Source organism: Thunnus albacares, chromosome 10 (genome assembly GCF_914725855.1).
Source record: "Thunnus albacares chromosome 10, fThuAlb1.1, whole genome shotgun sequence".
NCBI lineage: Eukaryota > Metazoa > Chordata > Actinopteri > Scombriformes > Scombridae > Thunnus > Thunnus albacares.
In genome coordinates, this window is record NC_058115.1 from 10,489,268 (window position 1) to 10,619,045 (window position 129,778).

Below are 129,778 nucleotides of genomic sequence, written 5' to 3' on the forward strand. Positions count from 1 at the left end.
AGAAGACACTTGACTAATAGAAACGCATCTTGAATCAGGAAATGAATGTTTTGGAATGACAAGAAGTATGAATGAAATAGAGAAATAAATAATCATGAGTGCAGATTTAAATAGAGCCAAGGATGAGTTAGAATCATAGAAGAGCGCTGATGCTCCAGCAATAGTCGTTTGCAATATATCAAAGGCTGCAGCTATTTGGCTAGAGAAAGGGAGAGAATGAGCAAAAAAAAAAAAAGAGTGAAATAAAGAGAGTGGAGATAAGAGCAAGGTTTTGGCTTGGTTTCAGACACCCTACAGTTTGTGTGTGTGAATGTGTGTGTGTGTGTGTGCACCCATCCCTAGGGCCTAGCTTTAAGGAGCCATTAAAAGCCAGATACGAGCCAGGCTGACCTCCTTGCACCCCTAACGATTTTTGATGCCAGTGGAAAAAAGCAAAACATATCATCCTCCCTCACAGCCATATTGCTATCATAGCGCTTTAATGAAAAAGAATGCAGGGTACTGTCCCAGAGGTCCCAGACAGATAGAAAGGTTAGAGTCTAGAGTTTAGGGGGAATTAGAGGGAGGGAGAGGCTCACAGGACATGGATGATGACATAGGACAACATCAGCTTCCTTAGGGAAGTCCTAGACAATATTTGACCTCCTAAGGCCAATGTTTAACACTGTCCAAACCAATGTCAAATGCCATTTAACACACATGCACGTACTGGGTACTTTCACACACAATCAATCTTGAGTACAGCCATGCAGGGAGCAGCAGATCAATCATGAATCAAGAGCAAGCACAAGCTATTTGCAAAACTCTCCCCTGCATAGAAGGTAGGCAAACAACAAAAAGTATGTCTCCTTTGTAATGTGCATGGAGATGTGCAAAAGTGCACACACACACACATACACACATAGACACACACGCAGTCTCTGAACCCACTCTCCCGTCCAATCAAAGCAAAGCTAATTACTGTGTTTCAGTGGTGTTATTCCAGCGTGGAAGTAGCTTGCCTGTTGATGCCGTCTAGGCTTAAATTACTGCTTTAATTACTGATGCTAATGTTTTCCCTGCTATTAAACATTTATGCAAAGTGGCACCCGGAGATGTTCAATCCTTATCTCCAAGGATCCCCAGGGGCTGAGAGGCTGGAGGGGAGTGGTGAGCGGGCCAGGGACTGCAAGGAAAGTGCCATCGCTGCAGTTCCGCCCCTGCCTGCACAGTGGCTCATTGTAAAACACCATCTCTGGCCTTTGGCTCAGGGCCCAGGGAGAGAAACATGACTTTATAGCTGCTGAAGAAGTCTGCACCCTCACAAGCATATATATGCTCTCAGTAGTACCAAGGGAATCAGACACTCAAGACGAGAGAGCAGGGAGGTTCTGAGGGGTGTTGGCTGAAGATTGAAGGTACCGAGACAAAGGGCAAAGAGTAAAACGTGAGGAGGGAGGCAGGAGGGTAGACAGGAAGAGGGAGTTGGATTGTACTTACTGTAAGTAGTGTAAGTATCATGTTGGTGGGAAGGAGTCATGTGAGACAAACTGAAGGAGAAGGGAAGATGAGAGAGGGAGAAAAAGGCATAGAGAGATAGTGAGAGAAACAAAAACATGATTACAGTAAGCCTGCTATTAGCACAGTAAATGCTAATCAGAGTTTTACGGACAACTTATCTTGGCCGGAGGTCTCCCGTAGTGATACTTTGGCTAAATCAATAACTCTGGGATTCAATTACTGTCCCCTACTGCTCACTATACTCATCCCCTTCTCCTTCTCTCTGTCTCTGCATAAGAAATGCAGACAATTAATTCATCAGAGTGACATTGTAGCACCAAGGAAACTACCCACGTGGCAAGTGTGACATTGACTTGATAAATGCATGCAGACACTTCAACTCTAGATGTCCTGAAACGTAGTTTGCCACATAGTCATTTCTTATTTCCTGTGAAAACACAAAAACAAAAACAGCCAATGTTGTCTTGTTGTGAATAATATGTGAGAACTCCCTTGGACAAACTACTTGCAGGAATATCTGTACAAAGCAGTTTACATAAACCACTAAAAAAACAAATGTGCTGAATTCACCAATGTCCTCAAAATAACCTCTCTATTGTTTCATTGTATTTGGTTCAATTTTAGAAAGAATCCATTTATTTTTCAAAAGTTAATCTCCATGGTGTCCAGTTCATGGTGTATCTGTGTGTTTATATGTTTTTCCCCCATTCTGTATTCCTATTCCAAAAAAAACCCAAAACAATATCTTACTTAACATAAAAACAATAGACTCTTCCAGATAATGTAACTACTCTATAAGTTCATGTAATGGCCTCCTGTTTTATTTATTTCAAGTTGGTTCCTGAGAAATCATGTCTTGTCATGGCAGATGTGTCAAAAATACTTATGCACCTCGGCTGCTTTGTTGTTGTATTTGACAACAAAACATGTCGCCATAGTTGCTGAATTCATCCATAATTGACACCAAATTTAAAAGTGAATTGAAGCTGCAGACTGTATTTTCCATAATGCTTAGCTTCTGACTGCCGTTAATGGCACACACAACAGAATTTTAAGTTTTGTTATTGGATTTTTCTTGACAAAATGTACCTTTTGGAGTTATAGATCACTTCTACATCAAAGTTTTTAGGCCACTACCTTCAACTATTTATCAAACAACCAGACATCGACACAGTTGTTAATCCTTTGTACCGATGATTTAACCAGGAGTGTTTCTGTGCTCCAACTGTCAGTCAAGAAACATTGTCGATGGAAAATTAATGGGACATATTTTTTCTGGAAATACCTCCTCCCACTTCACGCTTTCATTAACAGTGGTGGAAATTAACGAGCACATTTACTCAAGTACTGTGCTTAAATACAATTTTGAGGTACTTATACTTTACTTGAGTATTTACTTGAGACTGATGCTACTTTATACTTCCACTCCACTACATTTCAGAGGGAAATATTGTACTTTCTCCTCCACTACATTTATTTGACAGCTTTAGTTACTTTGCAGATGAAGATTTGACACAATGGATAATATAACAAGCTTTTAAAATACAACATATTTTTGAAGATGATGTTTCCAACCTTTTTGGCTCTTGACATCTTACAAAAAGCAGCGTGTAGTCGAGGTCACCCAAAATCAAAGATAAGAGAAAAATTCCAAAAACTGAAAACAGATTTGTGTATTAGAACTTTGTTTTTTCTTCTTTCCTCTCCCATTAATCATCTCATGACCCCTCAAATTTATCTGGTGACCCTTTGGAGGGGCCTGACCCCTAGGTTGAGAACCACTGGACTAAACAAGCTAACTGTATATAAAGTAGTTCAAACTAGATTCATCTCCAGTGGCTACAACAGTATGTTATGCTGCTGCAGTACAATATGCTGCTTACACACTGATGCTTCATTATAAACAATCTAATGATATCATATATAATAATATATCAGTCAGAGGTACCAAACCACTACTTTTACTGCAAACTTTACATTTTGCTGCTAATACTTATGTACTTTTACAGGATTTTTTACGCAGGACATTTATTTATAATGGAATATTTTCATATTACTGTATTGGTATTTTTACTAAAGTAAAGGATCTGAACATTTCTTCCACCACTGCTTATTAACCTGTGATTTACATCCACCATTACTGTACTTTTTCCCTTGAGTAAAGTTTTATCGGTGTGATAGCGCCACTTACTGGTAAAAATTTGATAATAATAATTAGTCACCCCTCTGAACACATCAGGCACCAGTGCTTTACTATAACTCAAAACATATTAACATATTGAACAGTATAGCATTTCATAGCATTTCTCAGTGTGAAGTTAAATTTTGACATTAACATTCAGGATTTATTACCTTAATGAGGCAGCTCACCATATAATTACCAAATCATCTAAATATATCATTTTAAATAGCGGTTTATTCTGCTCACCACAGGGAAGGCTCAGACAGGTACCCACTGAGAAATCCCTTAAATTCCTCAATCATCCTCTCCATCACCTCACTGAGCCCTTCTGTGCCCAAAAAGCAGCATTCCCTAAATTGTACTGCTTGAGGACGCGGCTTCATTTTCTGGAAACACATTGCACTTACATTGACATGAACACAAATGTACAATATATGGTAACCTTGATAGATACTAGAATTCAATTTCCCACTCTGTGTGCGTATCCACTGAAGGATCCATTTCAGACTCAACAAAAACAGGAGAATTTTGCTGACAGAAAAGAAATCTCTTTTGTGTTGGACTGGAGCAAAGTTTTTTCTACGAGCCTTAGGAACTGCTGAGTACAGAAGACTAAGAGGAAGCCTCTCTACACAGCCTAAAGCATGCATAGCCAGCGTCCTACCTGCCTGTATCCATTTCCAACACATGTGGAGTCACAGCGACACGACAAGCGGAATCCAGTCCAGTCTAGTCCAGTCCTGTCTCACATGGCAGGGCGAGGGTCCGCAGTTAGATCAGCTCTGCACAGCTTGGCAAGTGAACAGCATGTCCTGCTCTCTCACTCTGTCTCACTAGTGCTGGGTCAGAATACAATATGTTTGCATCACATGAAAAGAGTTAGAAATGTGTTTATGAATAAGAATGTCTGTGTTTTCTATAGTAGCTCTCTATTTGTCTGAACTGTATGCAGTTGTAGCTACATGTAGCCGCTGACATTTGTGTCTGTGCGTGGGCAGAAAGAACAGTAAAGAAAATGTTTTAGACAAGGCTATCAAGAATGGTTGTTTATCTTATATTATATCACAGCCTGCGAAATCTGTCACTTGTATTTTCTTTATTGGATTTTACTTGTGTCACTGTTTCCCTGCCCATCCCATCAATTACCCCCCAGGTATGATTAAATTGAATTGTGCTGTGATATTACACTATGTCCCAGTGGTGTTTCATGTTGTGTCATTAAACGACTGGTGATCCTCTGCAGTCCTCAGTTAACCACTCGCGAGTCTGCTCGGACACTCTAGTCCGGTCAGTTGAGACGTGGTTCACTGGGAAAGGGGAGAGAGAAAGAAATAGCTTACGCCAATGGTACATGATCGGAATATTTCTATCCTTCCGACTGATCCTGAGTGATCGAATGAGGCTGACTTTTAATGAATCCATTTGCATCTGTGAGCTGTAAAGGTTCCTTTTGTCCACGCGCTTCCTTATTACTATGCACCATAGCAAACTTGACTGAATCCCAAGTCAGTGGATGCTGTAAGTAGATGTATTGTGAGAAGTGAAGCTTGTGTATATAGGATGAAAAGGGGAAAGGGGAATATTAAGTGATATTCCTATTTGTATAGCAAGTTAATATGAGAAATAGAAGAGTTGGTGGAAGATAATTATTCAGCAAGGCCTCTGCGCATCAGCCTCCTCTAAATCCCTCCACTGGTACCTCTCACTCTTACAGCTCAGCTGTATACATATAGATACACACAGCACGTACACAGAGCTGTTGTGTTTGTATTTACCATATATTTCTGAGCACAGTGCTTTGATTTCCCCCTGTTATTCTTTAGAGTTATGCTTTCAGAGGGAGTGGAGTCAGCCTCTCAGGAGAGCTCAAAAGTTCACAAAAACATCTCCAAATAAAGGAGCTCAAGACTGAGAAAACTGTTTAAGAACAAACAGGATAACGGAGGCACCATGGGTGCAAGTAATGAGAATCTAGGGCCTTAATAGAGGTAATACAGCAAGAAAAACTTTTCAAATTTCATTATGAGCATGGTTCTGTCTGTTAAAGGATATAAAAGCTGCATTTCTAGAGATATTTCCCTCACACAGTGTTCCTCAAAATGTGCCAGATCTATTTCAGAGGACATTTTTGCTCCCACCCACATGGCTATATATCCTGCAGCTATACAGCCCAGTGGATTGGTATAGATAGAGTCGAGTCTGTTATCCCCCTCCCCATTCAGAAGTTATGAAACTGACCTTAACTAATGATTTCTGGTAACCCCAGGTAAATGTCACCAAGGGAATGAACTTCTTTTAGTGGCAGCTGAATCCATATCTGTGTCAAATGTCAGGAAAGGTACACACATGCACACGTGGATCTGTAAGTTTGTGTGTGTGTGTGTTTGTGTGTGTGTGTGTGCATGCGTGTGCGTGTATATGTGTATGTGCTTTGTCAGACAGTGACCTCCTGCAGCCCTGAGCTGAAAGTGCATCCTCAGCAGAACCACAAGAACGGCGTGAGAAGCCGAGTCTGCAGAATGCTCATAGTTTACACACACATATGGGCTCAAGATTTAGAGCATTAAATAACACATAGACACACTTGCACACACACATGCACACATATGCCTACCTACACACACACACACACACAATACACACACATAGGTCTGTGTTTTACACTTTCTCAGCAACATTTATCTCTGTTTTATTTCAGGTGATAAAGCCCCCTGATATAACTCAAAGGGAAGGGGCAGACAGTAGGACAGCATGTAAATGCAGCCATGAAAATGAAAACTGGGCTTCTGCGGAATTTCAACTGCCCCCAAAAGAATTGAGGTGCTCTAACACAAGGAGATATATAACTACTTCTCCTCTGAGTCAGCCTCTGCCAGCTTGGTTATGCAAAATGCATGCAAATGGGAGCAGTTATTGTAAGCTCTTAAAATTGAGTGCTAATTGAGTATTAACACTGGACAACTGTTGTTGACTCATCGTTTTGACTTGATGTAATGACACATTGGTAGTTAGTGCAGAATCATCAAGTATGCGTCATTAAAACTGGCCCGATGGTTCAAGAGAACCATTGCGATTTATATTTCTTTTCGAAATCTGAGTTTTAATGTCTCAAGGGGACAATAACCTCGCAGCTTTTTGGTATGTGTATCACTGTCACGGACCAACGTGACTGACTCCAGCCTATCGCCATCTATATGCAGCTCATCAGCTTTTTGGATGCGGGTGTCTCAAGGACTTGAGTGTTTGTTTCTTGCAGCATATGTCACTTTGCCAACTGAAAAATGTAAAATCATGCAGCCGATGAGCTCATAAAATCCTGCTCCCACAGGTGTTCTATAAAGTTGTTGTTGCAGAGGCTGCGAGTTTTATATCGGGAGGTAACCTTCCATCAAGACACTAACAGTCCCACTGCAATTCACAAGGACGAGGAGGTCACGAGAGGAGCCAGTAAATGCTGTCTTATCTTCAGGTGAATGCTCAAATAAAATCTGCTTGGCTGCATAGATTTTGTGATTTCATGAGGTCATGACCCGTGTGTTTACACCTTTAAAAATAGGTTGACATCCCTGATTGGCTATCAGGTCTTATTTTAAACTACCCAATTATCTGGGCAGATTATGATGGGCTTTGAAACATATCCGCCTTTCACTGTAACCTCTGGGTATAGGATTTATTAAATCAACTATTCAGTCACATGATGACACAGCCCAATAAAGCTTATCAAGTCCATTTATTGCACAGACTGCCAGGAAGTCTAACTAGCAGAATCTATCTTTTTCCTCTAACACCTTCTAACCTTGTGGCTGACCTACGGTCTACATAATGAGACAAGGATGAGGTAAGAAGACAATTAAACAACTGGAACCTGCCCTGCCATGTTTATGGTGCCCACATGACATCACCAGTTTTATTTAGATTAATTCAACACCATCACTCACAGTTAGAGAGGCAGGAATTAAATGTGACACTCACCTTAGAGCCTGATTATGATTGAAGGTTGGTGAGTGGATTGGATGTTCAAGAGAGCGGGGAGGCTACAGTCGAGATGAACATTTAAACAGAAAATTTAATGATGGCAACGGCTTCATTTCTGGAAAATATTTTTAAAAAAATATGTATCTGAAGTTGTAGGTTTATAATATATATGCAACAAATGTAGTGACATATCAACAAAAACAATGAAATGACCAAAACCAACAATACATAAAGCATATACTTTCAATATTGCCCAACTTTCCTAGCCTGTCTGTGGCAACTGTTCCCTCTGAAGCTTAAATACATAGTTTGATTCTTTAACCCTCATCGTACCCACATATTTAACATACAAGGACTACCGACTGAGAATAAACTACTGTAAGAAACAACCGTCATAGTAAAATGTTAACTTATTTCTTCTCAAAACACTATTAGTTATGTAATTAATTTAATCTGAAAAAAAAACAGATTATTATTATTTTAGGAGAGTCACAGTTCATTTGCATATTGTGTAAAAGGAAAATATATACTTTTCTTTAATACAAACTGCAGCTTTTATCCCAAGTACAATCTTTCTACAAAGCCTTCAAGCCCCCTGACAGTGTGTGATACTTTAAATTAGGACTCATGGCAAACATGAACTGAATAAATAGTCCCATCTATTAAAACTGCACAGGCAGAGTCGGGTGCTTTTGACTGGGGTCCCCCAGGACATCAATACATTGGTATTTGGTAAAATTAAAACAGAAACAGAAAACAATGATATGAAGTCATTAAGAACAAACTGATTGACAAAGTCATGAAAAATGCAGGTAACCCAGTCGATAGGATTAGGATTAAAAAGGCATTTGTAGTAATGTAGTGTTAATGTAACCCTAACCCTATTTCACAACGAAAAATCAATACATCTATTGTGGAAGGTGTCATAGTGACAAAACCACAGAGAATTAATAGCATCTTTCAGCTGTTGGTTTTGGTTTTGCGGCTTTTGCGTCTCACTGCTCTCATCAACTCTGCTTGTTTTTAGCAAAAACAAACTTTGACAAATCTATTGTATGCTACCTGTCCAGCACCAAATGGCAGCCAGACAACTAGCATCGTAGAGCCTTTAGCCAGATGACCAAAACAAAGCTAAAAGGAAAGTGAATATTGGACTTACATTCACTGGGTGCCAGACAGAACAAGACTCAAAATAAATGCTGATGTTTTCCGTGTCGGCTGGATGTAGGCTATAAATAGGCACCTTTTGGCTTTATCAACTTTATAAGGAGATGATATGTCAATATTGTCTTTACAGCTTGTTTTGCTGCCTCCAAGTGGCCATAAGTTTTTGAATGCTGGTTTGAAAAGTGCATTTGTTTGGAATGATTTTCAGCTGTAGATTAATACACATTCTGTGCTCTAGGGAGTATTTACAGTAGACAGTGTACAGTAAGGTTGACTCAAAATTAAACTACAATGTCCATGTTTGTGGTTATGAAGAAATATCATCCAGTGTAAACAGTGTAGCTCACAGATGTTTGAATGGTTTTTTGGACAACAATAGAGGACTATAACACAGAGAAATAAACTAGCACAGGTTTTGTTTAGACAAAGCAACAATCATTAGCAGAATAAATGTATCCTTGGTTTCAATCTTTTCTTGGGATTTATTGACAATAAGAAAAATATTTCCAGCCTTATCCTTTAAAGTGACTTTTGTCCAGTGTTATTTTGTCCAGTGTAGTGTCATTCAGAGTTCAAATTCAAAAACAAAGATGCCCTTGGTTCACTTTGAGAGCACTGTCATTAAACCATCCAATTACCAAACGCTAAAGTTTTAATGTTTCTATGATATGAAAATTACCCCCCCACACACATACACACACACACACACACACACACACACACACACACACACACACATACACACCACTACCCAATAAATGGATATATGCTCAAGTAGGAGGGATCCATCCCCTGCAGAAAATGGCCTCGTATTCTTTAATTCATGTGTCAGACTAATTGTCTACCAAGACAGCCAGGAGCACAATGCATCAAACAATGTTGTCCCGGCACAAAATTAGTTTGGCAAGTCCAACAGAGAAGGCAAGAATAAAAGTCACAAATTGCATTGATAGGGACATCACTTGTGTCCTTCCCAAATTTTAAAGCTCATTTGCCAGAGATTACACTCGCTGCACATGTTGTTTTGTCACTGGATTGTAAAATGAAAAGCAAAAAGTGACTTGACGATCATCGCTTTTAGAGGGAAGGTTCATTTAATAAGGTCTAAAGACAAATGTGTCTGACTGTGATACAAACCAGTCATTAAACCTGCACACAATATGAAAACTGCTTTTATTTTAAAAGTGGACATTATGTCATGAAAACTTGCATCAATTTTGTCTCCAAAGAAAAAAACAACAGTGCCAAAATGGGATGTTTTGTTTCTCTCAGTTGATGAGTCCTCCATAGAAGTGCTACTTTAGCATCTTCATTGTTTCACATTACACCCCACACAGACACATACGCACACCCATGCATGCACACAAACACTCACACATACAAACTGCATCCAGAAAATTACATCACTTCCCTGCCGTTGTATGAAAATTACATCTGTCCCCCACCATTTCACCAATCACTCCCCAGGTCTCCTTTTTTTCCCCCTCTTCCCCTCTCTTTTTCGCTTTTCCTTGCTATTTTAGGCTTTTCCTTCCACTTTAACTCGGCCCTAAATTGCCAGGCCTGAATTGCCCTATGAACAGCGTGGGGTGGACAGGCCGGCAGGAGGTGTGTGTGAATGCGTGAGTCTCTGTGTTATCACCATCTCTTTTCATTTTCCTCTCCAAGTGGTGCTGTCAGGAGCCAAACAAGATATCACTCTCCGCCCGCCCCCGACAGGGAAGTCACAACACAACATCGAGGAAATGGAATAAAAGAATAAAGACAAAGGTAAACAAAATGGTTGCCTTCCAGACTCCAGCACCTCTACCATACCCGACTAATCCCATGATTCTCTTTGTTCCTTAATCCCATCAGCCAGTGGGGCCCGGCGTGGCTCTGGGGGTGCAGATAATGGCATCATGGTGTGTGTCTTGATGAAGTTCAGGACCTTATTAAAGAGAATTTGCACGCATGTGTAAATGCAGGCACAAAAGAAAAACTGCCTTATGATCCCAGGATGATAGTATAGAGGTTTCTAACCTCTCTCCACATGATTCTGTAAGCGTACATTTCCAATTTTGCCAGTATAGACAACAAAAACTTTTCTCTCTTCTCTGCTTGGTTTCACTCTGTGTCCCTGGATAACTGGCTCAGCTCAAGATCTGCCCGATCTTTGTTTTCAAGGTAACTTTCTGAACATGACAAACTGACTTTTAACGACTGTGGTGCATTTTTATTGCTTAAATAAACTACAGCCAGTGGTCAAGGAGAGATGTGACCATCACGGCACCAACACTGTGTGTTTAGTCCTCCGTGTCATGTTATAATAGCAGCCTTGTGCGACGCAAACAGCCATATGCGTAAAAGGCACCACTGACTTGTGTTTTAACTACTCCATCGACTGTAAATCCAAAGCCAACCACAGGAACAACACGCTACACTGTGCTGAGAATCAGTTCAGGTGCAGCGTCTCTCCAACTATAAAGCACGTTGTCTTATTCAGTCTAGTGTGTCAGGGTGGGAAGCTAGGTCATAAAAGTGTGTGATTTAAGCAGCAGCTATCAAGGTTGTGAGAATCTGGGCTTGTAACAGCTTCAGCATCACGGAGGCTAAATGAGGGTACAATGATGCACAAGCTGATTCACAGAGCAAGTCTTGTCTCACTTGGGAGCCAACATGGAAAGAGAGAGAGATTTTGAGAGAATGCACATTGTCCAATATAAATACCTCACAAAGAATGTGCCTGCATTCATTGTTTTGATAAAGAATTGCATACATCTGCGAGCTGGCGCATTGACTGAACATACAACCACAGACAGATGCTGCTGTAAAGTATTCTCTGCTGCCCTGTTCCGTGAAGTTATAAAAGCCATCGCAAGTAAAGCATGATAGGTTTTGTCACAAAGGCGGCAATGTTGGCATATGTATTTTGGGAACAATGGTTTTGGAGACCTCCAAGTGCCACCAGGAGGTTACAAAATCAGAAGCTTTCTAGTGCCACAAACAGCTTGAGTGGTGTAATTTCACGTTCAGAGTAAATAAAAGCATGTCTGAAATCAGCAACACCATCCACTAATGCTTCTGACTTGGCATCTCGCTTGCCATTTGCAGATGAGCAAACAGTCTCCACACAACATCCCCAGAATAGTAAAAGCAATCGAACAGGCTCTTCTGCTCTACTCTGTGTTTATAGGCACACAAATAGTCTAGTGCCGGAGTGATCACATAAAAGACTGGGACATTTGCGATGACCCCGAGAGGATTCTGCTCATGCATTCAAACATAACGTCCATTCGTCCTCCTAGTTCTCTCTTGCAAACTAACAAAAAAGACTCAGTGCAGTTGCACGCGCATGTACGTACACACCCACATGGGTAAGCATGTGCTCTCCTACAGCTGTCCGAGGCAGCATCCATCTCTGTAACACAGCATGCAGAGGTTGCTTTAGGGGCAACTCGCTCATTACTCCAAGTGTTGTTAGCCAAAGTACACACGCACCAATTCATCAGCCCACACCAATATGTCAGAGCCGCTCACTTTCGCTTGTTAGCAGAGTACTTCACGTCTGAGAGTTTGTTAACTGTAGTGTGCATGCCAGTGTGCTCTACATGTGTAAGCATGTGAATGTACTATATGCGCAAACATACTGTGCCTGCCTGAATATCTATATTTTATTATATGTGTGTGATCTGTGTGTCTGTGTGGGTGCACACTTTACATCTGCAGCCTGCTGCTTGTACCCTCTGTAATTCTGCCTGTCCCTGTCTGGCCATTTCCAGCAGCCCACCATCTCCCCGCAGCAGACGATGTGTGTGTGTACGTGCAGACTGCTTAATCTGTTGCTGCAGAGCTATGGCTGGGGGACTGCAGAGAATATCCTTTATCAGGCTGATTAAAGAGGAGGGGAGAAGCGATGGACGGTAGGAGGGAGAAAAGAAGGATAGGAAGGGGGATAGAGCCGTCTCAGGTAAACACACCCCAGGCACTGTTCGGTTCCAACATTTAAACGTACGCATGCTCAAAGCCACAATCCAATTATTCGCCAAGAAATGCTGCGTTCAACAAGCTCTAACCCCATTTAAGAGGTCTCCACACCCAAAGGATTATTTTTAATAAACACCAACAAACAAGTGTTGACCAAAAGGCAGTAAACCATTGCTCTGTGCTTTCTCTTTCCACTACTTAATTAATCAAGTACTTTGGCTATAATGACCGGAAGTTCATTCTTCAAAGTAACTGTTTAGAAGTGAAAGTGTAAAAGAAAGGAGCAGCTTGGGAAGCATAAAGAGAGGCCTAGAGATATTGTAGCAAATAAACACTGCAGCTTGGTAGTAATTTGTATAATGATGATATGGAGTATGAGGAAATGTGCCCAAGCTACCCAGATGCTCACCTATTTAAACATGGTAACATTTGAGCCTCAGAAAATCACAATTCCTGTTAGCATCTGACATTATGTAAAAACAATCTCCTCTTAAACTCCCTCTTTTTCATGGGAATAAATAGCATCCACTGAGACCAGGCCAGAGGGAGAGTTGCTAGCCAGCTCTCATTTACATAAACACTTACTGTTCAATACACAGAGAGCAGGCAGGCTATAGTAGATTGACTCTTGTGTACCCATCTTATTAAAGACGGTTAAAGAAAAGATGGGGTCTCGTTGTAGGAAAACACAGTTAAAAAGCCATACAGAGAAACTGGAACAGACATTAAAAAAAAATCAAGATTGCAAGTCTATTTTCGAAAAGTGGAGGGAATTGAATTCCACCGACCTCTGCTTGAATCACACTTGCTGATATGTTGACAAGTAGTAAATAGCCGCAATGCTTAGACCTCTCCATTTTTTTTCCTTTCATGCTTGCCAACAGCTCTCCTGTAAACTATGGCGTTGTGAAGCCGGGGCCAGAGGCCAGTCATCATCTTGTCATTATCTGATGGGAGCACTGATAACTTCCTTACTGCTCCCTTGTTGAAGTGGGTAGGGTCAAGAAGTCGGCCCGTGTCAGAAATGTAGAGGAAACTGTAGAGTTCGAGCTGTGGTATATTGATGGCATTGACATATGTAGCAGACTGTGATTTGAATTCACGAATCCTCATTATAGCCTGAGCCTGTCTGAAGACAGCATTATTAACATAGTGAGAGGCACACATGCCCCCATGAATACTAAAGTCCTGTTTGCCTTCAGTGGAGGATTTGCACCCAAATCGATTAGGAAAATATGTACTCTGCATCAGTATGAGTTTGAGAACTTGGCATTATTGAAGTTAAGTCGGTGTTTTACACCTACTCAGCACATTAGCAAAAATGTCCAAGTCAAGGTTAACATATTCATATTGGCCAGCCTTTTTGTTAGTCAATAATTTATCAACTTAATTTTTTTCTTAGATCCATCTATTTTGATCTCTGCGCTGTCAAAGATCATGATATTTTACAGCGAATGATGATCTGGAAGTGACTTCCAGAATTTGAGTCAGCAAAGTTTTACTCATCACTGTCTAATTTTACAGAGATGCCATTATGCATGCACATGCACTCGTTCACACACACACACACACGCGTACACACACACACACACACAAGCCCTTGTGATCTCCTGCTTTGGCTTGCCCTTGCTCTTCTCACTGTTTGCAAACAGAGCTGCCCTGGAAGCCTCTGGCTGCCCTCTCTGCTGCTAATCAGAGCCCCCACACACTGGCCTTTGTAATGCACAAGCACAAGCATCCAACCCAATATTAAAACAGACAATAGCCTTTCTGAGAAGGTTTTTTAAATATGTGGGTTATATGTTATGTGCTATCATTTTATATTGTATAGATAAGTCTTCTATCCAGGGCTCAAATGTGTGCTTCACTATATGGCTAGGTACAGTGATATTTTTTAAGGATAAAATCCCCTACTGTTAAAGGTATCATGTGACATTTTGGGAGATAGGCATATTTTGCTCTCTAACCAAGAGTTAGAAGAGATAGCCTACGTTCAGTACCACTCTCATATCTGTTTGATAAGCTGTAGTCAGGGGACTGTTAGCTTAGTTTGCTGCAGCATAAAGAATAAAAAACAGCTGGGGAAACAGCTAGCTTGACTGTGGGCAAAAGATACAAAATTCACCTACCAGTCACTGCTCTGGGCCAAGAAATAGTCCAGCATTTGGACAGAGCCAAGCTAGCTCAGCTGCTCTATGCTAAGCTAAGCTAACTGGCTGCTGGCTGAAGTCTTATGGTGTGTTCACACCAAATGCGAAGCGAATTTTTCATGTGGTGAGATTAAATACAAAGTCAATGTGTGACAGGTACTGCCTGGCAGCACCAATATAACAGTGATAAACCTGAAATTCAGGAAAGAAGAAATGAGACAGGGAGACATCCTCTGCAATAATTTATTAAACCTATTTTTCAACCAAGTGTATCTGTTTTCAATGTGCATCATTGTATATTCGATGTCTTTTTAACAGGAATATACATTTCTTGCATATGTGCTTGTCCAAATGAACATAAACATATCAAATAAACTTCAACTTAATGTATTCCATCTTAGTAGTTTCTTCTCATATCTGCAAATATTAGCCTACACATTAAGCTGTAACAGATAAACTAATCTTTTAGGAGACTTTTCTTAATTAACCCTGTTGGTTAACCTTTACAAGCACTGGAGATGTAGCTAGTACAGTAGACTAAACAGCATCAAATATACACAATACACACAATTATACACTTTTTCAAAAACACTCTGACCCAAAATTATTTGCATTTTCCTTGGATATGCACTTAAACAATATAAGTTGCAACATAAACTGAACCAATGCTGGAGCCAATTAAACCAAAATACCCAAACAAAGTAAAATATACAAAGAGTCACCAGAGCTAATAATAGCTGCTTGCAAATTAGCAGTGCTGCCATTAATGCAACGAACAAAAAACGTGCTACTCTTCTCATTTTACACAACAGCTTCAACCAACATCAAATCATATCAGTGTTTCCCCTATAATAGTACAGGCCTGGCGGGCTGTCAGGCCAACGAGAACACCTGCCAGGCCAAAAAAATATTTTTTTAATGCCAAAAATAATGCCAAATATCCATTCATTCAGAAATCAATAGCATTTGAGAGCTAACCTCTGTGTCGTTGCCTTGGAAACTCTTGGTAGCATAGCTCATTTTAAGGATTAGGGCAGTGCGTAATAAGAGTGTGCATAGTGGGTGAGTGAGTGGTTGAGTGAGACAGTGAGCGGCAGAAAAGTGACAGTGAATGCAAGCGGAGCAGAGGAAAAGGTTAGCAGTAAGTTGTCAGTCTAGCAGTAAAAAGTACAGCAGAGGCATTAAAAAATGCTTCAGCTTGTCAAGACCAAGAAACGTCACGTCTGTTGTCTCCCCAACTGCTGGAAAAGTGAAGCGAGTTAGCCCCAAAGTTAGCAACAATGGGTTAGCCTAACCTGAAGACGCTAAACAGAGAAATACACAACAGAGAAATGTGTGGCTGCTGAGTCTCCCGACTTTTGCTCAGCGCACCCCCTCCAACCCCCGCCAGGCCAAAGCTGTCAACCTAGCGGATCATGCATATGCACATTGCATATGCATGAAATCACATAAATTACAGTTAGCATACTGAACACTGACATTCCTGTTGTCTAACTGACCTGAAATTCAGGAAAGAAGAAATGAGACAGGGAGACGTGGCTGGTTTCATCCAAGTCCTCCGCGATAATGAGAGGAAAACAGAGCTTACATGCATACAGCTACAGTCTCTGGTTAAGCCACAGTCCCATGCTGCCACCTACTGTTAGGGAGTATACATGGCAAGTTTACCTCCTTTTCTTACAGAAACAGTGTTCACCATAACTAATTAAATTACAAGCAGATGCACATTATATGAAGTATTACTATACAAGAAAAATAACAAAATATTAAACAAATGTGACCACACATTAGTTGGCATTGCAAATGCAAAGACACAAATAGACGAAAATTTGCGTCACTCACATCGCCTGGGGTGAATAGACACGAATTATGCAACATGAATACACAAAATTAACGTCATTCGCATATTCATGCAAGTTGAAAATAATTAACTTGAGCGAAAAATTTGCGCATATCTCTTTGCAGAGTGTTGTGTGTGGAGGACCAGAGGGATAGAGGACTGCTCTCCAACAGAAAGGTGCTTAGCGCTGGAGAGCTCTGGAGGAGAGAGAGGGGAAAAAGAAGAGAGATTGGAGGGAAATAACAGAAAGAACTTGAGTTCCTGGTGAGTTTCAGTCAGAGGCTGAACAGAACACAAACACAAACACACACACCCACCCCCAGACATAGTCTGTGCCTGCCATTGCTCGCTAGCTTACAGCTAATGTACAGTAACATATTCTGGATGTTTGGAGTGAATAGACACAAATGACCCCGTAGTCAGACTTGCGAGTAACGTAGTTTGGTGTGAACACGCCAATTACCTAACAGGTATAATTGAGCATCCTGGGTTCGCCTAACTGTGTGAACTTAATGAAAAAACAATAAACGGGACGAGAGATGTTGTAGCATGTCCAGCAGCAACCATCTCCTCTTTATTGTGACACTCACAACACATGCTCAACAGCAGAGGTCCACTAACTACATATCTTGCCCTATAGCAACTCAGAGAGACACAGTACCTCACATACAGAGGCACATAGTAAACATAGAACAGTTACACACATCCTTCTCTCAATTAGAAACGTCCCTGTTTCACCATATACAGAACCAAAAAAAAACAACAATATAACACACAGGGAGGACACTCCTGTGACACCATTTTTCCTGTTTTTCTCTTTTTAGACCCCAAAAGGATAATTATCTGACTTCAACATCCCAGCAGAGACTGGTGTACCCCCATGTGCAGTATTTAGACCCATATATTATATGCCATAAAAAATTTCTGAAACATTAAAACTTATAAAACAAGCGTAAGGGGAAACTAAAAACATAAAAACTGAGCAACCACTGATTACACTGAATGTCATGAACTGTAAATCCCTTAAACAGCTAATAATTGAGTTATAAATTCACTGCAACAGTGTATTCCAGCATACCACAACAACACTCCAGCGAAGCCTCCAAGGTAGGATGGGACTAGGGATGTGCATAGGGCCCAGTATTTGTATTTGTATCTGTATTTGTTGAGGGAGCAAAATTATTTGTATTTGTATTTGTATTCAAATAAAAGTGGAAAGAGACTCAAAAATCCTGTTTTGTGTTTATTACGCTTTTAATTAAGGTCCCCACACCCACTCTAGAACTGGACTCTCCCAGATCACAGATGACTGCACTGACTACTGAGCTAAATTTTTATTCATTGCCTCACTGCAAACCGACCTCTACCTATTTATACACCCATAACAGCACACCATATAACGTGTAGGGAAAAACTTCAAAGGCAATTATTGCTTTGCACTATTCATTTATTGCCTATTTTTTACAACCTAACTGTGGAAAGGAGAAAGGGAACAACAGGTTATGGGGAGTCCCTTGGGAACGCCTCATGTGTGTCAGTAGCTCAGCTTTATCTCTGGGGAACACCCCCAACTCCGGGAGTGATGTCCAAATTAGAAAATGTGCATCATGTAACAGGTGGATGTGACTCTCCTCATTGAGACCTGCTGATAGACGTAACAGTGGAATGGAGCAGAGGAGAGTGGAGCAGAGAGGAGAGACTGAAATAGTAATGTAACCAACCTGCACGCTGGTATTTGACATAGTTTTTTTTTCTTCCTGAAAACAAATAATTTTTAAAATATTTGTATGAAACAAATATTCGTAAAAAACCCACTATTTGTGCTTTGTCAAATTTTTTCTGAAAATAGTGTTAGCTCATCCCGGGAAACGTGTCACACTGAGCTTGTGATGGAAAAATAAGTTGAAATTGTGAAAATGCCTTTTTCGTGTTTTTATTTGTATGCTGTCTTTTTATTTCACTTCACGTTTGGGTTGTCACCTTTACTTGGATTTCTGTGTTAACGATTGCCTTTTTATTCTTAATCATTTGGTGTGTTTTTAATGTATTTATTTGTGTGTTTTAAGTATTGAACTTTGCATGAAAACTGAACTGGACAGTAATGATTCTGGGAGAGACACATCTCCAGTCATGCTACTAATTACAGAGCGACAGGTGTAGCAGCGCTGCATACAATTGGTCAGGACGCTTCTTATACAGAGAAAGCTGAAGAACACGATGCAAATCACATGAACACTGCCCAGTTTGGGGAAGAGCCCAGAAACAGAGTACGGAGCAGTCCGACAGACCAGCAAGTGACCCAGGAGTTGCCATGGTAGTACGTGCAGAAGCCAGTGTCCCCCAATGCAGCTTCACTTGGGCCTGGGTCGGCAGTTGATTAGCTGTTGCCCAGTGAGTATCCTCTGGCATTTGAGTGGCGAGCACAGATGCAGACAAGGTAGTGTCGTAGCTGGAGACAGGATTGTTAATCTTGCAGTGGGGAATACTCTCCTTGCCCTGGTGTCTCCGCTCTTCCGCAGATCCGACGGGGTTGGAGTGGCCTGGCAGCCGACATGGAAGGAGCTGGAAACGGAATCGGAGCATCAAAGGCAGAAACATGGACACAGGAGAGTAGTCGCTGGACTGAACATGGACTTCATGGACCTTGCTGCTATGCAGTATTTTTTAGATTCATTTTATTGCATGTTTGTGTTTATTCTTTTTTAGTGGTTTACTCGTACTGTTATTTGTTCACTTAGTGGCCTACTGTTTTTATCTTGGAAGGTACCATTCTATGTATTAACTTTAGAATTGAATTAAAATCTGATTCACATCGAGTTTTAGACTCCTGCCTGATTTTTTTTTTACTCTGCTCCTCTGATTTTTAAGTAACCTGTGAGCCTTATAGAGTCCTAGGACTCTAAATTAATCCTTAGGTGGTGTTGTCTGCTCTTTACTTGTATCATCCTTAAATTTTACCAGGTGTTTTAAGGGGTAGCCCTACTGTTCAAAGCTGGGTTCAGCCACAAAATCACCAACATATTGCTGGCGCCAACACGTCAAGACAAACTCAGTCAGCAGCAAACTAAACTTAATGTTAGCAACCATTGGCTCCAGTCAGGGGAAATGCACACATAGTTTTTATTTAACCAAGCTGACAACACAGACAACTTTGCAATTTTGCTGGATGATTTACCTGAGGGTTGACTCTTGGTATACTTCCAAGTTTGAGATTGCCTTGCCTTTCTGAAAATATCCCATGTTGTTTACATTTTTTTTGTTTATTATATACAGATTAGCAGCTACACACACACACATGCTCCGTTCAGTATCACGTCAGCACAAGCAGGGGAGCAAAAATACCAACCACGCTCACATGAGGAAACCAGTTATTTGACATATTTTTGGGTTGTTTTTTTTTTCAGAAAACACATTTTTTTTAAATATTTGTTCAGAATAAATATTCGTTAAAAACCCACTACTTGCGCTTTGCTGAAAACCGTATTTGGAGTCAGCTCCACCCCTAATGTTTAGAGGCGTTATATATGCAAAAGCAACCTGTTTCACATATGTTACCATTTGCCCCCATGAGAAAGTAACATCTTGGCCAGCTGATTAATCTGAGTCCTGTTGTGACGCTTCACCACACCATCAGACTTGGGGTTGTAGGCAGTGTTGCATGTCTTTTTTATCCCCAACCATTGGCAGAGGCTCTGAATTACCTCTGCTTCAAACTGGTGGCCCTGATCATTGCAGAATTTCCATGATCCCATGCGCTAACACATAATCCTCAAACAGGCAATGAGCCACCGTGGGAGCTATCTGGTTTTCAGGACATACAGGATAACAAACTTTGTGAAGCAGTCCTCCACTGTTTCCACAACCAAGATGTATCTATTCCCTCGTGAAGTCAACAGCAGCTCCAGGATGTCTGTGGCCACCCTTTGCATTAAGTGGCTAACCTGGGACTCCCTAATGGGTGCCCTCTGCCTGGGGACCGGACACCTGTGGGTCTGACAGGCCCTGCATTGTTCACACCACTGTCTAATGTCTCCCAACATGAAAGGCCAGTAGTAGGATTGCCCAGCTGTTTCCCACACACGTTCAGCCAAAAAATGTGCAGCTGCTAAAGAAGCTCCGGCACCATGGATAAGGGGACCACAACTTAAATTTGCCTTTCCCCCTTGGGTGAAGACTGTCCAACACAGCAATCCCTTATTGACCGATAGACAGTTAAGCTCAGTTCATAGCTTCCTCAGGCTGGCTGAAGACCCCCTGTCACTGTCACTGTTACAGAGAAAATAGAGAGAACAGGCAGGAACCTGGTCCATTCTTGCCCTGTCTGGGGACAGAGAGCAGTCTGGTGTCCCCACAGAGGCAACAGTGTGCATACGAGCCAAAGAGACATCCAGATCAATTGGGTCAGGAGAAACAGGCCGGCGGGACAGTGGGTTGGCATTTTTATAGCGGGAGTCATCCTTGTGAACCATGACCCAATCAAACAGGTCCAGCTCCAATACCCACCTACTTCTCTGTGCAGTGGGGTAATTATCAATAGCCATGTGCCTGAGGCCCAGCAGAGGGCAATGGTCTGTTATGATAGAGAATGCAGGTAGTCCAACATAGTGTTTGAATTCGCTCACAGCCCACACTATGGCCCATAGCTCCCTGTCAGAAGTGGACCATCACTTCTGTGTATGCATGAGGGCCTGGCTAGGGTAGGCTACAACTTTCTCAAATCCCTCATCATCCTGTGCCAGCACCGCTCCAACCGAGTCCTTAGAAGTGTCAGTGTATACCTTGAAAGGAAGTGCAAAGTCAGGCACTTGCTTGACGTAGGTGAAAGCCACCTCACACTCAGCCATCCACATAAAGGGTACATTTACGGAGACCACATGGCCTCAAAAGATGACATGGTCCCTGGCAAACTGGCATTTCCTGGGATTGAGCTTCAGGCCCGCAAGCTGCATCTTGGACAGGACTTCCTGGACAGGTGTAGGAGGTGATCCTCAAACAACTGTAGATCAGTATATCATCAAAGTATACGATGTAGATGTGCCAAGGCAGTCCCCTTAGGATGAGCTCCATTGTGCGCTGAAATGTGGCAGGAGAATTGGTCAGACCCATAGGCATGGCCCACCACCGGTACAAGCCCCTGCCTGTTATAAAGGCTGCTTTCACTCGGTCCTCCTTGGCCACTTCTACTTGCCAGTAGCCATTTGAAATGTCCAGGATGAACCAGCCATGGCATCAAGGCTGTCATCCATTTGGGAGGGGGTGTGAATCTTTGATAATCACAGAGTTGAAATGATAGTCAATGCAGAATCTTCACTGTTCCCCTTCCTAACTAGCACCACAGGGGATGCCCAGGGGCTGCAACTCTCCTTCACAGCCCCAGCAGACCAGCCACTTCACGTTCAGTCTCAGCTCATTTCTCATTGCCTGTATTTCTGTCCGACAGGTTGAAAACACCAGTAAACCTCTGCAACAGTTCTGACAGCTCTGCCCTCTGTTGTGCTGTGATAGGTGACTCGTCCAGGGAGACAGGGCCTGCAAAAGCTGGCGGTGTGGCTACATGTGTGTCCAACTGGGTAAAATTCACCCAGGTGCAACCTCTGTTTGAGCCCAACCACCTCCCCTGTGGGATTGCGGAGGCAGGCTAATGTCACACTATTCACTGTGTGAGCAACCACCAGTCCTGTTGACTCCCTAATGTTAGGTTTCAGATACCCCTCAAAGTCTGTGGCAGGCAAACCAGCATCACCACAGGAAAAAACTTCACTGGCACCAGGGCCTCACTTGGCGGGAATGGTCATGACATCAGTGGCAGACATGTTACAGCATTCAGAAACCAACTCACCACCATAAAGAAGGGGCACAGTTACATCCTATAACTCTAACACGCCCCACCCCAAGTCGAGCAGCACATGATTCTTGGTTAGAAAGTCCAGGCCAAGCAGAACACTCTGGGTGGATTCCCTCAGCATATGGAAAGTGTGCTGCCAGCAGGTGGGGCACAGGTGGAAGGTAACCTCGATGGTGACCAGCGTATCCAACATTTGTCCATTTACTGCACGGGAGTCAATATACTTCATTATACTTCATTCTAAGGGACCGGTTCTGCAGGGCGGGGACTTACATATTGAAGTCTACACTAATTAATGACACAGACCTGAGTCTGCTAATATGGACACTTCAGGGTATTCCACCACTAATGTAAGATGTTGGGCGGTCACCATGGTTCATACAAGCAGTGTCCTTGGAAATGTTATGCTATAAGGGGCCCTCAGTCGAAGAGGTTGGTTTGGGCCTCAACACCAGCTACCAACTGTTTCCCCGATGGCTGCTGTCAGCGTCCTGCTGCTGCGACAGAAAACGCACATCATGCCTCCTCGGCTCCTCCTCACGTTTGGCACACCACCCCAGACTACAGCTCCTGCCCCTTGGCAGCTTAGATGTGGGGGACATCCCTGGACACCCCACGTAACAGGTAGCCCCCCCTGAGATGGAAACTGCTCATGGTCGGGATAGTGACTCTGGTGTCCATCGCGGGAGCCCCTCAACTGACATTCTCTCTCACTACAGTTACAATTACAGCGTCCTCCAGAGGGTTAGTGGAATTTTTGCTCCCTCCTGTCAGTGTTCAAGGATACAGATGGACTCTCGCCCAGGTAGGCGCCTGCATAGGCACTTACAGTCTCTGCAAGGCCACCCTAGCATTCTCAAATTGCCACAGTCAAAGCATCCTCCAGGTCAGCGGGATGGCTCCAGGCTGGCAAGAAAGTCTCAAAACTTCTCCCTCTGTGTGATGTCCCCGTAGTCTGGGAATGCCTCCACAACCAGCCGGCTCACATAAACAGCATTCACCTCCCTCAACAGGAGCGTGGACACAAGCTGAAAGGCTAGTCCTGAAGTGGTCCATTAACCCTATCTGTCCAAACACCACTCTGAGTCTCTCTTTAACAGCACAATAATCTGATTTGACTGCAGCAGGAAGGCTGTCCGATAGCAGAAAAGCCAACTTGCTGAGGCGATTAGGGAGAATCTTCACCAGCTCACCACTGCAGTTGCTGCCACTTCCCATAGTTGCGTTGACGGTCACCTCCAACTGCTTCACCCAGCTGAGAAAACTCTGGTTCCTGTCACCAGCGAAGGGAGTGGAAAGGTCAACCTTGACATCCCTGCCAGTGGAGTGTCTGTCGAACATCTCCGTGCCGGGTTTAAAAGGGTCCTCTCCACACCATGTTTGTAATGTAGTTGTGCACTGTCTTTGAAGCTCTGTTTGGGGTTAGCCAGCTAGCTATACTGGGGCAACTAAGCTAATAAAACAGTGCTAATAATAGCTTGACACATTGTAGAAGACCACCACTGCCACCATGTAACCGGGCGTCCTGGGTTCGCCTAGCTGTGTGAACTTAATAAAAAACAATAAACAGGGCGTGAGATGTTACAGCATGTCCAGCAGCAACTGCTTCCTCTTTATTGTGACACTCACAACACATGCTCAACAGCGGAAGTCCACCAACTATATATCCTGTCCTACAGCAGCACAGTACCTTGCATACAGAAGCACATAGTAAACATAGAACAGTCTGTTACAGAGACAATCAATATCCTCATTTATATATCCCTACAAAGTTGATAAACATGTTTCCAAAAATGTCAAACTATCCTTTACAGAGTTGCTGTTATTGTAGCCTTCATTTCTGGATCAATTTTGTTTTGTGGTGATTTATTTCTTTAAGCTACAGCAGCTACGACAGAATTTAACATGAAAAAAGAATAAAAATATCGAGTTTTAGTAGCAGCTCCACAGAAATGGTAAGAAACCTTTCTCTCTAGACTCACTATTTTGCCCAATGAAAATCATACAACAAGAAATGCAGGCTGAAGCCCACATTGATTTCTGCATTGATTCCTGTCTATAATGCAACTGTGACTCATGGGTTCTCTATAGTTTTTTTCTCTATAGATTCTCTTGCTGTCTTGCGGTTGCACATAAAACAACTGGATGCAACACGTCCAGGCAAGATTGTCAAAACTCATTATTTGGAAATATTGGAAATTTCTAACCAGAGTCAACCAGGTTAAGTTATACTTCATCAACTAACTCTTGGAACGCATTTATCATCACAGATTGATATGTGTACAGTGTCAGACAAACCAAGGATACAATTTTCCTTTGTGTCTGTGTGTGTGTGTGTGCGTGTGTGTGTGTTTCTGGGTGTGTGTGAGTCAGTGTTTGCAAGTGCGCTAGCATGTAGGTCTCTGTATGATCTCTTGCCCTCCGGGCTGTAATTAATTAGAGTTGCAACAAGGCCTGATTAGGATTCCTCTGTGATTCACAACCTCAGCGACCTTTCCATCCAGCCTGCAGAACTGATCCCGACCTAATGCCATTGCTCCTATTGCAATGTGTGCACTGCTCATTTAGCTGCTTGTCAAACATGTACTTTACACCTACAGGACCAGTCATGGAGACTGCACAATTACTATTTAGAAAAGTAGGATGTTCTAAGAAAAATAATTAAATAAAAATGACGAAATAAGAATGACTCATCCCTCACATGAATGTGGTTATGGTTTAATAGATACATGGTTTATTAATGTGATTCAGCAAAAACAGCAAATCCCTCTTTGCATTCTGCTGTGCAGCTGCCACAGGGGGATATCTTGAACACCACAGCCTCTTGTCCTTGGCCACTAAGGATTACTTCCACTAGCCAGCTATTGAAATTGTTTTCTTTGATCTCACATTTCCAAATTAGGATTCTAATTCACACTATGAAAAATTAATTACCATTTTCTAGGGTTTCAAAGAGAACGAGTATGATTAGATCCACACATTACGTATTACGTATGTTAAACAGAAGCTTTCTTTTCTTTCTTGGGGACATTTTTGTTGCTTGGTCAGGGTGCGGAGTGTTGAATTAGTGATGACCTTCATGGCGTGACTCACTTAAAGAGACTGTCTAAAAGTCAGAGTCTAGTTTAAGAGGGCGCTGCACTGCTAATACAAATGGTGCTTCAGCAATTATTCAACAGTCCGGCTGAAGAACTAGATTTAAAAGAGATTTGTAGAATCTCCAGTCCTGCTGTTACACTTGAAGAGGGATTTATATATATATATATATATATATATATATATATATATATATATGTGTGTGTGTGTGTGTGTGTGTGTGTGTGTATGTGTATGTATATGCATAACATGTTGTCAGAGAAGAGGAAAAACACAGTCATACTATCTGTTATAATATTTTTTTCTCCGTAGAGAGGGAAGGTTAAACTCAGCATGCCATGTTACCTCCAGAATCTTAACATCTTCATATCATCCCATTCTGACAGGGAAGGGAAAAAACACATTTATAAACCAGAAAGAGACTTTGGTACACATCCAGTGAAATGACGGATATATTATTTGTGCAGCCTTTTCAAGTCAACATGATTTTAACAACTTAATTGACAGGCAGATGAACAACCACTGTCTACATACAGTACTAGTCAAAAGTTTGGACACACATTCCCATTTAGTTAAATTAAGTGTGTCCAAACATTCAACTGTTATTGTATCTCTGTGGCCATGTCGTCCTGACAACTGCATGACTGCAATAATGGGAATAATGTGAATGGGAATAATTGTACTGTTTATCCATTTTTGATGGAGTTGTTCATTTGAGTGTTTTCGTTTTATCTGAGAGAGCAAAGTTTCATTCAACTCAAGAGCTTTGATCACTCGCACATGCCTTTACCCTTCACTGTACCCTTCAAACAACTACTCTTATTGTTCTTGCTAATTAATGATGTTTCTTTCAGTATTTAATTTATATATGACAATTAAGTGCCTTTCTATCTCCAACAGATTTCCAAGTGTTTAACTTCTTTGTCTATTTCAATAAGCGATATTTAGGTATGTAATTAATTTCTTTTGCTGGAAACACAATTGATTCATTAAAAGGAGAGGATTCTCCTTATCATTTTCCCAGAAGGTTTGCACCCACAATTTCCTGTTCTATTTCAAGCATATAAACTGTTCATTTGAGGACAGTCCCAATCAGGACACATTTAATGATAATGGTGGACTCTCACTAAGCTATTCAAAGTTAGTTGACCTTACGAAATTGAAATGAAAGGAAATTAATTTTCATTGAAATTAACAATATGCTTAACAACCAATGGCAATTTAGTAAAGCTTGAAAGGTTTTCCATTGCCTCATGTATGAGTATTCTGAAACCACAAGACTATTTCACACAGTGTACATCTATTGATTATCATAGACAGTGAAGAAGCCCTGATTTGATTGTAGAACTGTTTAGTGAATAATAATGATTTATTTCATTATTTTTTAGATATTCAGCAAAATGATTTTTTTTCCTAAGATGATCCACTCTGTGGTGATTCAGAGTGTAATAGTTTGGGGTTGGTGGGGGTTGAAATAAGGAGAAAGAAAGACTCCTTCTCTGAAGCCATTACAGGACAATAGATATTGATTCCTGTTGCACCACACATTGGAATACTCTATGGTGATCCATTTATCTGTTAATTTGTCTGCGACCAAAGGTGGAGAGCCAAAGCGGACGAGAGACAATACACCAAAGTCTACACAACATTTTATAAACTAATTAATCAATGTTAGGCCTTAGCAGAGGCCAAAAACAGGCCTGCCTGAGAACTGCAGAAGAGCAACACTGCCACCTACTGCCGCTCTGCTCCAGTTCATTAAAAAGTAAGAAGGGGCTTTGGCACCAACACTGGCATTAAGATGAGAAAACAGGCCTTGCCAAACGCTGTCATATTGTGTTTTCTGGTTAAAAGAGACGACTACTGATTCAGCTGTTGTGAAGCTGAGGGAGATGAGCATATGGCCACAGTAACTAATACAGAATTCGCCAAGCAATGATAATTATAATTCACAGATTTAATAGAGATAGAAAGTTTGGCTTGAGAAGCGTTCAAGGTTAGTGTATGATTTAAGCAGCATACATGGATTAAATCCTGTTGTTGGTAATGCTGAAATCAATTGCCAGCAACCTTTAAAGCAATCTGTTGGAATTACTCTTTTTCCCATGAAAAAAATATATAAAATCATCTGAACAGACTCAACATATTGTATATTGAGCTGCCCTGGTTTCTAGGTGCACTAGGGAAAATAGTTTTATTGCATGTTATATCTATTCTACTCTATTCTATATTATGAGTGTTAACACTAATGCTCTCCTGGACTGCTCATGTTCTACACGGTCTAAAGAATTCTGGTACCATGCACACTGACTAATACTGATACTAAAATGCTACATTTGAATAAAGTGTTATTATCTTGAAGTGTTAAAGCTCATTTTCTACCTTTGTAGCTTAGGCTTTATACTCAAATTAAGTATAAATTTAACACAGTTAAATCTCCCACAGACCCCACTACTCTATGTATAAAAAATAATAATGGTTGCAAAATCAACCAATTTTTTTACTGTTTAAATATTTTTTTCTTTTCCTCTGACATTATTAAAACTCAATATGTCGAAAAGTATTAGAGTGGTATCCCCTCCCTTGCCATAAACTGGGCTTGCACATGTGATGAAGGTGACAAAATACAGACACTAGCATGAAGTATTATTATTTTACCAAATAAGGAGATATTTCCTGTTTTGTAAGTCACATGGGCTATGCTTGAACAAGTATATATTTGTTTTGTTTGCTTAAAAGTCATTAACAGATGGGTAAATCTACACTATATTATCCTACATAGTGACATTACTTATGTTTGGGGTCAGTTATACCCCAGAGAAGTCTATTGTAACTCCCCGTTAGACATTTCATGAAACTGTTATAAAATTCCAATAAGAGAAATTCAAATTTTTGGAGGCAGAATTTGGGAGGGGTTGTGCTGCGTATAAAGCACTGTCAACAACAGTCACACACATAAAGCATATAAAAATCCATTATATTGTGTAATTTTCTGTAGTGGACATCTGAAATATGTCATCCTTTCAAAATCATGTTTATAAGCAATGTTCACAAAAATAGGGAAAGTCATGAAGTATCAAGCTGAGAAACATTGCTACGAATATTTTTGGAGCTTTTAAGCTTTTAAAACAGAACATTGGGGTTAATGAAACAAAAGCTCACCTTTGCCAGTATGGTAACTACTCAGTATTCTCCTACATATTTCCAGGAATTATACATCAGGAAATCCCACTGAAGGAATAATTCAAAGAGGTCCATTTTCAAAGGTAAATATGTCAGACATTAAAAGGTTCTTTTGAAGTGAAATGAAACTGAATTTTAATGCAGTGCCATCCTCCACCTATTTCTGCAGGTTATTGCAGGTTAAATTGATTAAGGATCAGTGGAAACTTATTTGTACTTCATGTGCCTCTCGAGGCTGATGGGAACTTCAGCAAATGTCATGCATCTTTATCAACAATAATGATATGATTACTTCCAAATCCTCAAAGCATTTGTTGATGTTTAAAGCGGTGTGTCATCATAATACTAACAAGCCACAAAAATATATTTAGCTTATCCTCAGTCTTGGCACGAGTTCATGTATCACTATCGTAACACACAGGCCATTGGAAGTAGTTTATGTCCTGCAGCATCTGTAGCAGTGATTAAATGGCAAGTGACTCTCAGTTAATTAATCAGGGACACTTGCCTTACCAGCTTATATACTTCTATATGGCTTATAATCTATACTGATCTGTATTTGTTTTTTATATATTTGATGCTATAATCAATATTTTAATATTAACAATGTATCAGATGACTACATGTACTTGAAAGGGAGTGTTATCACTCTCACCTCACTGTTTTATTTTCATGGCCCCCACTCTCATCAACCTTGTTTTCCATCCTCAGCATAAAGCTGTTTTCAGTGAAAAGCTCTGACTAAGTCACTGTATGCTTCTTGCCCAGCACCAAAAGCCTGACACAGCTAATAATTAGCAGGTGAACACAGTAAAGCATTTAGCATCTAAAGAGCCAGATTTTGAAAGAACTCATTGTTGTGTACTGAAAATTGCCCGTAAGGTGTGCCCATATAAAAGCTCAGCTGCTACCCCTCTCCTTAATCTACAATGTAACGACTACAGCCTAACCTAAGATGGTTATTATTTCAAAGTCTACATTGCATTATTATTATCATAGCTTGGTGGCCACCTTGATGATGTAGCATCACATGATATGGAGCCAAGTATGGTGTTGCCACTGTCCTGAAGCTGTCCTGGAGGGAATAAAACCTATTTTCTCTTACCATGAGGGACGTGGTCCAACATAAACACACAATTTTCTGCCAATGTTAGAAGAATTTTGGTTATTTTGACATGAGAGACATCCTGTAATTATGTTTTTGTCTGTTCTCTTCTTACTGGTTTGAAGTATGTTGGGTTAATTTGGGAAAAGGCGATGTCACATACTTCAGTGCACCAATCACAGATTAGCAACATTTGAATCAGGATGTGATGACAGTTGGTGCTTTGTTTGCTTAGGTTTTCAAGCTGCTGTCAATCAAATCTGATCAAACTACTTTGTGAGAGCAAAACACCTAATAAATGATTGCTAAGGATGTTTTTTCCAAACTTTAACATCGATTGTTGTTGTTTTTAATAATTTAAGTTTTCTGGGGCTTTAAACACAAACATCTCTCCTTGTATACATACATATATATATACCAAAGCCATACCTACACTCATCAAGATGATGAAGAGTTGACTTTATTTATAAGCTTGTGATGGTACAGGGACTATCTGTTCTTCATAGCTGATTTACATACAGATGACTTAGGAAGAACTTTACTCACAAACTTCCTGATGGATGTACAAATAGCTGGTGTGACCCAGTCCAGGACAGGCCAGACTTCAGTGACTGCTGAGCGCTGCCTGCTGTGAGAAATACTATTGAACTTCTTCAGGCACATTCTTCTTGTAGTATAGTCATGTTAGTGTTTTATATTCATCACTGTCCAATTTCCCTGTGGGTGAGACAGAACCCCCCTCCCCGAGAATGGCTAGATCTCCCATGGCAAGTCTACACCCTCCATTTCCTCTGGCTCCAGGCACACATGGTGTATAAATGTCCCGTCTCATACCCTTGCCCACCAGTGAGCTAAAGCTCCTCTGACCAAAATACTCATTGTGTCTTGATGCTCTCCTTCTGCTTGTCCACTGGCTGTGAACACTCAAGTCTGAGAAGTGGTTTAGCACAGTGGCATCCTGTCCAACACTACTTTGCTATGCAGTGTACTATATTTGCGTCTACATGTATGTGTGACCAAGGGCTAACTGGTTAAAACATACAGTGTTTTGCTAGCTTTGCATAAGAGTGATTAACACATGTGAGTTTTTCTCATTCCCATATTATTTGAAAAGACCAACAGAGAGTGAAATTGTGAGTAGGGAAGCAAGAAATGAACCACTGCTAGGCAGAGAATTACTGTTGTTCCAGTTTGAATCTATGAAAGGTCAAGACAGCCAAATGTTCAACATCCATGGAGAGACTTCCTTTTGCAAGGGAAAGAAGGCTTTGCAGTTTCAGAGAAGAGTAGGGATGTGTTCCACCCTTCATTCCTCTCCCACACACACACACACACCTGCATACAAGCTTTAATTCTTCAATTGTAACTTCTCCTGAGGCACTGGTGTCACGCTCCAATTTTTATTTGTATATTGTTGGACTATGTTTACAGGGTTGAGCATGAAGTAAAGTAAAAACGTCTATTTAATAGCTATGTGCACCTGATTTATATCAATGAGGGCAAGGCTAAGACTTTGTGGATGAGGACAGACAACCCTCACTGGGAGATTGGAGGCCATATTTCAACCTCTTAAATCTTTTTATTATACATTTTGATGGGATCAAAATATAGCTGAAAATGTAGAGCCTCAATACACCTCCAACTGTGAATATAGAGCAAGTTTTATTATATAACCATTGTTTCTGATGACATTTTTACTCTTCTGGATTGAACTTGCGTGTGTAAGTTGTTCAACCTGAACTGGAGCCACCAATGGCAGAAATCTACACATTTATAATATTAAAAGTGTTAGTGTTTACAACATTGCATATGCTGAAGGCCTGTTAGACAGCAGCAAAATAAAATATTAGCAAGAAATGTCAGTTGTGAGAGAAATGCAGCTTAAGCTTTGGCACTATACCAGAAACCGGTGTGTGTGTGTGTGTGTGTGTGTGTGTTCTCCCGTCTGTGTGTGTGTGTGTTCTCCCGTCTTTGTGTGTGGTGAGGTATAATGAATCGGATGCCATTTTGAGAGATGCTGTTTATAAGCGTCTGGACTGACGTTGGAGGCGACAAGGGAATGTGGGGAATGAAGGAAGCAGTGCGAGCTACACTTAACAAAATGTGACAGGCGCAAAATGACAGGGTTTGGCCCGGGAATCCGGATGCCACTCGCACACACGCACACAATCCTCACACGCAGACATAGGCACACTTAGAACACATACATACACACGCCGCCATGGAAAAGTGGCTACAAGCATGAGGGGACAATTTGATCTGTTCCACCAAACACAAATCAATGTCTGTGTGGCTCTATTTTTGAGACACACGAACACACACGCAGTCCCAATCAGTTGGGCTTTCTCAGACAGGGACAAAACAAAGTCATCTGAGCCTGCAAGTGTCTCAGCCTGGTTGTGACAGCCAGGATAGTTGCTATTAGACAGATTAACCTGAGGGATTTCTGCCCAACCCCTATTGCCAAGCAAGGACACAGCACTCTCTGTGCCCTTACATATTTTAGTTTTAGAGTAAAGTATACATGGCTCCAATAAGTGAGCCTGGTCTGACCTTCTTTAATCAGAACTGACTCATTTAAAAAGTTTATAATCTTATACTTTGTGTCTCTGTGATGATATTAAAAAAGAAATAATGCAACTCTGAAGAAAAGTTAAAAAAAAATGTCAGATGGTATGTCAAATCTTTGATGCTTAACATCCTCAAATTGCTCTACGCCCACACACTGCATCATACATTCAAGTTGGAGAAGAAATACCTGGAATCTTCTGTTCTTTATCATCTTTGTCACATAACATTCTATCATTGTTTCAAAGAAAGTACAAGTGTATAGGGACATCCTCAAGCGTTCACCTCACACCTGCATTAACAAAATCTGACACATACTCACCACTAGGCGTACAGTACAGCACGCAGGATCACTCAGCTAGTCGCCATTAATCTACTAATGCCATAGGTTAAGGTTCAAGGGATAATAGTAAGAGAACTTTATGTGCAGGACATCACCTCCTGGATGTGCTAACCCCACTTAATCCTCACAACTCTGCATGTATCAGCATATGACAACTACGCTAAGACTCTAAACATGATAACTCATACAGTGGCTCATCATCGATGCAGCCTACCTGTCAATGCAGGCTTTGTATGGAATATTTATGTCGTTCTCTCTTCCTGACAGTGACAGATGAGAGCCAGAGCTGACAGAGCGTTCCGTGATGGCAGTTTATCAGCATCTGGGTCCGCAGGGTCACTTCAGCTCCTGCACTCCCTCTCTCATCTGTCTCCATCTCTCTCCCTCCCATATCTCCCGACCTGACTTTCTCTCCCTCTCTCCCTCCCTCCTCTCTCTCTCTCACTCAATGGAGTGACAGTTCTGACAGAGCACCATAATTGTGCAGGCAGTGTTTCTCTCATTCCCTCTCATACTCTTACATATATATGTCGTGGGAAACGTGTGCACACAGACGGCAATTAAGACAGAGAAATACCACTGACAATCTGCTGTAACAATAGTTGTCAATAACGTCAGAGATAGATTAAGCAAAGACTTTATTGCTTTGGCATTAACATATTTAAAATGCCAGCTTCCTTGTGCAAGACCAGAGGATTTACGCTGACATCTCCCCAGCTGATTAAACGTGATGTTTCAGGATAAAATACAGCCTCGGTGAAAGGAAGAGGAGAAAGTCAGGGGAGGCCAGGCTCACGCTGCATGTGTACGACACCTTAATTGCATTGATGATTATCCCTCCACATTACGCCTTTCCTGCTCATATTTATAGTTGTGTCCAATTTTCATTATGCTCTTCATTATGGAGCATAAATAACCCACGTAAATGTGCCGACACACCACGACACACCCCATAACATTGCCAAGTGATATCCATCTTGTCCCCAGTGATCCGACATTACCTGGCTGAATTATGTCTATTAGCTACTCGTGGCCCCTCCCACTCCATCAGGACAGCAGTCCGCAGATGACAGCATTAACTTTTAAGGCTTTATAGCATCTTCTTTACCCAACACATACCATTAATCCACTTAATGGCCACCATGACCCCTTTCATCGTGTTTCATAAAATAAAAATATGAATAAAGCCCATTACAGTCTCTATTGTGGAGAGTCTCTGTGATAAATCAGAGTGGTTCTATTAGAAGGATTGCCTCTGTGACAAGTCAGGTTGGCCACGCTAAATCATCTGCGCTGTTTGCTTTATTATACTGTAGCTCTTTTCTTGCCTGTTTTAATGCTTAAAGCTGGAATCTTTAACTTTCATCACGTTCAGAGTCGTATTTCAATCCCTTTTTGTACTTCAGCCAGTTGTTAGTGTGAAGGCTTCCAAAACAATATTTATCCTCGTCTTTGAGTAAGTCCCGTCTCTCTCACTTTTGGGATTCTGTGCTGGCCTTAGATAGATGTTTCTTCTTGTTTACATCTGCTGGGGTGTGTTGATTCTGGCAGCAATTGCAAATGCTGAAACACGCCACTGCATCCAAAGTATTATTTTCTACTCACCTTATGCTGTTAATTTGGACATGTGAAACTACAAAAATCAATTCCTATCTGATTTCCTCTGGTTTGAAGACACTTGCTGTCAGCCAAGAAGGTCATGACTCGCAGGAATAAAACTCAGACACCAAATCCAAACATGGTAAATGTTCCAGTCTTGCTAACACCGCCATGCTGATGAAACTACCATATTTTCACTAAAAACTTAAAGCTGCTCTAATCAACATTTTATATTAACAATGGATCAAATTTCTACATGTAATGTAAAGGTTGCTGCTTGTTGTGACAAACCCACACAGAATTATCCCCCAACTTTGCATTTCCCAAAGCGTTTTAGCATCCTTTAACACATTGTTTCGGTATAGCGGCCCGCAACTTTACTGTTTTGATTCCCTGCAGCAGGCAGCTTTTTTCAATAAAAAAAATGGCCAATTAACGCACTGCACACTATCTGCCCAGCACCAAACAACAGACAGACAGAGTTAGCAACTAGCTGGTGAACATAGTGGAGCAGCTAAAGGGCCAGATATTTCCCTTAGGAGTTGATGGAGACCAAAACAGAGCTAAAAGAAGAGTGAATATTGGACTTCATCAGATGACCAGCAACACATAGCCTACAACCATAAATGAATGCTAATGTTGCTTGTGTATGCTGGATGTGTAAACAAGCCACTGTTTTCTATATTTGCCATACTAGTTTTATAAAGTGATATATGTCAATGTTTCACTGCCCCCAAGTGGCCAAGAATAATATTGATAATAACTACTAACTAATTGAGGTGCTTTACGATGTTTGAACAAGACAACTTAAAAAAATATTCTAAAAGGAAACAAAAGGAAAAACTGCTTTGCTTTTCATTCATTTTTTTTGAAAACTTTTACTTCTACAAACCTAGCAATGAACTACTGACTCAATCACAAGAGACCCATCAAATATAATATAGAGTTGAAAAGGAAGCCCTTTTAACCTCATCTGAAGGAATAACTGCCAAACTCTATTAGCCATGTCTACATTTTGGTATATTTGCCGGTTCAAAAAAGACCAAGATGCAGAATCTGCATTCAGAACGATTCACCTCCCAAGACAACCATCTACTGAGGCAGGGCAAAGGCCAATCACACAGTGTACAGGGTGAATATGTGCGTAAGTGTGTGTGTCTATAGTGGAAATACTGTGTGGATAAGAAGCTCTAGGTCCAGATACTGTTGAATTATGGAGCAAGCTCTTCCTAGATAGAATTAAGTATTCTTACGTGGTTTCAAAAAACCTCAGTCCTCTGTTTTCACCTTTCTCCATTCCCACTCTGCCTTCTGTTCCTTGAAATTCTTCTTTGTGGTGACTCAGAGGGGAGTCCTCTGCTTTAACTTCAAAGAGTTATCTTCTCCTTTCTTTTTCTTTAACACTGGCCAAAAATCTACTTCCATTAATGGGTAACAACCTCTGTGATTGAGCGTCACATATAGTTTGCTGTTTGGGCAATGCAAACCAGTTCGGGCTAGGACACAGTAATGATAAATGGAATTATGGTTAACAAAAATGCTATCACTGGCTGCGGTACAAAGGCCTTTCAGTAAATTCTCAATTTGAGGATCTAACACTGCCCTTGAATTGTTTAGGCACAACTGGGACGGGTGGAGGAATTAATTTCAGATATTACCAAACAGCAGGGTACACAGCTCCCCAGGCGCCACAGACAAAATCTTTCATCCCTGCTAAAAAAAAATTGAATGGGGATTTAAGGAGAACACAGATAATTCAATCTTTATCTGTGGCAAGCCACAATGAAATGTTAAGTTTCCATGGGATCCTCTTACCTCAAAGGAGGACTCTGGAATGAAAGGACAACACATCTAAAGCATCTCCCTCCTCCTCTCAAGCAAAAGAGTAAATGACTTGCACAGACACACACCAGCACACATACACATTCTCTCACAGACACGCACACACAACATAAAAGGTGCTCATCAACATATCAAAGCTGTAGTACCTCCTGTTCAACATGCTATATGCGAACCCAGTGGAAGCCAACAAGGCAACGCTCAACTCTCCTCTGCAACTACACGCCTCTTATATATATCGCACTGACAGCTCCTGCAGATAGCAGACAGTTACAGATCGAGATAACTCTCAGGTGTCAGGTATACATGCGCACGCACACAAACACAGGCATGCTTGGCATTCTGCTCTATAACAAGCCAGCCAGCACCTCTCTTGCTCACATTTACACCCCTGCAACGTAAGAGAGAAAGTTTGAGAGGATGAGATAGCACAGGAGGGAATGAGATGAACAACTCTGGCTTAGTGGATGCCCAATAACTGCATACAGATACTTCTCCAGAGAAGCTCCACTGTAGCATTTAAGTTGTCAACATGCATCCAATCCACTAGTTTGGAGACCGTTACACTAAGTCAATATGCAATTTCAGGCAGGTTGGCAGAGAACATTGGATTGATTGATTCTGACCTTTTGCTTGACAGTACCTGCTGTACACATTCTCCACAAAATAATGAAAAGTGTTGAAATCCACCTATCTTTAGCTTCTGCCTCTTTTCTTCTCGCAAATAAACGCCTGTTGTTAATCCCACTCATATGTCTGGCTGTAGGTCTGCTTTCTCTACGTTATCTCTAAGAGCAGGGGAGACAGACTCAGGGGGGTGATACTGGCGCTATCGATTTGTGCAAACATGAGCGCGCACGCACACACACATACACATTCGGTAAAGGCACAGCTCGGCCATAATCCTCAAGATTCAACTCCATGTATCCTGCACCACAATTACAAGGTAAATCGTGATAAAAACAAACACTCTTTCTCATTATCAGCACACACACACGTTGACATGCAATATTCTACGATATAATACTCTTATTTGGGAAGATACTGCTATTTTTAAGATGGACGGGAACATAAAAGTGATTTCAAATGCTGTCAACATCAACAAGACAAGGACTGCATCACATCGCCTCAAGCTAGAGTGAATCAGCACCTTCTCTCAGTAAGATGTAAGAGATCAAGCACATTTCAGGCTGAGACTGCCTCTCATCGGCGCATTGAAGGGTTATAATACCTAGTCGGGAAGGTCACAATACAAAGAGACACAACATTCTTCTCCCTTCAGATGTGGTGAGAAAAAAAAAAAGAAGTCCCTTCAGAGAGGAAGCGAGCCACTCTCATATCAATCCATCAGACTGAAGTCGCTTCACGCAAATTAGAAAAATGCCAATTTAAATGAAATTCTCTTGTCTCGGGCTGAGCTCAGCTTGAAAAGGCCGGTCACATGAGGGTTTAAATAGAAATCTATTTTCTGGCCTGAAAATCAAACTGGCCATCATTCTGTCTTGCCTCACCTCTCTCTTGGGGACTTGTCACATTTATAACATGTAGTCATTTTCTCAGCTGTCAAACCATGCTCTTACCAAGCTCTGTTCCCCCAACCCAACCTGTCAACTTCTAATTCTAATCTGCTCAAATGTCTGTGTATGCGCGCGAGTGTGTGTGTGTGTGCGAATCAAGCATTTAGTACAGTTTTTTAAAGGATGTCTTTGGAATTACAAGGAGATTTCATTTCTTTTACGTTATTCATTATTAATATGTGTGGGTGGGTGTGTGTGTGGTGTGTGTGTTCTGTAAAGGTCCGGAGAGAGGTGGCATAGCAAAGTAGGTCATGACAGAGGTTAGTACTGCATTAGCGACTGTCACAGGCAGGACAGGAGAGAGCAGACACCAGGGCAGCCCTCTCCCTCTCACTCACAGTCTCACACACACACACACATACACAAACACACACACACACATACCAGCGTTTTCTGAAACTCTGCGGCGTTCTGTCATGGATCTGAGCCAGCAGGCCGTGACACACATGGAGGGCAGTGTCTGGAACAGGCCGACGTGTCCAGTCTGTCTTTTGTGTGTATGAGTGTGTTTGCATATGACAGGGGCGCTTGACCTGCCAGAATCCAAACTGTTTGCCCTTGCCAAAGATTCACATAAAAAAAAAGAAGTTCTCAACTTCTTTTGACACTTTTTCGGCCCAGAGTGATTTTTAATAGCAGTCGTTCAATATTCAAAGATTTGCTCCTTCTAAGCACAGATGAATCTTGGTGGAGCTCTTTGTATCAGTATCCAACTCTCAAAGTTGACTTATGGAAATCTGTCTCATTACTTCTGCCTTCTTACGGTTCAAACACTCACATAAAAACATAGTGATCCAAGCTGTTTCTGTTGTCTGCTGCGTCAGTCAATGATTTTTTTTTTTTTTTGATGTTCTAAGTCTCTTCAGTTTCCATCCTCAGAAAAGTCGGGGATAATTATGGGAGTAAAAAGGCTCACTATCAGAGCAGATTAACAACATCTCACTAGGCTGAACTCCTCACTCCCTTTTATCTCCTCAAATGCAGTAGAAGAGAAGACAAGTTATGCAACTCCCACCTTAGGGACCGAGCCGACTTTCTACCCAACTTCTGTCTGTCTCTGCATGTTTAGGGCGTCTGCAAGTCCTCTGCTATTTGATGTGTGTGTTTGAAGCAGCCATGCGACCGGGGCGAGAAGGATGTGCCTGTTGTTCACAGCTCTTGCTGCTTTGCTCTGTTCCCTCGAGGAACAAGTTTCAAAGCATGGCAAAGTTGGACCTTTCCTGGTTCTACATTTAGCACCTTCTCAAATCGCAGAGCCAAAGTGCTGGATAGCTTTTCTCCCACCTTCCTCTTTTATCATTCCTCTAAAGACCCTCCTTTCATTAGTTAGGTTTTGACAGACCTGCCTTCCTTCTACTGTCATTTAGCTAAAATGTTTCATTTGAAGGAAATGAACATCTGCCTCAGAGCTATTCTACAGTGCCCAAAAGCCACTTTAACCCACATGGACCCTAATGTAATATTCTTTGTCTTACATATTAAAAGGATATTTGATCGTATCAGTTTGATAAAATGTTATATATCAAAAATACTAAGAAGTTACAAGGTTTTGCTGTCTACTCATTAGAGACAGTTTTCATTCTCCTTGTGGAAAATAAATGAACCACAAGTTGAGGTTTGGGTTAATTGGTCTCTTGGACAGTTCTGGGTAAAATTTGCACATGAAATATTTCTGGCTCTGGATTTCTTGCTTGTTTCTGCCTTACTACTACTACACACTGTATATAATGAGCATTGAATCATTGGTCAAAAATAACCAAAAAATGTCAGCCTGTCTATCAGGCTGTATATGAATTTATATTCTAAAAAGGTATTTATACTATAATATTTCTACTATATGTAGGCTCTTTAACCCTGAATGTCTCTCTGTCTTCAGCATAGACACATCAGTAAAAAGGTTTCCATTTATGACACTGTTCATGTTTTCAGAGAGGAGAAAAGACATCTGGAGCTCTTTTGAACTGAAAACACACACACAAAAAATAAAAAATAAATATTTGATCGAACAGTGCTGCCTCTGGATGAAAACCGAATACCAACATCACATTTGTGCAGACAAGTGAATTCCTTTGCTTGAAATACAATGTAGGGTCCTGCTTGATACTTCAGCAATGTTCATATTGCATTTAATTTCATACCTGTAATGTTTAAATTGATTACATACTACTGTCAGTTAGTAGTCAGAATGTAGGTTTGTTGCATTCTCCCCTTTTACAGAGTATGTACATGCCAGTGTATGAAACATCACAGAATTTCAAATCTATTTCACCTATCCCTGAAGTCTGTTGGTCAGCTTTCAATGAAAACAAAAAGATACAACCTGCAACAAAAGTTCCAGTCAGATTCAGTGACCTACAGTGTATGGTCCAGACATTATATGCTTTTATTTAGAGGTAGCTAGTGCAATGCCTGTTCGAAATGTGTGATATATATATATCAACTGACAAACATATCAATTAAAATGACAAGGATTTAATAAATTAAATGGTTTTAATCCAGGCAGAAACTTCACCAGTGAGACTAAACTGACGTTGAACCGTAGAAGCAGTTTACAGACTTCCATTGGTTGATCTGCTGCTGATCAAACATGTCTGTACTCCTATTGGCTAGTTTTACTGCCTCCACCTCTGTTTTTTCTCCTGTGTACGCTCTCTAGAGCAGTTTAAGTGGGTGGGGCACATACCTTTGTCCCGCTTAGCAAGTCAGAGCCCAGAAGCTCCACCCCGCTGTGATGTGACGGTGTTTGTATCAAACAGTCCGTGTGGTTTGATACTCAGACTCAGACACCGAGCTGAGCTGCTAGCTGTTTATTATTTATTTGTGCTTTAGAATGTAACAGCTGTGAAACAATCAGAAAATAACGTTGTATGTCTGTCATTCACAGGCTTTCTCTCTCTCAGAGAAAACTTTCCAACACTATCTCTCTGTCGCTCACTCGTCCTCTCAGCACGCTCGATCTTTCTTTCTTTTTCTCTTGTCTTTTTTAAAATGAGTCACGAAACCCACAACAAAGCATAACTTTTAACATAATCACACGAAGAGAGATGTTGTTCCCTCATCTCTCTCATGGCAGGGTTGTACAGCTCTGACCATGACATGTAGTCACAGAGCCCAGAAGCCCCGCCCCACTGATGCAGAGCAAAGTGGTTTGCTGATCGCTTGTTTATTCCAAGTTTACGTGTGTCACAAGTGTCACGTGTCCAAATTGCACCAAATTCGAAACTGCACTCCCTTGTGTCCCCAGCAATAAACTCGCTAAATGTGAAGTAGATCGGAAGAACGGTTCTCAAGATATGCGAAGGACAAACATACAGACAAAGATTTCTTGCTTTACATCGAGAGATATACCTAAAGGTGCCCATGACCGTTGCAGTACAGAGCAGAAAACACAGCAGCATGCAAATCTGCATATTCATACGTAGTACACCAAAAATAAATTTAACAAATGGATAAATAAGATCTCTCTCATACTAAAATGTACTTTACCGCTGTATTTTTTTCAAGCTGAGCATGCAGCTGGTGAATACATTTGAATTCAAAGTAGCAAAGACAGCTAAAGGAGAATGTGACACATTTATAGAAATGACATTATTCCTGTTCAGCGGGGACATTTCAGCCGATACTCAAGAACATGTTCCTGTATTACCTTAAGCTAAAAACTGGAGAACTGACCCCTGTCAATGAAAGATGTAATATCTGCTATTGCTCAATACACAATGAATGGGCTCCGTCATTGACCTCAATCTTTGGCGCAGCTGCAGATTCTATGTGCCAGTGATATCACAAATTCACAGCTTTTTAGCTTTAGTCAAGAGTGATGCCAGTTGACAGATATTTAATAATATGCCCTGAGAAACAGCAATGATGTGAATTCTGCAAATTACTGTCATTCTCCATTTTTGTGAATGACAGCCATGATCTGTGCACATGGAGTATGTCTCTTACCAGGAAATGTTCTTTCATCCATTTAAGGATCACATTTCATGATGATGTTGATTTCGACAAACAAAATTCTAAGACTTTTTATCCTGTTGACAACAATCCTCAGCATTGGTTTTTATGGACCACAAAACTGAAAATCAGTGGGAAAAAGGTTCCTCAGAATCACTGATTCCAGTTCATTAACTATATATTAATATGCTGATTCAGGATTGATGTTGTCCACCTTTCAAGTTTCCTACGTATTGATGTTGTCCACCTTTCAAGTTTCCTGCATATTGACTGTTTTAAAATGCAGGTGTTCTTTTACATGACATGACAGGAAGACAAAACACTGTCCATGGACCTAATATCAATTATAAATATTAAAAGTTGAATTACAGTAAACCACAGCAACAAAGAGGTGATGGTACAGAGCTGTGCTGCTGCCTCAGGGCCTGATAATTGAGACATCATTTGATATAAAATTACATATTGTGTCACCTCTCATCTATATTTGGCTCACCCCCAGATAGGCACACTGAAATGATAAAGAATGGCTGCCGCAGATGACATGAGATATATCAAAAGCTATGCAATAAAAGCCTTTTACAGAAGCAAACTTTTACTCAGAAATAATTATATGTATAATATTATATACAATGTACTTTTTACAACACAGCAGGTTATGATACAGTGCATCATTAAACAAAACCCTCAAAATGTAGCCAACAAGTACACTAACCCATACATTCAGTGCATCCAATAAAGTGTTAACTCTGCATTTCATTCTGAGCATTACTTTTTTGGTTTGTTTTAGACATGGTACTAAAGGAATAATAGTAGGATAATGAAATGTGGAAAGATGTTTGACTCAGTATACAGTATATATATATAAATATACAATTATACTGCTTATTTTATTATTCTCTATTATTTTGTTCTATGTTAAGACATTTCTAACTTGCAATCACTGTTGTTTTTTCTGATTTGTTAGATAGACTTATAAGACAGACACAAACATTACCTTCATGAGTTATTAATCTTGCACAAAGCTCCATCTTAAACACGCCACTAGTGGTCACTAACAAGCCTTGAAGTCCTCTAATCTACACTATGTGATCAGAACATGGCATATGGTGTTTATCTGTCAGCCTGTGAACTGTGCCATTCAGGCCATCACACAGCAGGGGTTGAAGTGGGTATCGCGCTGGGTGACTGCCTTCTGAACTTCGTCTAAACTCTGCTGTTAGTCCTCACTCAGTAAATGACTTAGTAAGAGCAGATCAACATGCTTACAGGTCACAGAGTTAATGAGAGGACCTTAGCGTTTTCCGCTGAGGCTGACAAAGGCCAGGTGGAGGTGAGGAGTTATAAAGGGGAAAGGTAGACAGGTGGAGATGTTCTCTGTACCTGTGTAGTCCTATAGGCCTGGGCCCTTTTCATTCCTAACTACCAGCTGCTCTGCTGCACTGAGGCCCCAAACACAGGTAAGCAAGTTTCTCTGTATTCCTTGTTGTTGTTTTCAACTTTTAAAATTTATGTGTATAATTATGGAGCACAAAAAATGACATTAGCATAAATAAATAAATGAATAAATGCAGAAATCAATAAATAAATGTAGAAATAAAGAAATAACCTAAATAAAAGTTGATATATGGAAATGTAGAAATAAAGTCAAGACATGAATTCATTTATTTCCTTTTTCATTATCAAAATGTATTTATTTTTAATTAATTTAATTATTTATTTCTGCATTTCTTAATTTTATTATTTATTTCTGCATTTATTTATGTAATTATTATTATTTTAGCATTATTTTATTTATGTATTAATGTATGTATGTGTGTATGTATATATGTAGGTATGTGTTTATTTATGTTTATGTCATTATTTGTGCTCTATATATAATAACCAGGATGAAAGTAAAGGGTAGCATGGGCAGGATGTATAATTCAGCCAATCTGCTGTGCCAAGGAGCCTGGCATACAGCCAAGAGGGATAAAGGAATGGCGCGCCAGATAGGGTGCTCTGCCAATGTTGTAATGCCTGGCACAGGTGTATTGTTAAAGACACTGTTAAAATGATTCATTTTCAATCCAATAATCTTCAGTACACTATAAGATGTCCACAAAAGGTCTATATAGTCTCTAAATGACTGCTAAATATGTTTTTCACCTTGAAACAGGAGCTGAACTTCAAACCCTGGAGACTATCCATCACAAATGGGATTTAACTAATAACACTAATAACAATTCTGTAATCTTGGACGGATCGTTCCAACTCTTGAGCGCTATAGCTGCTATACTGGACAGCAAGGTGGGGACTGACCTTGAGGACACTGACAGTATCCACGATGGTGATTTTGGGACACATGCATTCTTTCTAGTTTGTAATGGACGGTGCTACAGTAAAGTTAAGCTCACCTGGGGATAAAGGTAAAGCAATAGGAGTCAAAATAAAATCAATTTTCAGTTTAGTTTGATAGGGTTTGTGCAGCAGAACATTAAACAGAACCTTGAATAGCTGATCTCCAGAATGTTGTTCACAACTATTATTTCATGAAATGTCCAAATCAATAAGATAACATACAGTTTTGGGGTCTATTTTCTCTTCAAAACTATCTGATTCTTTCAGGATTTTGAGGTTTTGTTACCACATCAGCCGGGCAAAAAACAGCTTGAAGACCACCTAGGTCATCAAGATGTGATTTTTTTTTAACTCCTCACTTTGCTTAATCTTTGACTTTGTCTGCTGAGGCTCGCACTAATTTGTAAGATTTAGAGATTTGAGTCAGATTTCATCCAATGACTTTTTCACAGACCTTGTTTCACTGCAGCTTTTTTATCCTGGCCTTTGATTTCCAATGAAAAAATGAATTATTCAGTTTTCTACTCACTTCAAAGCCCTTATTTTGAGTTGGGGTTTTGCTGCGTGCCTCAGTGTTGTCTCGACGCTATTATATTCTCAAAGCCTGGAGCTTTCTGGTAGAATTTCACAGGAACATCGCAAAATATATCTGAAATTATGAAAAGAAAGTGGTCCTCTAATGCCTGAATGTCATCAAGAAAGGTCTGATCAAATTTGAGCATCACTTCATCCTCTAGCTTCCAACCATCTGACCCTCAGGTATAAAATATTGATAGGTGGTTTCAGTTCAACCCTTTGTCTAAGATATTTTGAAACCTAACATCAAGATTATATCAGATATGTGAGCTATATCTGAACTTTTCTTTGTATTCTGTCCAAAAGGTCTCCATTCTATGGCCCGGGTACCATGGTCGGTGTCCATGCTGTTACTGCTGGTGCTCTGCTCTCCAGGGGTTGCCTCTGCCCCCGCCCAGCACCTGTGTGGCTCCCACCTAGTGGACGCCTTGTACTTCGTGTGCGGAGAGCGTGGCTTTTTCTACAGCCCGAACCGACCCCACAAGCGGGATCTGGAGCACCTGCTCGGTAAGACCACATAAACTCTGGAACAGTTTTGACTTCTTTTGTAAAATAAGTTCTAATTGTTCCCTTGATGGTGGGAGTTCAGAAAGGAACAGCATGACATTGCCCCAAAACCCCAGACTGGCTTTGTGTTTCAAACAGTTTTTACCCACCATGTTCAAAGTTCAAAATCAGCCTAATGAGAATGCCAATTTGGATGCTAGCTAAAGGAAAGATGTTTAGGGACAACATGCTGGAAACTTTACTGAACTAAAGCTATGTATTTGACCAAACCATCATTAGTGTGCAAAGCCTCTCTCCCGCCTCTTTTGAATTCCGTGATGTGGCCGGGCTTTTGGTGTCTTATTGTTGCTTTCAACATCTACGATGTGACAAATCCAATAATCACGAATCTTGTGAAATCCCCAAATTCCTCATTACGCTATTCCCGAAACATTATTTGGATCTTCGGCCTCAAACATACTATTGATGTTTTGAAGTCAACTTTAGAGGTGTAAGCTATGATATGCCTCTGTTGGAGCTCCGTCATATCTCCTCTTGAAGTAGGGACTAACAAGACTAAATGGATTGGGGAGATCAGATTACCTAGCCATTAAGTCTCCATTAAAGTGTGAACAATCTAAATGGTAGTTTGAGGAACTGGAGGTTTGCACAGTGGCAGGACTTAACACAGGGCTAAGGAAACTTTCTTCACTTCAAAGGGTTCCTGTCTAAAAGGGCGAGACAGGAGCAGAGGCTGTGGAGGGCTCTTTCTGGCCGTGATGAGCCCAAGGTGAAGAGAGGCATCGTGGAGCAGTGCTGCCATAAACCATGCAGCATTTACCACCTGGAGGGCTACTGCGACTGACTCGTCACTCCAAAACTAGCACCACTCATAGCTTGTAAAAAGGTCTGGAAGTCCATTTCCGGCCGAATACTTGCTGGCTATGTCTTATCAACTGAAGGAAATAAAGCTTCATGGCCCATAACCCAAGGCTCCTCTTTGCAAAGATGTGAATTTGTGTTCTTTGTAGCTGGTATATAGAGTAGAAGAAACATGGGGTGTAATAGCCTTTTTGCCTGTGCTCCAACATGTGGCTGCAATCCTTGAGTGCTCTCTACTGGCTGAAGACAGACATGGCCGGTGAGATCCAAGCAACAAAAGCTTTGTACACATTTTAAGACTTAAAATGGGGGGAAAAAATGTCAGCAATACTTTTGTTAAACAAGAGTATTAAACTTTATTTACAAAGAAGAAAGGTTTATAAAGAGCTATCCCACATGAAATGGTTACTGGTTATGCTACCCCAAGTATTGCTACAGAAGTTACAAAATATAAAGATCAAAACACATTAATAATTAATTGTATGTTACATTTTTATGCCGACTATGTTTTGGTTCTCTGCAATGTCAACATTTTAGACTGGCATCCATTCTATTTCCTAATTATTTTTCATACTCTTTCTGTACAAACACTCTTTTTGAAATCAACCCTGCAAATTATCTGCATGTGACAATTTGACACGAGAGGCAATAAAACAAAAGATGCTGGAATGCAGTTCTTACATTTAAGAATTATAAATTACTGATAAAAAAAATTTAAAAATAAAAACAGTAATAATTAGTTCAAATACAGATAAAAAACATCCAAGTGAAAGAGGCTGAGTCATTGCTTACACGGATGGATGAGTACTCGAAAGAAGACCAAACCTTAGAAATGAAATTTGTCAGCCCAGTAGTTCAGTTCTTGTCTAATTGCATAGCTCCATTACAGATAATGATTTCCTGACAAAAGAAACAAAGAATTAGGCTTTGACACAAGTATCGCGACAATTACATGAAGGTGAAAAAAACCTCCGTTCTTGTCGACTGTCTGTCCGTTTACAAGTTTAAAATGATCAAGTGAAGTGTCAGTTTAGTGCTCACCTTCTTTACGAGATGCAGTTGTCTCAGTTTGCCTGTTCTCCTTATCATGTTGGAAAGCTTTGCTGGGATCAAACCTGCGGCGAGGAGCACTGGGGAGCTTTGACTTCAGCTGCTCCAGATCACTCTTCTGCCGGCTCACCTGGGAGCGAAGCTTAGTCACCTCCTACACACATGAACGCGCACGCGCACACACACAGCCAAGAAAAGGGGGATCAAGTACAAGCTCTTGTGTTTGAGACAAAACAGTCCAAGGTATTGAAATGGCTGCCTGGCATACAATGCTGCTTCTCCTGTTTTACCTGTTTCAGGGAGATGTTTTCATCTTTCAGCTTTGAAACATGTTTGATCTTCTGCTTCTGGTTCTGGTGACCCAGTAGACGAGCGTAAGCGTCGGCCAACTTGTTTAACTCCTCCTGGTTTGCTCCATTTTCATTGAGTAGAGCACTTCGTTCTGCAGCAAACGCATTGAGCTGTTCCTGTAGGCACACCAACATGAACATTGAGAGGGTTATATCAGATTCATTTCATCTAACTTTCACCTGCATTAATATATTTTAGCCACTTGGGGGCAGTAAACAGACTGTAAAGACAACACTAACATATCATAGCACTTTAAATTGGGCGAACATGTTAGCAAACAATTGTCTATTTACATATTGAGCAGAAGCCAAGCATTCATTTTGAGTTATGATTCTATCCATCTGATGAATGTGAATCAAATATTCACTATCCTTTTAGCTGTTTCGGTCCCAACATACTCCTGATGAGAAATATCTGGCTCATTAGCTGCTAAATGTTCCACTGTGTTCACCAGCTAGTCAATAACTTTGTCTGTCTGCTGTTGGGTGCTAGGTAGGAAGCATACAGTGGGTTTTAAGAGCTTTTTCATTAAAGTGAAAACTGCCTGCTGTGACTGGAAACAAGTGAGATTGAATCAAAACAGTAAAGTTGCCACCATAAAATCAAAACAATGAGCTGAAAGACGCTAAAATGCTCCACAGACCTAAAGGGAACTGCAGAGTTGGAGAGGTTTTTCCCCATTGTTAATACAATATAAATATATGGATTAATGCAGCTTTAATGAAAGCCTTCAGAAAGACCGTAAAGACTATTTTATGTTAACTGATGTGAAAATTACTAACCTGGAAAGGTCCGACTTTAGCAAACAGCTCATCATACTGTCTCTTCCAGTGTTCCGTCTCTGAACTTGGGGAGCTTTGAACAAAGTAAAGATTAGTCAAAATTTGCAAAATGCAAATAAATACTTTTTTATTAATACAACCTTGCTCACCTCTTCTCCTGTGCTTCACTTATTTGTCTTTGGAGATCTCGCCGTTGCTCCTCCATCTCCCACTGCAGTGTTACCTTCTCCTGAGTCAGTATCTCCACCTGCTCCTGCAGAGCTCGCCTGTCTTGTCTTTGTTCTTCCAGCTCGCACTGCAGAGCCTGTGTCTTCTCCTCCATAAGGTCTAATTGGGCCTGAAAGCTCACACCCTCTTGCTCAACTTCATCTAGGCGAGACTGAAGCTGATTTCTGTCCTGCTCTGCCGTGTCCAGTTGATTTTCAAGCGCAAGCCTGGACTGGTCTATGAGTTCTACTTGAGACAGAAGACTCTTCTTTTCCTCGTCTATTCTCTCAAGCTCAGTCTTCAGTCTGAGCACCTCTAACCCGACCTGCTGGTGGTCTTTCCTTTCAACCTCCAATGCTCCCCTATCCTCTTGAAGGGCTCTCTGAAATTGAACTTTCTCTTCTTTTTCTTGTAGGAGTTGTTCCATTATTTCCTCTTTTTCGTGGCTGATCTCCTCAAGCAATTTCTGGGCTTTTTCCCTCTCATTTTGGAGCTGAGTAACATTCTGGCCTCTCTGTTCCTCTATTTGCTCCATTGCCTCTTCTTTTTCTTTTGTCTGCAGCTGTAGCTCCTGCTGTAGCTGACTGATCAGAGCAGCGTGGCTCACCTCCATGGCCTTCATCGCCTCATCTTTTTGTGCAAGTCGAGTCTGCACCTCTAGCAACATTCTATCAAGTCAAGGAAAAAGAGAACATTAAAAAAAAAAAAAAAGGTGGAAAAGTGGCAGCTATTTCAATACAGACTGAAAGTGCGTTTAAAGCATACCTTGCATTCTCCTCGCTGGCTTTCTGTTCGGCAAACTGTCTCTCCCGGTGCTCCTCTAACCCCTCCCTCACTCCCTTGATCTCCTCCTCCTTCTGTTGAATCACTTTGTCCATCTCCTCCTTCATCTGCTGGGTCACTCTCTCCACCTCCGCTTCCAGATTTTTCTGTCTCTCCTCTGCTCCCCTCAGAGCCTCTTTGGTGCTGAAAGGAAGACAAGCAGTCTGTGAAGCTTACAGATTCACAAACCTTTAAACTTAACGTGAACATGAATCAAACTGACATGCCAGAAATACTGACACTTGAGCGCTCACCTTTCCAGTTCTGTGACGGTGTCTGCCATTTTGCTCAGCGAGTTTGTGTGTGTCTCTTGGAGTTTTCTCATGGCAGCTGAATGTTCTTCTTCCAAAGCTGACACATCATTGCTCTTACTAAAAATGACAACACAGGATTGATGACTGTAAAAAGTAGGAATTTTGATTTTTATAACCCTAAAACACATGATTCACTGTGTCAAAAAACTGACATAAGCATCGACCAAAGATTACTGGGCTTCTTATGTTTGGAAATGTACCTTAAACTGAACAGTTGGACATTTTGGAAAATATGCTTATTCAAAAAGATGAGAAGATAGATACCACTCACATGTTTGTACGCTAAATATGTAACTTCAGTCACCCACTACAGCAAAAAGACTGGAACAAACTAACCTGGCTCTGTCCAAAGGTAATAAAGTCCACATACCACCTCTGCAGCTCACTAATTAACATGTTATATCTCATTAGTTCAATCCACACAAAAATTCTAAAGTGTAAAAATGATTATTGTGGTTTTTACAGGGGGTTATGTGCCAGACTATTTCTTATAACTTCAGGAAGTTACTGCACCCAGTCAAGAAATAGTGTTGAACCTGTGATGGACTGGCAACCTGTCACTTATTTTTCTCTATTTTATGCTCAGTGTATGTTGGGAGAGGCTCTGAGCTGTCTGTGACTCTAAATAGAAATAAACAGGCAGAAACAACAGATTAAAGTGTTGTTTTGCAACTGCAGTGAGCATGATGTCTTTATCAAGATGCAGGTTGAAAGTCATACTAACATATACTTGCTGAAAATGTTTGGACCTGCAAGCTTTGGCTTTCAGTTTTTCCTATCTTTACATTGTGCTTTCTGTCAGCATTTCCTCCCGGTGTGTTTTAGCTTTTGGTTGCTCACCTGTCCAAACGTGCCCTGGCATCACTCAGCTGTCTCTCCAGCAGGTTGTTTTCTTCCTGCAGCCTCTGGAGGGCCTCCTGACTCCTGTCCGCCACCCCTTGCCTACTCTGCTCTTGTTCCTCTAAAACAGCCAGTTCCCCCAGCACTTCCTCCATCTCCTCTTTCAGCTGTCTCAACCGCTCATCAGACTCCTCCCTCTCCTGCTTCAGCAGCACAGACAGGGAGTCTACAAGTGCCTGCAGAAATGTAGAAACAAGTACGGTTAGACATCTGTCACTGCACTGAATGTCGGTAGACATAAAAAGAGTATGTGCCATGTGAAACAAAAAATGTTTGTGTGACCTTTTCTTTTGTCAGTTCCTCAGTAAGAGTAGCATTGTCTTGCTGGAGCTGAATCTGTTTCTTTTTCTCATCTCTTTTTGCCTCCTTTAACAAGTTGAGCTCTGTCTTTAACTCCTCCACTCTCCTCAGCCCCTCCTCCTGAGTCTTGCCTAAAACCAAACAAAATATACACATACATGCATCACAAACTTCTAACTAATTTTGCAATTTAAATAAACATAGTTAAAAAGATCTAGGTGAACATACTTCTCTCCTCCTCAGAGAACAGAAACCTTTGTTCAAGATGCGCCACTCTCTCATCCAGCTCCTTCTCCGTCCTCCTGAGCACCTCCCGTAGTCGAGAGAGCTCTGCCTCCTGCTGACGAACTGTTGCTTGAGAGTCTTCAACTTCTTGGTTGGCCATCTTCATTTGTGCCTCCAAGTCACTCGCCGACTTCTGTGAAGATGTAAGCTCAAGCTCTTGGTTCTCCAACCTCTTCTCCACTTCCAATAAAGCTTCCTTTGATGCTTGCAGCTCTTGCTGGTATGTCAGTGCCTCCTCCTCTTTTTGTCTCAGCGCATCTTGGGTGGTTTCAAGCCCAGTAATGCGTTGCTCTAATTCAAGCTCTAGTTGCCTGTTTAGAATTGACAAATGAGAGTTATGATCTATAGTTGAGATCTATCTTACTTGGAGAAACTATTAGGCATGTGCTTACTTTATTTTCTCCACCTGAGAACCTGCAACAGTATTCTCATGTGTCTTCTCTTGGAGCTTCAAGCGGAGATCCTACAAAACACACAAATTGGTCAAGCATGTTGTTCACAAGTATGATTAAAAGATGGAAGAAAGGTGTCATGTTTGTAAATTTGCCCTTGTGGGTCTAGTTCTACCTGGATCTGGTCATTGGCAGTGTCCAGGTATCCCTGCAAGACTCTGACCTCCTCTCTCAGTTCTCGTATCACAGCTGTAAAATAACACAGAACTATAAGTGGCAGCATATTTCTTATTTATTACTTGTACTACAAAGGGCAACAGTTGGGAGGATTGAAAATGTGTGTTTTCTGGCAGTTATTGGTCAACTTAACTCACCATGCAACCTAGCATTCTCATTCTCCATCTCTTGATTCTGGGTTTTCGTCACTTGATGGAGGTCCTCTGTAAAAAGGTAAGAATCACAGTGAAGCCTTGATTATCCCATCTAACATGTGGGCAAAAACATTAGTCTCATCTGTTGATACTCAGTCTTACCCAAGTCTTTATTTCTGTCCTTTAGAGTCTTGACAGTATCCCTGGCAGCTTGGAGGTCTGTTTCTAGCACCTTCAGTTTGCCTTCGGTGTTTATCTGCAGAACACTTAACTCCTGGACATAAACACACAAAATGCATAAGCACATTCTGCTGCAGATGAAAATGTGCTCAAACTTTTACATGTTTGATTGTGCTTAAACCAATGACAGATTTTACTGAATAAAGTTGTGATGAGGGGAGCTAATGCACACAAGTCACACCTTGTTTTTACTATCCAAATTGTTCCTGGCCTCCATCAGGTCCATTGTGAGGGAATTGATCTTCTTTTTTGTTGTGTCAGCAGAAACCTAAGAAAAAACATGTACTCAGTTACACTGTTCATGCAGCACTGCTAAGAAACAAAAAAAGGCCTCCAGGTGTAATCAAGACAGATTTCTAAATACAATCAAGCATTCATGTAAGCATTAAAGCCATGTAGACCTTGTTCTTTAAGAACTCATTGACTTTCTTGAGCTCGGCTCGCTCTCTCTCAAGGGTGGTAGCGTTGGCAGCGAGGCCCGTCTTCTCCCTGACTGCAGCCAGCAGCTTGGCCTCCACCTTTTTTAGCTCCTCTCCCAGGGCCAGCAAGCGACGATCCTGCTCCCCTCGCTGCTGAACCAGGGACCGGATCTGTAACGAAACAATGTTATGGTTGAGACTTTCACACACACAGTAATAGAAACAATGAGAACATGAACACCTGTTGGTTTCCAGTTGCTCATAGTTATAATTGAACAACACAAGCCACTAATTACAAAAAATAACATTTTTGTGGCTACACTATAGTACAAATGTGTACCTCATTCTCCAAGAGCTTCTGCTGCTTTGCCTCCATGGTCATGCCATTCTTCTCTTTCTTTGCACTTGAGCCCTCAACCTGTGTTTTGACAAGACAAAAAGAGGGACAGCGTCATGACAGAAGCAGTTGTAAGGCAAGCAGATCTGTTACTACGCAGCGATCCGAGTGGCGTTACTACATGTGAAGTTAAAACTGACGACTTACAAGACCATCGACTGACATAGTCCTGCGGAAAGGTGACATGGGCGCAGTCTTGGAGGGCGATGGAGGTGGCATAGGGGCTGCAGCGGCTGGAGACACAGGTAATGAAAATACATACATGAAAAAAAAACTACATGTTACGTTGTGTTTTGAATATTTCTTCATTTTTTGCTTATTAGATTCACTGACCCGCCTTAACAGGTTTAAACCGATCAGATTTGTCGAAGGACGCAGCCCCCTTCAGCTCCCCAGGTTTAATCTCATAGAGGCCGGGTGGAGGGGCACAACCTTCGGTTAAAAGCACAACGTTAAGTCAATTATCATCCAGACACTGCTTCTTTGTTAGTTCATCTGTCTGACCTGTTAGCTGGTTCGTTTTCACTAGGTCCAATTAGGTTCAGTAGTAAGCGTATCGTTATGTATTGCATGTCAGCTAACATAAGCTAACGTTAGTTACCGTTGAATAAATATTTTCCAACATGCTACTCGCGTCTTAACGGTACTTACCGACGTTCTCGTTGAACCTCTTCAAAGGAGCTCTTGAAAAAGACATTTCTAGCCCAATGTGACTTTTAATATTACAATTCACCGGTCTAGATAAGGCTGCAGTGCAGCTCCCTTTGACAAACAACAAACGCTTCACCGCTGAAATTTCAAATCAACGTCATACGTACAGTCACGTACGTATGGCCAATCAGCACCCAGTCCTGGCTGACGTCATCCTGTTGTCCGCATTATTTTCTCACGTTTTCTCTGAAAGCCCCATTCGTAATTCGCATTCGTGGTTCTCTTTATACATCCATGATTCGTAATGTGTAAATCTATTGATTATTGTATTATAAAGTACATTTATACTACCGCCCATAAATTATCTAACCTCTTAGATATCCTGCGCAGGGGACCTGGAGCCTAATCCTAGTTTTAACTGGGCGATAGGCGCGGTACTTAAACTGATCACAGAACTCTGAGTTTAAAAAAGTGTTTATTCTTTAAACAGGAAGTAGGCTGTTATGCTTTCTGTGCTCCAACCAGATGTAGGATTTGCATCAAATAAGAATCACAGAAATTAAACTTTTCTGAGTTGAAATGCACAGAAAGTGACAATAGATTAGGGATAAGAACTAATCCCCAGTTTTTATAGATCATACATTTCTTATGTTGTTGATATGTGAACTCTCAAGTGTACTAAAATGAATTGATTCACCAAAACCTTGTTACATAAGTGATTTCACAAGAATGAAGTTGGACCAGCTGGACCTTATAGATCTGAGGATCTGAAGAAAAAAATAACTGTCCAATTACAGTATATTATCATGTGCCTCTCTGTTGTCTAAATATTGTTCTACACTATTCTAGTAGACAATACTATATATCTCTTTTTTGCCTATAACTGTCAACCTTTAAGATATTTAACCTAAAAATATCTGAGCCTACATACAAAACCCCCCTGACAAACATATGTAATAAATGCTTGTGCCATTGAACCCCGTCAAAACCCAAAACCCCAAAACTATTAGCAAGGACATGACATTGGTGTCCTCAATGGTGGCGAGACAACAAACTTACCCAGCTAATGACGTTATCTATGTACATCCAACATCATACATATAATTTCAATTTTTTTCAGTTAAACATTTTTTATTTCATGGAAATACAACATAATTTCAAATCCTTTGCAGGACGATTGTTGTACATTTTATATTCTTTTCTCCATTTTTTGTACTTCAAAACATGGTCACTTGTACAACAATATCATAAACAAAGCCTCATGTCACAAATGGAGCCATTGATGACAATAAATTACACTTGCCATGCTAAGGTTTCGAGATGATACATTGGTACCTTCATTTTTACTAGATTAACCTTTAAATGAACAATAAGTCGGAGTTGAATAAATATGATAAAAAGACACTGGAATTACAAAAGAAACTTTCTTCATTCAAAACGGAGCAGAAAAAGATCACAGGGCTGTTTGAGGAGAGTTACTGCTTAATAATTCATTTGTTTTTCTTCATATGAAAAAAATAGGGACCATTTTTGCATATTTTGATAACACTGCTAAATCTAAAGCAAAATTCCAACAATAGTAAATACTGACTATACTTAGGAAACTGCCCTTTAATTATAACTGACACTTTAGTCATGATTTTTTTTTTCCTTTATGTGCAGAGTATTTCATAGGTCTGCCAGACCAACATCACCCATTCACACTCAAAACAGGTTAATCTAGTACAGCACTGTCTTTATACAACCTAGAGGTATTTTTTAAATCTTGTTTCTTTAATTTTTCATTTTGTTTTGTTTTTTTTCAACTCTGGAAAAAGCAAACACATTTACCCAGATGAAGAACATGTGTCTTTTCCAAATTGTAAATAATATCACTGTATTCATGTACAGAATATAAAAATCTTTCCAACAGACAAAAGAAAAAAAAAACTGTTGATGAGGTTTCCAGTCAGTAGAAGAGGCAAGTATACCAAGGATGTGTAAATTAAAATATTAATAATTAAAAACAAGAACAATTACAACACTCAACACTTCACTTAGTTCAACAGTGAAATTTACAGTGGAACTGGTACCCAATAAAAATGCATCAGGAGGAAAGAAAACCAGATGTGGTGGGTTAAGGTAAATCGAAACAGCGATGTACCTTCATTCCTTTGAAAGCAAGCAGGCGTAGAAGAAGTGAAGAAGTAATGAAGACGTACTCAAATGCATCGTGATAGACACGGTGTATCATCAACATTGGCGGACCAGATTATTACACAAATGAGTGAAGAGATTTAAATGTATCACAATAAACAGGTTTGAGCCATAGTAGAGGACAGGCATGATGGTAGCACAGGTGTCCAATGCTAGTACGGTTAGTAGCTGTAGTAGCACTTAGAGCACCAAGTTAAAAGATTTTTATGTAACTTAGAAAATTAGTTATTTAATGTTGCATTATTTAAGGATTCAGTATTTCATTTGAACTCTTTGTTAGGTTTGATTTCGTCACGGCACTTGTTTGCAGGCGTTGATGACGTTGAACAGCTGTGCCTCCGAACAAGTGGAGCTAAATAGGGCTTCAGTTTATAGGATAGAGACACTCTTTTGCCAATTGTGTCAGTAATCCAATCCACAGATGTGCAGTTGAAGGAGTAAGAGAAGGCATGCATGAGTCTGGGTGAAAAGAAAGAAAAGGTGTGAATATACAATTCCGCCTCTGGTCTGGCCCACTTCTCTGCTCCAAGAATTCAAAGACAGTCACATTTTTAGATAAAGGAATAGTTTGAGAGGATTTGTCTTTAGATTCTTATAGCCACTGAGGAGCCATCATGGTAACCTTTACCTCTAAAAGACCAGCAAGAGGCAGAAATTAGTATCACAGCTATGGGGAATGTGTGTAAGTGTGTGTGTGCACTATGTGTGAAGGGTCTTTTTCAACAGGTGGTAGCCAGGGATTGGTGTATAGGAGGCTGGAAGCAGCGAACGTGCTCCACGGTGGAACTGTCTGTCTCCACGGCCTTCATGTACTTGTTGAGGATGGCAAAGATCTCGTTGTTGAGGATCTGGTACTTCCTAATGCGGTCGGCCATCTTCTTCAGGGGCTGTCAAGGAAGACAAATGAAGAAAGGGTGTATTTTAATCATATGACTGCAGAAAAAACAGGTCACATACTATCTGAATGTTTGTTTGTGCGTGTAAGTGAATGTAGTGGATGTTGTGTACCCACCACATTTTTGATGATCTCATCTTTGCCATCCTGTCTTTGGACTTTGAGCAGGTGGTAGCAGAAGTCAAAGAGGTCGAAACGACGCTGCTGTCCCAGCAGCACAATGATGGCACAGCCAGCCCAGTTCAGCCCATCGCCAAAGCACTGCCTAGAAGGCAAAGCACAAACAACAAGTGAGTTATGTTTCCATTAAAGTGAGGTGCATGTTCTCATCAACTATTTTCCTGCAAATATACTCCAGAAAATGTGACAAGATTACACACAATTAATTGTACAGCAGTATAACCTGTAGTGTTTTTATCAGCAGCTAATGATTTGTCTTGAATCAAGGTGTGGTTACTAAAATATGCCATAACTCCACTTTTTTTTCCTGCTTTCCTAGTGCAGTAGATCCATGTAATCATAAGTGGCAGCACGATATGACTGCTTACAGTCATATAATGACTGCATACACCACTCTGCTGTTACTTACTCTGCTGTGAACTCGTGTGTGCCCACGGGGATGCAGTAGACAAACTGCATGGCACTCCACAGGCGGTGGAACTCCATACACTCGTCAACATGCATCACACCGTTGGTGGGCGGAGGCCCACGCCACACGCCGTCCTGCAGGAAACTGCGGATGCGCGTCAGGATGACCTCAAACATGGAAAGGCCGCAGCACAGACGTTCTTTGGTCAGCAGGTCCCCCTCACGGGCAATGGCAATTTGCTGGCAAGTAGATGTGCAAAATATACAAGTATTAAAATAGTGAGAAAGAAATTATAATGAGTTTAGTTTCTTCAAGGATTATACACATAAAATACAACAGAACAGACCTGTGACAGACTACATTTTTTTTGTCTATTTGCTTCCTAAAGGCAAAGGGGTGTTAAACTCACCTGTGGGGTTCCCAACCTCTCAATTAGAGGCACAAGGTGGAGCGGGGCGTACTTTGCTTCCAGCCTTTTCATCCTCACCTCCAGACGCTCTCCCTCTGTACATCACATAATCACATACATGAACATACAATCCAGATTGAACACATTTCAGTGGGAATTACTCACCCAAATTTCTCAAATTCTCAACCGTGAGTACATTTTTTAACCATCTGCTTTTGATTTATTGTTTCTGATCCTTTTTTTTTTATACCTTTGATGTAGACTCTGGGCAGAATGTTCTGGAAGGGGGCGGCATGAAGCAGGTCACACACTTCCTCCTGTGACTATATTGAAGCACAACACAAGATTGGGTCATTTTAATCAAGCGCATATCACCCACGTTGCTTTATAGACATCCTTACAGAGCATGCAGTTAGCCATGAGGTGATGATGATTTGAAGAGCACGTCCAATACTTCCTGCTTAGGTTTTCGCAGAGTTGTTCTACAACTAAGAACTATAACTTTTAAAGCATATTTTAAATGACTGAGGTAATAAGAAAACTGAGAGTTGCTCGATAGTAAAGAAGCACTCTGGTGGATTAGCTAACACTATCTCTAGCTTATGCAGAGAAGGAGATAAGATGATTATATGAATGAATGTGTCACGAGGCTATGTTTATCAAGCCATAATGACAGGCTAATATTAGGTGGATTATATTTTGTCACACTGTAAGTACAACATCCCATCTAATCTGGTTTAGCAGCAAGAGGTCAAATTTACAACCGTCGTAATAAACTTTCATCCGTCTGGGTAAACTGTCAGCACGTGAAAGGTATTTTAGCTATGTGAAATTGAGACAACTGTTAGCGTGCGGCTTATGTAGATATGCTGTTGTCATGGTGATTGTTAGTCAAGACAACAAGCAACAGATCAAACTAAATGCAGAGAAGCAGCATCTTGAAACCTCGGCTAAAAAGGGTGATGGATGAGAAAAGAAGAACCATGCAATGGTGAAAACAAGACACACGTACACATCTACAGAACGTCCAAACAAACATACACACAAACATCCGTCACACATACATACACACACACACAGGTCAGTGCGGTCAGACAGGAATGGTAGAAAGAGTGACAGTTGAGAAGTGTTAGGTAGACAGGCATTACAAACGCCCAGAACCAGAACAGAGTATGGAGGCAGAAGTGCAGAGTTAAGCACAAGACTGTACCAACAACCAACCAGAAATGTACTGTCACCTCTTCTTTAGAAGATAAGGACATTTGAATGCTATAATACAGAAGCCAAATGTATTTTTTTTATAACTTAAATTGTCTTGATTAAGTGTCAAATATATTTATTTTTCCAAATGTGATTTTTTTCACTAGGGTATTCATTCTTTGAAAAATAAATGATGACACTGTAATGCTTCCATGGCTGATTGGAGGTGAAACTGTGTGTGCCACATTAACATGATGAAGAACAGGAAACAGAAACACAGCAGCCCAAACCAACAAGAGAGAAAAAGGGAGAAATAAAACAAAAACATTCAGTCTCTGTGTTATTTTGATACCAATGAACAAGACCTAAATCCTTACCACCTGTGGTAGATGCCAGCGTGTAATGAAAAATAGAGTTGTGTTTCAGAAAAAAAAAAAAAAAAAACATCAAAGATCAAACACACTGGGGCACTCGGACCTGGGGGCCTGACAAGTTTCTGCCTGTGATGTTTGATCTAAGAAGCGAATCAACATCTTAAGACTGGGCAGAAACCTTCAGGCTCCCAGGTTACTGGTCACCCACACAAAAACATGACAGTCAAGACAGCTAAGCATTAGCCGTCCCGTTCACTGAGAGTGCTCCGGGACCACAGGAGAAATTGATTGAGGAGAGCAGCAGAATAAGGAGAGACAACTAATATGGCAAGAAGGTACAGAAATAAACACAAGCTGTCAAAACAACAAAGAAAGAAGAGGAAGATAGGGGCAAGGGTATAATTATATAACAATTTGAGGGTAAATGGACTCTAGCGGGAGAATTTTCTTACCAGAGCTTGCTCGATTAGCAGGCAGAAGAGGATAGCGTTTCCCACTTCCCTTAAGCTCTGGAAGACATCTGTCTTCAGCTCAGCATACTCAATGATATCCTTGAGCTGATGGTGGAAGAACTCCAGGATACCTGGAGTGAGATAAACGGCAAAATACGGCTGTCAATCTTACTGTATTCCACATTTTGTTTAGACGCCGCCGCTTTTATTCTCAGACAAAATTACTGAAACACCTTTTTATTCCAACAGTCAAATGTACAGCCAAGCAGTACAGTAAGTGTCCACTAATACCTCATTAATGTCATTATGTCTTTGATAATCTATCGCCACCAGGATGAATCAGAATGTCGTCAGCGGGTCTGTGAGGCAGCCCTGACCCACATTTGGTCAGAGCATCAGGGCCTCACAGCAGAGGACGGGAGGATCACTAACTGCTGATAGTAAGATCACAGGCAGTAAGCCAGGTACAGAACTCAGCGTACAGAACATCAGTAATCTACAGATTACTAAACCCTTCTCATAGGGATATCCCATCTGACTGGCCTCTAATCTGTACACACAGCTCCAGCCAAAATGCATGGAGGCAGGTCAGGGAGTGCAAAAAGACACAATTAAGATTAAGTAGAAAAGGAAGGCATCTTTTATGTTTTAAAGGGAGACTTTTATAAGCCTGATCTGAATGTTAAAGCCTTTTTCAGGGTTAATTTATTGAAGTAAAGTAGTAAAGTCTACTCTATTTGTTTTCTTTATATATTCCCACTTATCCCAACCTTGTTTTTCATTACAGCAGAGGTGCCATTTCCCCCACTGGCTCATTTATACCCCTGTTTTACACTGTAACTGTTTTACAGTACTGGCTGTTTGATTCTTGTTGATGTAGCGGTTTATATGTTGTCAGCGTTTTTGTCTGCTGCTGCAAACATTTTTACTGCTGCTCCAAGTTATAGCTAAATCTTCATCCAGTAATGTGCAAATTCCAAGCCGTGACTGCACCCAGAGAGATAGTAGTCTGAGCAGGAAACACTACATAAGCGAGCCACGAGGAGGACTGCAGTGGTATAAAAATGGGACTGGAACGTCATGCAGTTGAATTTATCAAATGATGAAATAAAAAGACCTAACTGTGCGTTACCATTTATCTGACTCAGGATCTAGATTTGTGTGCATTCGTTTACGTGCTTGTGTGTAAGTACATATGTGTATGTATGCAAGGATGATAATATTATGTATGCACTTTAGACACCTTTATCCCTGCATGTGATATGAATCTATCCAGGAGAATCCAACTTAATATAAATATAGAACAGAGTGTACCATGTTATATTCATTCTGTTAAAATTTTCAATGATACATTTTCATCAAAGTGTATCATCGAAAATACAGTAAAAGAGGAGAAAAGAAATGTATCAAAAGGTATATTTTTCTTTTTTAAGTCGTTTTTGTTTTCATTCCTATTTTTGTCAGCAATGTCATTTTGATGTTGATTTTGTTCAGTGCAATAACTACTTTTTTTTTTAAAAGAGGAGAAGAGAAAAAAGGCAAAGAGAAAATAATTTCTCCAATATTCTGCATATTTCAATCATATATTTAACTAAGATTCCAAAAAGAACTTTAGTGTGCAGTAAAGAAAGAAGGTTAAAACACTCACAAAGAAAAATCATCTACTGCTCTCTCACTCTGACCTATTTCTCATTGAAACAAGCTGTCGGGCTGTAAATAACATAAAAGAGAATAATTCAGAAGTGACAAATGACAAGTGGGTATGATTTATGGAGAGAAAGGTAGTTTTATGTGATGAGTTGAGATGTAGCTCACTGCTCTAATATATACATTTTTTCAGTTTCACTTTTAAGCTGTATATTGGATTGTCTTCTAATTATAACCTGCTTTATCTACATCATGTAGATTAAACTTGAAATAATGACATGCAAGCTGAAATGCATAAAAGTGCTGTCCTACTTATTATCTGCTTTTCTTGCCCTCCCAGTTCATTTCACACACATTATATAATCTGTCAGTAGCCGTCAGTTTCTGACCCTGGTCGTAAGTATATAGCTTTAATTGCTATTTTAAAATATTTTTTTTTACAAATATAGTTATTCATACTTTCTGTTTAATGCTAAAATCACATCCAATCAACATGTTTCAGTAAGACAGCATATTCAACCATTTTCAGTATTTTACTACACTCTTCTATACAAATGCATGTACTAATGATAGATTATTTTAACATTACAGATTTCCACTTAAATTGCATGGAAACCAGTTGCAGTACAAATGCTAAAAATATAACCCAACAGGCACTTGATTCATTGTGACATTGGGGACTATGAACTCACCTGGGGAGCCGTACTCATGGCGCGGTAGGCGGCAGATTTTGGGCATGACTTCTATCAGTGTTTTGACATACTGCAGTATGGTGCCCTGTAACTGGAAAGTGACGAGGGAAATAAATAGAACACAGCGGGGAAGAGGAAGAGAGGGCACAAAGATGAAATGAAAAATTGAACTGTAAGAATCCAGCACACTGAAGACAGGGAACATGTTTTTTAAGGAATGCAATGGAAAATGAGGATAAATACCAGGCTCTTGACAATCTTGAGCAGCTCCTCCATCACTACAGCAATGCCTTGGTAACCAAGGAGACGGCAGATGGTCTTGAAGTGAGGCGGGCCAACAAAGTTTCTGTAGGAGCTGTATATGTGGGAGTAGGCGATGTTCAGAGGCTGAGAAGAAAGGAATAGAAACAGCGTGAATATGAAGCAGTAGGAAGAGGGGTTTCCCAAATACTGTTACAAGCTTTTCATAGAATCTCCTCATATCAAAAACAAGTCTTCGATTGCACCGTACCTTGGACCCATACAGGTAGTAAGGCTGCACATTGGCTGGCTTGTCTCTTTGAGGCTCCTGGGTGAAGGGAATGGCTGTACGTACAAAGCTGAAGAGAGAAAAAAAAATGTTAAAAACCAACAACAAGAAAAAAAGGCTATGAAAAAGTATCTCTCCAAACATATTCCGACAAACTAACCGGTTTGTGGACCCATTGTAGCAGTAGTTGGGGAGGAAATCGAAGTTGAGCTCCCAGAAGACATGGAGCGTGATTCTTCCATAGGGAGCAGAGACATTGTGATTGGCTTCGCGGAACATGGCGTCAAAGCTGTCCAGAGTCATGTGTTTGGACAGGAGCCGGTGGGTGAGTCTGTTGATCTCCAGCAGCCACTCCAACTCCTGTCAAGAGGATATACACAGGTAGCGTGTTGATTTGAATGCAGAGTTGGTTAGAGGGTGTGAGGGAGAAAGCTCAGCTTCATAAGTGCATCATCATATTTGTTGTGATCTTACCACTATGGAGGTGAGGTCCTCGCTCTCAAAGCGGCTGATGGCATGGTCCAGAGACTTGTACATCGCTGCAGAGATCCTCTGGGTGATCAGACGGTTCAGGTCAATAGAGCGACCTAACAGCTGCAAGACAGAAGAGGAGCAGTTAAGAAATACAATATACCAGACAAAACTCGTAAAGTGTGGGACAAAATGATGCCATGTCAGTCTGTGTTGTTACATATGAGAAAAAGAACAGAAAGAATGAAACCTAGATGAAATCAAACTGCCATTTGCCTGAAGTGTTTTCATTTTTCCAGTACCTGTACGTGTCTCTGTTTGAGCAGCGTCTCGTAGCGGTTTGATGGAGGGTACGGGATGATTACACCATAGTTTTTACACTCTGCTCTGAAGCGCTTATCTAGGAGGACACTATAGAAAACATGGCATGTGATTTAGAAGATGTATGTGCCAATAACTGCAAACGTATAAAGAAGAAGTTACTTCTCCTACCTTCCAGCCATTGCTTTGTAGTAGGCAAATATCTGATCTGCTAACTTGTAGACAAACTGATCAAAGCAGAGGTTTACCTGCAAACAAAGAGCATATTATGAATGTACTGTTATGGAGAAACACAGGTAAAATCAATGCATTTGATTGTTTAAATGACAAGATTCAGGTGATGGCCATTAGTCATTACCTCAGCCTCGATTTCATCATAAAGGAACTGTTTCTTGAACTTGGTGAGAGCATAGTAGCCACTGTCATTGTACAAGTCTAGAGGATACAGCACATACCTGGGGGAGGGAGAACGGCATTACAATACTATCGGTTTACTCAAGGCACAAACACAATCCAGCTTGTCAAAGGAATGTGTCTCACTCCATCATGGAGGGCTCCTTGGTCTCCAGGATGTGATCAGTGAGGATCCAGGGCATGGACATCTCGATGGGGAACTGGATTCTGCGACCCATGGTCAGCTCCAGGAAAAACTCTCTAAACCACAGTTGGGACAGATCACAGCACTGCTGCAGGGCCTCTGGAAAGTGGAATGAATCAGAAAAGGAAGGGAATAGAACAAAGGAAACACATATTCAATGTGGACCCCAGGAAGAGTAGCTGTTGTCTATCGCAATGGCTAATGAGGATCCTAATAAACTAAAACATATCTACAGACATATTTTTTAAGAGGAGCTCCAACATGAATCTATCATCATATGGCAACCAATCTTTAAGAGTCATTCAGTTCTTTTTTTGTCATGTTAGTTTATCAATCTATTCGGAAAGGGTCTCCTCACCGCTGAAGTTGAGCAGGTGTGTGAAGAAGAAGGATTGTTTGTGGAAGTCTTCTATGGCCACTACTATGGGTCCATCCAGACTGCTGCGCAGGGTCTTCTTAGAGCCACTTTTGTCCGCTATCAATGATTCCAGCATGGTGCGCACCATGTACAGCTGCAGGGAGAACACAAAGGTAAGAAGACTAAAAGGGAAAAAGCTCTTATTCCTTACAGCAGGGTTGTAGAGGGAAGACATAAGCACACACCCAATGTGATAAACCATTATTAATAATTTTGCAAGCACATTATTAAAAATGACTGTAATCTTCTGATTATATTTTGCATGTAGCATGGAGATTGAATTAGCACTGTTATGGGAGGAAAAGAAATGCATGATTTCTAATCTTCTGAATAAAACACTTCCTCAAAAAGCCTCCAAATATATAGCTAAAAAAAATTAGCTCAAGAGCAGGCAGTTCAGAGAGAAACTATTCATCATCTGCCAAAATTGATACACATAACAGTTTGATTCATTCTCTTATATCCTAATCCATTCTTTCTCTAATCTGCCCTGGTGCCCTCATGACCTACTGTAACTACAGGAATGTTGCCTGGTTACACCGTGCTCTATAACTCACTCTGCTCACACAATGCATGCCAAATAATAAGTATTATTTGAAACAGTATTGCAATTCTTGTAAATGCATACTAATTTGTGTAATCACAGGGGAGAACTCGAATCGGGGCGACTTTATTATCTGTCGCGAGACAATGGAAATTTGTCATTGATGTGACCCACACAGGCACACATAACATAAAACAGTGCGAGTGTGCAGAACATTATTTTGGGATAGTAAAATTCAAGTTTGTACTGAAGCATTTTGTTTGCATTTTGGATTCATTTCCTAAGATTTCTTCCATGTCTTACCTGTGTGCTGGAGGGTCCTACAGCTCTGCGGGGCACCTTGATATCAAAACCACCTTTAGGGTCCTTCTCTCCCCTCAGACAGGGGTCATTTGGAGGTTCTCTTGCCCCCTCCCAGTCACAGACGGTCTTTCGAATGGCCTGGAGAACACTACAGAAAAAGAAAAAGGGATTATACAATAGATCTACACAAGAGAACACCATGCAGTCAAGTTTAATGTACTTTTGATTGGATTATACAAGTGTGTCTACCTAATGAGGACGTTCTTCTTCTTGCGTACAGCCTGGCGTAGAGGCTCCCTAAGGGTCATCTGGGCAAAGTCCTGCAGCGCTGCGTAGATGGTGTTCCTGATGGCCTGGTTAAACACTGACTCCATTCGGCCCATCAGAACCTACACAGTAGATTGCACAGCACCATCATCAACGCTGTAGTCTCTAGGACTGTATGCGAAGCGTCAATGGGTGATATCAGAACCGTTTTGTGCACAATTTTCCACGTTTGATATAATTCTATATCTCCATCGATCAACATTTGTAGTGCTACTCATATTTTCAAAATGCACATTTCAACACTTGTCACGGTCACCAGTGTTTTACCTGCAGCCCTTTGATCATGGCAATGACCTCCACCAGGGCAAACTTCTCCTCACTGGTGTAATTGTAACGTGTGGCTCGTTCATACTCCTCCGCTGTGCCTGGACAGTCCTTGTTACAGAATTTATCCGTGGGATGGACCAGCTTCCATGAGTACTGAAAGGGACAAAGAGAAAGCTATAAATAGATCAAGGCTACAACGATCAATGGCAAAACAGCACAACTTTTGATACCTCTATGAACCCACACATATCGATTCGCTGCACAAACGTTTTCCCTTGCACAAACACAATCAATCCCTCGCTTTACTCACAACTTCCATGACATGCGTGCTCCACTTGGACAGCAGCTGCAGGCCCCTCAGCGCCAGGTCAAAAAGCTCTCTATATTCCTCGTCTGACTTCTGGCTGTCCAGGCCCGAGCCCGTCACCACCTCACTGTTGCTGTAGCGCGCCAGCTCAGAGATGAAACGGATGTGGTCCTCCCTGATCTGAACCATCTGCTCACACAGGTTGTACTGTGGTGAGATGCTGCTCTGGGTGCACGTCCACCTGCACACAAAATGGAGAAGATGGAGGGTTAGGAGGTGGGAGCAGATGGCGTGGTGGTTGATAACTAGAACTGTGACAAGGCTGCTCTTGACAGGCTAGTGGTGGAGAGCAGTATGTATATTAATGTCTTGTCAAGTTCTCTTACTTGGACTTATTTTCTTCATAGTGAGCACTCGTCTCAATGTAGCGTGACAACTCAATCTGCATGTCTCCAAATAGTGGCACCACTTGAAGCTGAAAAACACAGGAATGAAAGACTCACTCCTCTGGTCACGTACACAAACACAACTCTGGATAAAAGAGACGCTGCAAAGGAAAAAGCCTTACTTTGAAGAACTTGTCAATCTTGCTCAGGTTGATCCTCTTTTTGGCGTCAAGTTTGTAGATATTACTCACGTTCCCATCCATCAGGTACAGACCGAACCCCATCACCTGACACACACATAGAGAGAGAGAGTTGTTTTACATCAGCAAAAGAAACAATGAGATGTTTGACAGTTGACTGCTACAGGTTGGCAACAGGTAAAAATGTCACACGTGTGTACCTTGAGCAGCATGTGTTTCTCACTGGGTGTCAAATACATCTTGTTCTCATAATAGTCGACACAGATGTTGACGATGTCTGCCAAAAGTTCCTCGTACCCAGGAATCACCTCCAACTGTTGGTGCAGGCACTACACAGACACAGAGATGAGACAACAGGTCACATTCAGCTAAACAGTAATTCTTATATAATATAATATCCCAGTGGTCCCCAACCCCCGGGCCACGGACCAGTACCAGTCCATAGGTCATTTGGTACCGGGCCGCACAGAAAGAATAAATAACTTACATTCCGTTTTATTTATTATCCAAGTCTGAATGATCTTTTATTTTGAAAAATGACTGGCTGGATTAAAGTCACAACAGAATACCCTGAGATGCCACAACAGCACTGAAAATCCTGTTGCCATTTCCAACATCCTATCTGTGTGAAGCGGGGTTTTCTGCAGTGACAGCGACCAAAACAAAATTACGGAGTAGACTGGACATAAGCAACACACTTTAGGTGTCATTGTCTCCCATTACCCCTAGATGGGACCGTCTCTTTGCAGAGAAACAAGCTCAGGGCTCCCATTGATTCAGCGTTATGTCGAGAATTTTTCATGCACTTTATATTTGTTTTTGTGGTGTGTCTTATTTTGAAGGCATGTTTAAACGTTACCATAGCGAGAGATCTCATGTCTAAACCTAAGCTGAAATTAAATATGACTCTTTCACTGAAAATTATATTTACTACAACTTACCAAAGAAAAAAAGTCAATTTGTGGTTAAATCAGAGCTGGTATTCTGCCTTTTCATATTGAAACGGGTTGATTAGCTGCTTTGAAACAATAAAGTGGAATTTGTCCGGTGTGTGATCACAGGGAAATTGAAAATGAGTATAATTTTGTTTCACGATCTTTTGTTTAATGACTTAAATTATACAAGTGAGTTGCTGGGTACGAACGATTCACAGTGACTAAAATGGCTGTTAGAAAAAGAGACTTTTACACCTGTCTTTATACCTCATACAATAAGGACAGTGTACAGTGAGCACACAAACCTGAGTGATCCTGTTGTGGTTGGCTAAAAACATGGAGAGATTCTGGGACTCCTGGATGGATTGAGGGTCGGCCATCTTCCTCAGGAACTGAGCTGCCCTGGAGGCAGATGAAGAGTGAAATTTTAACTTGGCTATTCAGAGAAAAAAAAACAAAAAAACAAAAACACAGATTGGATTTATTTAGGGTACACTACCTTTTATAGGCAGAGTGATCATTCTTGACGCTACACTTCATGTTCTTCAGTTCGTCCAGTACAGCAAACATGTTGATAAATTTGCCCAGAGTGAGCAGATAGGCCTCAGATACAAAGTCTTTCCTTCTCTCGGCGTGGCACAGACGCTTCACTTCACTGCAGAAACGTTCAATAGCTTTACGCTGGAAAGACAAAGAAATCAAGATCCTTAACACACAATGAATTTGTATGAAATTATAAATACCTACACGCAGATGTATACCCTTGGATGGGCACAAATTTAAGTGTTGTCTAAGCCTCTTGACTTAGAACTATGGAACAGGGATGGATACCTCCTGTCAAGAGCCTGTACAAAGGCAGTCTACACACCCACTCCGTCACTTACGACTGCTGCGGTTCAACCAATCTTAATTTATAAAGCAGATGTCTTACCTGGAAGTACATGAACTTCATGAGCTTGGTCACTTCAGGTTCTAGCACCTCAACAGTTTTCTCATAGATCTCCACTCTGTTGGGCTGTTCATTGCATTTCACCTAGCAAACACAAGAGGGTGCCATCATACAGCTTGATATTGCAGCAACAGTACAGTATGTTTAGTTCATTTATTTCATGCAGCAGCAGAGTTCTTTTGCAGGTATGGACAGAAATGTATGGATGTTTTGATGAAAGCTATTCATCTCTCTCACTATATATTTCCCTCATATCTACAGGCTGCACTTGTCCAATTTGGGGAAATTTTTGTATGCGCAATCAAGGAGCATCATTCCAGGTTACTGATGCTGAAACACACCAGGATTACCAATTACCATCAACAGTAATTACAGTATGTTGATATTAGAGACATGTTGATGAGTACCAATGCAGTGACTAGATTCAGACTCTAAATGTTTTTAAACCGGGGAGATTTTTGATTCACATGAGCTAGTCATGAACAAATAAACGCAGAGAGGTGCTAACAGCTAAGCTACATGTTCTGTGGCCGAAAAACGTCACAGCTGGCAACCAAACACCCACATTTCATACTATCTGTCATGGTTTCAGCATATGGGTCCATGAGGTTTCTATGTGTTTTCACTCCCCCAACAGGATGCCAGATTACTAGGAACTTGTGGGCTGAACGTGACAGCTGATAGACGTTTTGTGAGAACTTTAACTGAACTTCGAGCGTTTACATTTTACAGAGAAATTTCCAGTGAAAGTGGTTTATTATTATCTCCTATATTCATCATAGAATCTGATTTTGCTAAACAAAGATGAAATAGAAAGCAAAATTCAACCAGGGGATGCAATAAAAAGAAAGACAAAGTATTTTATTAAATACAAGTGTGTGTTTGTGTGATACCTGGGGAATGGCTCTGGAGCAGCTTCTCCAGGTATAAAGCATCACAGCATACTCATGTCCTTCCTCCAGCATCTCATTCTACCAAAAGGGGACAAAGACATAATTCATTGTTAAAAACACAGTTATAGCCAATTTCTTCAACTGACATAAGCCTTAGGTGAACGCAGCATTTTTATTCCATGTATGCGTACATTTCCACTGCAATTAAGTAAATATGGAGCCCTAAAATAGACAAAATGAAGTAAAATTTATCAGACAAGGAAAAAAATCAGTAAATATTATTTTTTCTTAAATAATTAAATTGGTGGGGAAGGGAAAAAATATACAGCTTTATTTTTACACTCCATTTGAATTATTTAACTAACAATATTATTTATTCATGTATTCAGTTATATGTTTGACGTGTCTGATAACCTTTTAGTACACTTTTCTACACAGATTCAGGGCTTAATAAGACATTAGACAACACAAAATATACCCGACATCTCAGATGAGTAACATATTCCTGAATGAATGTGGCTTGATAAATATTCTAGCAGGGGAACATTTCTTCCATTCATAAGTAGGTGAGACAGATTCCTCCATCACTCCAGCTAAAGAAGAGTGTCCTCAAATAGACTGGCTTCAACCTCAATGGAACTTCCTGATTAAATAAGGTTAAATTAAGCACCACTTCCCCTATTTGCCAGTCAAATCACACTCTCCATTCATTCACCATCAGGGGAAAGAGGTTTAGCGGTGCATTGCCTGTCTGATTCACCAGTGTGTGAGTTGGTGTGTGAGTTAGTGTGGGTTGTGTCTGTGTGTGTGGGTTGTGTGTGGGGGGGTTTGCGTGTGTGTGTGTGCTGCAATAGGCCTAGCCAAATTCTAACAAAGGACCCACAAGATTATCAATTCACACAAAACAAGGCTATCTTTAAGTGTCTGAGGCTCCTTCCCACAGTCGTCTTTGTGTTCACTGAAAGAGAAACTAAGAGCGACTAATAAAAATCAGCTATAAAAAAATATATGCATCCAAACAGATGCAAGAATCAATATCATGACAAGCCATGGCGTGCGAGTTTTGAAACTGGAACACAGGTCTCACCATGCTGGAGTGGACTGTAGCTTGCTCTATATAACGGGCGATGCCGGTCACAAATGCATTCCTGTCTTCAAAGTTGGTGTCAAAATTGGCCTGCAGAAAGAGGGAGAGAGGAGTGAAAGGGGTACATTGAAAATGCTTGAATAAGTGGGGATGATGGTGGATGGTGGTGACAGTGCGTGTGAGTGTGTACCTGGTACATAATAGAGGAGGGAGGGGGTTCAATGCATGGCTGCTGGTCTGGGAGGGGCAGCTCCTCCAGCAGGTCCACATTGGACAGGGCATCCTCCAGGGTCACGTGGGTCGTCATGGTAAAAAAGCCTCACTCACACTACACCCCAGTCTGACAGAAAGAGAGAAAAAGAGAGCAACGATATGAGATAAGGAGGCAGAAGAAGCTCCATTACAACAATTCATAAGATGCTAAATGGAACTGGATTTTCTTTAGACGAGCAACTCAAATCCAGGCTTGTACCCCAGGAGGTGCCTCTGCAGTTGTCAGGGGGGGGATACGTGGAAAGACTGCAGAGTAGATTTGATTTAATAAAAATAATGATTTGATACAAAAAATATATATGTGTATATCCTGACTGAACTGAGTCAGCTATATCACCGGAACACCAGATGTTGCAACAAAGAATGTGTGAAAAGCAAGCAAGCAGAGAAGCTGAGACATTTGGCTAATAGTAATGTAGAAATGGCTAAAATAGATAAATGGCTATCTACTTTAGCCATTTTTTGCCATATTTTAGCCAAATAGATAATAACTAATTCATTCTATTCTATTGTTTAGACTAGACAGCTAAAAGTAATGGATAACGGTTGAAATAAAAGTAATGGAAAACAGTTTAAATAGACAGCTAAAAGCAATGGATAACGGTTGAAATAAAAGTAATGGAAAACAGTTTAAATAGACAGCTAAAAGCAATGGATAACGGTTGAAATAAAAGTAATGGAAAACAGTTTAAATAGACAGCTAAAAGCAATGGATAAACAGCTAAATATATGGCTAAAAATAATGGTTAAATCGTTGAAATAGTTAGCTAAAAGTGACAGATAAATGGTTAAAATAGCTAAAAGTAACAAGAAAATCGTTGGTAATGGTTAGCTAAAAGTACAGTTAAAATAGTTAGCTAAAAGTAACACATAAATAGCTTATATAGGAAGTAAATAGCTGAAATAGTTAGCTAAAAGTAACAGATAAATGGTTAAAATAGCTAAAAGTAACAAGAAAATCGTTGGTAATGGTTAGCTAAAAGTACAGTTAAAATAGTTAGCTAAAAGTAACACATAAATAGCTTATATAGGAAGTAAATAGCTGAAATAGATAAAAGTAATAGATAAACGGTTGAAAAAGATAGCAAAGTAATAGATAAATGGTTGAAATGTCCTGCTTTTGCCACTCCAAGTGGTAGTAGTACGAATGCAGACTTAAACAAACTGACCATCTCATTGACCATCATCGATAGTTAAATATGCAGTTTGAAATGAGTTCAAAAAAACATACAAATACATGCTCTACTCAGATTATGCAACAATACTGCAATATACTCAGAAAGAAAAACACCAGATATTGTCTTGACTTCTTGACTTGTCTCCACAACTTCATTTCCTCTTACAAAACCCTGTTTTGGCTGTGCGGTGCTGTATGTCTGTGTTCACCCTGCACCTGTATCCTCTCCTATTTCAATACCAGACTAACGTTCAGGGGAAGTGAAGGGTAGAGGCCCCTCACGGTTTCCTTTTCACCCTCTTCATTTGACTAGAGGCATATTTGAAGTGTGTAATTCTTGAAATACCAAGACCTAGAAATCTCATTGACCTGAAAGTTGAAGAACAGTCTGAAAATGAATGACATTTGACAAACACAAAATGTGCTATCTAGAAAAGGCAGTGGACCCACTGGCAAAGACAAAATCTGATGAGGAAAAAGTTATATTTTATTATAAATTAAAAATATTGGGTGGTATAATATGAACACGTCTTATGCATGCAGCTAAAAAAAATCCAAAACTATCAATATGGTAATACATGTGATCTGTCGTTAGAAAAAATTACTAGACCCTCTCGAAACTCTACAGCCCCCGAAGATCCCTCTTGCTCATTATAAAACACCAGCCCAGCCAAAGCAGCGTATACGTGCCCACCCGTATATCATGTGCCTCTCAGAAATGTGTGTTTTACGTCTGACCTGGCAGACAAGGCTGACAGGGCCAATAATCAGCTTAATATTCACAGCCAGAGAGAGCACACTGAGCTGAGGAGGCCAGAGGCCAAACACAGAGGAGAAAAGAGGCAGATAAAACTAAACGTGGTCGTCTCTCTTCTCCTTGCCAACAGTAGACAGAAAGCTTCCAGTAACACAAGGCACAGTCTTGAATCACACTGTGAAATTGTAAATGGTTGCAATCATTTTGGGTAATATGAATACGGTCATGTTATAGGATCATATAGATATATATATATATATAGTCACGCAGGTTTTAATTTGTACATTTATGAACTGAGATACTTCCAAACATAATGCTTCTACACTCAAGCCATGGTTAGAACGTCTAAATGTCAAAACAGCAGCATGTGTGAGAAATCTCATTATGAACCTTCAATTTAAGATTATGTTGTCTCCACCTGTCTCCAAATCTGATCTAAACATTAGTGCTAATCTTGACCAAGCGTAACATTTTCAAATTGATCACTATTACAACTAGAAGAGTGCACTCAATAAAGTGCAGATTAGTCTCAGTTTTCTTTAAAATGCATAGAATAGTGTAATGGCCTCCTGGGTTCGCGTAACTGTATAAATTTAATGAGGTAAAAATAAACGGGACGTAACTTCTCAATTTAAAGACACCTATTTATTTAGAAAATGTTGTTGAAACACACCACAGAAAATGAAACTCTTCCCTTCCTCCCTCTCTCCTCTACAAACAAAGAAGAGTTGAATCTCATTCAACTGTCATTCCCGCCTTCCTTACAATCAAGACGGCAACAAAACTAACAAAAACGGGGATTTATTCATCTCATATTGTGCCTAACTTCAGTGCATCATAACATATGGAATTAGCCTAATCTGCAGATGCTCCGGTTCAAGATGAGACCAAACTCTTCTATGGATGTCAGTTTTTGAGCCCCGACGAAATGCGGCCTGCAACAAACATGTTTTTAGCCTATTTGATTGCCGGAAATGCATTTTGCTGCAGCTGTCGACCATTTGCGGCACCTACCAGCTGTTTAAGAGGAGTGAGGAGTCAGCAGTCGATGGTGGTCTGACACACATTATAAGATAGGTTTTTTAACAAATGTGAATCACGGCAAACACAAGAGGTCTTTGTGCATACAGTCATAAATGTGCACAAAAAATATTAGGCTAACGGGTCCAGTAGTATGCAAGACTAGCTGTGGACAGATACACACACGGACACACAAGGACACCAGGACACACACACGACCAAACACATGATCTATAACAAAGTCTGCTTGCAGCCAGCAATGTACAACATTAATTACAACACATTTGGCCTACATCATAAATACACTGAGATACATTGCTGCAGATCACATGTGAAAGTGTGTTAATATGATCACAAACAAAGTGAAAAAGAGGAGGGTGGAGTTTCCTGTCACATATAGTGACAGGAGTCATAGCTGCATGATGTAAAACACCAGCTTCAAGCCTGAAATCAGCAGAATGACTCAGTCCTCAAACTTACACTAAAGACACTTGGGTAATCATAATGAGTGCAAGGTCCCTTAGTTGCCCTTCCTTATCATATGGAAGAAATAGTCCATCCAAGCAGATACACTGACGATATTCAAGAAAATGTATCTTCGTCTGAAGTGTCAACAATTATCTGTATAACTGAAATACCTAAAAATCTTTAAATCAATTTTAAAATGTTATAGTTGATGATGGGTGACTTTATTTCTCACTGGTCTATGGAATAATGAAGATTAAATTATGTTGCTCTACAGTAAGTATGAAATGAAAATTTACAATAACCTGCAGATTTGTAATAATGTTGGTGTACAGTGATGAAGACTTAAAATTAAACGTCAGAAACAAGTTTTTTCCCTCATGTTTGAGTAAAAGAAGTTCAAAAAAAAAAAAAAAAAGATTGTGTTGCCTTGAAGATGACACTTTTTGCACTTTACAACCTGTATTCACACATACCCTGACTCTTTGAAGACTTGGTTGAACGCAACGGTTATTTTTAACTGTTCAGCTTATAGAGAATGAAACACGCAGCTTACTTCAAGGGGTTTTGTCGAGCAGACAAACATGCTCAGTGCTACTAAACTCCCATCTGTGCTTGGGAATACAGGCGCAGTCTGAAGCCCGGGTTGGCTGAATAAACTTTCCCACCCTATACCAGACTCTGCTCAACAGTTGGTGTGTCTGTCTCTGTGTGTGTGCGCATCTTTACATAGAAAAGGGCCCCTTCATTCCCTTCTGGACACTTAGTAACCTAGCTGTAGGCCTGTATCACACCGGAACGACAACGTGAGCCTGCGCAAGACAACGGCTCTCTTTAGAAATGCCACAGTAGGACTCCCAAAACACAGAACATCAATGCTTGTGTAAGAAGAAGCCGTATCATTAATGATATGCATGGCAAAATGCCCTGTGGCACGACCTGACATTATGACTGAAGCTACTATACATCAAGATCATGGGTCACATCTTATGACAGCACTAAACGATAGAGGTAGGATGCAGGGGTGCTGAGGAAGTGCTTCAAATATCACCGAAAAAAAAAAAAGAGAACAGAAATAGAGTAACAGAAACAAAACAGTAACAAATAGAGTGACAAAAATAGCTGAAAGAGGCTTTGAAACATATGATACATCATTTGTAAAAGATAATAATGGCATTTATGTGTTTCTAAGCATTTGTGTAGTGCATCTTGCCTGAGAGAAAGACACAATGAGTGAGAGAAAGTGTGTCAAGTCCAGGGTCACACCACTCTATGGGATCTCCCCCTAAGGCTAGCTTTGAAATACATATCCATCCTCACTCACAATAACATCTGATCCGATCAGCGTGGAAAACAAGGATATTTGTGCATTAGACGTGTGCACAAAAACACACACATGATCCTTTTACAACACTGACAGTCAACACACTAGTAGTTAAATGTCTGTTCCAGCAGCATCTGCGCGGTCTACAGCGTGTCATCGTGGCACAGCGCGCTGGCCGGCTGAGGTATTTGACGGGCTGATTGTCATTTCAGAGACCAAAACTGCTGTCGTCTCATGATCCCCATGATGTCATGCTTTCCTTTTTAGACCAACAACAATGGACGTCACATGAATATGCAATGTGGAGAAAAAAAGAACACAAGCCTGGCTCACATGACCAAGCCTGACAGGTAGAAAGGAAGAGTGGAGGTTAGAGGGTAAACAAAGCCTAAACTAACATCACCGGCCTTTTTATTTGTTAGATATTACCTTTTCTAATCATTTCTTTTATAAATTTATGGTATTTATGATAGCAAATACTGTCAGACTAATGAAAATGTGTTGATTTTGACATTACAAATGTTCTTTGTTTACCATACAGTCATTTCTCTGTGTTTGTTAACTCAACTTCCTTTTTCTTTGGCTGTTTGCTTCATTGGTTGTTTCTTTCTACAGGCATGTGTCATTGTCTGTCTGTCTTTGTCTCTCAATGTACTCAGCTAAAAAAAAAGCAAAAACATAACATAACCATAATACCAGCCGCTAACAGCTGCTCATGATCACGTTGTCAGGTTTGCAGGGAACAGTTATAACAATGCTTGTGATATAGTGCAACGTATCACTACAGTACAAAGCTCCAACACAAACAGTTTCCAATAGCCATATTTAAAGCAGATTTTACATCTGAAGACCACTTTACCTTTAATTGTAACCCTAATGATGTCATCTGGGTGACTCTGGCTTGAGCTTGGGGGTTAGAAAGCCTGTGTTACAGTTTGGAGGCATGGTGGTTTAAAAGAAGTTGGCATTTAGGAGGCCTGATGAAAGATGCTATCCAGTTGCATTAGGGGAAATGTAGGATATAACTTATGAAGGTACAATACTTCATTGCTGGAGTACCCCTTTAAGATATATTACCAGGAATGAAACTGGTTATTCCTACTATCAATGAATCTGTTGATTTTGTTTGAATAATTAAAGCAAATTGACAGTCACAATGCCTCAGAGTCCAAGATGGCGTCTTCAGATTGCTTGTTTTGTCCAAAAACAGTCTAAAACCCAAATATATTCGACTCACAATGATATAAAACAGAGAAAGGAGCAAATCCTCACATTTGAGAAGCTAGAACAAGTGACTCTTCATCTATCAAACAGTTCAAAATCCTCAAAATAGTAAGCAGCAAAACCTTTCCTACTGATCAACTCAATAAACTGACTTATCTTTTAACACCAAATAATAGTGATGTCACTGAGTGAAACGACCTCAGAGCTGAGTGTCATAAGCAATCTATAATCTCTACAGAAATATTATAGAAATGTGGTGATTTTTCATTTTGCACAGGTCAGGCAGTTTGCAGCAGCCTATCATTACATCACTGCATGTGGTGAGGGGCTGGCATACAGATTCACAAGTCAGTGAGTCTGCAACAGTGGCAGATAAATGTCTACTCACACACACACAGAACGGACGGATGATGATCACAAAACCTGAGAAGGGGGGGTGGTGGTGTTCAAAAGGAGAGTTCAGCATATATCCACACAGCAGTGTTTAGACATTTAGCCTGAACGGAAGTGGGTGAACCTGTCATCTGTAACATCAGTGACAGGCCTGTGCGCGTGTGCCGCTATGAATGCTGTTGAAACCGCTATATAACGCTCCTCATCTCGCCTGCTCGCACTTACATGCTGTGGCCTGCTGGCCGGAGGGATCAAGGGGGCGATACAGAAGAGAGGGGGGAGAAAAAAAATGATGAAAGAGAGTGAAATCGAGCCGGCTGAAGCATCAAATTCGCTCTTCTCTTTATCGTAGCCGGACATCTCTCCTCTCCGCTCGGCGAGAAACCTGTTATCAATTCGTTAAATCGTTTAGCTTTTACGTGATCCATCATTCATCAGTGCACTTGCTACACAGGCACCCTCTCCTCACCCCACCCATCTCTGTGTGAGCTACGACGCCGATGTAAGCTAACGGGGGATCCCATTCATGTGTCAGAATAATCCGCGAAAACCGGGGACGCTCAAATCCGGGTTCACGGAGGGCGATTTCTCAGCAACGGTGATCAAACTGTTATCTTGTTTGTGCAAGGAATGATAAGTAACGGGGAGGATGCACTATGCACGGAGGAAAGAAGGAGGAGGAGGAGGAGAAAAAAAAACAGCTCTCTCCAGTCTCCAGCCATCATCACTACCCAGCGCACATCACCAGCCCCGTTCATCTTTAACGCTGCGGCTCCATCCGCCGCTACATTTGCCACATACCTGTAAATTGCATGTCCGTCCGGCGGTACACAGTGACGGGCGGACAGTGTCGCGGGTCTGCGACGGCGATCCGACGTTTGCTCAGTTTTTTTTTTTCTCCTCGCCTTCAGTGCCGATTGATGCTCTAGTTTCGCCCAGTACCTACCCAGTGCTAATCCACCCCACACAAAGAGCAGAAAATGGCTGCAAGTGCATTTTCTTAAAGGGACAGTCACAGCCGAGTGGTGGGTGATGATGAGGGGCCCCCCGACATGTTCATTCAATTATTTTTAGCTTATCTTATTACATTTTTTAAAAAAAGGAAAACTTCATATTGCACATGTGGTGTTTGCTGCATTTCAGACTTGCATTTTCCCTCCATTAAAAGTAGTATATTTGTGTGTGTGTGTGTGTGTGTGTGTGTGTGTGTATGTGTGTAGGGGAAAGGGTGATCAAGTGAACATTGATCCTTGGCATGAAAGAGGCCAGAGGTATTGACTTCTAAAAGGGAAAAAAATAATTCTTTATGGATTACTGGATTACCGGTGCCTATGGTGATAGTGTGGTGTTTCAGTTTTAATTTGAACAAAAAATGCTCGGTTAGTAAGGTCTTGCTCCACTCACCACTTTATTCTTCATTATTCACACAGTTTAAGTTGCATTTGATATATATTTTTTACAATATTCATCATGTTGCTTATGTTGCCTTTGATATAGATGAAAGATGTATAATGCATATGCATAGAAGGCTCACAGGATACCCACATACCTGTATTGAATGATTATCATTATTCAGCTGTAACTGTTTAAGTGGCTGGCTAGTTGACTGACTGGTTTATTAGGTAAATGTTTGTCTGCAAGGATGTTCTTAAGCAGCCAACTGATATGAAAGCTGTTCATCCAATGCATAAGATTGTCTTCTCTCTACCTGTGCCCATCATGTGCATAAGTCTTTTTCTGTGGCTTTACTTTTGATACCTTTATATATTTTTTGACTGTATATAAGGCAACACGTTTTTCTGGGCTTGCTTGCATTGCTTGACATGCAGTTCCAACTTTGGCCTCTAAACTTGCAGAGCAGAGTGCCCAGCATGACTGTCTGATGGCAGGGAATGATTACTCTTACCAATGGGTGATTATTCACCAGCTAAATGGTGATCCCACATCCTCAACACATTAGATCCAGTATATCAGTGGAAGTTTGTTGTTATCATACTTTACATTGCTAGTTTTGTTTAACCATATCAACTTTGAAGAAAACTCCCCTGTATTTAGCCATACATAATGAGCATACAAATGAACAGTGAGTTGATTATGCTGCAGCAGTGGTTTGACCATTTCTGTGGACGATTTGATCATTTTCTCTGTTGTGAAAACGTTTCACCATTGGAATCCATTGTCCTGGTTTATACCTACTGGCCACAGCTGCCGCTCTCCATAAAGAAAAGCGAACAATAAGCCTTTTACAGCCACCTGCAAAGCGTAGGAGGTGAATGTTTAAAGATAGATTTTGAGTTGTAGATTTTTTTTTTATTTCTGAAAAGCATATCACCTGCTTTTACTAATGTCTAACAAGCTGATATTAATGTAGTGCTGAAAGTATGAAGCAAACCTATAAGGAAAAAATATGGAACATTTAATATTAGTCAAAATATTCATTTTATTAACAACAAATCAAACAAAGCAATCATCACACCTGTTTAATGTACAAAGATCCTATGGAATGTTTAAAAGCTTTAGTTTTATGTTAAAAACCCGCAGTATGCAGCAGTTGCTGTGTAAATGGACTGTATGAACCTTGTAAGACGGTATGAGCTATGAAACAGATAAAGTGCAAAATCTAGGGGTTTGGAACACCTTCAGACACATCTAAACAACATTTGACAAGAAATAGGAAATCACTCAATAAATAAAATAAATATATCTACTTATATAGTTATCAAACATGACTCTTGTTTCGGTTCACAGGTCTGAGAGGGAGGCCAGCTCATGCAGCAGCAGAGCAAAGGATGGACGATCGTCTGGTCTCTGAGAATGAAAAGGAAAAAAAGGCTTGAATACAGAGCTCTTTGTTGTCTACATATTTTGTTTTTCTTCAGGAAATATGTTAACTTCCTGTTCCCACCTCCTTCCAGGACCACTCCATGAGCAGGTAGACAGGCTCTGGTGCCAAACGTGGCTTCAGGAGCCTCAAGCCTGCATTCAGGGACTCCACCACCTCAGCATTAGAGCGGTTCTCATAGGGCAGACGGCCCTCGTTGTACACCTCCCACATGAGCACACCTGAGCAGGGGTGAACAGGGAGACTCCGATTATGTTATCATGACATAAAAATCTATAGAAAGATCACCCTGTTGATTGGATAACCTTTTAACTCATGTAAAGACATACAGAAATCAACTCTTGTGTCCCCTGAGGTTGTGCAATGCTAGCTCTTCAGCATTCATTATTTTTGATGAATACCACATGCATCATCCAAAGAGGACTGACAATGTTTTTGTACTAAAGTGCTTTTCAGAATTTCTAACAGAAAAATATGAAATTGAAATACCTATATTGCAGGTGATCCATACTAGCGTCTTGTTTTAATTCAACATCAGATATGCTACAAAAGCAGCTAAAGTTAACCTGCATTGCTACTTAATCCAAACCAACCCAAATACTTTACTGTTCAAACTAATATCTGCTCTGCTAGTTAACTGTGGTTGTGATTAATTTTTATATTATATACTGTTATATATCTATGTCTACAACAGTGCTGTGTATCTGTTGGACACAAACGAGTCACAATTTCCTAGTTTGGAAGGTTCTGAATGAAGTGGCCCGTCTCATGGAACTTTCCATGACAAGTTAAGAAGCCATAAAAATAGCCACCACTGTGTATGATCTTTGGATAATATATACTCTCCATGAATGAATAAATAAATATGGTCAAGGGCCAACGCTTTTTACATTCCTGAAAGTGTTGAATACAGGCCATATCCGGATGTTATAGCAAGCATTCAAAGAAAAGTTACAACAATGTGTACAGTATGTCTTGAAATTGCTTATGTAGCTTTGGGTTCCATGGGATGATTTTGAATGAAATAGTGTAGCTTTCTGTGTTGGTTGTCTATATATAGCATAGACCACCAGAGTAAATGGGCTGGTCAAGCTGCTGTTCATCTGTGAGATCTATAAATTAAAATTGTTTGGATGGTTTAAAGACAGAGGAAGACTGACTGACTGACTAAAACAAGACAGGAAGTCACAGAAATAGAGAGATAAACGCACCGAATGACCAGACGTCAGACTTGCTGCTGAACTTGCAGAATTTGATGACCTCTGGTGCTGACCACTTGACAGGAAACTTGGAGCACTGGGAGCTTGTGTACTGATCATCAAGAACAAATCTACAGTACAGACAGAGGACACAAACCACACACCATCATACAATGTACCTGTACGCTAACTATAGTAAAAACATAACAAAATGTTGGATAAAAGTTCCAAACAATATGGTGAACACACACAAAGATTTGGCAAAGAATATTCAAACTTGTTGGTGAAATCATACCTGGTCATACCAAAATCAGACACCTTCACCTCATTGTTCCTTGAAACAAGACAGTTCCTTGCAGCCTGCAGTAGAAAGAGGAGCAGAGGAGAGAAAATCTAGTCTAACAGCAGATATATAAAAGTGTATTATTTAAAAAAAAAAAAAAAAAAAAGGTTATCTATTGGTTTACCAGGTCTCTGTGGATGAAGTTAGAGCTCTCCAAGTAAGCCATCCCCTCACTGACATCCAGACACATCCCTAACATCACGTCCTGAGACAACTGCCCTTTCCTGGCTCGCAGGAAGTCTGACAGACAGCCATTCTCCATGAACTCAAACACCAGACACATGGGAGAACGCTGGGTGCACACACCATAGAGCTGAACCAGCTTAGAGTGGGACAATCTCCTGTTAAAACACACATACACACAACACACACACACACACACACACACAACCACACATTAGCTGAGTTGATTTTACCCTGAACAACATGAATGAATCATCACGAGTTGCACTTACATCATGACTCTTGCCTCTTCTTTAAATTCCTCATCTGACATGCACTCTTCTCTCACCATCTTCACCGCCACCCTCCTCTCCCTCCACCTCCCCTCCAGCACCAGCCCGAACTGGCCACTGCCTAGCTCCTCACCCAAGGTCAGCTCCTCAAGGTGCACCTCCCACTGATCTGTTGAGCAGCAAGCAGGTGGTGAACAAAAACACCTATTATATGTTCAGTTAAAGTGAAATAACCACAATAGTGGGTCATATCAGTGAAAACAGCACATGTGCAGATATAGATTATAACTTTAATTTCTAATGAAGTGGGCTTCAGCAATGAGTGATGAAAGTTTCTAGTTTGTTGCATAACACCATAGTCAGGAAAAATATTCAAATAATTTATTTAGCAATAAAACACTATAGAAATACTCCAATATAAGTCTTGCATTTAAAAATGTACTTATGTAAAAGTACAGAAGTATTAGCAACAAAACACACTTAAAGTATTCAAAGTAAAAATATTCATTATGCAGAATGGCCTTTGTCAGTGTGCTATTATTGGATCATGATTATTTATGTTTTAATATGTAAACTGTACTTAAATGTTGTAGTTGGTGGATGTGGAGTTAATTTTCACTGCTTCTTACAGTACATGTTGAGTAGTTTAATCTGTAACAATACATCATATCTTATGTACTGATCATTTGTTTTTTCATTATTTTGTGCGTAAAATCTTAAACTACAAAGTAAGTAGTAATTATAGCTGTCAGATATGTATAATTGAATAAAAAGTACAGTATTTCCATCTGAAATGTAAAAAGTAAAAGTAAAAGTATGAAGTTAAATAAAATAGAAATACTCAAGTAAAGTACAAGTACCTCAAAATTGTACTGAAATAAAGTACTTGAGAAAATGTGCTTAGTTACTTTCTATTTCTGCAGTAGGGTGACTATCAGGATGTACTGAACACACTCTGAGTACATTTGCTGGAGCAAGATGACAACCACTAGAGGTCAGCAAGCTCCAGCCGAGCTTTATAAATCCAACAGTACATTCTCTAACCTTTGGAGGGATCAGCGGTGTCCTGGGAGCAGCCTCCGCCTTGAGAGACCGGGTGCCTCAAACGTGTTATCAGGCCTGCCAAGTAAACAGATACACACATATAGATTCAGCCCCAGATATAGACACGCTTATAAAGCATCTCTATGGCGCCTTATATCACAATGTTTGAGAAACATCAGCTGCTTTATCAGCTGAACTTCCTCTTAGCTTTTGATCCTTCATGTTGATTCTGGTGCATGAGGAAATCCAGGGCGATTACCGGCAGCATTGTGTTGGTGGTAATGGATGAGCTCAGGAATGGTGCTGAACAGGTACTTCTCTGCCAAGTAAAATGCGGACTCTCCTGTTTCTGTCTGTCGGATTTGGTAATGTTTCACTCTTGGATTCTTCTCCCCATTAGACCTAAAGGTGATATGATGAGAAAAGAGATGTTTTTATGCATCATATCATATAAGTTACCAAAGCAAGCATTATAAGTAAAGGTTTAGCTGAGAGAAACTATTGTGAAATGTGAGTGCATTACAATAAACAATATAGAAGCTATTACTTTCAAATCAAGCAATGTGATCAGACACCAGGTGTGTATGTAAAAGCTATTATTAGTTATCCTGCCAACATAACAATATAAATTGAGACTTGAGAAAATCATCAAAATAGTTCAAATGTATATTGCATAATTATGTTTAACTATATGATAGATAAGAACAGAATAACACGCAAGAGGGATGTAGAATTACCCCGGTGCTTTGGTGAACACCGACACTGTGTAGACTCCTGCCTGTCTTGAGTCACGCACCATGAACGCACCTTCTTTTCCCTAAAAATCAAGCGTTGAAACCACACAGAATCATCAAAACTAAAACACATGTTTATTGATTGTTTCTAGGTTCTGCAACTAACACCAGCATTGGCCCAGTAGTCATTTTAAACCAGCAATGTGCAAGTAATAGATGAAAATGGATAGTTGTTTTTCCTCCCTCTTGCAAAACTTAGCAAAAGCAGTTCACAGCAGGAAATTCAACATTGTGGTTGTGAGGCAATTTTCATGTCCTATATGATGTCAGTCTCCTGTTGTGCAGGTGCATTAATTTTGCAAATGCTGCAGATAGTTGCTGTTGGTACAGTCACAGGAAAAGTGCACTGCATCACACAGCAGCAACAGCCTGATAATTAAATATTATTATCAGAATTATTAATGGCGTTTTGTTTTTTTTGTTTTTTTTTTGTCGAACCAAGATTGGAAGAATAAACTAATGAAAATTGGATTATTACAGGATCCTTAAATGCTGACATTGTTTTTACCTCTCTCATTAACAACTCTTCTGCTTCCCCTCTGGTTATGTTTCTGTTGTACCATCTGTGAGAGGACATAATAACCACAAATTAATTCATTCTTTAGAGAACAGAACTGACACGTTAACCATTAGAAAAGAGAAATGAAATTAAACTCACTCAAATCTCTCAAAATTGTTGCCAAATTTTTCAGCTACGTAAGTATTGGGCACAAAGCCTGTGTTCCTGATGAGAGGTAGGAAAAAATGCACATTAGTTGTAGACTTGTGGTCCGTAACTAAGAATGAGATGGGAATTTATATGTGCTTTACCCCTTGTCATCCTGTACGGCCCACCAGTCAGGGTGGGAACTGCTAATCAGTATATACTCCTGGTCTTTCCGAAGCGGCAAGTCCTCGTCCCCGTATGGTGTGTAGTCTTGCAGAGCGATGACCACCCTCTGTCCTGAATCATGCAGTCCCACCTGATAAATATTTTTTAAAAAAAACAAAAAACCTTAATCTATGAAATGTGATCAGAGATATTATTGAGCTATATCATTATCTAAGAAACAAACTGTTCTGATGAAAAGACCAACAATTGTGTGATACTGTGAAAAAGAGAAAATGCATTAGCAGTGTGTCTTCATAAAAACATAAACTCTATTGTGAAGTAGCTTCAAAACGGTGAGCAGTGACCTTTTTTACTTTACATTTTCTTCAAAAAACACATAGTAGACAAAATAGTATAAACACAGTGAGTAAGTACCTTAACAAAATCATCACAATGCCGCTTCAGTGGGTTATAACAATTTGAACAATAAGAATATTATGTTTTACGTCAAGCAGTGGTTGTCAGCTATAGAAGAGGCTCAGCTATCACATGATATGAGCAATATAAGATAAGTAACCAAGCTGCAAAGATGTAAAATCATTTGTGCCCAAACTGCAGGTGCATTTGTTTAAAAAAAAAAAGAAAAAGAAAAAAAAAGCATAATTATTTAAGATGTCAAGGGGCGCAGCCTTGAAAATAAAACAATTATAACTTAAAGCCAAACAAGAAACACACACACGCACACAAAAAATATCCAAAAAGATGTTATTTCTATAATTTGAACAGCACTTGTTATCTATGCTTTAAAAAGTGATACCTCTGGATCCGGGATTTGAGGGAGTGGCTTTTTAGAAGCTGTGGAGAAACGAGAATTTTGAAATTGGACATGTTATAGGCACATTTAAATTTACAAAGTAACAATTCTACATTGGATGTTGTAGAATGCTAAGTTACGTAACACTACTCAATTAAGATCAAGCTCAGTTTTCCGAAAACCACATGATTTTTTTTATCTGTTCATGTACATTTGAATGAGGCGAAACCAAATACACAAATTAGTGTTAGGCCCTTGATGAAATATTTAACAAAGAGAAAGAAAAGAAGAGATAATACATACCATAACCAACTGGGTCATATACATGACAGCCCGCTGCCAGTTTCTCTGTTTGTTGGCAACATCTCCATTTTCCATCCATCCAGAAGTTTGGGTGGTATTTTGTAACCAAATTGTTACACTTTGTCTCTATATCAGTAACAAAAGAAATAACTTATAATGTATAAAGTTTATAATGTATAAAGTTATACATTTGTGTGATGTACAACCAAGAGTTCACAGTTATTTGTTGTACTACTATCATTGCCTGAACCATATTGTTCTGAAGCTGTTTACCCTCTTTGATGGCTCTGACCCATCTTTGACGGCAATCGTTGTCTGGGGCAAAAATGTAGAGGTAATGGCTGTCATGAAAAACCTGTAGAGACATTTGGATTTGAGAAAATTGTGTTAAATCATACACACTACACTATGTACAGCAAGTTTACTGTAATTATTCTGTTTTTGTAGGAGTTATTATTTGAGAAATTGCGAGCCTCACCTGAAAAGGGTACTTAAAGTTGCATGGTATGGGGACATCACTATAAACAAGCTCCACACACTTAATTCTGGACAACTCGATGCAGCCTTTCAGCATGGGCTTTTTCTGAAACAACATGATCTTTACTTTTTGTATGCTATACACATTGCGGATATGATTCAAATCATAGTAGGTTCCCTGGAGGTCAAATTTCCAGACCAAAACTTCTGATCATCTGTATAATTTCAAATTAATAGCCAGCGTATTAATGAAATATGTGCATACTTACTCCCCGACGGCGTTCTGAATACTTCAACTCTTGGGTATCCAGTACAAAATATCTCTCCTTGTAGTTGCATGGCGATGTTCTTTTCTTTTGCTGAGATTTTTTGATCATTGTTCCTTTCAAAATCACCCTGGGAAACATGGCAACTGCTATTCAAATAAACAGTCAGAAACACTGACAGACTTTGGCTGATGGAGAGAGCACTTCACTGTCAGAAAAAAAAAGAGTGGATGATCACTTGATAAAGCGTAGCCGTAGCGTTTCCGGCATGAAGTTGTTGCACTTCATAAACCACATCCTTACGGCAAGAAATGGGTTGTGCTAGCAAACAAGTGCACACATACACACACACATACACAAACACACGCACACACACACACACACATACTGTACATGCACTCACATACTTTCACTGACTGTGTTGCAATAAGTCAGCAATGCAGTAGTAGGAGGGTGATTCTTTAATCTCTGCCCTTTGGAACATTTTCCACCAATATACGAACTTTGATGGTAATGACTGTGAGCTGGTGATGACGTAAGCTATGGACAGGGGCTTCTTTAGGCCACCAGAAAATGTTGGGTATGTGTATTAGAAGATCATTTTACACACATTTTTGCAGCAACACTTTTTTTTCTTAGTTTCTGGATGTTTTTTTTTGTGTTATATAATTATATTTTGTTGGTATATCCTCATCATTTGCTTTGCTTTTTCTTTGATTATTTCTCACTTTCTCTCACGTGGTTTCTTGTATTTCTTATCTCTCTCTCTCCCTTAACGGTCGACAGACACAGAACTACAGATAAATAAAGACAGATGTGTGCTGGAAATCTAAAAGAAAAAATCATGTCAATTACAGTTGCAAGCAGTAAGATTTGTGCTATTGAAATTTAGTCATGAAGGGAAAATAAAGGTGATTAAAAAGATGAAGAAATAACGGTTGGAGTTCAATAAACGTAGAGAACAGAGTTCAAAACATAAAACAAGTCAAACTCACAATAACGGTTTTTCAAAACATGAAAGACTGAGAGGAATGCTACAGCACCACCATCTGGGAAATGATTCCTGTTCCTTTGGTCTGCATTAAAATTTTGGATGAGACAGGACTGCCATCTGCTCCAGGATTTTCACTAAAGGTAAGGCCGTTTTTGTCAGAACAAATACATTGAACAAAATGAGGACAAAAACATAAAATTGAATAGAAAATTGTAATCTGTCACAAAATCAGGGTTTAAGAAAATGTTGACATTTTCTGTTCAATATTTATATCTCTATTATTAGTTTTGACATTAGGTCTATTATGAATTTAGAACAAGTTTAACATTTTGCAAAAGTGCAAAAATTTCCAGATAAACCTCCAGACCATTTTAAGGGAGCCTGTGTTGTGAAATAATAATAATCTTAAGGTAAATTAAGAATGCCCTTAATTTAAAATACCTTTACAATGTTTGGGAACAGGACTGTTATGTTATATACAAGTTTTGTTTTTGTCTTTCAGTTGCTATTTTCACACAGAATTAACAACAATAGATTTATCTGTTTGTGATTGTAAGATGCCCTCTTACATAATCGTTTTAAACTTCTACTATATCGTATAAGTTGTTCCTGTTTCTTTTATTAGTTAGTTCTTTTTTTGTTTGTTTGTTTTTTTAATCTCAGGCAGCTGTTTTAATGCTTTTGTCCTGCCATTGATAGTCATTGTGCTTCTTGCTTGAAGTGCTCTATAATACATGAACGATTGTTATTATTAGCCAAGGTAATAGATGTTTGTACATGGTAGTTTTTGTAAGTTTTTGTTTGTAATCTTTGGTGTGTTGGTATAAAATATAAATTACAATATAAATTACACTAAAACAGCCTTACGTTATGACAGGAATACAAGTTAACTTAGTCGTTATTAGCTTTGTTTATTGTTATAATAGCCTATCTCTCCCACCTCATTATGTTTAGGTATTAAGCTTTTACCAAGTACAACAATAACGTTGTGTTAGGTTACGACCAATCAGCGTTTAGTTTGTTCTTCCAGTACGGTCCAATCCGCACGACGAAATAAAAATATGACGCTCACAGTTCAGCCAATGGGATCAGAGCATAAACGATCGTCCATGTATGAAGTGGCTAGCCAAGAGCTAATTGTCCGATTACATATCTCTTTTACATTTCTCATTTAAAGTCTACTTTCAGCTGCGACTGACGGGCCATTTAAGAGGTGTGTAGAAATATAACCGCCGCCTTTTTCATTCAGCCTGTCTTGTGAGTTAGCTTTAAAGTTTTAGGTTCCCGTGTTGCTAGGTAGCAGCAGTTTAGCCGCAGTACTGCTAACCCCACAACACATAACGTTAGCTAGTTAGTTAGCTGCATTTGTTTCTAGCGTCATGATCCTGTAACATCTAGTTACGTCTGTCGACTGGGAAGAGAAAACAGAATGAACAACGACGACAAATGTTCTTGGAGATCGAAACTATAACATCTGCGTATCAATTATCTAGGCAGACAGCTAACGGAACTAGCACTGCTCGCTTGTCTCACTCGTATAGACAAACAGTTGACCCAGATACATAACGTTGCTGGTGAATAACTTGTGTAACACTAGTGGGAATTGTAGGCTTGTAAATGTTGCTGTTGTCGTGGACAAAATTCATATTATTTATTATTTGTATTGTTATTCCACGAGGTGGAAAGTAACGAAGTATTAACGTCATTACTATACGTTACTTAAGAAGTTTTGAAGTAACTGATTGTGCTTTACTTGAGTATTTCAACCATACAACTTTATAATTTTACTCCAAAACATTCAAATTAGGAAATAATGTTCCCTAATTCCACTGCGTTTATCTGACTGTAGGTGTTATTGGTTACTTTGCAGATATAGACTTTTACATACAAAACGTATGCTAATATGGGCTAATGTAAATACTATACATTTCAATACCCAGTAGGATATAAAGTAGTTAAACTAAGCAACAATCGATCAGGCTGCATCATTAAATACTAATGTCACTTACACATGAATGCATCAATGCAGTACGCAAAGTTTTTTTCTTTTGTAATTGATATGCAAATACATTTTGCAGTACTTAGCTAACTAAAGACATTCACGTGTTGCACAACTTGTGTGGACTTGTGTAACACTAGTGTGCTTAGTCACTAGTTAAGTAACTTTTTGAAATACTTCTAAATGAGTATTTTTACACTGCAGTATTACTACTTTTACTTATAAGATGTGATTTGGACACTTATTTACTGTTGTTTTAAATTCAGTCACTGATTTAAGTTTATGAGGCATATTAAGCTAGGGCTGCAACACACAATTGCTTTCATTATTGATTAATCTGCATAATATTTAATTGATCAATGAGTTAATTGTTTGATCTATAAAAATGTCACAAGATTGAAATAAATCACAATTTACCAGAATTACAACATGGTAAAGCCCATGTGACATCTTCATCACATGTTTTTATCGTCCAACAGTCCAAAACCCAACGATATTCAGTTGAAATGAAGCAGCAAATCCTTATAATTGAGAATCTGGAACTAGAGAATGTAGAGAATCTTTCTCCCTCATTTCTGGTTTATAATATAGGCTTGAAATCACCCCAAAAACTTTTAAAAGATTGTATTCATCAACTAATTGAATAATCATCTAATGGTTTTATCTCAATATTAAATTAATCAGTGATGTATAAAGTGTAACTTACCATATGTCTTATAAGAAAAAAACAAAAACACGTGTTACCCTTTTTAAACCTGTTTTGCAACTGCTTGCTGCCACCTCCCATTATGTGTTTAGATGGTGAAAAAACAGACAGATTCATCTTTTATGTTATTGTTTCAGGTCAGCATCATGGGTGAACCACAGCAGGTGAGTGCCCTGCCCCCTCCACCTATGCAGTACATCAAAGAGTACACAGATGAAAACATCCGCAAGGGTCTGGCTCCAAAGCCCCCTCCACCCATCAGAGATAGCTACATGATGTTTGGCAACCAGTTCCAGTGTGATGACCTCATCATCCGGCCTCTGGAGAGCCAAGGCATCGAGAGGCTCCATCCTGTGCAGTTTGACCACAAACGGGAGCTCAAGAAGCTCAACATGTCCATCCTCGTGAACTTCCTGGACCTGCTGGACATCCTCATCAAGAGCCCTGGCAGTATAAAACGAGAGGAGAAGCTGGAGGACTTGAAGCTACTGTTTGTTCACATGCACCACCTGATAAATGAGTACAGGCCACATCAAGCTAGGGAGACGCTGAGGGTGATGATGGAGGTGCAGAAAAGACAGAGGCTAGAGACAGCAGAGAGGTTCCAAAAACATCTGGAGAGGGTGGTGGAGATGATCCAGGGGTGCCTTGCCTCCCTACCTGATGACTTACCACAGATGGAGGGCGCAGACAGTGCTAGTGACGGGACAAGGACTGTGTCCGCAGCAACCAGTGTTAGTTGCTCCTCTGGGCAGGCCCCCAGGCTGAAAACTGAACCTATGGATGTAGAGGAAGCAGGGGCCAGCTGTATGGCAGTAGCTCACCAGGACAAGAGTGTTGCTGCTACAAAGAGGGACAAAATGTGGGACAAAGATGCTGCCATGTGCAGTATTATTGATGAAATTGCTTAGGTTTTGTGTTAAGTGGATGTGTTAATTTTTTGTACACCCTAAACTGTAAGTGTTTTTAAATGTATGCCACACTTGGTGTAAGTATGAACAAGTCGGCTGTCTTTTCACTTGGCCTGAAATCCTATCTTGTGCTGAAATGTGTTAATTAAAAAAGCTATCATGTAGATATTGTCTAATAGCTTCAGGGAAGACATTTGAAGAATTTAAATATTACACATCAATTGGGTTGCCAACTTTCACCTTTTGTAATAAATCCAATAAAAAAATTTAAAAAATCAAGTTGCAGTTGGAGTAATACTTTTACAGTAATGTTCCTTAGCTCTATCAATGTTTGTAGGGAAACGGCATCAGATCATAATTTCATGTTTTTCTAATCCATCATATGGATTGAAATTCCGCTATGTTTGCAATGTCCTGTCACCGTGACTTGCACACCTTCTAATCCATCCAAAGTGGTCGTAGAAAGCTCAGTATGAATATACTGTGGTTACATTCCTCCCTCCCCCAAGCCCACCACTCAGGTTTTTGTAGAGGCACTTAACAATACAATCAGTGTTTTGTTGCCTTGACCATGTAACAGTGTCTTACTGCAGGTTGTTCAAGCATGTTGGATTGTTGGGAAAAAAAATGCAACCCTATACCAGACTACTTGATTGGCTTTTGCAAGTTCACATGTTTAATGATGTAAACTCACCACACTTAAGGTACATCCCCTCAGAAGGATCCTAATTTTGTTATTGCAACTCAGACACATTCTTAGGGGGTACATTTGAATATTGAAATGTGCTATATTACCTTCTGTGAAACTATGCAGTTTCACTTAGGTATATGAACATTAATCCAGAAAGAAAAGAGACAGTGAGGGAGCCAAATCTGGTCCTTTTATAGCTGAGTTTTTATGTAATTTTAATAAGAAATGATAATAGAAGTAAGGTTTTAGATGGTAAACAAAGGTTTTCAAGTAAAATCAGTATCTCCATGTATGTTAAGTAACAGGCATTTTAAAAGACTTCTTACATCAAATGTTTTACTTTATGTCCATGCTGTAAAAAGCATGGTGTTCACACTGAGGCTCCTGTGTGGCCCTCAGGCGCAGAAGCTGTAAGAAGAAGTGTATGTGTTTGGCTTGCTGCAGGCTCCAGCCTGATCTGATTGACCCAGAATGGCCTCCATGAGACAGTTTCCACATTACATACACTAAGAGTGTCACACGTGCAGAGGTTTTGTTACAACACCGATCTCCTCTGCAGCATTGTTTTCATAAACATTAACTAAATCTTCCCTTGTGCAGTTTTCACCTTCACAGAGAGTCCTTAGCTCTTTTCTTGCATTACAAAATATAAATTTAAACCTGGCTCGGTTTTTGGGGTATGTAAGCAAGGCTGAGGATGAGCATAACCGTGCTTATGTCATGCTGCTGCTACCCCGCCCCCTGGCTGCTGTTACTATCCTCTGCTGGGATTCCCTACACTGTCTGGAGGGGTCATTTCCATTCTTATGCGCCATTTAATTAAATTTTAATAAATACACTGACTAAACGCACGCGACAACCAACTCATTCACCCCCATGTCTTTAAATTAAATCGAATTCAAAACCCAAGAAGTTTGCGGCAGAAATCATGTTATGAAACTCGGCATCTTTGGGTTTCACAACAGGGCGGAAAGCTAACCTTTTATCCAATCGGAAGGCCCGTTGCCGCGTCACGTGGTCTTTATTTATGTAATGTAATGGTGTTACACAGTAACCTAGCTTTGTGGCCGTGGATAGCCTACGTCGTAACAAGGGGTTAAAAGCGGACACACGGATAAGTAAAAAGAAGAAAATTAATGTTCACATATTCTGGTCCGGTTCGTGCGGCGTGTATGGAGTTTGGAGCGGCGGAGGAAGCGGCGCATTGGACTGAGCTGAGTTTCTATTTAACCTGGATGGAAAGGGAAAGACGTTCAGTTACAGTATGTGTCCCAAACCAAAGACTAAGTTAGGACTGACAATGGATAAATATGCTACGAATAGGCAAGGTGTGAGGAGAACATATGAGAGCTTACATTAGCAGTATCCTAGCTGGACAGAAACCGGTGTACTATTTACTGTATCTGTAGCTGTCAGTGTGTTATTTAAATGGTCCGTGCAATACTACTACACAGGAAAACCTCTCCGTGTGCATTGCTTTAACAAGAAAAGCAACACTTGTTCCCGTGGGTCACTTGTGCTGGTGACATAACCCATCCACCATGGATCTGCTGGAGTGTCCGCTCTGTCTCTTCCTGATGTGCGAGCCGGTGACCATGTCGTGCGGTCACACGTTTTGCCGGAGGTGCATTGGGAGTTGCCTCCCGTCCAAATGCCCGACGTGCAAAGAAAGGTTAAAGCAAAGAGAAGTGAAAAGCATGAAGAACAACGTTTTGCTCATCAGTGTGGCTGAAAAGTGCTGCCCCGACGAGACAAAAATGAAGTGCCATATACAGGAGAAGCTCAAAGCCAAGGAGTTCCTGGAAGCTTTACGCGTCGCAAACGAGGGGATAAACTTGGGTAAGGCACACAGCTGCAGACAATTTAAAAAATTTTGTCTGATGTTTAAGTTCGGTGCTAAAAAAGATGCCCACAGGTCTGCATTTATGCAAGAAACCACATGGTCACGCCGCAGTAAAAACAAAACAAGTAGCCAGGCAAGTTTGAAGTCCCAGTTTTTACGCACTGCTCACAGTCCTGGCAGGTGCCCAATGATGGTGCATCCTGTTCTCTAACAGCAGTGAAATATAGGAGGTGCACCGACAGAGAGGACAGGAAACTTGTGCAGATCTTGATGTCATAGGATTCACTGTATCTAATGTGTAAGGGTATTGATTATTGAGCTGACTTTAATGTATAACTGGGTCAGTAAAGTCACCAGCTGCTTCTTCTTCCTTATTTGGTTTATGACATGTATGTCTTTTCCCTCTCTTGGTGCATATTGAACCATCTTGGCAAAACAGCTGACACTTGATGTAAAGATGTAGGGGGGAAAGTTGATCTGTATCAGTCTGGTTTAACATTTTCCCCTCTGTCTATGTTTCAATAGGATATAAGAAGCAGTAGTTATAGCTGTTGGACACAGGCTGCAGGGATTGCTGATTATAGAGAAGGATTTCTATGCATTTCTGCTGTTACCTCTGACAGAGAAATTGTTGTAATATCTCTGTTGCTGAGACAAATGCTTTTAATCTTTTTTAATCATTTTTTCAACTGTCATGTCTATATCATTATTATCCTCCGCCCTTGTTTTTGTTAGTGCAGTTGACCTTATTTTCCTCGTGCAGCAGCCAGGAAGTAAAAGGGACAACTTCTGCCCTAGATGAGTTTATCTAGTCAGTGGGCCTTCTGGGAATTGTAGGAGTGTTTGTGCTTCAGTGAATTAGTGTACCGTTGCATTACCTACATGCTCGCCATCTCTGCCAATCCAATTAAATACTGCAGCTTCCCTTACTCCAGTGCTATGCTCTATAGGTTCTTGTGTAATGACCTCCTGGCAGATTTGAGTATGGCAGTTTTTCTTCACTGACAGCGTCTGTAATTTAGGTCTATATAGTGTAAATAAACCACGGTACTGGCTGACATCAAGCACAGATCTAATACCAGTGCTCTTCTTAGTGGAACGGATTGAGATGATGTAACATTTTTTTTAAGGCTTGTGCAAATGTTAACTATTTTGTTCTAGAAGATTTCTAAGGTTGCATCGTTACAATTTTAAAAACGATATTGACAAAACGCATTTAATGTGCATGAGTCACATCTTCACACATGCGCCATCCTTTTAATGAGGTCAATATAAGCGTCCATATTTATCCAGTATATCTGGTGTATGCTTCACAAGTTTTTGGATGGAAACACAGGTTGAACCGCATGTTATGCAGGCTGTTTGATTCCTGTCATTACATGTTTGTACTTCAAAAAAAAATCATATCTCTACTTTTTCTGCTTGTCTTAGTTTTCTCCTCTGTTTTTTTTTTTTTTTTTGCCATCTTTAGTCCCAGATGACCAGAGTTTGAGGGTGTACAGAGCTGAAGCTAACTGTGGCCTGATGCATTTCCCTGAGGCTCTGACGGACCTTGACTACCTCTGCTGCCTTCGTCCTAACTGGACTTGGGTGAGAGACGGGGGACAGTGTTGGACACACGTTTTCTTGCACAACACCCACAAATCTGTCTGCATCTCTATCAAAGTGAAGTCTGTCATTCGTTTCATTTCAGTTGACATCAGGTTTATGCCGAATTTAACCTAACATGCACTTCATTGCACGGTTTGGTTTTGTAACATGTAGTAGCTCATACGTAACCACTGGAAGGGCGCCGCCTTGTTAATTTGTCTTTTTAGATTCTACCTTGGTGTGCAAAGCTGACCTCTTTCGAGCGATTTCCTTTTGCTTTTATTGATGTTATGTCATTCAGAAAGTTACGCAAACAGCTACTCATGTCATAAATTCATTTAGCACTTTATGCCAGTGGGTGGCTCACTTCTATTGCATTTATTTATATTACAAAAAATAAAAGTATAAAATCATATTATAGAATTAATCACCTGTAATGTAACTCAGATGCTTCTTAATGAAGGGGTGCAGAATGTTTATGTCCTCAAATCATGGTGTGCTGATTGCACTGTTCTGTTCGTGCAGGGCTTCTTTCGTAAAGGGAATGTACTGCTGGAAATGGGTCAGCAGACAGAAGCCCTCACCCAGTTCCACCATTGCCTAAAACTTCAAACTGACTTTGTTCCTGCAAAGAGCCAGATCAAGAAGGTTTGTTCACCTCATTGACTATGTGTGATTCAGTGTGTGTATCATTTGTGTAACATGTACATATTTATATGTTGTTTTCATTAAGAAGCTGTTTAAAACATCAAAGATCAGCAGCAGTGAGATGCTGACTGACATGAAAGTAGAGTTAATGCAGCAGAACAGATAAGCGTATATCATTGTGAAAAGCTGCATATATCACTTACAGATAACTGATGTGATTTTAAGAGATGAGATGGAATCCGAACTATATCATGAATGTGTGTTTTTACATGATAGGTCACGTCATGGTTGCATGATCATCTGCTCTGATTAAAGACTTTTTTTCCAGTATGTGTGGGTGCAGAGGATGGTTATTATAGTTCAAGGTTTTTCATTAGTGTTTTATTTCATCATCATAATTAAAAATGCATTTTCATTTCAGTTTAGTTTTAGTTTGTGTGGGCTTTTGGTAGTTTGGATTTATTATCTGTTTTCCTCTCTTATTTATTATCACTATGGTTACTCATTGTAGAAGTAGTGATGATCGTAGTAGAAATATTGATCATTTTTAAAAGTAAATCACTATATTGGCTTTCATACATTTTCTGTGCAAACTTAATCCAACGTTTACACTTTTTACAATTTAACTTCCTTTTATTTCAGGTTTAATTTTTCAATTTAGTTTTAGTTTATAGCAAAAACACTGGCAGAATCAGACACTTTCATACACTCATGTGACTTATTTATGACATAAAATGGGTTCAAATTGCAGATCCTGGAGGCAGAGGGCATGCCGGTGCCGGAGGAGGGGTCCCGCATCTTGCAGATGTTATCTGAGTACCTGAAAGAGCCCTGCCCCATTACCAGCCTCAGTAGCTCCCAGGGGCCAACACACCCTGAGGTCCTCAAACATCCACATGGGGATGAGGGAGAGGCCCAAGAGAGGAGAGAGGCCTGCCAGGTAAGCTTTGCAGTTACAATGAGGAGAATGCACTGCAGTGCTCGGTTGTAAGATGTTTGAATCTAAATATAAACCTTAACAGATAAATCTGTATGTCTTTATGGGCCCCAAGGTGAAGCATGATACGGGTACTGAGTGCTGCCTCAGCCTCTGCCAAGCTGTTTCCTTCCTCCCCACTGCTGAAGAGGACGAGGAGATGATGATGAGGAAGGAAGATGGGCGTGGCAGGGGTACGATGACAGACCAGTGTACACACACACACACATACGTAATGATTTGATTGTCATTTTCATCATCATTGTCCTCATCATGAGTTATTGTCAGGACAAACAGATTTATCATAACAGCCACCAGATGGTTATAATAATTGCGATTTTTTTCTCTTCAAACTAATTTTAGCTGTTAATCTCTCTCTCTCTCCCTCTCAGGTGAAAGTAGTCACAGCAGAGAGAAAACTCTGGGCGTTCTCACTGTGTCAGACTTTGAGTGCCCTCTCTGCATTAGGTCAGTGTCCTGGAGTACTCCCTCAAATCAATAATGCATCACTGTCTGTACTTTGTCTGCTGTAGAGTCATATATCAGGCTGATTCTGTTCTCTGGTTAATGTTCAGCATACATACAGTGCCATATGTACAAAACTTACAGACTCACAGCCACTGTACAAATAACAGCATGAATGACCTTCCTCGGCTAGACTGGTTTAACCAAGGCCTGTGTCTGTCTCTGTCCTCTCAAGGTTGTTTTATGAGCCAGTCACTACTCCCTGTGGTCACACCTTCTGTAAAAACTGCATAGAGAGGAGTCTGGACCACAACCTCCGCTGTCCACTCTGCAAACAGCCACTACAAGAGGTTTATTATTGCCATTAATGCCTTATTATTGCAATTGCATTACAGTCTTAAAATACAAAATGTAGCCCAGCCAGGGTGAGATACATCACTCCTCTGTTTTTACTTTGTGACAGTGTGGTAAAAATGATTTTTTACTAATCGTAACTGATTTCTCATACACCTCTCAGCTAATCAATTCACATAAAGTTGCAGGCAAGAGAACGACCTGGTTATTTATTCCTTTATTTGGAAGCAGTAGCATAGCCAGAAATATTAATTTAGGTGTGCCTGTGGTATATAAAGTGTGCAAGATCCAAAGTGATCTGTAGATCAACCATAGCAGTTTTTTTACTCTTGTATATTATATGTTATTGATAGCAAGCTACTAGTTTTATTTACTGTTGCTTAGCAACCCAATACAATTATAGCACAGTTGTTGCATAAAAGCAGTGTCAATCCTGGAGTTGTGGTGACCGCAATGGTTGAACTATATCACATCAGATATTCTAATAGCAAGGGTAACCGCGCAACTGTTTCTTTTAAAGATAAGCCTATAAGCTATTTGCACAATGCCATTGCATGGCAAAAACAAACCGACAGCGTGTCACTTACAAAAATGAAGTGAGTATCATGTATCCAACGATATAGAAAAGTGTGAGATCAAGAAAGTTAAGCTTCCTTTATAAGCTATTATTACATTCACAATCCTTCAGCCAAGAACACAATAGGCTGCACCAGCAGGTCAAAAAGGACAATTTATACAAAAAGGACATTAGTATGACTTACATGTGTAAGCACATCTTCAAGGGTTAAAACAATAAGAAACATCCACTGAGCTGGGATGTATCATTTCCAGTGCTTCCAGACTTTAGCAGAATTGAATGAAAATCAGAGAAGAGTCACAGAAATGTAGCTGCAGGATTTTAGTGAAATGAACTCTAGTAATATTTGCACATTACTGTACACACAGGACCAACTGCTTACTGTAGATTCGAAATTGCTTTAAATCAAAATACATGCATATTCATCTCAAAAGTAATGGGAAAGTCCCCAGATAGGGTGGATACTATATTTAACTGAGCTTAGAGTGTAAATGAATGTTATTTTTCTGTTGCTGCTCTCTGCAGTTTCATTCCATAGCAAGACATGATGGAACAGCATCTCATTGCTTGTTAGAAATATGTCTCTGAAAGATCTGATGTGCTTACAGACACACATACATGATTTGGCGGAGTGGGACGTTAGGAGGGAAACAGTAGCTAACTCATCCAGGAAATCACTCCAACTGGGTGTGCAATCCACATATCATAAGTAGGCTCTAGCAGTATTCTATGATACAGGTTTGAATTCTCCATTAACACATATAAAACCTTATATTCTCATCAAAAAGTATCAATGCATGTATCAGATACATGATGTACACACTCTCATATATATGCTTAATGTGCAAAAATATCCCTCAAGGCATACAATACTATACTTAGTAACTAAAATGTATACAACACAGCTTGAAAACAAGTCGTGAATGAAGACATTTTCAGGACCAACCAGCAGACCTTCTACACAGGCCCCAAACAATCACAAATCACAGACAAGCAGCAGCAACAGGTGGTTTAACAACCAGCAAGCAACTTGGGGCAGGCTCCACAGACAGCAGCAACAGCACAAAACCTTCAGCGTCCAGACAAACCACAAACAGTGCAAAACAAGAGATACAAACCATTAACAACAAGACAGCAAAGAGTTAAATAACGTTACATACAGAGAGCCACGGCAGGACATTTAACCAGCAGGAACGCGATACCGACACAAGCAAAGAGACAAAGATACAGACCAGACACAAAGAGAGGGTGTATCTGACTCACGTTTTTGAAGCACATGCTCTGTTTTTCACAAAAATGAAATAGCATTAACTGGTACAACTTTACAGTAAGACTGCTCTTATAAAGGATTTATAAATGGTTTATAATTAGGTTATTAACTAGGCTGTAATCACTACATAAATCATTAATAAACAATTATAAACTAGTTGTAACACAGTTTTCATACATTGACGCGGGCTCACTATTTGGCGAGATCAAGTTACCATTTCCTACTCATTAATCTTATTAATGAGTTACTACCATTTATAATTGGCAAAAGGGAGCCTTATTGTAAAGTGTGAAACACCTGGAACGCTGTCCTAAAGAAGATACCAACCAACATGAAGCATCACAATAAACCACTTTAATATCCACAGTGCATAACAGCCTGATAGCAAATGTCATATCAACACCTGTGATAATAATGAGGACGGCTGCTGATAGCATGCTGAAAATGTCAAGGTAAACAATTTTGCTAAAGCCTTAGTGTATGAATCTGGTAATTTGATATGCCCCAATTTGATATGGCAAATGAAACTTTTTGACTATTAAGATATGCTGACAGTGGCTAAATGCTAATAACTTATAAATAAATATCTGATGAAGCTGAGGGGTATAAATGCTGACTGATGGAGAAGACGAAGTAACCAATGAGATCTGAGGCTTAACAGTACAGATAAATGTGGGCTCACTATTTGGCAAGCAACAGGTCACTGTTTCCCTTTTTATCTAATGTGTTATAACAGCTTATTAGTGATTTATAAAGTGTTAACAACCTAATTAATAAACTAATTATAAACCATTCATAAAACCTTTATAAGGGTATTCTTATTATAAAGTAGTATCCATTAACTTACCTGCTCTCGCTCCTGCTCCCATGCTAGGTTTTTTTTTTTTTTTTTTGAAAACCAGTTTCTGAAGTTCATTCTGGCTACCGCCAAAAAAATTCAAGTCAAGTGCGATGCTTCACAACAGTGATCACTTGAGCATCACAGCAGGCTGTCAGACAGGCTGTGACAGGCTGTCACATGTCAAAAATTACATCAATCAGGGTGGGGCCACCGTCAGCAACTCAGCGCACAAGGAGTTCAAATGCACCAATGAGGTCTGGCTGTGTTTTTTTATGATTATGCTGGGTGTGGCACAGGCACAGATAAATGATGAGTACTATTATACATAATGCTGTTGTATCAGCTATGTGCAGCCACAAATGTATCGTAAAACTTTGGATGTCCTTATTTTTTCTTATTATTGGGATACAGTTGATTGTTCTGTTGTAATAACTTTTGAGTGTTAATGTTATTATGTATGATTGCTGAAATGATCACTTTTCTTTTCCAGTACTTTAAAAATAGAAAGTACAACCCCACAGTTCTGCTTCAGGACATCATGAACCAGCTTTTCCCCTCACAGTTGGCTGAGAGGAAACAGGTCCACGAGGCTGAGATGGCTGAACTGTCCAAGTAGGCACCTCCAAGGAAAACGTCACACAATCTACACTCTTTATTGATTCTTACTATCCCAATTCTCTCCTTTTTAATTTGTTCTCCCTCTCTCTATCTTTCATTGTCATGTTGTCTATGCCTGTCCCGCCTCCCATCTCTTCCTTTGCAGTCTTACTAAGGACATCCCCATATTTGTTTGCACGGTGGCCTACCCTGGAGTGCCCTGCCCTCTGCACATTTTTGAGCCTCGATACCGGCTGATGATGCGTCGCTGTATGGAGACTGGCACCAAGAAGTTTGGCATGTGCAGCTACGAGCATGGCAAAGGGTACACGAAGCACAGAAACACACCCTGCATTATTGCATCTTTTAAAATACGTTTTTTTTTTTTTTAAAAATGATCCAAATCAACTTATTTATTTTAAAAGTATGTATTTGGGTATGTAATGATGTGCTAACTTATGTGAATTGAAGTGACATAAAAATATAGCCAGTTTTAAACCAATTTGAAGGCCCTGTGCTATTTTACTGTCTGGGCATGGAGAGACCATGTTTGACATTTCCCTAACTGTCAAACACACAGCAGTCCTGCTGGACCCTGATGAGATTGTTGGCGATGCAGCACAAGCAGACAGCCAGCACAGTGGGCAAAGTTTAAATCAGTCATATGTGACCCTGAGGGGGTTGAAAATAGCAGCATGGTGACCAATCTGCCGTGAGATCTGATGTGCATTTTCATTCCCCACCAAATATTTCCTCCCTAGTTCCACTGTATGTTGTCATTATATTCAATTATCCCATTTCATTGAAATAAATTGTAAATCGTAATCTAGGATAATATTAAAATGTGTAAATTAATATTTCAGTTATGCAGTTCATTATGTTGGTTGTGTAAGTGTATAAATCTTTTTGTCTAAGTCTGCCTCATTTTTGTCCAAATAAAAGTCAGTAGTTCTCCCTTAGACTGCAGCATATGATCATGAATGATAATAAGAAGACACATTCCTGAGCGTTTATCAGCATGATATGATCAATATGATATTAACTCTGCCTTTCTCACTGTGTTTGGTTGTGCAACAGTTGTGTAGACAACAGAATGTGAAGGTTGACCTCAGTAATTTTGCAGCAGAGCTCCACATATTTTTAATCAAGGTCAGGGGTTTCAAACTCTTTAAAAAGTTTGAAATTCTCTTTGAAAGAGTATCAGAATTTTTCATAAATGCGTAACATTATTTATGTACTTAATGTTGGATATTGATGGGAATTATGGCACAAAATACACAATATTTAAATACATTTCTAGCTGAAAATGAATTAGATTTTCTTCAGCCATATTTGCACCACAAGAAATATTGGGGGTAAAATTATTCCCACCAGTTTTCATTTTGGCTGATAAAGCACATATCACATTAAAAGCTGCATTATAAATTCTCTGTCTCATGGTTTTGTCTCATGTGCCCTAGGTTTGCCGACTACGGCTGTATGTTGGAGATCCATAGCCTGGAGCTGCTGCCTGATGGGCGGTCCTATGTGGACACTGTGGGTGGCAGCAGATTCAGGGTTCTAAAGAGAGGCCAGAGAGATGGCTACCACACCGCTGATATAGAGTACCTGGAGGACCTCAAGGTCAGAGTCTCTGAAATTGTAGACAGCACCAACACTCGGGGAGTTAAAATGCTAAAAATATTACTACAGTACTGAACAACTTAATTACAGAACCTCTTCTTTCTTTGCGTCTTCTCTTTCACAGGTCGACGGCAGTGAGTTGGAGCTTTTGCAAGGTCTTCATGACAGCGTGTACCAGCAGGCTCAAGATTGGTACCAGCGCCTTGGAAGCCGCATTCGCGAACAGATCGACAGACAGTATGGCACCATGCCCGACACGGAGGAAAACATTCAAGTAGGGGCCTTCATATCTCTGCAAACCAAAGCCTTCCACTGTGTTTTAAATATTTAAATTGTTTTACCCATGCTCCAGGCTGCCACTGTTCCATTCTTCACAGTATGGGATGAAAATGAACTTGCAGAGATTTCAAACAAGCTCTTAAAAGGTTCACACAGACAATCATGTCTGCTTTTGTTTTGTCAGAGTTCACTTGTTGTTTTATGGTAATGCAGTGGAGACAAATCAGCCTGCACTCAGAGCTCCATTAGTGCTCAGAGACAACATTAACTCTGAGAACAATAAAAGCAGACATTATGTTTATAGGGGTCTCTGTAAGCTGAATGGAAATCATTAGCTAGCTGAATGTAAGAAAAACATCATTTAATTTAGCTAAAACATGCAAAAACATTTGTATGGCTCTTCATACTGTATGTTGAGTGCACTCTGCATGCATGCAATCTCATAATCATTTATAACTGTCCTTCAGGCCTCGTCCAATGGTCCAGCCTGGTGTTGGTGGCTGCTGTCTGTCCTGCAGATGGACCCTGCCTATCAAACCACTGTCCTGTCCCTGACCTCACTCAAAGACCGCCTGGGACACCTACGCCTCGTCCTTGAGTACTTCTCTCAGAGCTAGACTTCACAGCACAGTGGATTTGTGGCCACGATTAGCCGATAGTCAAATATTGCGCACACACAGAAAAATGGAGTGAAACCAATGAATGCACAAAGTTTGGGTTGGAGTTGGGACTACTCTGAATAGTGGAGGGACTGTCTTAATGTCTTAGCTCAAGGCAGAAAAATAGTGATCCTATTACAAAACACAGTGCAGTTGTACTGAGTTGGATTTTTGCTGTTTGAGAGTGCAAATGTTATCTTTCTAACCCAATTTTCTCCCCCAGAACCCCAAGGTTTCAGAGTTTCTGAATATGCTTGGTACTCGCTGTACCAGTAAGACTTGTAGGGTTGACCAAAGATGCTTCTAATTTAGGTCCATCAAAAAAATATTTATGGATAAACTACATCTTCATTATAGTTGACATTATAATTGACACTAGGTGTAACTGTTTTTTCTTCAGTTTTCACAAACATGAAGCCCACACATAACAGCATTACCCAAGCTAGTACAGCACACTGTACTGTCATGTATGGCCTCTTTAAATCAGACTTGATCTGACTATTAACATAGCTACGTTTGGAGTGAGAATGAAAATTAACAGCGCACATAGTTTGCAGTGAATTGTTAAGGACTATGCACAAGTTCATGTGTTGCAGGTTTTCATTTTGGATACTCTGAGTGATTGCCCCTTGCTGAGAGGGCACTGCATATAAGCTGCATTGCTTTTTAGTTGCATCTATTGGCCTTGGCAGCCATTGATTATGGCCCATTTTATACTATCGAATAATCTGAAAAGATCACTATTTAGTATTAGTAAATATTGCAATAATAATTTATAGTGTCACATGTGATGGCGCCCACTGGAGGATCCTTTTTTAATGAATGAAAGCTGCTGACCTGGTTGTTGTTTGTCACCATTTGGTGGAAAAAGTCTTCTGTGAAAATTATGACATTGATGAGGTTCGGTCTGTGAAAGGGAGACAGAGGTTTACCAGCCTAGTTTTACAAACCTGTGTGATTCTGTATGTGATACCCATGGATGTTTAAGTATGGATGCAGACCTGTATGTATGTGTGTCAGCTGTAAATAAGGACTTTAGGACTCTTTTTTTATGTAGTTGCGTCGCTATCATCGTTAGCTGATTTTTTTTTTTTTTTTTTCATTAGATGTGGCATGATTTCAGCACTAAGCTATGTCCAATCCCTCTAGGTGCAGGGCTTAAAAATGATGCATCAAGACACAGTGATGAACATCCTTTGATGAGGGACAACTATAAAATAATCTTGTAAGGGTCCGACTAAGCCCTAGTGTAGGCCACAACCCCTACCTCTGGCCCCTACTGTGTCTCCCTGTCTGGCCCCTCTAACACCAGTCATGTGTGTCTTTTGAGTGCCTGGCCCAACTCATCAGGAAACCTGCAAGGCTTAGAGTTTCTACACTACATAGAGGATGGACTGTGTGATTTTTGCTATGGACTTTTATTGATCGAGTGCTACATTCCATGGAATGTCAAAGCTGCAATCTTGTAATCTTGTGTATAGTTAATTTGCTAACAAAAAAACGGGCTTAACTGGGTGAAACAAAAGAGCTTACGTTTATTTTTTACTTTGACAATGTGCCATAGATATTTCTATGTTATGTGTTTTATAGGAGTAGTTTGCTAAATAGTCTCACTGTGTTAATGTTTGTCTACATCATGGACTCTGAAGTTAAGCTTCAAGCCTCATGCCTTTTGTATGGTGGGCAGTGAACTACAATCTTTTCATGGCCAACATATCACTTCAAACAGTGAAAATTAGACCAGCAAACACACTTACAGATAATACAGTAGCCCTGCTATTGTGATAATGTAGATATAGCTTAGAAAAGAAAGGGGTAATCATGAGACTTGATATGCACAAATATATCCCAGTAAAGGATGAACCAATGGATAGACTGATGGATTCTGGGAAAGCATGGGTCACCAGATGACCTCTGGACTTTGACCTGGGAACTAACACTTTACTTGAGGTTAAGAAACACTATTTAACCATTTCTTAAAACATGTTGATCAACCTCAGTTAAGATTTTGAAGCCATCTGGAAATAAGATTGCAGTCAAAGATTTAAATGTGCCAGTTATCACAACATTACTGACAAATGAAATGTATCATAAAGGTCAGTTTCCTGCTACCAGAAATGATTAAAGCTTATTCAAATCAAAAAGGGACTGAGGTTCTTCTACATTTTTTTTCAATGTACAGCCTCACTAGCCTTTGTAGGAGACACCTGGCAGCAGCAACAACATGAGTCCATTGGTCATTTAGGTGATTTTCACTCCCCTGTCCCACTTCTCATCAGAGAATACCAATGTTTGCACAGTGTAATAGTTTTGTGTATTGTTTTTTTCTGATGCTCAGCTGAAGTTTCTCACACTTTTTAAATCGTGTGTGTCTGTGTGTCATTTTTACTTCTTAAAGATGCCGCCTTCTCACTGAATAAAATATTATGTATTTTGATTGGCAGCAACCAATGTCACATTAAACAACTCTGAACAGAACCATTTTGTGATTTAGTTCATGATAAAAATACTATATACATATTTGAAAAATACATTATCTCACCCCCCATATTTTTGATCCAACTATTTGCCAGCTTAATGTTTATAATCCCTTAATAGGTTCAGACTTTGTGCTGCCAATGTATTACAGCACAGTCATGATTTTTTCTCTCCTCTCATTTGGACTACAGCTCGTACCCCTTTACACCCTGGCAGACCTCCATGAGCCATAGTTGCAATGTAATGGGCTATCAGAAAATGTCCTCCAACAGAGTCAATAGTATTTGCACAGAATCGTCATTGTCTCAAAACGCAGAACAGAGAGCATAATAAGTGACCTGTTCCAAGCAGCAATTCCCTGTGAGAACGAGTCTTACACTTGTGTACTCAGGAGAAAGCTGTGAAAAGCACCATGGTGATGCATCCCTGCTATGTACAGCTTGCAGGAAATGTTGGCTGATGTGGTTCGATGGTCGGTGGTCTGTGGGCTTTGTAGACTAGAGACACGCACTGTTGTTCTCTGCACACTGCGGTCAGATGTGTCAATGTAAGTAAGTTTAAACACATTGAAACTACAAGGCAATTTCTGTCTGATTCATTTGTATTCATTCCCACACCTCCAAGCCAAGAGCAGTAAATTATCTTGATCTGATTACTGTTTATTTGCTTGCCCCCTGGATGACTTTTTAAATGTTACTATGAATAAAGCTTTTCAAGGCAAATTCTGCATTATCTTCATTTAATGCGCCTGTTTTGTGTCTGAATGATTTGAATGTTACGCAGCCAATTTTTTGGTCATTAAAGTGACATTACAAGCCAAATGGAAGTGGCGGGATCTATTGCGATTCACAGCATGACAGAAATTGGTATAGGGGAGGGGTGATGGGAGTGAAACATGCCTCACATACTGAAAGCAAGACAGTTTGGCATGGAAGCTGTTATAATTACCGAGAAGTCTGTGAAGTGCTGCAGCTGCAGCAAAGTGAAAGACGCCTCAGGTTTGCTCTTGTGGTTAGAAATAAAAACTAGAATGGGTTTTCCCAGTGAATGTTCAATTGATACTTTCACATTAGCTGCCTAAATCTTGATTGTACAGTTACAGAGAAATGAAAGGTTTATGATAGCAAAGTCTCTATTTTTATAGTCATCTCATTTATCTTCCTCTTCCATGACGACACGTCCGAAATAGATTATTATTACTGATCCATAGTTCAGATTTAACCAACATTCTATCCAATTTTGTAATCTGAGAGGTAGCTACAGTAGAGTGTGAGCCTCAATACATCACTATCAAAGAAAAGCATGAAATACAAACACATGCTATGAACAAACTTTCCACCAGGGGGCAGTCTGTAGCTGTGGAAGAATAGTAGAGTGCCTCACAGATGGAGTCATACTTTATAATAAACAAGGAAGAAATCTCATAATAAGAGTCTGGCTTATCCATTTTATACAGTCTCAAATTGAGCATGTTCACGTCACAAATAGGGGTCAGAAGTGAGATTTGGTCTGGCAGGGAGAAGCAATCATATGAAACAAGCAGGAAGGAAATAGTGGTTTCCCATGCAGCTGAAAGGAACATAAATTAGCGAAAGTAAAAGAGGATGTGTGAGTGTAGGTGTGCATGACCCACACTCCTCTGTGAACAGGGAGAAAAACAGCATAGCAGAAGTGAGGCACGTTTCCTGCCAACGTCCTCTGCATAGGAAGCAGGCAGATGAAAAGAGGTTTCACTGGCTTCAGCAGGGTTCTGTAATGCAGCTCAGCGTCTACATCAAAGCCCATTACATTTGAAGAATGCCACAGCTTTTCTGTACTAAATTGATCCATCGGCTTGCGCTGACTCCCTGCTTGTGTATGACTGAGTAAGGATGACAGGCGTTTTGTAGGAGTTATGGCAAAGGGGGGAACCGGCTGTGGCAGTGTGTGTGTGTGTGTGTGTGTGTATTTGGATGTGTGTGCTCTTGTATTTCTGCTGTTAAGAATACCAAATTTCCTCACAGGGATAGGAAGATGAATAAAATCCACCAAAGAGAGGATTTTAGCATTAAAGTTGGAATTAGATGTATGTTAGGTAAGGGTCAAGGTTAGAAATGCAACAGAGAGAATTCAAATTAAGATAATGGCTTCAGTGGAAGTCCTGAAAAGCAAATGTGTGTGTGAATCTTTAATAATTATCCTCCATAATTATGGAACAACTCACTAGGGTCTCCACCAAAATAGACTAGCCTGCTCCTCCGTGCAATATAGAACAACAGCAACAGAAAGCATCACAGGATGAATGCAACTCTGTTGTCATAGGAACAAAACCCAGCCTGGCGAAGCTCAATGTCAGGAGCAGGATTATCAATTAGGAAATTGAGAAACTTTGTCTTTGAAGTGAAAAGCATTTTTGTTTACCTTACACAGCATGAAAGACAACATGCAGAGAGCTAATTTCTGCAGATATACGTGTGGTGAATTGAGGCAGAGTGAAGGGGAGAGGGAGATAGTGGGAAAGAGCTCAAGTTGCCAAATGTGTGTGTGTGTGTGTGTGTGTGTGTGTGTGTGTGTGTGTGTGTGTGTGTGTGTACGTGTTTCTACTGTGCCCCTCTTCTTTGGAGGATTAGAGTTTTTTCAGGGTGTGTGTGTGCGTGTGAGAGAGAGAGAGAGAGAGAGAGAGAGAGAGAGAGAGAGAGAGAGTTTCAGAATGCGTGTGTGTTCTGCTCTGGGTCTGACGCTGATAAACCTTGCTTGTTTCTGTCTTTGTATAATCCTCTTCGAGTGTCAACACGTTGATAAACCCATGAGCACGCTCTTGGGTGACAGTGCCTCTTAAAGCCAAGGTAAATATATTGGCCACCTGCCTCTGTTAGAAGCATGAGACACATCGTAAATACTCTGATATGAAGAAACACTGGCATCCCAAAAAAACAAAAAGAAAAAGACAAAGACACCTGGCCCAGAGAGGAGTATTGTGTCACAGTATTAGACAACAAGTCTTTCCTTTCTTCTGAAAGAAAGAAGACACTTGATGATTCAAGCCTTAAACTTATGATTTATGAGGCGCAAGAAGGAATGTGATCCTCCATGTTGCATGATTGACAGTTTAACATGTCAAAAAAGATGGATGAGATATCCCTTTGCCCTACTATAAATAAATCTCTGAGGCAACACTGGCACAGATTGAGCAGGTTAAAGATTAAAAAAAAAAGAAGAAAAACATGGGTGCCCTTTATATTCTGGTGATCCCTTGTAGGAAAAAAAATACAAAAAACAAATGAAGCATATCAGGATCGCCTGCTGGGAGATGAAGGACAGAAGAAACAGGAAGCAGAGGGGCGCTGCAGGAGACATTATGTCATGCAACTAGCTCACTGAATCGGAGATACCGCCTGCGACAAACACCTGGCTGTGGGGCTGCTCTTGGATGGTCCTCACAGTTGCATAAAGTGGTGTATGCCTGGTGTGTTGCTTTTGTGTTTGTGCATTTATGTATCTGAAGGACAGACAAATGGCAAATGTAATAATGGTAATTCCCAGTGAGAGAAATGTAAGTGTGTCTCTGATAACTCTTGATTTTCAGTCTATATTTTGTATAGTATAAACAATAGACGTTTGACATTGTGTTGAATTTTTAAGGAAATGTGTAAAAAATGATGCACAGGTGTGTAGCTACAAAAACATTGAGCCCTGAGTTTGAATACTTCCATGTAAACATCATTTATAGCTTCAGTGAAGAGTGGAACAAGCTGAAGATATAGACAGATACGACACAGAATATATATGGGATACTGAAACTCTACAGCTAGCTGGGGCATTTTAGCACCTTTCAGCTTATTGTTTTGGTTTTACATCCCACAACTTTATCGTACTGGTTCAGTCTCACTGAAAGAACATCAACCGTTTTTTCTTTTGCAGCAGGCAGCTGAGTTTAGCCAAAAAAATGCTCTAAAAACTCACTGTATTGTATGCTAACTGTTCAGCACCAATCCAGACAGAATTACTTGGTTGTGAACATTGTGGAGAATTTAGCAGCTAAAGATGTCTTTAGCAGCCAGATGTTTCCCCAAAAATTGAGTGAATTTTGCTAAGTTGGCAGACATGACATGACTCAGAATTGATGTTAATGTTTATCGGTGTCTGCTGGATCATGTGTAAGCAGGCTGTTTGCTAGCGTGTTAGACAAATTAACTCCAAGTCAGACACAGACAGAAACAGATTTCTTTCTGCTTAAAGAAAATGATGACAGGAAAGTAGCAGACAAATGGGAGATAACTTTTGAATTACAGCCATGTGAATAATGAAAAACAGTGTGAAAGATCATCTACAACAAGTTCCAAGACAGTGAAGAGGATAATTATGAAAGAAGGAAATAAGTAGGTGAAGAAAAGTGAGATGATAATGATAATAATTTTATATGTATTGCACTTTTCAAGCCAGGAGCACAAAGTGTTTTTTTCATAGACAGCACAAAAGAAACAATCACAGATATAAAAAGAAAAACACAAGAACAGTAAAATACAAGCACATAATTAAAAGATTGTATAAAAGAAGCTTATAATTAAATCATCCGAAAGGTAAAACAAGTGAAACTATTACAATAAACTTAAAATCAGTTTTATGTAAATGAATAAGACTAGACATCGGGTGAAAAGGCAAGTCTGTGAAAATGTGTCTTAAGACAGGATTTAAAAGCAGAAACAGTGTCAGCAGATCGCATACTAACTGGAGGACTGTTCCAAAGCTGAGGTGCCAGTACAGCAAAAGCTCGATCACCCTTTGACCTTAGCCTGGACTCTGGAACAGCTAGCAGGCCTAACCAAGCAGATCTAAGAGGAACAGTTCACTGATGTACTCTGGCGCCTGGCCATGTAAAGCCTTGTAAGTCATGAGTAGGATTTTAAAATGGATTGTAAAAGAAATTGGTAATCAGTAGAAAGAGGCTAAAACTGGGGTGATGTGAGAAGAGCATTTGGTCTTCATCAGAAGTCTCGCTGCAGAGTTCTGCACAGTCCGAAGTTGAGCAACAGCTCGGACACTGAGGCAGGTCAACAAGGTGTGACAATATCATGAATAATTTTCTCTATATTGTTAAAAGATAACATTGCACTTATCTTGGAAATATACCTGAGTTGGTAGAAACATGATTGTACCAATTTCTTTGTGTTTTGTTCAAAGCTTAGCTCACTGTCGAAGATGATACCAAGGTTCTAAGTTTTAATATTTGGGATAAGGGGACCAAGCAGTGGCTGGACTTGATTACAGAGGTGCTCAGGGCAGATGATAGGTACCTCTGTTTTGTCAGAGTTTAACTTCAAAAAGGTTTTGTGATATCCAGTCTCTCACATCAGCTAAGCAGCTCTGAAGTGTGGCCAGCTTGTTGCATTCAGAGGGTTTAAGATAGAGATATAACAGTGTATCGTCTGCATAACAGTGAAATGAGATGAATGATAAGACCTAATGGTAGCATATACAGAGAGAACCTGAACCTGAACCTTGATCCTTGAGGTATGCCACATGTTGTTTGTGCAGTTTAAGATATGAGTGAATCAATTGAGACATAAAATTTTCTGTTTGACAGGTAGGAGGAGAACCACTCCAGGGCCATTCCAGAAATGCCCACCCAATCCTTAAGTCTATTAATTAGCATAGTGTGATCGATGATGTCGAATGCTGTGCTAAGGTCAAGCATCACCAGTACATAGCAGTGTCCAGAGTCTGCAGCCATTAATAAATCATTCCTAACCCATAGAAGAGATGTTTTGGTGCTATGTAGCTTGCAAAATCCAGATTGAAATCTCTCAAAGATGCTGTTGTTATTGAGCACGTCCAGAAGTTGAAGAAGAATTTTAGAAAATGTAGGGCAATTCTGGGATTGGTCTAAAATTTTTTAAAACTGATGGATCGAGGCCTGGTCCTTTAAGCAGTGGCTATTTTAAAATAATCTGGGACACATCCAGAGCAAAGGGAGCTGTTCAGAATTTGGAGCAGACTAGGGCCTATTTCCCCCATCACTTTAATGAACAATTTAGCTGTAATGATATCCAAATGACTGGATGAGGGTTTCATGTGGGACACAGTGTCAGTGAGAGTTTCTATATCTACTGGCTGGGAGCTATCTAGCAAATGAGGACACGGACAAGGAAGAATCATGGGAGAAGTTGAAGTGCAATGTTTGCTCGAATTTGGTGAATTTTGTCGAGAAAAAAGGAGAGAAATCTCACAGTCAGCAGCAGATGAAGCAGAGGGACTAATGGTGTGAGGTTTGACAAGCTGATTAATGGTTGTAAATAAAAATCTCAGATTTTGCTGATTGGTAGTTATTAACTCAGAGAAGTATTAGTCTCTTGCCTCTTTTACTTTTTGATTGTAGATGAGCAATTGGTCTTTCATTTGTAGGTAATGGACTTGGAGTTTTTTTGTTCTGTTCTCCTGCATGCTTGTTTAAGGTTTCGAATGTCCTCAATGATCAATGGCAAGGAATTGACAACATTTTTTGTTTTAGTTGTAAGTGGGGCAACAGTGTCCCGTGTAGTCTCACAAATTTCATTGGATTTTCCTAGCATCTAGTTTATATCTGAATTAAAAGACAGATTTTGTTTTACCTTGTTAAAAAGGAAACAGAATTCATCAGCTGTATGTTCAGTAACTACTTGAAACTGAGAGGTTTGTTTCATGTCTTTGGTGCAGCCTTTATTAGAGTCTCAAATAAAATACACTGGTGGTCAGAGATGGATAGGTCCATCATAGAAATTCTTTCAGTCTAATTTGAGTGTAAACATTAAGTCTAAAGTATGGCAGCAGCTGAATCTGAAAGTTGGTTGAGTGTGGGTTGTGGCAGACATAAGAAGCTGTGATTTGTGACTTTGGTAAGACCTGTGGGTAAGGTGCACAGTCACTTGCTGGTGGTATTAAAAACAGAGTAAAATATATTATCTGTTAAAATGTGTTTGCCCAGGCTGTTGGTGAACACGCTCCCTCTCAAAGAATGATTTGTGGTTCCAGAAGAGATTAAAATTATCGATAAAATGTATGTTATGTAATGGGCAGGTGGACTGCAGCCAGGTGTGGAGGCTATCCACTGAAAGGACATCGAGCAACAAGCAGCAAAATTTGTGGACATGGGTCAATAAGTGGACCCACTGCGGAGATTAGGCTTCAGTTTGTAGCTCGTCTTGACACCTGGTATCTGTAATCCCCATTTCTTAGTTAGCTCTAATGCTAAGAATGCTCAAAACAAGCTGAGGCTAATGCTGAAATTATTCTTTCCAAGTCTGCAAGGGTCCATGTGATGTAGATTTCATCATCAGAAGGTGTACACATAGGCTCTGTGCAGACATCCTCATACCTGCAATTTGTTGTGTCCGCGTGGACTGGTGTGGACAGGTTTGCATGGACATAAGTTGCAGGTATGGTCATAATGTTGTGTTCCTGTAGACAGTGATCTATTGTGCATGTGTGGAACACTTCCTCCAAGCGGACCCCAGAAGGTAGTATACACAGAACAACTACCAGTCCGTGGTGTCCGCAGTCTGTGGCATGCATGTCTGTTCGGAAGTATAAATGAAGCTTAAGAGTGCAGCTAAAATGACCTACGCCATGGTTGTGTGGGAGGATGGGTCAGCTGATGAAGATCCGTCTACCATGGACTGCGAGGGAGTCAATGAGTTTGCTGAAGTTCAGTTTTAGTAATTCTGAGGACTGGTTGGAAATGTCAATACAGCTAACGACAACATCCTGGGCGAGTGGGTGTTCAGCCAAGATGGTCAGAATCTTCTCCAGGATATCACACACCTTAGCGCCTGGTTTGAGAGGAGTGCTCAGGTATGGCTGGTGGAGGGATTGGAGGTGACAGAGAGCTGTGGGACCCATGGGACAGCAGGGGAGATGGAGGAGGAGGCCAGGACTCCATAGCCAAAGGAGGGAAGTCATGCAGGTCAAGAATATAAATAGACTATATATATATAGTTCTTCAGCTGGATGTTATAGTCAGGAGGTGCACAAGAGGAGCATAAGGCTCTGAAGGAAGGGCAGCTTTGGCAGCTACAGCCACAGGATGGGGAGCAGTGGCATCAGGCACTCGGGCACAGGTTGTGTGTTTGTGCTGGACCGAATGTGATGGTGTCCATGAACTTCTCGACTTCCTGGATCTGGTAAAGTGTGGATATTCGGCCTTCCACCTCTGCACCTTCTCGGCCAGGTGCTGAGAAGATTGCAGGGCTGTGGGCTCTGACCCACAGCCCACAGCATTGACATGGTTTTAGCAGAGGTGACAGGTGATCCACAGAAAGGACATCGAGCAGCAAGCAGCAAAATTTGTGGACACGGGTCAACAAGTGGATGCACTGTGGAGATCAGGCTTCAGTTTGTAGCTCGTCTTGACACCTGGTATCTGTAGTCCCCATTTCTTAGTTAGCTCCAATGCTAAGAATGCTCAAAACAAGCTGAGTTGTGCTAGCCTCGGCAGGCTGTCCCGACGGAAATGTAAAAACTTATAATCCAAGTGCCTGATAACTAAAATCTATCGCTTTATTAAAGCATATAGATTAAAAAGAACAAAGACATAAAAGAATAGTGTAAAATGCGGCTTAAAAACTGGATAAAAATGTCAATTTATGACTGCTTTCTGGCGGACAAACAAAACTCTGGCACATGCTGAGTAGCTCGCACATGTTCAGTAGTTAGACTTAGATGATGCAGAAGAAGTGAGAAGAAGGGAGTCCGGGAGGGAAACGAGATAAGAGGAGAGAGTGATTCACAGGCCAGTTCCATTTGACTAATATGCACATTTCAGTAAATACAGTGATATCAGTCTATTTGATCTCATCACCTAGCAGTCATAATTTTCCCAGCGGCAAGTCATCTTGGCGTTCTCACAGGAGAGCGTGCCTCACCCCGGGTGAGTTTGGGATTTAAGTTTGTTGCAAAGCAAAGGTGTGCCTGGAAGATAAGGCGATGTCTGAATAGAAACTGCAGAAGCCAAAGCCGTGGACAAGATCATATTAAATGTTGAGCCTTTGGCTCTTATCATTACAGTAAGTCCTGTAACAAAGGAGGAACATACAGCAACAGGGAGAAGTGAAAAGTCAGATGTGACATGGACGAAAGAAAGAAAGAAAGAATTTGGAGTCAATGATAGTGACATATTATTATCATACCTCTAACAGAAATGGCTAATTGAAAAAAGAAACTAATTGAAAAGCTTCTGAATAGGCAGTTTTTTCCTCTGAAATATGGAATATAGGCACCATCAGCATGACTGCTTTGATATGAAACATCTCAGAATCACTGTGCATTAGGACTTTCTCTGATTTTGATGTTTGGTTGTCAAGGAGACAAAGCAGTCGGCCTTGGTTACCATTACATTGATAATCTGTTCACTGGGCCTTTCTTAATTAGATCACTGTTGGACGCAGACATCCTGTGTGTTCAGGGACAATATTTAAAACTGTGTGTGTGTGTGTGTTTCTATCTCTACATCTGCATATATCCTATTAGTGTGTGTCCCTGTACATCTGAGTACATGTATTCAACCTGTATCTTCCTCACTTATTTTATAAAACTCCCTGAGGCTGCGGCACAAATACATGAAGTCAGCATCTACTGAAACAAACAGTCCTCCCATTTCTTAAATAGGCACTTAGTGCTAGCAATGAAACTCATTTGTCAATATTTCAACTTGTATAGAATGCTGAAAATGATTCACTGTTTGTCAAAACTTACTAAATTGATGATTTTATGTTTTTCAGTTTCAACAGTCCACATAAAATTTTTTTTAAAATTTGATCATACTTGATAAATGAGGCACAATCTGTCCTAATGCTGAGGGACAGTGGCTTGGATCACTATGACATACAGTCACATCTGTCTCAGTTTGAGCCGTGTGGTCCCACTTAAAACACAGCGGGCACAAAGTTAGAGGGCTGGATGTACTTTGCTAGATCTATGCGTCCCGACAGGTGACCGCAGTGCACTCAGTTTGAATATTCATTAGAGGAAGTTTATCTTCTAGTTTTTTTGGGGTTTTTTTATATTAAGAGTTTTATCGTGTGGTGGAGGGAAACTTTAGGAGGCTATTTTGAGGGAGAGCCTCAATAATACATGCTTTCCAACATCTGAGGAATATCTGTCTTTTATAGTCTCCCACAAAGAGATATGGAACTGCTGCACTTCTCACTGGGATGAGAGAGAAGGAGGAAGCTCGCTGTCTTTCTTTTTGTGCATGTCTGTGTGGTTGTAAGCATAGTGTATGTGTGCATTTTCACATTTGCGTCTGAATATTCATATGCCACTGTGTGTTTTGTATCTTTTCTGCATGAGTGAACATTTATACAGACACATGACAATACTCACAAAGACTCATAAAGTGCAAAATAAAGATGCAAAGTGATTCTAAAGGGATGGAAAAACTCTAGAGGAGATATTCAAGCACATATGTAGCCATATATATCATTACTGTACATGAGGGGCTCACATGCATACACATATTGTACGTACATGTGCTCCCACAAACACACACACACACACACACGCACACACACAAAACTGTGTGCTGAAGCTTTATGAGTGTGGTGTGTGTCTCCTGTGAGGGATTTACAGAAGATAGTGGTGAACATAGCACAGGATTTCTGTCATCATTGAACACATGGGGAGAAGAGTCTGCCTAGACAGCAGCATTGACAGATTGCATGAATAATTTAGGAACAAAGTGTGAGGCCTCATAGACCTCTGAATCACTACCAATGACAGCTGCCTGCTCTGACTTTGGCTCCTCTCTCATCTTTTTTAATGCATATTATTTCCATAAATTCCTTTCCTAACATCTCTAAGCTATGTCCAGACACAAAGGGCATCGTGCTGATTCTCTTACATGCAAGCTATTGCCCAAGGGACAAGAGAAGATAACTTTTAGAAGACAACAAAAGCAATGGCACTGCAAGTTTTCACTCATAGTTTTCTTGAAGCAATTAAACCCATAGTACTTTATTCTATTGGCTGAATTTATTGGGAGGATGCACAGGAGAGCTTGATTGGAGATAAATATCTTTACAATGTTACAGTAGATGATAAGTAGAACATTACGAAATGATTTCTAAGAGATTCACAGTTACATTGTCAGCATTTAGGTAGGTAGACAGTCTTTATTGATTTGTAATTTCCAGTCAGATATCATTTGGTGGGTGATGATTAGTGGATTTGTTGATTTCAGGGAGGGAGAAGGAGAGAAGGGTTGGAGGAGAGGCGGAAGCTGGAAATGCAATCTATTAGAAAATGCTTCAAAAACTGGTTGCTGCATTGCAGAGGTCCAGTATCAGTCAAAAATGAGCTAGACGTCAGTGGTGTATTTAAACTTTTAACTAGATGAAAACCAAAATTAATTCATCCTCAGAGGGGCATGAATGTCTGTTCAAAGTTTTAAGGCAAGCCATGCAATATTCTGTTGTGATATCTTAGTCTATTACTGCAGTCCTAAACTTACAGCATGATAAATGATTTACATTTCAAATAACTGGAGAAAAATATTGTATTATTTATCATGTCATTTTCAGGCCAGTATATGCTTTACAAGGAGATTAAACTCTGAGCAAAATGTTCTATACATGGTGATGTGTCACATTTTTCTTGGTCACAAGGTCTGGGTCCTTTTTGTGCAAATATGTATTCAAAAGTTGATCTGAAGCTAATGTAAGGCTTAAGCCATCCAAGTTAGTCAAATCAAGTGGATATCTTCCGAAGTGTTTTTAGTGTAAAATTCCTTCTTTGTGTTTCCCTGATTACCTGTTGAGCAGCAGTGGAGGAGTAATATCAAAAAGTAAATTTGTACTAAAAAGCTTTAACTCTGGCAGATATCCACTTGATTTGACTGATTTGGATGACTGAAGTCTCATATTAGCTTCAGATGAACTTTTTAATATATTTTTGCATGGAGCAATGACTGTGAATTTTGTCCCCCATCACTTACATTAAGAGCACATTAAGGAGGGATCTTTGCTTGAACAGCATGCTTACAGTGAGCAAAACCTGTTTCACTGTTCAAATGGGCACCTGACTGTTGTTTTAAGACAGACTTGAAAAATTGTGAACTCATCCTTTAAGTATAGTTTGCTGATACTTTTTTTTTTTTTTTACATACAGTACACACCTTCCCAATCACTTGAATGAGAACTTTTGACTGGTACTGTATGTAAAATTTTAAATGCAGGACTGAGTAAATTTACACGGTGGTATTGATACTTGATATTTATATTACTTGATATACTGTGAACTGTGAAGAGAGTAAATGAGTGTCCTTTAGAGATTCACAATGTTGGTAATTTGATAAATTTTGTTTATTGACCAGCCCAAGTATACACCCAGATGTTGAAGTTGTTAGGGAGGCGACAAACTGGCCCACTTTACTACACCATGTTTGAATTTAAGCCAAGCTGCAGGGGTTGATATATTCACTTGAGCTCATGATTAAAGAGGGTTTAAAACCCTGTCTGGTGTGTGTTTGTGTGTGTGCGTGTGTGTGTGTGTCACAGAGTGAGAGAGGGTGGGATAGGGTATTCAAAGGATTGCAGGCTGCAGCATCAAGGGGCTGCTGCCTTGCTCCAAAGTGTTTGGCTTGATGTTAACTTTGGACAACTTGCCTGAAGAGTACAGACTTCAGAAGTGTGTTCCAGGTCCCTTCTCCAAGGCAACCAAAAACAATCAAGGTACATAAAGCCTAAATCCCACTAGGCAGTCTATAATCCCCATAGCCTTTATTAAAGAGTGACCTTTTTAAACACGGATTAAAAAAAAAAAAAAAAAAAATCACCAGATCCAATGGTTTTTTTATACGGCCTTTTTGCACTAGTAGTGATTAGAGACAGCATTCCTGTTCCCCATGTCACGTACAGAGGGACAGGCAGACAGACCTACTGTAATCTGCATTTTCATCCTCCGCTCCCACCCCCCCGCCACCCCCCCCCACCCTCTTTCAAAGTGGAAGTTGAAGGTTTATTAGAGTTGGTGGCCTGTGATTGTGTTTTAATGAGAGAATGACTGTGGAGGGGAGATAAGGCACCCAGTTCAGGCTGAGAGGTCCTTGGTGGGATTAGAATAATCATCAAAAAAACGCCATGTCTTTAAAAAACACACAATGAGAAAGGGCTGCTCCTGTCATCCTCCACTCCTTCGCCCATTCATCCCTCCATCCCTCCACCCCGACACCAGTCAGCCAATTGACATTCCAGTGTGATGGTCCGCCGCTTGCAGTGGAATGTGACATTTCCTCTCATCACTCTCTGTACCGAGCCAAATGTGCGGTTTTACAGATTAGAGAGAGGACAGTGAGAAAACGTGAAGATGGGGGAAGTGTGGAGAGAAGATGTGAGAGATGTGAGAGAGTGAGGGGGCACAGACAGAGAAAGATAGAGAGAGGAAGAGATAAGGAGATGGAGAGAGATATGGAGACATTTAAGTACTGAATTAATGCAAACTCATGATAATGAGGCATTCAAACACAAGCAGCAGCATTAGCCATCATGTCAGTATTCCTGTCTTCCTTTATTTCCATCTTCCCCATTTAATGTCAACAATCAACCACTGCCTTTGAGTTGCATTATGGAAATCAGCAGCGGGATAAATATTAGACAAATTTAAATTTAGATTTGATGTAAATGTCACATGTTAATATGACATTAAGACTTTGTTATATACTTGCTTTTTTAAGCAACGCGTTCACATAGACAACAGGCTGAGATACAAGGGCATTGTTCATCTACTTACCTGAATATTTTGCATATACCTGGAGAATTAAAAAGTATATTTATCAGCTTCTGTAAATGTATCTAATAGGGATGGAAAGATTCACTAATTCACATCAGTGCACTGCCATAAAAGTTCACAATGCGACCGATTAAAAAAGTGTGCACCAGATACAATTTGGGATGAACTCATGATGCATCGTTTCTAACATCTTTCCATTGGTAAAATCCAATTTATTTATATATAATTATTAGTAGAGGCCCTATGCCTTCATTATTTAGAAATATTACCAATAATTTGTGCCCAATAATTTGATATTTAGATTGATTCCTCCTTTCTAAACTGTTTCACAAGCGTGTTCTCTCATCTCCACTGCTGTCAGTGGCCAATTAGGCTACTGCAGAGGCCGAGGCTGGTCACATTAGAGATCAACATGGGGGAGGTAGCGTTAGGAAGAGGAGGAAGAGCACAAGACACTGATCCAAGAGATCAAACTGATGTCCCCTCTGATAGTGGCCACCACACTCCTCAGTGAGGAAAAAAAACCCCACCATCTCAATGATCTCCTCAATCCAGGTCAAACAGCAGAGGCATTTCCTGCCAGATGAGATAATTTCCCAGATGAAGGGGCGATTCTGACAGGATTTTGATGGTCGCTACACATTTCTTCAAGACCTCCTTCACTATGCCTCAGTGCTTGATCCAAGCTTCAAAGACCTGGCTTTCCTGGATGACAACGACACCAAAGACATGATATTCATGAAGATAACAGCAGGTGGTAAGAAGATGGATGGAGAGGTAAGAATATACTCAGTATACTGGAGCTAGTCTCTCTCTCACTCTCTCTCTCGCTCTCTCTCTTATTTACCTGTGTCTTACTTATATTCCATTTATTTGTTTAGTTTAAGGAAATCTAATAGCTAGTCTCTGGATCATACTGGTTATGGTCAGGCAGGGGACAGTGACACACTGAATGAGGGCCAGGCAGCTGAAACAGGAGGTGACAGGAAGAGACAGGTTTGTTCTGATAGGAACTGTGGCAAAAGTTATAAAACTATATTACTTTGAAGATGCATGTGTTATTATTGTATAGTATTATCTGTCATACTTTTTCAGCACAACTGATAATCCCCTCTTCTCTTCTGTTCCATTTCCTAGATGATGTCCTTCCCAAGAAGAAGACAGCCTTGGACCAGATGTTCATCGATTTCCTCACTGAAAGAGCAGCGATGAAGACCACAAGGGAGAGAGCTAAGCAGGAAATCTTAAAGTACACAGAGAGGGATTCTTTAGGTCTGAGTGGTGATGTGTTGCAGTGGTGGAAAAAAAACAAGTGGATCTTCCTCTGCTTTCAGCATTGGCAAAGAGCTACTTGTCCATCCCAGCAACAAGTGTACCCACTGAAAGTGTGTTTAGCACAGCTGGTGACATAGTTACAGCACAGTGCAGTTTGCTTTAATTTAGTAAAACCTTAAATTTAGTGTGTGAGGTATTATGACAGTGAGACTGGTGTTTACAGCAGCCTATAAATGCCAGTAATCGTGAAAGGTTATTTTTATTGTTCATATAGAAACCACACCTCTGCATTCTGCTCAATGCTGAGTTAGCCTACGTGTTGAAAGAGTGTTAAGTACATCTGTCTGCTGACAGTAGTTAGCCTACAGCACATTGCACTATGCTTCATTGTTAATCCTGAGCATCCTTAAATTGTTTGTCTGTTTGTGAGAGATGTTATAAAAGCGCACTGTACTGTAAACTGGAGACAGAGAACACTACACTACAAAGGACTTGTGAAAAGGCCTGTCTGTGAAAGGTCCAAGTGTTTATTTAGAGGTCAAAAAGAAACAGCATAAATGAGATGTTTACTGATTTGCAGTACTAGAGAATCAAATATGTTGAGCAAAAATGGCACTTTAGTTCATTTTTGATTTGCTGTATGTTTAAGAAATAAAATCAAACTCTCTGTACCATATTCATTCTTTTGCATCACGTCAAATCCCATCGTATCACGTTGAATCAAATTGTGTTGAATCAAAGTGTGTCGAACCGCACGACATCGCAGTAAAGGTGAATCATATTGTATTGCATTGGTAGTTGCTTCATATGTATATTTAATGTATCGGATCTTTGGTAATGCATCAAGATAAGTATTGCATCGGCCTCAGTGATGGAGACGCACATCCGTAGTATCTAAACATGGTGACAATTGAGGAGGTCACTATATTGTTGCATTAACAAATTTTTGGCCACTTGGGGGCAGAAGAAACGAGCAGTGAACACAACATTGACTGTCTGTAGAAAGTTGTTATGGCAAACACTTATTTGCAAAAAACTCTTGACTACGTTCACCAGCTAGTCACTAACTTTGTCTGCCTGCAAGTTTGGTGCTGGAAATGTAGTGTACAGAGGATTTTTAGAGCTTTTTTTTTCTTAACTGAAAATAGCTGGGTTTTGAAACAATGAGAGTGGTGAGAGTGAACTAAAACAGTAAGGTTGCTGGCCATAAAAACAAAACAATTAGCTGAAAGACACTATAAAGATCCACAGGGAAACTTCAGAGTTGGGTCATAATTTTCTGAGCTCGTCACTACAAAATACTTCCTTCAAATACACAAAATCATTTGATCTATTGTTGATATTAAATTATTGATCATAGCATTTTAATGTTGTTGCTCATTAGTTTCTCTTCAAAACTTCCATTGTTATTGTTACATAAAACTACCCCCATTGTTATTTGCTCAGTGTCTCATAACTTATAAATGAGGATTTTTTTTTTTTTTTTCAGAAGTTCAAATTTTGGGTGAAATAAAGATGGAGGCAAGGAGAGGAAAGTTTATGATGCCAGTTCCATTGGCTTGATGGACAGTTAAGCTGGGTTGATGACTAAAAGTACAGTGAAGCTGTATCATTGAAAAAAGCTCCAGTTGGATCTCCCCAGCTTTGCCACTGTATAACTATTGATAGAGATGGCCTGATCCCAGAGAGAAAGTAAACCTGTATTAATGCCTCAAAAAAGAAAAAAAAAACAAAAAAACACTATCACAAAAAACCACAATCTGAAGAGTTTGTGTGGGATGAAGTGTGTGAATACAATTATGTGGTTACCTTGTGTGTGTGAGGGAGATAAAGTTCAAGAGGTGTCTGAGAGCTTCTACTCATATATAGTAACACCACCATCACCGTACATGTGTCCTGTTCCTAATCTGATCTCACTGTGCACCTACACGGAGAATTGTGATTTGTTTTTAATAACATTGTCCCCTGTTAGTTTCTGTCATTGAGATCTGTCTTGAAAACCAGAGCAGGATTTCAAGGTGTTGGCTGTCAAAACCTTGTGACTTTACACAAAAAAGGTGTTTAACAGTGCTACTGAGTGTGTACAAGCCCACACAAACAGCCACGGTCACACAGACAGAAACACAGAGATGCAGTGTGTAACTTTCATTCCAATTATCAAACAGAAAGAACATGGTTGTGATAAGGTGACAAAACCCTGCAGGGGATGCGGATATGTGAACTCTGTTCAACTGGAACTCCTTTATTTACTGCTCTTTAAATGCTGTTTAAATCAGACCAGCTAATCTGAAAAGCTTTACCAGTGTTGATGTGTGTGTATGTGGCAGAGAGTGAGAGAGAGAGAGAGAGAGAGAGAGAGAGGGAGGGAGAGAGGGAGGAAAGGATGGAGAGAAGGATAGAAAGAGAGGGGGGGTGGGGGGTTAGTTTGTGGCCTCTCTCTACAGGGAGAGGGGATTATGTTTCTCTGCTGTCATGTGTTCTGACATTCAGAATGTTATTAAACTTCAATAGGCTGAGCTCAGGGTTCACTGATTACTCTTACTGAGGCTGAATCCATTACTCAGGTTTTACTTCACACCGTGTGTTTACCAAAATCACAATCATACCTGCACGCTTTACACACTGATGCATATACACCTGCACATACACTCAAGTATGCATATATGCATTCTACCTCCAGATACTCACACACACAATCACACACACACACACACATACTCAGATAAATGCATTAGAGTAAATGTCCCATTACTGCAGTAATGCATTTTAGGTAATGTGACTGTCTTGGAAGATTTGATTTGTGCGCCTACTAAATATGCATTGGGCCTGCGGGAAGGAGAAGGCTGAAATTTAGAGTTAAGAATGTTTCTGTAGTGATGTGAATGTCTTTCAAGTGACCTCTGACACAGAGAATGAGAATAGAAAAACTGTCCACTAAAACCGAGGAGATTGCCTACTCACAGCTCCCAGCAGCTACAAAACCACAAACTGACTGGTAGAATGAAAAATGTCTCCTATTGTCAAAAAAACAGCCTCTTTTCAACAAACGGAAATGGCAATTGAAGCATTGCTTTGCAGTGGAGATATTTAGGTAGGGAATTCTGGCCTATTGAGTGAAATATTACATTGAAATAGGAGGTATTTCCTGCTCCTTGGATTTTGAACCTATCCACCTGGAGTAATTGTCTGGGAGTCTACCTGGGTTGTGCAAAGGAGGCTCCCTAACTTTGATCACTGTGGAAAGTAGCCCTGCTCCATAATCCCCTCATCTGTCATTCTGTCTGAGGCAATGTGTGCTGCCATACATCTCTCCCTCACTCCCTCTCCTGCTCTCCTGTTCTTTCTGTCTCCAGCACCCTGTTTACTACCTCCATCCATCTTCCCCTCAGGGCCGTCACCTGCCTCCGTCCACTGAGATGGACAGATGGGAAACAGAGGAAGAGAAGCGGAGTTTCAGGGCAACAGCTTTCCCCTCACTTCAGGAGGGCTGGCAGCAGTGCAACTTTTCTGTTCCCCCTACAATGAGGAGGCCCATATCTCAAACAGGGGCAGTTAATTTTGAAAGCATCGGACTAACAGGCTCTGTATCGTGATTGACTGTCCCTTTCAGCCAGTCCCTGGGTGACCCTCAACACCACAGAGACATGAAAGGACCAATAAAGCTCCAGCTGGATAATAACTCATCATAACCTCATACGTTTTCATTTACAGAGCAATATAACTGCTTTACTAGTTATAAATCAACAGCTAATGGGATAAGTGAGGACTCAAACTGTGAGCCTTGATGTGTGGACTGACCACTGAAGTGCTGAAGAAATATTAGATAATAGACAGTCCTGCCTCAGGCCAGAGTGTCTGTATCTGTCCACCTGTACAATGTGAATTACATTCTGTACAGCGCTATTATCCAAAGTACTTTTCAGTTTGCCTCTCATTCACCTATTCACACACAAAAACACACATACACACTCTGTATTCATTCGTACACACAGCAATGGCAGCGAATTACCATGCAAGGTCCTGACCAGCGGGAGCTGACATATATAACAATATTTAATGCAAGGATACATGAGCAGAACTTGAAAAAAGTAATACACTGTGCTTAAAGGTCAACACATATAATATTTGTTTTATATATATTTCTTTGACCCACAGAAATAATCAGATACTTCCTGGGTGATGCTCTTCCCAGTATTATACCGGATAATGGTCTACCATGTCTGTACTGCAGCTGAAGGTCTTTGGTAATTGTTTCGGTCTGGTCTTCAGCAAGTGAAACACACAAAGTCAGACTGACTGACTTAAGGATATAGCAACAAGTAAAAGTCCTGAATTCAAAATATTGCTTGCGCAAAAGTACATAAGTATTATCAGAAAATTTTACCTTAAGTATCAAAAGTCAAAGCACTAATCAGGCATAGTAGACCCTGTCAGTGTTATCATTATATATATTATTGATTTATTATTACTGATGCATTAAAGAAGAAGCAGCATTTTAACATTGTAGCAGGTTGAAACAGAGGGTACAGAACTTATACTGTTTGGTACTTTAATCAATAATAATGCATCATATTTCATGAGTGGATTTCATATCTTGTATGTAAAATCTTAAAGCCAGGTTATGATTCTTATAGAGTTTGGTGACACCACTAATTCCCAGCATAGCTCAACCCAACTTACAGCAGATTTCTCTACAGCAGTCCAATGTAGTGCAGTAAAAATTATAACATTTCCCTTTAAAATGAAGTAAAGTAGCACTGTTTGATTTCCTAAAATTGAGGATCTATGTATAAAGAAGTTTCAATATGAACACCATCAAAAACCCTTAAAGCTTTAACCTTTGTCAGTTTTTTTTTTAAATTCAAATCCAATCTAATGCTACAGTGCAGGGCAACAACAATTAAAAAACATTATTTTGTGCCTGTACTGTTTGTGTATGTGGTTAAAAAGACATACATGTATATATACTGTTATATGTGTTTGGAAATCAAAGGAGCACTAAGACCGTCCTGGGGCGATTTTTGTGTATTGTCAATGTGTCGTTAGATGCTGTGTTCAGATCTCCTCCTGCTGCGAGTGCCAGTCACTCAGACTGAGAGAAACGGCCTGAGGGCTGGATGGAAGAGAGACGAGAGGTGGTACATGCTATTGAACGAGGCTTCAGTCATGCAGCATCTCTGTGGGCGGAGTGTGTGTTTGTGTCTGTGTGTGTGTTTGTGTGCTCGGGCTTATGTGCACCCATGTCCGTGTGTGTGTGCATGTATCCGTTCATGTATATGAGCGGAAGAAAACACCCACACACAACTGTGCGCAGCCGCTGCCTACAGCTGCTTGTGGGTGTACGCAACACACATGGAGAAATGAGGGGCATGCACAAGAGAGAACAGAGAGGGACACAGGTGAATTACAAATGACTTGAAAGATAAAAATAATGAGAAAGCCACAACATCCATGAGGATATGTGTTACTCTGTCCTTTTGCTTCAGACTGAGGGCAGTTTGCTCAAGCTGTTCCAAAGAGGAGCGAGCATTTCCTCTCTGATGGCTGCAAGACTTTACTCCGTCCCTCCAACATGAGCTGGCGGCAGTTTCTTCACCACTATTGATTTCCTTTCCTCCTCTATTTGGAAAAACATGGCTCACATGCCAGGAGGAGACACTACAACAAAGTTAGACTACCTCTCTTCATAACAGCATTATTGAAATACAAAGGAGGAGAAGAGAGTTTAGGAGCAGACCTGATTTAGAAAACAAAACCCCCATAGCACAAATCAATAGTAAGCACCACCATGACACACGGACCATATTTTCAGCTTAACTAAACAAATTAAATGAATTAGTGAAAAAATGGGCATGGGTACACACACCCACACACACATACAGACGAGTGACAAATTAAAGGAAAAACCAACATAAAGTGTCTTAGTAAGGTGTTGGGCCACCATGTGCTGCCAGAGCAGCTTCATTGCATCTTGGCATTGATTCTACAAGTCTCTGAACTCTACTGGAGGGATGAACACCATTCTTCAAAAAGATATTCCCTCATCTGGTGTTTTGATGATGGTGGTAGACAGCGCTGTCTGACACATTGGTCCAAAATCTCCTGTAGGTGTTCATTTGGGTTGAGATCTGGTGACTGCGAGGGCCATAGCATATGATTCACATCATTTTCATACTCATCAAACCATTCAATGACCCCTCATGCCCTGTGAATTGCAGGGAGTTAATGCAGGGAGGAATAGTACAAGCAGAAAGAACCACAGTGATGATAATGTTTGATGAAGAGCAGACGATCAGTACACCTCTAACAGGTAAATTACTTATGTTAGTTTGCTGTGTGTAAAATAGAAAAACACTCACAGCGTGCCAGCTCAACTGGAGTCATGGCTGGACGTGACTACCCCCAAAACAATGGAAAGATGCCATAATGTTAGCGGAATGGAGCAGGGAACTTGTGTGCTGTGTATGAAGCAGGTGACAATATAAAGAAATCTGTCACAAACCTCATTATTTGACACTTTGGCCACATTTAATATGAACATCTGACATTGTAACATTATATACATATGACTGAAAATAAGGAAAAGCATAATAGGTCCCCCTTAAGACTTTTTTTTACAAGGTTCTCATTTTAAAATGAGCCATCTAGATACATTAAATAGTCAGTCGGACATGTCATTTTCAATCAACAAATGGAGCTAATATTAGCAGTTAACTAATTGGCTAGCTAGCTACAGCTGATAAAATCTGTTTAGTAACGGTTGATGGTTCAGTTGATAAAATCGATGTTTGCTGGCTAGAAATGAAAAGTTTGCTTTTGTCCACTTTAGAAATCAAGGACCCATTGTTTGAAAAAATACTGAGAATTTTGAGCAGTTACTGATTACACTGTAAACTGTATACTTAACTCAAAGGTTCAGTGTGTGGGATTTTAGTGACATCTAACGATGAGGTTGCCAATGGCAACAAACTGAATACCCCTCACTCTCTCCTTCCAAGCATGTAGGAGAACCTAGTGGCTGTGAAACTTGCAAAAAACACAAAAGGCCCTCTTTAGAGCCAGTGTTTGGTTTGTCCATTCTAGGCTACTGTAGAAACATGGTGGTGCAACATGGCAGGCTTTGTGGAAGAGGACCTGCTCTCTATGTGGATATGAAGGGCTCATTGTAAGGTAACGAAAACACAACAGCTCTTACTTTCAGGTGATTATACACTAATTAAAACATACTCATGAATATTATATTCCATGTCCAAGTTTGGACACACTTTGCATTTGAGAAAGTGTCCAAACTTTTGACTGGTACTGTATGAGCATCACAACTAGTTTGGATCTAATTGTGGACCAGTATTCAACTTGTACAAGTGTGATGTGGAAACGTGAAGCCTCTAGTGCACAAACACTGAGAATGAACTTTTCAGTGAAGTAGGAGACATCTTGTGTCCAACAGTTAAAATTTTGAAATGAACAAAAGTATTTTTAATGAAGGAGAAGGAGAAGATGTCATTTTAAGGATTTTAATGAGATAACTGAACTTTTTTTTGTGGAAAACCCAATTCAGACACAAATTATTATTCAAAGTAGAGGATTTTATATATGTACATATGTCTGGAGGGGATCTTTAAGTAACTAAGGGGTTAATTTAGGTGACATGTCTATAAGAGATCAATCCACAAGGCTGAAATATTTTGCGTGTGTGTGTGTGTGTGTCCATTAGAGAATCTGTGAATATGCTTATTAGTACAAGTATGTATGTGTGGGTCTACCACTTGTGTATGTATGATGTTGCTGCTCATCATCAGTTCCCTAATGAGAGACAGAAAGTGTGTGAGAAAGCTGCACCTGGACACAATTAAGCAGCATTCATGCTCAATGACTCTCCAGGCAGAGACAAGACACTCTCCGTGTGCTTTTCTTTTCTATCTTTCCATCTCTTTGTTTGCATGCTTTCTGTTTTCTCATCAAAATTTCTTCTTCACTCTGACATGATATTTCTGCTGCTCTCACCATCAGTGCACCTGCAGGCGTTCCTGAGAATCATCATTATTTCGCTGTTGAAAGCATTTTTTTTTATTGTACTCCTCAAGACATTACAGTTTCAAAAGGAGATCATAATTTTTGGATGTGATCTACTGGTTCTCAAAGATCCAGGACAGGTGACACATTCCGATTTAATTTTAGATAAAGACTGATGACCTGCGGACATAATTTCATTGTCACTGGTAATAGATAAATTCCATCCAAGATGCAAACTCAGAGCACCAGTGTGTGACTCCTAAAGCCTGGCGGGCAGTCCTGGACGTTTATAATCATATACGAGACCAATAAAGAGGACAGAAAATTAACGCAGTCATAATAAAGAAGCGGCGGTGAAAATCGCAGTGTCCTTAAACACCCTGTTTCAAAATCAGGAGACGTTTCTGAGGTTTGGTGAGAAGAAGAAGAAGTGGTAAACAAAGACACAAAAAAAGCTGTGACCCTGGAAACACCTTGCAAAAGAGAGGAGAGAGCGACAGATAGAGAGAGAAAGAGAGATGTTAATTATACAGTAGGTCGTTGCCTGTCAGAGTGAGAAAGAGAGGGGCCTCGCCGGTAGTTGATGTCACTAATCATGGGGTGTGACACAGCATGACACCCTGCTATCTCTCTG

At 40.2% G+C, this 129,778-nt stretch overlaps 6 protein-coding genes and 1 long non-coding RNA gene across 7 annotated transcripts; 4 read left to right on the forward strand and 3 right to left on the reverse strand.

The window, feature by feature from the left end:
* Nucleotides 1–18,594: 18,594 nt before the first annotated feature.
* Nucleotides 18,595–19,594, forward strand: LOC122990601. The gene is made up of 2 exons (XR_006405418.1): nt 18,595–19,217; nt 19,300–19,594. It is a non-coding gene; the product is annotated as an uncharacterized LOC122990601 (long non-coding RNA).
* A 25,514-nt stretch (nt 19,595–45,108) lies between these two features.
* Nucleotides 45,109–46,255, forward strand: insb (preproinsulin b). Its single transcript, XM_044364386.1, has 2 exons — nt 45,109–45,306; nt 46,005–46,255. The coding sequence occupies exons 1-2, from the start codon at nt 45,117–45,119 to the stop codon at nt 46,148–46,150; spliced, it is 336 nt and encodes a 111-aa protein (XP_044220321.1). The 5' UTR covers nt 45,109–45,116; the 3' UTR covers nt 46,151–46,255.
* Nucleotides 46,256–46,511: 256 nt separating this feature from the next.
* On the reverse strand, nt 46,512–53,797 carry hmmr (hyaluronan-mediated motility receptor (RHAMM)). Its single transcript, XM_044364384.1, has 20 exons — nt 53,649–53,797; nt 53,331–53,429; nt 53,145–53,230; nt 52,941–53,018; nt 52,583–52,771; nt 52,363–52,449; nt 52,104–52,215; nt 51,945–52,010; nt 51,746–51,819; nt 51,571–51,641; nt 51,122–51,489; nt 50,876–51,024; nt 50,534–50,769; nt 49,634–49,750; nt 49,323–49,523; nt 48,500–49,225; nt 48,351–48,423; nt 47,508–47,684; nt 47,209–47,371; nt 46,512–47,067 (listed from the first exon to the last, which is right to left on the reverse strand). The coding sequence occupies exons 1-20, from the start codon at nt 53,692–53,694 to the stop codon at nt 47,051–47,053; spliced, it is 3,135 nt and encodes a 1,044-aa protein (XP_044220319.1). The 5' UTR covers nt 53,695–53,797; the 3' UTR covers nt 46,512–47,050.
* A 309-nt stretch (nt 53,798–54,106) lies between these two features.
* Nucleotides 54,107–78,248, reverse strand: cyfip2 (cytoplasmic FMR1 interacting protein 2). Its single transcript, XM_044363870.1, has 30 exons — nt 78,072–78,248; nt 70,828–70,977; nt 70,638–70,727; nt 69,551–69,628; nt 68,640–68,741; nt 68,208–68,389; nt 68,014–68,110; nt 66,974–67,102; nt 66,756–66,860; nt 66,574–66,662; nt 66,191–66,428; nt 65,881–66,033; nt 65,536–65,675; nt 65,287–65,434; nt 64,380–64,533; nt 63,964–64,120; nt 63,782–63,878; nt 63,595–63,671; nt 63,405–63,513; nt 63,106–63,225; nt 62,792–62,991; nt 62,614–62,701; nt 62,346–62,489; nt 62,103–62,193; nt 59,764–59,894; nt 57,988–58,060; nt 57,738–57,832; nt 57,329–57,567; nt 56,857–57,004; nt 54,107–56,731 (listed from the first exon to the last, which is right to left on the reverse strand). The coding sequence occupies exons 2-30, from the start codon at nt 70,942–70,944 to the stop codon at nt 56,564–56,566; spliced, it is 3,759 nt and encodes a 1,252-aa protein (XP_044219805.1). The 5' UTR covers nt 70,945–70,977; nt 78,072–78,248; the 3' UTR covers nt 54,107–56,563.
* Nucleotides 78,249–79,696: 1,448 nt separating this feature from the next.
* itk (IL2 inducible T cell kinase) lies at nt 79,697–87,269 on the reverse strand. Its single transcript, XM_044364490.1, has 17 exons — nt 86,622–87,269; nt 86,354–86,458; nt 86,149–86,230; nt 85,876–86,001; nt 85,576–85,613; nt 84,758–84,909; nt 84,606–84,671; nt 84,456–84,510; nt 83,891–83,970; nt 83,413–83,555; nt 83,154–83,228; nt 82,110–82,278; nt 81,779–81,995; nt 81,607–81,671; nt 81,324–81,442; nt 80,176–80,333; nt 79,697–80,078 (listed from the first exon to the last, which is right to left on the reverse strand). Exons 1-17 carry the CDS (start codon nt 86,757–86,759, stop codon nt 80,013–80,015), a joined length of 1,854 nt encoding a protein of 617 aa, XP_044220425.1. The 5' UTR covers nt 86,760–87,269; the 3' UTR covers nt 79,697–80,012.
* Nucleotides 87,270–88,674: 1,405 nt separating this feature from the next.
* On the forward strand, nt 88,675–91,507 carry med7 (mediator complex subunit 7). The gene is made up of 2 exons (XM_044363256.1): nt 88,675–88,825; nt 90,455–91,507. Exon 2 carries the CDS (start codon nt 90,464–90,466, stop codon nt 91,226–91,228), a length of 765 nt encoding a protein of 254 aa, XP_044219191.1. The 5' UTR covers nt 88,675–88,825; nt 90,455–90,463; the 3' UTR covers nt 91,229–91,507.
* Nucleotides 91,508–92,930: 1,423 nt separating this feature from the next.
* On the forward strand, nt 92,931–106,119 carry lonrf1 (LON peptidase N-terminal domain and ring finger 1). Its single transcript, XM_044363255.1, has 12 exons — nt 92,931–93,758; nt 95,234–95,352; nt 95,878–96,000; nt 96,752–96,940; nt 97,053–97,170; nt 97,369–97,444; nt 97,677–97,791; nt 100,974–101,095; nt 101,247–101,405; nt 102,541–102,703; nt 102,828–102,977; nt 103,450–106,119. The coding sequence occupies exons 1-12, from the start codon at nt 93,461–93,463 to the stop codon at nt 103,597–103,599; spliced, it is 1,782 nt and encodes a 593-aa protein (XP_044219190.1). The 5' UTR covers nt 92,931–93,460; the 3' UTR covers nt 103,600–106,119.
* The last annotated feature ends 23,659 nt before the right edge of the window (nt 106,120–129,778 follow it).

What these genes read in the sequence shown, in the direction of transcription:
- insb (XM_044364386.1), top strand. Translation starts at nt 45,117, where the DNA reads ATGGCCCGGGTACCATGGTCGGTGTCCATGCTGTTACTGCTGGTGCTC. An exon ending in GGATCTGGAGCACCTGCTCG is followed by an intron (nt 45,307 to 46,004) that starts GTAAGACCACAT and finishes TTCACTTCAAAG; the next exon opens with GGTTCCTGTCTAAAAGGGCG.
- hmmr (XM_044364384.1), bottom strand. Translation starts at nt 53,694, where the DNA reads ATGTCTTTTTCAAGAGCTCCTTTGAAGAGGTTCAACGAGAACGTCG. An exon ending in ACCGTCACAGAACTGGAAAG is followed by an intron (nt 49,524 to 49,633) that starts GTGAGCGCTCAA and finishes TCTTCCTTTCAG; the next exon opens with CACCAAAGAGGCTCTGAGGG. An exon ending in CTAAAGTCGGACCTTTCCAG is followed by an intron (nt 47,685 to 48,350) that starts GTTAGTAATTTT and finishes GTGTGCCTACAG; the next exon opens with GAACAGCTCAATGCGTTTGC.
- cyfip2 (XM_044363870.1), bottom strand. Translation starts at nt 70,944, where the DNA reads ATGACGACCCACGTGACCCTGGAGGATGCCCTGTCCAATGTGGACCTG. An exon ending in TCAAACAGAGACACGTACAG is followed by an intron (nt 63,226 to 63,404) that starts GTACTGGAAAAA and finishes TCTGTCTTGCAG; the next exon opens with CTGTTAGGTCGCTCTATTGA. An exon ending in TCAAGATTGTCAAGAGCCTG is followed by an intron (nt 62,194 to 62,345) that starts GTATTTATCCTC and finishes GTCACTTTCCAG; the next exon opens with TTACAGGGCACCATACTGCA.
- itk (XM_044364490.1), bottom strand. Translation starts at nt 86,759, where the DNA reads ATGTTTCCCAGGGTGATTTTGAAAGGAACAATGATCAAAAAATCTCAG. An exon ending in GTGTTCACCAAAGCACCGGG is followed by an intron (nt 83,556 to 83,890) that starts GTAATTCTACAT and finishes TATCACCTTTAG; the next exon opens with GTCTAATGGGGAGAAGAATC. An exon ending in ACTTCATCCACAGAGACCTG is followed by an intron (nt 81,672 to 81,778) that starts GTAAACCAATAG and finishes TTTCTACTGCAG; the next exon opens with GCTGCAAGGAACTGTCTTGT.
- med7 (XM_044363256.1), top strand. Translation starts at nt 90,464, where the DNA reads ATGGGTGAACCACAGCAGGTGAGTGCCCTGCCCCCTCCACCTATGCAG.
- lonrf1 (XM_044363255.1), top strand. Translation starts at nt 93,461, where the DNA reads ATGGATCTGCTGGAGTGTCCGCTCTGTCTCTTCCTGATGTGCGAGCCG. An exon ending in CAAAGAGCCAGATCAAGAAG is followed by an intron (nt 96,001 to 96,751) that starts GTTTGTTCACCT and finishes TTCAAATTGCAG; the next exon opens with ATCCTGGAGGCAGAGGGCAT. An exon ending in ACACGGAGGAAAACATTCAA is followed by an intron (nt 102,978 to 103,449) that starts GTAGGGGCCTTC and finishes ACTGTCCTTCAG; the next exon opens with GCCTCGTCCAATGGTCCAGC.